Genomic DNA, 144,179 nt, shown 5'->3' with positions numbered 1-144,179 from the left:
ACATGCTTACACTCTGGAGGGAATGGGGTGGAGGGAAGGTAGGTGGAAAGGGGTGAGATAACGCCGTATTGTATTAGGGGCAGATAAGTTCTGGCTGCACAGATTGTTCACTCCTCTGAAGAAGTGGGTTTGAGGGTTTTTCTTGAATATTGAGAAGGTGAAAGCTGGAAGTTCGGTGGAAGTGAGTTCCAGAGGTAAGTGGGAAGAGGTGATAAGCAAGGAGGAAAGCCTTAGCCCACAGGAAAACGTAAAGTAAGGAAGTATTTTGTTATGAAGGCAGAAATGTTAAGAAGAGCAGTTACACTCACAATAAGTGAGTGAGAGTTCAAATAATAAATGGTCTGGATACCCTTTATCACAACGCTCACATTCACCCTTATTTTCACAGACACAGTTTAGCGGACATGTGCTTCTAGAGACCATTAGTCTGTCCATGGTTTCAACGCTCAAGCGCAATATCACCCTCCTTCCATTGCTCCCCCTGAGAGAGGCCACCTGGACCCAAGGCCTGCAAGGGCCCAGACATGGGTATAGGGCCATGACGGCCAGTTAAAGGGCCTGGGACAGATCAGGAAGCTAGGTCTCTGTGCTTTCCTGGGCACCGTACACAGGCACAGATTGAACCGACATGATGGTGGTCCTGTATATGTACACATACATGTTCCATACTATATGATTTAGCATTAAGAAATATCACTGGCCAAATTGTATGTGAAAGCATCTTAACACATTCTGGCAGATGGTCTAATTTGAGAATTCTCATAGCAATTACCTGTTGGGAGACAACATGTAATAATGTGAACTGATCCTGTGTAAACTTGCTAAGTTTATCAGGTCTGTTGAAATGTGGCAACTAAAACAGCAAGTAAACCAAAAACCCAAAGTAAAAACAAATATCAGGCAAAGCATTTCTTCAATAGCTTAGGTTTAGCTATTTAACCATTCTATAGAATGCATTGGCACATTCAAAATCTAACAGGATTTAGAATATTTTCACCAGAAATCAAGAATACATTTCTGCACAAAACAGCATGAGCACAATCTTACTTCCAGGCTTCACCCGACAGCCAATCACAGCCTCGCACAAGAAAACTGCCCCTTACTATTATTCATTCACACTCAGGAAAAGCCACGCTGATCACAAACACCCTGTGCGGACACAGCACACGAGTAATTCTCAGGACTCCATACAATTTACACCAAAAAGGATCACACTCATTCACCAATTTTCACCATTTCCACGCACAGAACCCGAGCCACGTGGGTTCATTATATGCTTTTCTTGATCACCCAAAATATATCACATAACCTTCCCTCATAGAACATTCACACTTTCACTTATTCCATTTAGAAGCAGGTCCCAGGCCAGATGCTCACCTCTCAGTTTCCTTACCGCCCCACAGATCCTTAATGTAGGAAGGGTGAGGAAGCCAGCTCCTTGCTAAGCTGGGAGAAGGAGGGCTCTGTCTCAAAGACAGATTGTTCCCCTGTGATGTTCTGGCATTCAGAGAAACTTTTGGTAACCCTTTCAGTAACACAGAAATGTGACTCCCAGTCCTGGCACACGTGTAATGCGAGCTATCTTGTCGTGGAAGGAGTTAAGTGGGACTGGCCGCTATTCCACGTATTTCAAAGACTAGGCTTTGCAAATTGAAACCTCAAAGCATGTCTCCTCTTAACCCATTGTTTGCTAGAGAGGATTTATATGCCTGAGGGTTCTGCCAGAGCCTTTACTATTCCTTCACTATGTAAACCTGCAGCTCAGGATACTGTAAATCAGTGTTAACACTAGTAAAGTTACTCTGAGGTTAGTGTAAACATTAAGGATAAATGTCCCTCCTCGATTCTGCTTAAAGCGGCCACTAGTGTGTCCAAATAAAATGGATTTATGTAACAACCATATACAGGATTATAATTTAGGATACTTTTATTATTGTTATACTGAATGGAGGAACCAATGCTGGTCATTTTGCATTGTTTGATAAGTGATATGACTTAGTGGTGGCCTAGTGGTGATTACTTGTTCTGTGTTTACCTTGTTATAAATGATGTGGCATTATGTGTAATCCAAGACTAAGCCAACAGGTATCTGGATATTTTTACATATATACTATACCTATCCTTCAGTGTGCCCTCTAAGAACAGCTGTACTCCATGTTCCAGGCCTTCAGGATTAACCTAATAAGATCCTAGCCAGTGATCCCTTATATCAATGTAGACCAATATCCAGCATCTTCCCCATAATCCATATAGAGTATTTTCAGTAGCCACTGATAGACAATGAGCTCCTCAAACAAGTAATGGTACATAAAGAACTTTTATTTGCACAAATCCATAAAATTTATTCATTCAACAACTCCCTTTTTATCTACTAGTTGTGGTGTTTCAGTAGTCGGTTAGTTATTTGCAACATAGATAACCCTGTGTCTTTCTAGTAGGTCGATGTCTTGTTCTAACAGCTTCATTTCCGCTTCCAATCTTTCTTTGTATGCCTTTTTAGTAGGGGTATCAATCACAACCGACAGAGCTTGATAGTCATGGTGCAGGCTATCCCAATTTCTCTTCAGACCCTAGAAAACAAATCAACTGCAATTCACAACCTGATAATAGGTTAAATATAACATAATGGGGATCCTGAGAGCAGGAATTTAAGACGGCTGCCCCCATGTTACGGATGTAAATATTTTGCTTATTTTAACCCGTAAAAACACTAGTGTGATGACTGATAAACACAGGATTTGGGGAAAATTACAGAAATGCAGTAATTAGCAGCAGTGTGCATAACACCAAAAGTCATGGGACCCATGATGTCTCTTGTAAATTTCCTGTCGTGTTCCATAACCCACATGACCTAAACTGAAATTGGAAACATACTATTTCTGTTAATACTATTATACTAACAAAATATTTATAGCATCCCCCTTGTTATTTATCTTCATGAAATAGTACAGTGAAGCTTGATTTTTAGTTTGAAAAGTGAAGTATTTTTACTGCTATACTGAGGGTTTTATCCCAGTATGTGGACTTTTTATTGAATTAGATTTCTAAGCTGCTTCACGTCTGCTCCCTTTATCTTTTAGTATGCCTTTTTCAGTTGGGGTATTAATTCCAGTTGAATAAACACATGTTCCTTTCCACCTCAGTCTTTTAATGAACCTACTAGTCTTGCTATATGTGGATAAAAAGACCAACTAGCTTTGGCTTTAAACGCACCTCAAGTGTAGACTGCTTTTCTTCCTCAGAAAGCTGTTTCATTGCGCCCATCTTAAGACGCTCTTTGATATAAGCATCATACTCTTCTTGTGCTCTTCTTACCTCCTCATTTCTCTTCACTAAGTATTCTGGAGTGGATCCAAAATCCTGCAGGGAGAATGCAACATTACAGAACCAATAGTCCTTAAAATACACAGTGTTTATCAATATCATAAAACGAAAAATACATAGAATGCTGAAAAATGTTTAAAACCACAATAATGAAAATAAAATGCAAATAAATAAATAAAAAGGCCTTCTTGTTAAGCATGTTTCTGGAACAAAAATCCCAAAGATCTAAATAAATATAATTTGTAATTTATCCCCACCAACAAAGAATGCCTATCCTATGCAATCTCATTTCCTAAAAGTTAATTGGACCAATGGCTGCTCAATACTCATACTTCTCCCAAGTTAAGAATAAGTAAATAACTTATATAAAATCCCTGGCTACACCTTGAAGAAGGAGGGTCATACACTTTCTTCCCACAAGTCAGGAATAAATTAGGGTGTTGTATTATTTATGATTATTACCCTATCATTTTTTATTAACCCTGTCCAACAACACTCTCGCTCTGATGATCTTTCCAGCTCATTAACAAGCACTGTGTTGGTTAGGAAAAGTACGTGCTTGCTCCTTTCTGTTTAATTAGGGATCTAGTTTATGCTGGGGTGAATAACAAGAACTAAAGCAAAGTTTCATCGCAAGTTTATACAAGTAGGGTTTCTATAAATACACACGTTGGTCTTTTTTCATCTTGGTGGATTTTGGAGCTGATTAAGTTTAATCATGTTTTACAATTCTGTATTTCCTCCCCCTTTTTGTGAAAGGAAAGAATTTATGCAGCTGTCAGCTCGGATTTTAATGAATCACAATATCCCTTGAATCTTGTACTACATTGTGTTGCTTTCTCATTAACATTGAGAAATTTCACCTTTTTCTTAATATATTTAGGAGTTAGTCCTGAAGTTTCAAGCAGGTGCTTATCCCCCTTCTTGGTATCCACATAGATAGGTTGTGGCTTCTTAGGCACAGCCATGACAGCTTCCACCACGTTGGTTTTGATGAAACTCTTGTTTGAATGCACTCCCATCACTGGCTGCTCCGTGTGCTGGGGAACTGGGGGGCGTTTATTTCCTTCATTCAGACACTTGGGGGCTTTTTCTGTGGAAGCAAGCAAAGCACTTTCTTGTTTTTTGTACAAGAAAGTAGAAAAAAACACTTTAGTCTTTAAAAAGATGCGGTGCTTGCTGAGGCTCTGCCCTGATGCAGAGGTGATCCAGTAGGTCAGGGTAACATAGCAGATCACCGGAGAATAAAGAAGAAAGAAAATGAAGACTGAGAGGACAGGAAGACAAAGAAGAAAAAAAAGTGGAACCGTGGAGACAGGGAGAAGGCAGGGAGACGTAGAGACAGTGAGAAAGAGTTGAGAAAGACGAATGGACCAAAAATGAACTAAAAATGAGCCTGAATCATTTTTGGTCCATGTGCACAAGTCTAATATTTACAACTTGAACCATAATCTAATTCTCTGTTAAAGTAACTCACTGTGTGACAGCTTCATTTCATGTGTATGTTTCTGTAGGTATTCCTTTGGAGAAGGAACTTCGACCTTAGCTGGTCCCATGGTTTTGTAGGCAGCTTTATTCCTTTGCTCCTCTGCTTTGACAGAACCCTGGAATGTTGAAATGTACCTGTAAAAATAATAGAGACCATCATTATAATAACTTTTTAGATTGTTCTTTTCCCTATACCAACTGTAACATAAATATTTCAGTGTATGTTATATGATGTACATAAATCATCCGACCTTTAAATGTATTATGGAAGCTCCATAAAATTATATTTTGGTGTCTTGGTTGGAGAGGTTTTCTGTTGGAGGAACAATCCAGTAACTGAGCTTACCATCCATAGGCCTAGAACACCAGCGTATCCATAGTCACACTACGTGAAACCTGGAACTTAACCACGTATTTACCATCTTTAGCATTTTTTTTGCTTTTCCTTTATGTTCCCCACATTTTTATAGCACTTAGCATAACAAAATTAGTTAAAACCACTTATAGTTTTTTTTTTTTTTGGTTGCCAATCCCTGTAGTAGGGACTTGTTTTATTTTATTGCATGTATTCGTTTCTGCCTTATTATGTCCCCTTATGAAGGCTGCCAGAACCCCCATAATAATTTAATGAGCCTAATAATAATAAAAAAATGTAATATTTGGTAAAGGTGAGAGATTTGCTTTATTGTCAGAGTATTATGTCATATATTAAAGTGTTCTAGGAGGAACCTTTTTTTTTTTGAGGACACTGATTTTGGGCCAAATTTTAAAACAAGCATATGCATATAAAAACATAGAATACGATGGCAGATAACGATTCACCCCATTAGTCGGCCCATTTCTCCTAGTATAAAGACTTAATCAGCCATTGCTCTTGTCTTAGAATCAGGATAGCCTCTACCACTTCCGCTGGAAGGCTGTTCTGTTTATCTACCACCCACCCAGTAAACAAAAAACATCCTTACATTACATCTAAAACTCTGACCCTCTTCTTTTAGACTATGACCTCTTGTTCTATGAGGTCTCCTTCTTTGAAATACTGTACTTTAAGTAGTTAAATGTTTCTATCGCTTCCCTCTCTCTTCTCCTGCCATATATAGATGTCCTTAATGAAAAGCTCAATAGGATCCGAATCTATATGGATAAAAATCAGAAAGTCTAACGTAAAATAAAATATATGATCTTAACGCGCTTCTTTGGACCACAATAAAACAATCAGCCATCACCATCAAATTAATGTATATATTTTTTAATAATGTTTGTCTTCATTACACTGCATAATATTATGGTTCATAAAATGTACTTACTAATGAAATACAGCACTGAGGGTATTTCATACACACCTGGGTGGCTTGGGTTTTTTAACCTCTTCTTTAGGGATTAGGTTATAAATAGTTTCGTCAGGATGAAAGTCCTTCATCTTGCTTAATTTCCTTGAGTTCAAAAAATAAATGTTTTTGAATGAAACCTGAAAATAAAATCCTCTTCTTGACTCCTTTCTCGGCTTCTGAAAAGCTCTGTCTCTGAGGAGGATGGAAAGAAAGCCCTTGGTTACTTTCTGTTGCACAAACTGTTGTCATGGAGACCGTTTCTCCTCAGCGTCACGTTGTTTACCTGCCCTTGCTTTTTTTTTTTTTAAACAAACTTTACTTAAATAACAATTTACAAAGTTTCACTCTCCCATTTGCTTGGCATGTCAAGCACAATTATACATCTTTAAAATGCAACAATGTTTTCCCATTAAGAGTTTTAGATACTAAATATCCCTCCAATTTAGGATGCTGAGGGTTGGTATTAAAATTACTGGATAAATGTCTTTTTCTTTTTGGATGATGCACAGGAAACATTTGATAATGCTTGAATCATTACGCCATCTTCTGCTCAAAGCGATAGTTGCCATACTGGCTATTTGCTAGGACTGCCAACTGTCCAATTTTCTGTGGGGATCATGGGCCGTTTGGGAAGATCTCTCCTGTCTGTAACGTTGATGGAGGACTGTGCTGTTGCAACAAAGACCTCCATCGCAGCTCTGCATGGCCACCTCACGACAAGCACCGCGGTCCTGCCACACACCCCAGCAATGTTTGTATTCTTAAAATGTTGGGGGCTATGCCTACAAACCCCTCTAAATTACAAATAGCCAGGGAAGGTCACATGAGAGGCTTTACCAAGAATGGGACTATTTGACAATCGTCAAACTGAATAAGGCGAGTGTGTTTTATTTAGACATCATTTAGAAACACATTTTGTTTGTAGAACATGTGTGATACACTCATTCTAAGCTTCTATGAAAGGGGGACTTTACGGAAGGAAACAGGGAACAATAGAATTGTCCCTATTAAAATAAAAGGAGGTATGAATACCTTGTTAACACAGATACCTTGGGTCCCAAAGTAGTAGGGATTAGGGAGACTCTGGGAACTTATTGGCTCCGCCTACGAGGAACCCCTCATAGCGAGATGCGGGTAGGAGGTCCCACTAACATCAGTGGACGGTCCCGCTGACGTTGGGGGCATGCTGTTTTTGATGGAGAAGTGTGCTGGGAATGAGACGCGCCGCTTCCGCAACCAAGAGTTTCCCCTTAATGACCCGGAGAAGCGACACTTCACCAGGAGTCTCCGGGCCAATCCTGGAAAGTTCCCAGGTACGCTGCTATACCAAAGAGAGGAGTTTAGCAGCTCTGCAAGTTTCTCATCTACAGGGGACAGGGAGCCCCGGGGGACCGAAAAATTTAACGTTAAGACAAATAATGGCAAGACTGCTACTTTCAATCATGCGCAACCCACGCAATCCCAAGCGTCAGACAAACTAGCTGTCCGTGACGGCAGCTGTTCCTAGAGGAGCTTAATTGAGAGCTATATTTGACAGATATGAAACCCTGCGCGGCTGAATAGTCTCCCCAGAGCCCATAACACTTCTCTATGCCTTTCTGTGAAATTAAGGGATATGATCATAACTCCGCAGCATCTCTACACCCAACACAATCATGTGACGGTACCCTTTCTCAAAATGTTTTATTGCACTTGCCAGGAGCACATCGTGAAATAAATAAGGGGCCGCAGCTGAGATTCTCAAACAATCTAACACATTTCTGGAGTTATGTAGAAAAATCGATCTGGAGTAAAAGGGGTAAGTCTCCATATCTGCCAAACTTCCCGGATTTCCTGGAGTAACCTATTTATTGCTGTTTCCATAAACATTGTGACTTTTAGGTCTGTAGAACACTGTGATAAACTTATACCAAGGAAGCAGTCAGGGGAGGAAAGAGCGACTTTGGGGTTTGGATCCCAAAGAGGGACTCTACTTCCTAAGCAGAGACACTTGGTAGGTATGCACTTTGTAAATAATACACTCGGTTGGCCAGTTGGCACGCTGAGACCGGGGATCCTCCTTACAGACACATGAAAGTCTGCTTGTAGCTCTCATAGAAAAGGGAGCAAAACCACTATGGGTCATCCGATTCTCCCATCAACCTCCAAATGAAAACAGGGAGCTGCCTAGGAAAATGTGGGGCTCTTTACACGTATGATTTACGACAGCCGAGCCAGTTTTGCTTTAGGCTCGCACCATGGAAATCAGGCTAATGCGTGTTTTTCTTCCTCCGCTCCCACAATCATAAGAATACACACGCTGAAGACAGAAGAGGTGCCCTTTTAAATCCACCAGACGTGTTTCCCCTTTAAGAAGCAGCAGCAGCAGAGTGAAGCATGATGGGAGTGGCAGATGGGCGGGTCCTGCAGCACGCATAGTGACGTATATTATGCTTTGATAGCCGTGGCCATGTGCATACGCCCTTAGGTGTGCAGATTGGGTGAGATATACCGTATGTGGCATGTCTGGAATTGTAATTGTACGCCGCTTTTACTGTATTCGGAGCTTCCCGTAGATTTCAGTTAGCATGTGAATTGCCCCGCGTTACTTACTAATGTATGTAAACATGCGTCACTTTTAATGATTCGTGTTTTTTTTTCTCCTATTAATAAAATAATGTTTAAATACAAAAACATTCTGCGTGCTGAGTAAGCTGCTGACCACAATCATTGGTGTACTTCATGAACCCTTTCAGTGCCAGGAGAGCATAGAACCCCGGGGAAGTGGCTCAGTTTATTTGTATTAACCCTCTGATCTGCTAACCAGAAGCAGACGTGAGATGAATAAAAATGCCAGGTGATAGCTAGAAAGGATGCCATCTGAAACGCACAGATTAGCTCGTTACCCTGTAAACATTCAAACATTTCTGAAAAGAATATGCTATAATAAAGCACGCAGGGTGCTGGGTTGTATAGCGGGAGGCATTCGTAGCAAGAAGAGAGAGGTGGCCATCTCATTTTACAGATCCCTGGTCAGATCTCACCTGTATTGTGTACGGTCCTGGGGACCCCGTCTTCAGAAGGATTGAGCGTTCAGAGGAGGACTACTGAAATGGAAATGGTTTGCAGGATACAAAATATCAGGAAGGATTAAGGGGACTCTATGTATAGAACGGAAGAGAGAAGGGGATGTGATAGAAACATTTAAATACATACAAGGTTTAACAAAGCACAGGAGGGATTTTTATTTCAAAGGAGGAGAAATGTTAGAACAAGAGGCCATAATCTAGAGGCTAATACAGTGGGGGAATTTAAACATGAATGGGACATACATAAAACTATAATGATTAAGGTCTGAGTTTTACATCAGGATAAATTGGACAGACCAGATGGGCCGAAATGTTTTCGTTTGCCATCAATGTCCATGATGGTTGTTTATTCATGGTTTTTGTTATTTGTCCTGCTACGGATCATTCTTATTCTGTGATTGACTTGAATGCATTTATTAAGGTAGCATTTTTTGTGTCCGTAAAGCGCCTTTAGAGAAGTTTGCCAACTTTAGATTAATGGTTTCATGACTTGATGAACTGTCATTTTGAGCAAAATAATAGGTGAGATTGGCTTATATAGAAACCCATGTATTTATGTCTACTAATTGGTGATATCCATCCTTCCATCATTCCAGTGCATGCAGCTTTGGTAAAATTTCTACATTTCCACTTTATAATTGCCCAAGATCCATTGTAATATTTTTTCCCTTTTTTTTCAGCTGCCTTTTCTTGGATTTTGTTTACCGGTTTCCATACTTGAAACTAACAACAAACATGCCTTTATTTAATGTACAGTCAGCATCTAGTTTGCTAAAGCTATTCTTTTCGAAGCCCTTGAAACATTCGGAACTCCGGAAATTATGGTTATCAACTCACAGCTCTCTCTTAGGAGACAAAAATCTGATACTTATGGGACCTCCAGGCTCTGGGAAGACATCAGTAGGTCGAGTACTTGGCCAGAAGCTGGGCTGCCCAGTCATAGATGTTGACGATGATGTCCTTGAAAAAAACTGGAACATGAGTGTTTCAGACAAATTGCAGGATGTTGGCGATGAACAATTTTTAGAAGAGGAAGGAAAAGCCCTTTTAAAGTTTTCGGCATCTGGAAGTGTAATTTCCCTTACCGGGTCCAACCCTCTTAACGCTCGTAGCATGGAGCACACAAGGAAAAATGGAATAGTTGTTTATCTCGATGTCCAAGCAGAGGATATTGTTGAGAGGCTCGAAGTTATGAAAGTCGATCGCATTGTTGGCCAAAAGTCCGGAGCTTCAATTGGTGACATACTTCGGAAAAGAAAACATTTCTATAAAAAATGGCATGATGTGCGTGTGCTTTGCCAGACCGGGGACAGTATAGAAGTTCTGGCTGACAAAGTAATTGGTGCTGTTAAAAGATATCAGAACCTTGAGTCGGAAACATTTGTTTCCACTAGGTGTACACGTTCAGATCTAAACCCACAAAAGGACAACATCAAATACTTCTGTGATGCTGTTCTGGAAGGTTTGAGTCCTGACGGTGGACTGTATGTCCCAGAAAAAGGTCTGCCAGAGCTCACACCAGGGGAATGGCAGCGATTAGTTAAGTCAACATACACTGAGAGAGCACACATAATATTAGAAAGATGCATACATCCTGCAGATGTCCCTCCAGTTGTCCTTGGAGAAATTATCGAGAAAGCTTATGGAGAAAATTTTGCTTGTAATAAAGTTGCTCCGGTAAGACACTTGGTGGGAAACCAGTATGTTCTTGAACTTTTTCATGGACCAACAGCATCCTTTAAGGATTTAGCCTTGCAGTTCATGCCTCATTTATTTGCTTACTGTATTCCGAAAATGGGTAACTATCTTGTCCTTGTAGCCACTTCTGGAGACACCGGTAGCGCTGTTTTGGACGGCTTTAGTCGCATCGATGAGATTGACAAACAAAGAATTGCTGTCTTTTGCCTGTATCCCGAAAATGGAATAAGCCCTATACAAAAATCACAAATACTTGCTTGCCAAGGACAGAATGGACGGGCATTGGGAGTGCAATCTGATTTTGATTTCTGCCAGACTGCCATAAAAGAAATGTTTAATGACGCCGATTACACCGGCTTTCTGACTGCTGAATATGGAACAGTTTTAAGTACTGCGAATTCAATAAACTGGGCAAGACTGCTCCCCCAGGTTATCTACCACGCATCTGCATACCTTGACCTTGTTAGCCAAGGTGTAGTCCCGTTCGGAAGCCCAGTTGACGTATGCATTCCCACAGGAAACTTTGGTAACATATTAGCTGCCTTCTATGCCAGGCAAATGGGAATACCTATCCGAAAGTTTATCTGTGCCTCTAACCAAAATCATATTTTAACTGACTTTATAAAAACAGGGCACTATGATCTCAGGGGTAGACAACTACAGCTGTCATCTTCTCCTGCAATTGACATTCTCAAGTCCTCCAACTTAGAAAGATATTTGCATTTCATTTCAAACAACGATGGGCATCTTGTTAGAGAGCTCTATGGACAGTTGCAAAATCAGGGCCACTTCCGCTTGCCGAATAACTTGGCTCAGCTTCTACGTCAGGATCTGGTTGGTGACTGGTGTTCCGAGAAAGACTGTTTAGCTGCGATCCATTCAGTCTACAATGCAACGGGATACATTTTAGACACCCATACAGCTGTTGCCAAAGTGGTGGCGGACAGAGTGCAGGACAGGACTTGTCCAGTTCTCATCTCGTGTACTGCTCATTACTCCAAGTTTGCACCTGTTATTTTACAAGCCTTGGGTATTGACGATGTTAAACAAAGCCCTTTAACCCAGCTTCAGATACTGGATTCCTTCAAGCCTTTGCCGCCGGCTCACACGACCCTGCTAACCACGCTGAAACAGAAAGACAGGCAGACAAGAGAGATTTGCACAGCCGATTCAAACATTGTGATGGGCCATGTGGAAAGCTTCATTCAAAATCAATTTTTCAAAGCCCTCTAACGTTTTACATCACAGATGCTTGATAAGGAACAAAGCAATAGCTGCGTAGTTTCCACCAAAACATATTAGTGGCACGAGTATTAACTCTTAGAAATATATATATACACATTGTAAACTTCTGCCAAAATATATAGCGTTCATATTGGCTGTAAGAGTGCAGCATGCGCCCCTGTTTACTCAGCAAGTGGCCTTAAAGGCAAAATGAATCCCCAGTCCATTGTTGGTGTGAATCAAATAAGATCAGTTAAACTCTTGTATAAATATGCATTATCAATAATTGTTAGGTACTGACAAATAATAAAAGTTGTGACCTGTTAATATTAACCTTTTTACTTTATTTACAAGTTAAATGCAGCTTTAACCCATGAAAGGAATAAAGACCACCAAAAAAATCTATTGCTTATCTTGCAGAAAGCATGTATTTTGTACTCTCTTGTACCCTGCAAGTATTGTTTAGTTGTGACAGTACAATAAACAGTTTGCCATTCAGTTAGTTAGTTTTTATTAAAAAGGACCATAAATGAAGGATTAAAATAAGGGGGATCCTGTCTTGTTATCTTGGGAAGTTATTCAAAATACTGTTTTGGACTGGTGCAGGCTCTGTCATCAGAAATCTTGTGGCCCAGTACATACGTAACACTGTACACTTACACTCACATTCTTTCTTTTGCCCTCCTTCCAGGTTCCACTAAGCCTAAGCTCACCCCTGCCACTCGAACACCATACCCTGACACACTCATGCTAACACCATAGGCTAACGTACACTTACACACTCTGTCATAGACACACAACATACTAACATCTTCCGCTCACAAACATTAACACCTGCACAGGCATGCTAACCCCATACACAGGACCGGCCCTACCATGGAGCAGAGTGGGGCCGGCTTGTAATGTATTACCATTCGGCATATCTGTGCAAAGAGGCACACAATATACACCTGTTAGAGAATGCATGTGACACTAATAGGTTTCCACTGGTTAACCTATTCTACTCCGTTACTCAAGGTAATCTTTGTGTGGCTGCTGTGTAGATATCATTGCTTTTGTGCCTAGCACAATAAATGAGATTATCAAGTGCTCTCTCTCCAGATGAGGTTTAACCTTCCCCGCAGTTACATATAATTCTTAGTGTAGCTGTTAACAATACAGTGGACATATGTTCTTTTTTATGTAGTTCTAGGTTAAATGTGCAGCTACATATTACAGTATATATATATATATATATATATATATATTATCACTAATATGACAAGCAATTGACTAAAGGAATTGTAACATGGGTAAGAAACATGGGTAAGAATGTGGAAGCTTGTTTAAATGAATCTCTATTATTGCCTATTAGATTTTCTTAATGGATTTCTAATTATTCAGAGAGAGATTGTTTTAGATTGGCAATTATGCTAACAAAACCAACTTAAGTGTGCTGTAAAAACGCCTGACTTAATTAGTGTGAAATATTTGTGCTTGAAATGGAAGTTACATAGAACACCACGTGAAGCACAATTTTTTTAGGGTGCATATACCACCCCTTTAATACTTTCCCTTTAACTATAAAGCCTAATAATAGCTGGTTATATACAATATAGCACTTGACACATGGCAACCATTTTCTTTTTATCTCACATATCTGTTAGAAAGCAGCTTTCGATCTGATCATGTAACATTGGATTGAACTTTTTTGTGTGTGCACTGCAGTGTACTTCCCCAGGTGAAAGGAATAAACACATACATGTAATGGAACATGCGCACAACACATTTGTTTTGATTTCAGGTGACATCTAGTGGTTTTATGGTGTAACTACATCAAATAGTTTTTTCGATGTACTCGGGCGGGAAAAAATACAGATATTTTAAGTAATTTTGTAAGCATCAACCCTCTCTCATTAACATCTGATTTTAAGTGTTATAGCATGCTTCAAATCTGTTTGACATGAACAGCGTTACTCTGTGTAATGGAAGCATTTAGCTTTAAAACTGTTTTAATTTGCAGAATCTATTTTCTCTCATTGCCAGGAGAAGCTCACAGGGGTTGGCCATTTTTAATATCTAGGTCAGTGAGTTGACATCACACCTGTCATCAGCTGGGTTAGGGAGTATACGTCTAAGCTGATTTTAATGACGTGTAAGGAGAAATACGTTTTCCTTGCCTGTTCATAAGATGATCTGTCCGCCCTGTTTTTTTTTTTAATCCACGAATGCAAGTTTTGAGATTGAGACCATTGACTTGTCTGCCATCATCAAGAGTGTTATTATTTGAAGATACCCCAGAAATCTTGTGTCCACAAAGTAAGGCCCCGACTCAATGGCTTTATATGTCCTAGAAAAACAGAGGCACCAGGCTTAATTAAAGGCTGTACAAATCTATGCACACAAATAAACCTGTGCTTTAGATACACTATACAGTATGGTCAAAGGTATGTATACATCCATCCTAATTATTGGGTTTAGTTACTTTGGTATATGAAGAGTTAATGTTTGTCCATAACTGCAAGGTTCTCGGGTCCTGTGGCTGCAAAACAAGCCCAAATCATCACCCCTCCACCACTGTGCTTGACAGTTGGTATGAGGTGTTTGTGATGATATGCTGTGTTTAGTTTTCTCCAAATGTGGCACTGTTTGCCACATTATGGCCAAACATCTCCACTTTGGTCTAGTCTTTCCAAAGGACATTGTTCTACAAGTAGTAGTAGAAGAGTATTTCTACTGGCAACCATACTTGCTGAATCTTTTTTTTTTTTTGCAATTTCTTTAAGCATTACACAGTATGACCTTGGGGTGAATTTGCTGGGACTTTCACTCCTGGGAAGATTGGCAACTGTTTTCCACTATTTAATACTCTTTCTAACTGTAGAATGATGGACTTTAATTGTTTTAAATTTCACTTGTTCTTTATTTTTTTCATTTTTGTGAGTCCTTAAAGACCTCAGGGATCTATCTTGGAACTGGATATGTCATGACCTTATAATGTCATGGTCACATCGCTGAAGTCTTTTATTTTTTCCCATACATTTTATTTCTTTTTTTGATTATGCTTTTTTTTTTTTTTTACTTTGATCACCACTGCTGCTTTCTGCAGAGGGATCAGCAAGCAGGGCTCCATTGTCCTGCATTGCTGATCACAGTACATGTAATCAGCCTGCAGGGGGAGCTAATCTGAACTATAAGGAGGGTCTGGACAGACCTTCTGGGAACCTTTTTACTTTGAATGTTGTCAGGAAGTTTGGGCATTCTCCACTAATCTGATATAATAGGTGCTTGCACAGAGCTCTATCACATCAAGTCAGTGAGCAGAAAGCTGGTGATGGTAGCTTCTGTTGCCGGACAGAATCCAGGCTGTCTGATGATACCCTGATCTTTCATATACAAATGAGAAAATGTACTCACAGGTAGAAAAAGGACATACTTTTACGTCCCCAGTCACCTAGGGCTTCTTTCTGTGGATGTAATAATACTTCCTATGTTTTGAAGTGGTTAAATGTGGCACTGTCATATGATGCCAGTTTGTAAAAACTCTGCTCTGTTAGATCTGCCCCAGTCCACTGGAAGTGCTGTTATTATGAAGTGAAAGTGTCTAGAAATACCAACAACTCAGCCACAAAGCTGTAGATCACGTACACTCACAGAGCAGGGCTGTCAAGTGCAGAAGCACGTAGTGTGTAAAAATCCCCTGTCCTCTGTAGCATCACACACTACAGATATCCAAACAGAAATGGGTTTCCATGGCTCAGCAGCTGCACACAAGTCGAAGATCACTAGCCAACTAGTGCAATGCCAAGTGTCGGCTAGGGTGGGGTAAAGCACTGGCCTTACCTCAACTGAACATCTTTGGTTGGAACTTGAACGCAGATTGCGAGCCAGATCTTCTTGTTCAACATCATACATTAGGTCCCTGACCTCACAAGTGCTCTGTTGGCTGAAAGTGTATGCGTATGCGTGTGTGTGTGGGGGGGGGGGGGGTTTGGGCAACAAGCTTATATAAGTGTGATAGCTAGGTGTCCGCTTTTAGTCATAGTAGTGTGTATGTACTAAGTGTAGTATGGACTGTATGTGGTAAAAGCCTACAATATGCACATACGCTTTTTATTTTATGATCTCTGTGATTCTTTCACTCCATTGAGTTATTTCTCCCTTATTGTTAATTTTCAGATTGTTATTGATTAATTTAGGTAGCCTATGCAGTGGTGTGAATAAGGAGAAGAGAGAGAACACATCAAATGGAATACACATTCAAACACAGTTTGCGGATTTGTTGGGTCTGAGCTCCAATACCTTCACGTAGGAATTATTTGAAATCTCTGGTGTTTCAAGATGAAAAAAATGCATATTATTTCACCTTTTCCTGCTAACTGATGAGTCCTCATTTCCACCTTCACCGCCTAAGCATATTCACTTATAACCCTGAAAATAACTGATTGCCTTAAAATTCTGGTTTCTAGAATATAATCTTCTTTTCTTATATAACTATAATTGAGTAATATCAGACAGTTTCATGCTCCAAATTTACTGGTAGCACGAAAAAAAAATCAACCGGGAAATGAACTAAACCCTCACTGACTTGTTCTTTAATCAAAAGTGTGATTAAATTTGTTTGAAGTGGATTAATAGTCATAAATGATTCAGACTATTATTATAGAACTTAGAGCCATTCAGCTGTGACCCGCAATAGAGTTTGCATACACTGCATTATAATTAACATTTTGCAATGGAAAGAAAAAGTAGAACCCAAAAGGTGCACTATTTTATGTTTTAGCGTCTCATTAAAATATCTACAAATAGAATACATTAATATTGATAAGCGTGGTTTCAACATAAACCTTTAGACAACGTATATATTTTCTTAACTACTATTTATATTAAATACTTAATGTTTATTATACGAAGGGGAATGCCATCATGAGTCTGATGTAAGATGACTTAATCAGGTCACCTACTGTCCAGGCATCTTAGCTGTGACTTCTGTTTGCCTGCTCCATAAATGACCTAGACATACTTATTCCAGCAGAAGATACAGTAATACGGCTGCCTAGCCAGTGGATGCAGTGCTGTGTGTAGAATCCATGACCCTTCTATTCCTCAGTAAGAGTAGTTGCCCCTCATTTGATATCATTTTGGAGGAACAGGAGGTATGGCTCTATTTTTTCTTAAGTAGTTTTGAAGGCAATATGTACAAGCAGGTATGGGCTGTCAACATTCAGCTTGTGAGATATAGTTGTGCAAAACATATGTGGCACATGCTTAATCTCTAGTATTAGGTTCTAACACACCAAAAGGAGACTACGTAGAAAGTCCAAGGAGCCTAAAGACCCCAAGGCTCTAGTTCCCCCAGTGCCGAATTGAAAAATTAAACTTTTTGCAGGGGCCCCAAATCTTAGAGTAGCCAGGAGCTCCCCTACACCATTTGCATTTTGAAATGAAGCCCTAGCAAATGTTTTTTGTTCAGCCCAGTACATACCATGTAGTACATTAAACATACAGTAATATTGATCTAATATTAGCATCCTCTGCTTAATACTTAATATTTATTGCCTACAAATATGTCCCTTGGTCGGACCACTCGTCTTCTCATCTATTGGTCAGTGGATACTTCCCAACTTTAAAGCATCCCACACAGGGACGCTGTACCAGGGGTGGCATACTTGGTTGCGCTTATCTTACGTGAGAGTCCAATGTCTGGACTGTTGGCAGCTATGCAGTTGGATTGGTTTGCGTGTTTAACGCCATATTCTCTTGAGTTGCCGCTGGAATGATCTAGAAAAAAAGACTTTTCTGAATCACTCAGTCATATAAAATGGATAAGTGGATGAGTTTGAGGTCATCTTGTTCTGGTTTCTCTGGAGTTTCTACTGGAGTGAACTAAAAAAAACTTATATAAAACAACTGTTACGGAAAAGATTGGGAGGAATACATTATCTAAGACAGCTGCTAACTATAATCAGTCCATGCAAGTTACTCATTCCCTTTTCCGCTAAATTATTTACCGCCTCCTCTGTTCCCATGGGAGGGTTATATATACATAGAGACGCAGGAAGGAATTTCACTGTGAGCACAATATTAACATTATTGGAATAATGGAGATACAATTTGAATATTGCGTGTGCGTATTTGCATACATAATAAGGCACATTTCACATCGCTAAAGAGGAGACGTTTCAGAAGATAAATCCATTTACAAAGTTAAACAAGTTAGGGTTTTACTTGCTAGGAGACAGAGAGCTCAATCTCTAAAAAAGACATTAAACATAAATAATAATTGGATGAGTATTTTGGAATAGAATATTTCCATAAAAAAAGGTTGAATTTCCATATACCTTGGTGAGAAAATTGTTACCATGATTGTGGATAAAATACCATCTGTGATACAGATCTGGAACACAAAACACCTGACTATAAAAGATTACTTTATGCGCCGCTTCTAATAGCTCAGAGAGAGCAGTGTTTGTTCTCTTTGAGTCCAAGAAAATGAATTTACTTTTATATGCAAATTAAATGCTTCCTTCAGCCAAATTTATATCCATTTTGTATAAGATACTTCATATTCCGGGAAATTGACTGCTGGAAGTTTCTTTTATGCTCCAGATGACTTAGGCATCAAATAAAATATCACAAGTATTAAATAATAAATAAAATATATAAAACCAAAATGTTTGGGTATATCGGTAAGTTGCCTTATTTGTTTACGCATAAACATGACTGTGAATGGGAAACTTCTTAAACTCTGCAAAGTCAAAAGGTTGAAAAAAAAGTATTGCATTCCAAGGTTCTGTTCTACATAGACAAAAACATTTTCTTATTGCTGTATCGTGTTAAGCAAGTAACCTAAAGCATACAATTATATGTATTTCTTTTTTTCATTTTCTTCCCAATAGCTGTAAGCATGGACATAGAGATTTAGATACAACGTACCACCCAACAGAGTAGGTTTTTTAAGAGATGATCCTGGTTTTTGGGCATTGTCCTGCTGTCCTGGGTAGCTGCCCCACTGTCCTGCTTTTGCAGGCTGTAGGGATCAAGGGCTAGTTAAAGTGAGATCCTCTAATCTCCCATGGCTGGGCTAGAGGGCCACAAAATCAATGGGTTCTAGCTTACACGTGGGCCATCTTCTGACCCTCCACAGCTAAGCACTGCAAGGACCCTTGAATTTGTGAGTAGTATGGATACAGGGTACCCTAGACAGGACATCTAACTATGACACTCTTTCTCTAAAATCAAATCTTTACAATAGACTTCTGCAGCAGTGGTGTGTCCTGGCCTAGGTCTGGGGGCAGAAGCCCTTCTGCTATATTATCGGGGACAGATCAGGCTCTGGGTACACCATTTCTCAATGGGCCAGACCCTGCTTCATCTGTAGTACTACTACTCTGTGCCACTCATTCTGCTGAGGTAGAGTGCAGGGACATGACATTATTTTCTGGCATTAAGAACAGAAAAGGTGCAGTGTGAGTGCTTGCTAGAGGTAGGTTCTTGAGGGTAGTTGGTGGGCTAGGGCAGCGACCCCCATCAATAGTAGTCATGATCCAACAGCCAATAAGTGATGCAAAAAACAGGACAATGGTGGGTTGTTGCACTGAAGCTGTGGCATTGCAGCTTCTCTTAAAGGTAAAATATTTTTATTTTACAGTACTTCTGTACAGTTTCATATAGTGTGATGAGAAAGGTGAATATGGAGTGGAAGGGACATCACAATGTTAAGGTGGGGATGGAATGGAAAGGAGATGTGATGAGCAAGACAGAAAGGGGGACATAGACAAGAGGGAAAGAAAGTGAAGGGAAGGGAAAGAGAGAAAATAAGAGAAGGGGTGGGAGAGAGAGAGAGAGAGAGAGAGAGAGAGAGAGAGAAAGAGAGAGAGAAGGGATTCTTAGACAGATTATTTCTATGACAAGCACACATGCTAGTCTGGATACAACGCAAAGAACTGATAAGCAAAGGCCTTATTGACCTATGGCTCAGTGAAGTTGAATAGGAAAGGTAACAACCAAGGAGTTACTGTGTTGACTTTTTAACTTTAGATAACATTACTTTGTTGTTGCATAATATTTTTAGATTCATTTATTTTTTATTGTACACCTCTCCAGATTTGCAGTCAACAATTTTATGTGCTGCTATTGAGCATGAAGTTTTTCTGGTGTCTGATATAAAATGTTCTGTTTAATTCTTTCAGTGCCGACCATGTATATTGGCAAAATCGGCTAGAATGCCAACCATATATGTTAAACTCAGTGTTAAAACCTTTCTGCAGTGCACTGGGGGCTGCCAATTGGTTCTTGAGTCAACCGGAGCTATTTTTGTCTTGTGTGCTTTAACTGTACATGCAAGAGTTTTGTTAAAGTGAAAAGCCCTATGTTTCAAGTTAAAAAGGCTTCCTATAAGAGATTTTCCTGCAAGAAGGTTTGAGTGGGCATGTCATAAAGCCTAGCTAACTCACTGATTAAATTCTTCATCTGACCACAACGTCCAACTCACTATTAAGAAATTATCCCCCTGAAGTATATCAATCTCTGAAATTCTAACCTAAATTATATTACAGATAGGAGTCCTGTTTTGAGTAAAGAACATAAATAGTTAATACATACATCAGATCCCCAACCAACATCAGCAACCAACCACAGAACCTCCCAGTCTTTAAATAAGGTTTTGTCCAAGCACCCGCATTGCACCCATAGGACCTGCCCCAGAACCCAGATTAGATGGAGATCAGAACACATTTTATGAACAATTAATGCAGAAAATCAGGTAATTCCAAAGAGTTTATTTACTTTTTTCTTGTCACTGTTAGTTTAAATAATAAAAGGGAGCAGCAAGAATGTGGATGTGTGTGTATTATGTGAGTGGGTTTGCGTAGCAGTGTTGCATAATCATGTTAGGTAATATACCATACATTTTTAAAAAATATACTTTTCCTAAGTAGTCCGTGAAATTCTTATTGCGTGGAACAGCCAGCAGTTGTTGTTAATGTATCATTACTATTCAAAACCATCAGCGAGGAAGCAAAAATGGATTGTTGCTATCTGGGTCACAACCATCAATTGAAAATACAGTATATGACAAAGACTCGAGGGCTGATTTGATTTGTGCATTTTAGCTAACTTTTGTGAGGTTTGGGTTTAAAAATATATAATTACATAATAGATCTAGCCAAGCTGAAGTAGAAGGTTGGAAATAATGCTGCGTTAGCCTCATCCATGTATTGGAAGCCAGACTGTGACAATTCCAGAGCTGCAAATTGTGCTTATTAAATATTAAACATATTAAACATTCATCCTCTCCAACTCCAGAACTATACCTTATTATTACTTACTATACCTTATATTCTTATTCTGGTCTGTCATTTGTAAGCCATTTTTAGTTCCTAATTATATTATTATTATTTATTGTTTTATATAGCGCCATCAAATTCCGTAAAGCTGTACAATGGATAGACAGGACATAACAAGTAGTATGTAACATAACAATTTGACTTACAGAAACAACAGGTGAGGAGGGCCCTGCTCAAACGAGCTTACCTAATTTATAGGTAAAATTTGTACTAAGTATTTGTAAGTAGAAGGGGAAAAAATATTCTTTGTTTTTTTTTCCCTACGTAAAGCAGACCAGTCCCTTTTCTGAAACCCAATATTTTTTTTACACTGACATATTATTATTATTACCGTATTTGCTCGATTATAAGACGACCCTGATTATAAGACGACCCCCCAAAATCTGAATATTAACTTAGGAAAAAAAGAAAAAGCCTGAATATAAGACGACCCTAAAGGAAAAAAGTTTTACCAGTAAATGTTAATTCATGTAAACTATTTTTTTAAATAAAAGCTATGATTGAGAAAAATATTTTTTTTTTGTTTTTATTTCTTGTATTTTCCAACCTGTCCCCCAGTTACGCACATCTGCCCCCAGGCTTGCCACACCAATATGGCACTGTGGCCCATGATATGCCTTTTAACCCTCTATATGCCACTGTGCCCCATGGTATGCCTTTTGACCCCCTATGTGCCACTCTGCCTTCAGAAATGCCTTATACCCCTATATCCCATTCTGGCATTTAGGGGGTTAAAATGCATATTATGGGGCAGAGTGGCATATAGGGAGGTATAAGGCATTCCAGGAGGCAGAGTGGCATTAAGGGAGTTAAAAGGCATTATATAGAGCACTCTGCCTCCAGAAATGCCTTATACCCCTATATGCCACTCTTTCATTTAGGGGGTTAAAAGGCATATTATGGGGCAGAGTGGCATATAGGGAGGTATAAGGCATTTCAGGAGGCAGAGTGCACTATTAAATGCCCCCTTAACGCCACTCTGCCTCCTGAAATGCCTTATACCTCCCTATATGCCACTCTGCCCCATAATATGCCTTTTAACCCCCTAAGTGCCAGAGTGGCATATAGGGGTGTAAGGCATTCCAGAAATGCCCTACACACACACACACACACTTACTTACTTACTTACTTACTTACTTACCGGTGCTTCCAATTTCCTGCTGCATTGCCGGGGCAGCGGGTTGACGTCTCATTCCGCGGCAGCCGGAAGGAGGTGGAGTTGGCAGCGGGGGTTTGTATGCGTCCGTCGCAAATACCTTCCCCGGCTGTCAGAGATCAGGAACTCTGGAACTCTGATCTCTGACAGTCGGGGAAGGTATTTGCGACGGACGCATACAAACCCCCGCTGCCAACTTCACCTCCGGAAGCACCGGTAAGTGTGTGTGGGGTGGGGCGACGACAGGAGGATCCAGGTCCCCTGCAGCGGTGCGGGGGATCTGGATCTTAGTCTCCTAATCAGACCTCTATTTGAGGTCTGATTAGAAGACGACCCCGATTATAAGACGAGGGGTATTTTTCAGAGCATTTGCTCTGAAAAAAACCTCGTCTTATAATCGAGCAAATACGGTATTATACTAATCTATACACTACTCACAAGCTTTTAATGTGAACTCAGCCTGCGTACTGCACATCTACGTGCTGCGTACTCGAGTGCACTGCCTATTTCAGTGTAAACAGGCAAAAGAGGCAAAATGAGAAATGTGTTCATATTCTAACTACAGTTATAAAAAAGTATGAACATATTTGCATATGGTACAATGTACTAGAGCCTATGTAAAATAAACCCAAATGTGCATTAAAATACATGTATATACACAATGTTGAGAAGGGCCATGTTTGTCCAGTTAAATAGATGCAAAAAAATGACTTGTGTGGTTATTAGACTTGGACCAAAAGCGAGGCCTTTCAGAGGCCCTTTGACATTCACTCTCTCACACTCTTACTTTCACTCTCTCACTCGCACTTTCTCACTCTCTCCACTAAATGATTCCATACTTTATCTGCCATACACTTCGATGTCCCCATCTCCTTTCCAAAAGCTCCACTTCTCGGCTTCTTTCTTGGTCCGCTTCTCCCCACCGTCTGCTGCATTATCCATACCTACAATGCTTTTGCGGAACTGCATCAAAAGGCTAGAATAATGCAGGCGGATCCACGGAGAAAGAGAAGCGTTTCTGCACCTCTCTTTCTCCACGAATCTGTCTGCTTTATTCTGGCATCTGGGAGTAATTCTGCAAATGGGTGAAGCCACGACACGCGCCACGGGGATAGCCTTTCCTCCATTCCTCCACACAATGTGGTCACCCTATATGTTCTTGGGCTTTAAATGAACATAAGCAGTTAAACATGAAAGAGCGACAGCTGATTTGTATCAAATGATTAAGGACACCGCAAACCTGAAACCATGCATGGATAAATCTGAGAAACAATGTTCCACCACATTAAAAACATATTAGTTGCATTACACATTAATGCTTAAATGACAGTTTTTCCACAATCTTTACTCTCACTTATACTGGTTTAGGAATATGGATAATCAGCTGAACTACCACAGTGCTCTGTGACAGCTTAGGGCAGTTGTAGGTCATGCGTAGCAAGTGAACGGAAGCACAGGCCCTAGAAGACAAGAGCATTAAGATGCTATGGTAACTGGTTGCTTAGCAATATGATTCATGCTTGATGACAATACAGCCTTATTTGGGTGGCCTTTTTGGAAGATTGCAAGGGAAAATATTGGCCATAGGGTCGGAAAATCGATAGATTTATTTACATATAAGGCCTGGTGATATCTAAAATATTCTGTTGGCATTTGGAAGAGTTCGACAATGTCTTGTACTGCCCATTACCGCTACAAGTGTTAAGTGTGCTTCTCTCTTTATTATTATTATTATTTGTTTTATATAGCGCCATCAAACTCCGTAGCGCTGTACAATGGGTAGACAGGACATAACAAGTAGTATGTAAAATAACAAATTGACTTACAGAGACAACAGGTGAGGAGGGCCCTGCTCAAAGGAGCTTACAATCTAGAGAAAATCTTTAGACCTTAGGAAAGATACAAATAGTAATACATGGGTTTGTGAGTTTATACTTGTTTGGTACCCAGTACTCATAGTTGTCGGCATGACATATAATGTTTGAATATAATGTTACAAATATTAGTATAGTGGATCTTTAAACTAGGCCGATGCGGTTCTAAAAGGAGCTCTGTAAAGGTGGACATGATCCGGTGTACCTGAAACTTAAAAAAATATAAAATATCACAGTGAACAAAGCAGAATTCTTTAGCTGATGCAGTCGGTAAATCGCTGTACAACTGAAATCTTTACAGCTTGGAAATGTACAGAGGAATTTAACATCTTCACCCCCAGAGATCGTGGCCCCTTTCAAATTATATGTAGAACATCAAAATGCAGCCAGAACGAGCTGCGAAGGCAAGTAGAAAGCGTTTAGGAAACCTTTCAATGCAGAGACATACCAGTAGTATTTTACAAACCTTTTGTCATGCAGAATTTTATTTTTAATTTTTTCCAGTGATACATATTTTCATTCTTACCTCAGTAAAGAAAAAAAATCACATCTCTCAATTATTGTCGCTGTTTGGTTTAAATAACAATAGTCCACTTGAGGGTCAAGAAGTGGTCATTCAAGTTAAGGGTTAACAGCCAACCACATTTCCCTGACTCACATGCCCACACTACGAAACAACTTGCAGATTCAGTAAGATACAAGTACCGTATATACCGGCGTATAAGACGACTTTTTAACCCCAGAAAATCTTCTTAAAAGTGGGGGGTCGTCTTATACGCCGGGTACTAACTTAGAAACCCCTAAGAAATGCATCCACTGAGTACTTACCAAGCCGGAGGTTCCCACGAAGCCACAAATCTCTAGGGGAGGGGCGAGTGGAGAAGCCGCCTCCCCTGGGCCGGTCTTCAGGGCCGCGCCGAGGTAGTTGCAAGATCGTGATCTCCCCCAACTAGCCCTGATCAGCAGGGCTGGTTGGGGAGATCACAACCTCCCTCTAACTAGCCCGACATTAGGGAACTCGAGGTCTGGCACTTCAGACCTCGGCTTCCCTGCTCTCTAATCACTACGCGCCGGCTATTGATGCCGAGCGCAGGGATGACGTCATGTCCCAGCGCTCGGCATCAATTGCCGGCGCGTAATGATGAGGGAGCAGGGAAGCTGAGGTCTGAAGTGCCAGACCTCGCGCTCCCACAACTGGATGGAAGAAAGAAGACAGAAGATAAGGTAAGAGATGGGGAGAAAGGGGTGTGAGTGCAGTGTATGTATGTTGGTGTGATATGGTCAGTGTATTTGTAAGCTGGTGTGTGTGTGTGTGTGTATATATATATATATACATACGTGTGTGTGTGTATATATAAATATATATATATATATATATATATATATATATATATACATATGTGTAAAGGCAGGGGTGTGTGGTGAGGGCAGTGTATAAATGTGTATGTATAGACAGGCATATGTGTAGATATATACATATATATATATATATATATACACACATATACACACACACATATATATATATACACACACATATATATATATATATATACACATATATATATTATATATATGTGTGTGTGTGTGTGTGTAAGGGCAGTGCATGTATGTATATGTCAGCAAATCAACCAGCAAATCACCGGTAAGGTACATTGCTTGCCGTGATTGGCTGGTTGTTGTATGCTGGGTAGAGGGGTAGTCTTATACGGCGAGTATAGTCCAAACTCTATATTTGAACTGTAAAAGTTGGGGGTCGTCTTATACGCCCAGTCGTCTTATACGCTGGAATATACGGTAGTTTGCCAGGAAATTCAAGTTTTTTTGCACATTTCAGATGAGGGCATTCAAGTTCAACAAGGGATCATATTCCCTTACTTGACACAAATTGTCCTTCCTCACATAAACCTTAAATAAATGTATTAAAAATGAAATGGTGTAATGATTTTTGAGGTGGGGTATTACCATTCCTGTAGATGACCATAGGCTTGCATGGAGTCCATTCAAGTCTGTGCAGATACAGTCCATCTTCCAATCCCCTTTTTTGGCATTAGTTTTTTATTGTTTCATCAGGCTTTTTTAATCTTTTATTTTTAGGTGGCCCCTTTTCTTGGGCAGAAAATAAGGACCAGTGGCTTTGTTGATCATCCCTGGATAAACCTATTTCTTTATTTTCCTATGTTTGAGTGCCAAGGTGCTGCACAGTAATTCACAAAGGAGTGAATAGGGGGGGTGTTTAAATGAAGCATACCCCCGGTTGACGGTTACTCATTTCTACTATGTATCATTTCTTTAGTGTGTTTCTTTGGTTCCTTTTTTCCTCCTTTATGCTTTATTTGCACCGTTAAACTTCTTGTCATCTAAGCTTTTTCACTCCTACTGATGTATTAGTCACATATTATTTAAAAAAAAATGTTCTGTCAAACAAAATCACTGTATTATTAAAAGCGTAGATGTATGTGGTTTTGTAGAGAAAGTACGTATTTTTATTTGACAGGCTAGCTATCAAATCCACTGCTTTTCTAGATTATAGTTCTCAACTTTTTGAGAGCCTATACTCTGGTTAATTAAGAAGGTGATGGATCTTCCTAAATTCAGGAGCAGAAAGAAGCCTAAGCAATGACTAACCAACAATTGTTACAGATGTACGTTGCCTTGGACATTCACAAACGCCCATCATTACCTCTTGCAATGTAAGTTTTTTTCTGCCATGAAAGCTGTACGCAGGTTATAACAACAAAGTGAATGTCCGCACGTAACCAAGTATCCGTCATTCAAGAGAGTAAAAAAGAAATGTACTTGTCATGGAAGTAGACATAACTGATTCTTTCCATTGTTACACTGATATACATAGGCAAACAATTGCATTATGCCTATAAGTTTCTCCCCATGGAGCAACTGAGTGCCAGGCGGAGGACTGTGCAACCACTGGCACAGATGTCTTCTCTATAACTGCCACCTATTGCCAGTCAGAGGGATATGACATCATACGACAGAGCTAACGCAAAAAAAGAAGCTAGAGTGATTGATGTAAATCAATGGTAAAAAGGGAGCACATTATAATAATAATAATAATAATTATTATTATTATTATTATTATTTTAATGTAAGTTCAATTAATACATTTTAGAAATCGTATAGATGGATTTGATAGACAACAAATGTACCTAATCTTCCTAATTTTTGTTTCAAGGGCAATATCAGCTTAAACGAAAACATTGGCACCTGGAGAAGTAAAAAGTGTGAAATGAGAAGCAATTGCGTATTTAACTTCCTAAAATGGATTTTTCCATTGGAGAAAATGAAGGTTCTCTAAAACTGTATGAGAAACAATCACATGACTTATGCCAAGACCATTTCCAGAATTTCTGAGCTGGCCGTTATGATGGTGAAATAAGTCTTCACTTATGGGAATATATTCATTGCACAGCACCGCAGGCATGCGGTAAATAGAAATGAAAATGCATTTTTATATTTTGCTTTGCTGTGTGCTTATTCTAGTGTTCTCTCCAAAAGCTAAAAGCAAAGACAAACTGTACGGCAAAAAAAAGGCACACCATTTAGAAACTTTTTAATCCAATAAATCCAAAACATCCAATAAATCAAAAAAAGTTACAAAGTTATTGAGGGAGATTTATAATGGTGTTGCAAACCTAAATTTATGTCAAAGTGAAAAAAGTCTTTGCTTGCTTGCAGCAAGTTATAACAATAAAATCTGTAAGAAGTAGCAGGTTAGCCACAAACGAGCCAGCCTGCTATATCTGTTGGATTTCAACGCTTGTAAGTGTGGCACAGCCTAGTTATATATATTAAAAAAACAAACATTTCAGAGTTTTTTGGAAACGTGAATTGGAATTTGTTTAAATGTTATACAGATACACACACCTCTCTAAAGATTTGTATGGGTTGGCACGGATATGTACGTACAATGTACGAACCGTTAGATGAGGGACAAGAGTGCGGCTCTAACCAGGTCTCAAAGGCCTCTGTAATTACCCCAGATCTATCAGTGATCTCCCATGGATCCCATTTCTGTGTCTCCCTTCTAAAAGCAGTTAAAATATTTGTGGCAGACGGAGTAGCTATCTCACCTGCCACAGCCCGATTGTGGCAGATATGGCGCAGGATGTTGGGCCCAGGGCAAATGAAGAATTTGTAGACACCTGCGTCACCATTAGAAAAGTGCTAAATACTGAAGCTCCAGCTCTTTGTTCAAGATTAAGTTTAAAGACTGTCCATCAGTTATGCAGGCGTCTGGTATATTCTTCCCAGAAACTGCATGATCGTCAGCAGATTCATTCACAGCAAAGCATCTTTGCTGATCCAGGTCAGTGCCCCTGCTGCTCCCCAACAACTTACCTCTGTGGCCACGGTCTTCTATGCTGAGCGCTGGGATATGGCATCATACACCAGCACTGAGTAATTTGCTATGTAGGCTGTGTCGGCTAAGCACAGTGTTCCATAGTCTATATAGGCTGGTTACAATGGAGTTATCTGACCTCTTTAATGAGTCCATGGGAGCATTGGTGCGCATAGTCAGCCTAGGCAAGAATACGACTTTGGCTCTCATTCTGCAGTATAGGACCCTCTTATGTGCTCCAGGTCCCCCAAATGATAAGATGATGGATATAACCCTTTAAACATTATTCTTACTAATTGCTTTGGAAAAGCAACCTAACTTGGGCTATATCTGAGGTATATTCTTCATTATTAAATGAGGCAATTTTAAGGACATGACTCTTAGCAGCAGCAACTCGATGACCTGCCGGGCTTCTTTTTAAAAAAACTATATTAAACATTTTAATTATAATCAAGATGATTGTATTTGCACGGCACTAACTATAGTCATCTATGAAATCTGCCTTTCTAGGAAACCGTATTGAGCATCACTTCCCCGGGAAAAAAACGATTTAGGACTTTCCAGAACGTACAATACACGATGACTCCTAGAACGTCTAATCTTTCTCAGAAATTTTGTTGGCACTAGGTGTTGATGAGTTTCCTGCTATGCTATACCTTTATTGTGTTTCTTAAACCTTATCCCAGTTTCTTTTTTCTGTGAAATGACTAGTGCATAATTTCTGTCTCATCATTATAAACTCAACTGGTGAAATAGTGAGATTTGATTTCATTGTAATAGAAAGTCCTTAGCGAATTACTCATCCAAAACCTTTCTATGATAAACCGTACTCTTTGAAAAATAATCTCTAAAGCAGAATTCTGACATGAATGATTATCCCCAGGCTTGTTAATCATTTAAATCATGGTTTTCCCAAGGTACATAGTTTTTAACAACCTCTAGTGTTTCCCTTCTTGTATATTATTTACCGAAACAACCCAAGCCCTCTGCAAACCACCATCTGAAGTGAGGCTGTTGCAAGAGTCAAAAAGGTACGCAACCCCATTTGGACTTTGCCAGATCTGCAAGCAAGTTTACTAATTCAGATTTTGTATTGTTATGCATGTTTTCCTGTAAATGTACCAAATACATATTTTGGGGACATTGTTACTTTTTTTGGCCAAATGTTGTTTACTTTGGGAAAGTACATTCCTTAATACTTAACATACAGTAATCTATTTGTAACCGAATGTGTATATAAAAGTTAACAGTTAGTTTTATTATTATATGTTTTAATATTTATTATTATTATTATATTATTATATTATAATTTATAATATTTATTATTATAAGTTTTATAATTATATGTGGAATTTCTGTATAATATATATAGTGCTTATATTTAAAGAACATTTACATAATATTAAAATCATATCAGTCCAATTCTCTCTCGGCTTTCATTATGTAGACATGATTTAGGGTAGCAGAAGCAAAGTTAATTGTCTTTAGTGTTTTCGTAAAGAAATATTGGACGTTTTCATTTCTTTAGGAAAAAAGCCTAAGGATCAATTTGTCATCAGCATCCTGGCATTTTATTTTTGAACAATCCGGGGACAGAAGTTGCGTTTGATTAATCTGCTCTCTTCAGTTCTGGGAACTGTAGATAAAAGACAAATGAAAGAGCAGGAAATTGATTGGGTATGATATCTATGTCATTAATTGAGTCTCTTGACTGGCACATTAGACTATTTATATTTCATTGTGCATATATATATATATATTTAAAGTTACACTTTACATTGTAAAAATAGCGCAAGTTATATATATAGGACTAGGACCATTGTTTACTATTAGCCTAAAATTATAACTAAACTTGAAGCTCTCCTCCTTATCTTGAATATCTGAAATGTATAAACTATTCAATAATTTTTTTTTTTTACATTTTGGTGCTATATCTCTTTTGGAGAATTTTGGTTAACCCATTGAAATGTACACATTAAGAATTGTTATCATTGTTATTTTTGTTTAACTTGACCCGCAGTTTAATTTGTTTTCATCAGCGTGTCCAGCGGTGTTTGAGCAGAGGAAACCAATGCCATCAAAGAGTCCTAAAAATGCGGGTGCATATTATGCAAAAGAAGGCAAGAATTTAGCGCATGCCCAGTAAAAACCATTCAATAAACACCTGTCTAAGGCATAAATATTGGGGATTCCGTCACTCTATATGGCCTGATATTGCTTATTAAGTTTGGTGAGTCCTATCTAATTTTTCATGGCCATAATTTATTTCTCATCATTTATTTGTTACAACTAATGGTGTTGTGAATATGTTATAGTGCTTAGCTGGCTCTTATAAAGACTCTTTTTTTTTTAAATGTCGTCTTCGCAACTACCTTTACTGTTTAGAAATCATTCTATTAGAGACTAATGGTTGCTAGGCGCTGCTGTTTCTTTCCGAGTCAATACTTGGTTTGACATAAATAAGTAGCTAGGCAACAATCATGTCCCTCCTTCCAGGTCAGTTGTCCACATGCATGACAAAGTATTAATTTAATGATATTTAGCATATTATGTCTAAATAGATCTTTGCAAGGTTGTTTTCAAAAAGTCATGAAAAAGGGCATGGGAATATTAACAGTTTGTGACTATACTATAAGTATTTATTAACTAATATTGAGGTACTTGGTCAAGGTAAGTCAAATACAGGGTTAGTGTTGATTTCTGTGTATATTCAATTATTACTACTTAGGTGAATTTTCTGTGTGGAAATGGAATATTAACATAATATGTATGAACTTGGACCAAAAATGATTCATTTTTCATTTAATTTTTGGTCCATTTGTTTTAAGACAACTTACCCACAGGTATACTGGCTGACTACAATATAACAGGCCGTCCCTTCTCAAATGGAGAGCCCAGAACGGGTTGTTTTATTTTTCCCTCCGCAGGCCGAGCTGCTCGTAGCGGGTTGTTGTTACCCCTAAACCCCTCTTCCCCCAAGCCCGAATTGTACCTAGGTTCCATTCCCCTTACCCTTCACCAGTAGGACTAAAATCCCTGTTCCTCCCAGGCCAAGTTTGCACAGAGCTGCTTATTTGGGTTTTTTTTTTCTCACCTCTCAAAGCCAAGTTGCTCAGAGCCGGGTTTTTTCCTTGTGTTTTTCCCCCTCTTCAACCAATGAAGAGCAGCTGCCCTTTCCCATTCATTCTTTAGTGTGAATGGAAAAGGGCAGCTGCTCTTCATTGGTTGATGCCAGACGAGCCCCCTGCTGGCGACCAATAGACTCGCTCTTATGGACCTTTAAATCCTGGCGCCAAAGCAATAAGGTAATTTAGGCCCGAACTAGATAACTGTAGGGGTTTCTACGGAAACCCAATACACATACAGTAGGTAGTTGTGTCTGATTTGACTTTTATTTAATATATTCAACAATAAAGTTTAGCAGATCCGGATATTTCTAACTTTTTAGTTATCAGGTGTATAAATAGAATACCTTTGATCATGGTGCGTAGAGGAAAAAAATATCTGCTGGTTTGTGATTAAAGCAAACAGCAGGACAGAAACCAAATCTTTCTGTATATAAAACATACCGCGCTTAAGCAAATTATTCAGCTCATTTATTCTACTGATTGGGGATGGTAATCATCTGCTGTACATAGATACTGGCAGTGATATATTTATTCTGTAAGATCATTATTGCTAATATAGTGATAGTGAATAACAAACTAGGAGTCCTCATATCATACACATAAACTACTTCACTGACGTCTCAATAGATTTACCTGATAGTAAGGATAGTAGTTTTGGACTATTTTACCTCAGCAGGACTATGCGGTTTGTATCGTTTGGCAAACAATGCATTACTAAATCACCGACCAGTCCACAAATTACTATTCCTCTCATTTACCTGTGGAGCTTCCAGGGCTTATTAGACTAATTTCCACCTAAAGTTAAAATTAGTCCCCTAGCGATATAAAAATCGTCCCCTAGTGATATAAGAAATTTTGTAGTTGTAGTAGCTTAAATAAAAAAAAAAATTAAACTCAAAACCTTTATTAGAATGAATACAATGTTATCCTGCTTTGAATAGTGAAGAATTATAAAGGAAGGTTCTGATATCATATAACCATGGGAAACAAAGTATAAAGAATAATAAAAAAAACCAACAAAGTAGCCATAAGTAGCATCATTTGGTAAGGTGAGCAGAAGGTCTGGAAGAGCTCTAGAAAAAAATACTTGTAATTGTATTTCATTGTAAACAGTGCCAACATATTACACATTATCAGGCAACATCATAAATAATGCCCACTACAAATAATATACATGTAAAAACCAAAAAACAAAATGTATTGTTTAACTACTTTTAGGATGTTTTGATAGGTGTTCTTTTTTCATTGCGATATATAATGATTTATATGCATGAAAAAACACCTTCATCTGCGGCCCTGTAATCAGGATATAGACCAGAAGGAAATAGCATAGCGATTAATAAAAATTGTGAAATCCAAACTAATAGAACAAAGGTTCTTAAAACACACCTGTTGCTGCCTATGCTTTTAGCACAACTAAATTCATTTAAGTAAAATATTGATATTGGGTTCTGCTTTGGACTGCCATTTTGTGTATGACCTTGGCCTAGACTACATTGATACCTCCTTACCTGCTTGTGCCGTTGATCCTGTTTCATGCCCTGGACCGGTTCCTGAGTCCTCCTATTCCATGTCCTGCTAGGGTAGGGTTATATTCCTAGACATAACCCTGGTGAGCAGGTGTAGGGCGGTGGGTTTTTTTAGCACAAGGTTCCATCTTATTGCTAGCATTGATCCCCATGGATTTTTATTATGTATATATATATATATATATATTTTTACTTTCATCTTATTTTTTTTATTTCATCTTCTTTTAATCAGCTAACGGCTCTCATTACAGATTCATAATCTTTAGCAAGAACCCCCGTGGCCACATTCATGCATAAGCCAAGCAAATGACCAAAGCGATGCTTATGAAGTGTTTAACATCTGGTATGCTGTTGACAAGACTGTAATGAAAGTTGAAAACCGGGTTCATTTGATATATTACATACATCCTACAAATGTGTGTTTGTAGTAAGATAATGGATTAAATAAATGTCTGATATATATAAATGTGTCATGGTGTGTCAAAGACAAAAAGCACAACCACAAGAAATACAATTTCATAAAGTTAAATCAAGGCACAAACCCAGTGCCTTGAAATACCTTCTAAATCATACAATTGTTGTTTGCCTGTTTACTTCATGAAAAGCAACATACTAATAATAGAGATTTAACACAGAGGAGAAGGAGAAATATTAGAACAAGAGACCATAATCCAAAACTAGATGGTTAGAGGTATAGATGTGGTGCATTTAAGTTTCACTTTACTGAGAGGGTAATAGATACATGGAACCATCTCCCATTAGAAGTAGTATCGGCTAATGAGGGAATTTTAACATGCATGGGATAGGCATATGGCTCCTGAATCTAAGACGAGACCAACGACCGATTAAAGTCTTAGTCTTTACGTCTAAAAAAAGTGGCAGACTAGGTGGGCTGCTATAAAATTCTATGTTTTAATGCCAAGTACTGCCCACACTACTTGAACCAGGTAACTGAACGTGGGTATCGTTAACCTTGCCTTCTAGGATCTCCATTTTTGTTAAACCTGTAAAAAAGTTTACAAAAATTAGTAAATAAAATTACTAAAAGCAGACGTACCCGAGAGGGCAGGAAAAAGATCATTGATGTCAAGTGGTGCATGATCTCAGATCACCTTAAGATGAGAAGGGCAGGATCACTAAATTTATAGTAAACAGAGACATAAAGAAAACAAGCAAAATGAAGGAGCGCAGTGCATACATTGTCATTTGTTTGGTATACATTGTTTTGATAAAACATTATACTAAATATATTTCTCTGTCATTTCCATACTTTGATGTGAGCCTGATAGAGCAATGTCAGCAGCCTAAAAGCACAGATGAATAAACCCGTTTCTGTATCTCAAAGTAATAACAATGAAAGAACCACCAGTGCACATATGAACAGAAACATAGAAAAAATGGAGATATTTGACAAACTATGCCTTAGGCAACTGTAACTTCTACAGTGTTGTATGGTTTGCAAATATTAAACATTTTCATTGGTCAACAGGGAAACATCTCCCTGTCAAACCACATGAACTGGAAGGTTCATACCTTCAATCATTTTTTTCTGGCAAAAATAATATTATTATTATATATGATATATGATATATTATATTATATATTGTGAAGTGCTGTACACTGGATAAATGGGACACAACAAGCAGAGCATCACACAACAGTTTGGACTTACTGATAACGAAGGCCCTGTTCAACTGAGCTTAAAATTTAGAACATAAAGGCAAACCATCCATGAAATACAAAACGCTGTAATGCATTGCTTATGAAAGACATTAAGCCACCACATTATTTGGATCAAAACATTTTCGATCTGAAAAATATTTCTAGCTAATTCCCATTTTAATGAGTTCAGTAATATGAGATGTGTTTGGGAATTTGATATTTTATTAACATTTAAAATGAATAATTTCAAACCATGCTATTCAATTTTAATAATGCTGTGGTTAATAACTGTTAAATTTGTAAAAATTGGCTTCAAACTTCCATGAGTTGAAAATTATGTTTATTTATATTTTTAGAGCACAGCACCTTTAAGATTAATTATACACTGACTTATTTTTAATTAGCCCTCAAATACCTATTTACTAATTTTAAATATGCATCCATTCTTTGTTATAGTGAAATTCATCTTGTAGCAGTAAAAGGATTAGGTCATTTTGGAATGTTAGTACCAAGGGGGGAAAGAACAACAGTGTGTAGTTTGAACGTTTATTCTAGATATCCTGATTTTAAGGTCAAATTGGAGGCATGTTTAAGGGAATTTATAAAGGTTTTACAAGAACACCTGGCAGTCTGGAATGGGCCCTTCTGTACAATCATATTCCATGGCACTATAAATCAGCCTGATAAATACGTCAAAGTTTTTTTTATTTCTGAGATCTATGTACGCCAACAAGAATAAAAATTAAAAAGTTGTAGTTCTCACAAAACATGGAATTTAATTTTGTAAAACTGATACATAAATGTTGATGCACAATATGTCATCTTAATGTTGGTCCCTGTTATGTTTCAATACAACTTTTGTTACAATTAAATCTTCTTTACGTCTCACGGGAAATGGAATTTTCATTTTAGTTGAAGCTTCTGTATTATGTTGTCTTCTGACAATGGAATCGCCGCTCAATGTTCCGTGCAATTACCTAAGGACATTTTTTTTCTGTCCTAAAAGGCTGAGTGTATGTCATTTTAGTGCTCTTCTAGATAAGATGCAATTTGCTTACAATAGTGTCCTACCCAAGAGCTAACATGACCGCATTTTAATTACAGTTAATATAAAGAACCTTTGTCTGAGGGCAAAGTTAATGATTTAAAAAAAAGAAATCAATCTTCGCTGCGGGCGATTTATGAACTTAGAAGGTAACAACTTGAGGCAGTGGAATGTCTGGGTTAATCTAAATGCATTTAATTTTTCTAAACTTCTAGAACCAAGGGCTCTTCATTTAATGCAAGACTATTCTCTGGATCGTGACTTAGAAATTAGACCTTCACAGATCGCTACAATTTTTTATAAAATATTTTTGTTATATTCTCAACTGGTGACATATTTAAATTTTCTTTAAAATATTCCTTCAGACTGGCATTATTTTTTATTTTTTTATTTTTCGTCTGTTATTATTATTATTATTATTCATCAGTCAGACTGTAGTTGTTCAAACCAGGGTCAACACCACAGGTCCAACGATCAGTTAAGCTTTGCATTGATGAATAAATATGTATTCTTAGCTACCTTTTCTAGTAACAGGTTCATTAAAAAAAATATATATGTTGTGGTATAGAAAAAAATAAACACTTTCTTTGTGACTGCTATCACTAAAAGCCTTTCTCCTCTGGGAGAGCATCCGGTCTCTGTCCGTGCGGGTAGCAGGTGATGATGTAGCTGGAAAATATGAATCGATATGAAAACAGGCCATAAATATTATTTTACCATGTGTAAAAGAAAAGCAAAGGTCTGCCGAGGAAAACAAGTGGAAATAAAATGATTGGCTATTTTCAAGGGAGACATAGAGATTAATGTTCAACCCATATAATGCTTGAGTTCAAGGAACTGGAGTTGCAGTAATATGGTGACTTCGCAATAGAAAGGATTAGTAATTCTTAAAAAAAAAAATTATACGGAAATGACTTGATTGAAAACAAATTAGGGAGAATTCAATGAAAGGTTAAATGAACCACAATATATGTGATACAAAAGGTATTTATTTGGATGCCTTTGTTCATTGTCTGGGCACTTTAGGCTTTGGCACTTGAAAGGACTTCAGATGAAATAAAAAAATAACTTTTTGTCTGATGTTCTATAATTTCCTGCATTACCTCACAGCATAACATATGTTATGGCTTTTACCTACTGACAGTCAATGTAATTATGCAACTCCACAAAAGATAAACACAACACATATCAATAAAACATGTTTTTTTTTGGGGTTGAATTTAAAATGTAGAAATACCTCTCTCATAGGGAGTTTATCGTAACTTCTACAAGCAGCCAATCAATGCCGAGAATAGTCCGACAGCTTCTACCTCGAGGTAAGTGCTTCTATTTTTTTCGTTTGTTTGTTTTTGAAGAATGCGTGCTTCTTGGGGACAGCAAACTGTCACAGTTGCTTTATCACAATATAGCTAATGATATATTTAAAAATTGCAGGTTTCTCTGTTATCTAAATGAACTGTTTTCTTGAATGTCTTTATGTCTCTATGATGGTTATTAGAAAAGGATGCATTGTAGATAATTACCTCTGAGTTAATGCTTTGGCAGCTGGAGACAGAAGCAATACATTAAACCTCCCAAAGGGTTAACTGCTTGGGAAGTAAATTAATTCTACACACACTTCATTATGTTAGGACTGAGAAATGGTATAAAGGGAGTAATCATGTCTTTCAGAAACATGAAGGCTATTGTAAAGAACAGACTTAGAGGACGAGGTACCCAGTGGTTTATGCTCACCTTGGCCAACTAGGCCTATGCCAGTTCAGGGGCACATAATCAGGTACCTGCTTGGCGATTGGCTAATCAGGCTCCCCGGTTTGCCACTTATCCTTGGGCTGATCACAGCCTCCATATTGATATATAGATCACAGCCTTCTTCTGCACAGCACTTGCATCATGCAGGGATATGATGTCATATCCTGATGCTCAGCATGGTAGACAGTGGCTGCATAGGTAAGTGGTAGAGGGTGGCTTAGGAGCTGTCCTTGGTCAGGCCTAGGGCAGTGCCAAGCCAAGGTACATCTCTGAACATACCACTATGTTTATGAAATGTACAATCCATCTTCTACAAAAATACAACCATTTGCCCCATTTCTTTTAATTTCAAATTCACCCTTTTAGGAAATTAACCTACAGGTGAAATAGGCTAGCAGATAACTAATCAATAATTAGCATAGGGTCAAGCCACTAAAAAGTAAAAGCAGCTGGAACAGATTCATTGATATTAAGCTTGCGATATCTCCCAATATAATATTTTTAGATTTTAAAGAAAATGTCTGATTGTTTTTGGAATGTTGTATAGCACTAGCTTTTATTATTCACAAATAATAAAGGTGGAATCTTTTTTTTTTTTAACAAAACACATTCAGTAATGAGCTATTTTAATGAGCTTTCCAACATAGGTAAATATATTCCACTATCTGCAGTTGTCTGTGTAGGTGTTATTTTCAAAAGTCTCCCAGACCGAGGAATTTCAAATATAAAGAATTTAAATCAGCCACCTTCTGTTACAATAAAACTTAATATCATAATATTGAAATATCCAATGTACTCTATCTATCCATCTCTATCTATCTATCTATCTATCTATCTATCTATCTAGTCCGTCATCATTCTGTGCATATGCTTGGTTATCTGAAAATTATTCATTAGAAAATTAAATACTTAATGTTGAGTAGAGTTTTGACACATCTGCTCAGTGCTTTAGAGATCCAGCCTAGAGTAAGAATGCTGGTCCATCTTCTCATGTGATTTAGAGATACAGCCAAAAGAGATGTCCTGGTCCACCTGGTCACATTTTATAGATTCATCTCAAGGTCTGGTGCATCTGCTCACATGCCTTAGAGATACCAACCAAGGTAGGATTCCTAGTACACCTGCTCTAGTTATGACAGGGTTCCTGCATCCAAGAATAATCAAGAACACAGACTCTTCGATAAGGTTTCAAATATGTCAAGTAAAATATGTCACGCTTTTCCTGTAATGTGCATTTAACATCCACATGCAAGTGAGAAAGAGATGCTTAATAATTAAAGGGATAACTCAAATTCTCTCTTCTCCAACAGCTTGCAGTTGTTTTCTCCAATCTATATTAGAAGGGGAACACTTATTGATCAATTTTATTAATGATAGTAAAAGCTCTTAGGTTGCACAGTAGATTGTATGCACATACAGTGGCTATTAGTAATAGTAGTAGGATTTGACTGTTTAATAAGTAATGCAGTTTTTGTACCTTCAAACAGAACATCATGATTTTTGTATTTTTTTTTATTTTTTTTAGTGTTCCTTCATAAATGTGATTTTTTTTTAAATGCAAATAAGCTGAACTGAAAATTACACATTCTGTTTTGAAAAAAACTAAGATACTGTATCTGCAAAGTCCTAAGCATCATATCAGTCTTTTATCTTTCCCACAGGGTTGGAGATCCAAGCTCTTGAAAACCTGGAGCCTCATGATCGAACTTAAAACACAGCATGTTTTTTTTAATTAAAGAACATTGGGAATTAAGAGAGAATATGATGTGTTTTTCATGGTGTTACTTGAGATCAGGTTTAAAATAGATGCATGATATGTGTCCATCACATGTTTTTTGAATGTTTTGATTACATTTCACTATCCAGCCTTCTCCTATTTAGTGTCAGGAGCACATCCGGAGTAACAGCCTTATTCAGTAGATGCCCAGAAAAGGAACCTGGTGTAAATAAACCATATTTCCAGAGGCCGAACCGTTGGCATTGTCCAGTCCTCCATCAGACCACCTTGTGATGGTACCAGCCTTGGAGGGCCAAAGCGCATGGTCCTTTTCCATATCGACAAAAATGGAGGAATCCTGGAACCACATGGGGCTTGTATCTGGAACACAGCAGGGTTCGGGGTCAATTCAGCTGGGCTACTCATCGAAGCTCACACAGTGAACCAAACCCAATCCCAAAGTCATCTTGAAGACTGTACATTGCGTTAAAGCATATTTTGGACATCATTACATTTAGAAGATATATGGATATTCTAAATAGGCACTTGTAATGTACTCATGGGAGTAACTAATTACACATAAATTCGATTTGTCTTGAAATATTAATATAAATTCACATTGAATGCTACAAGGAAAATTCATAAAATGCTAATTTTAAAACTTGCAATTTGTTCTCCTTTGTCAATAGGATGCATGATAATTTTGTGAAAATGTTATATTATGCACATAGCACATTAACGCATGAAATATGTTAGAAGGCATCTATGAGCATCGACTTTGATACGTTTAAAATAATCTTCTATTAAGCTTTTCAGTATTAGTTTGTTAATACATTACATTCTAGAACTCGGCAGTCTCTTGAGCTTTTTTTAAAAGTCTGATATCTAAGAGAAACATTAGCTCAGTTTAAAACGTATGCAAGCATAAATAAATGATTTCTTGACGAACAAGATACAAGCTTTTTAATGAAAAACAACGTATTTTTAATTGTGCTACAAAAGTCCCCATGCATGGTAATAAATATGGAAATCACCATTATTTACATTAAATCTGATCAACTAAGCCATTTAAATATTATTTAATAACCATGTTGTGTTGAAGGAGTAAAGTTGCAGGGCTGCAGCTTCCACCTCAGGCAAGTGCTTTATTTATTTATGTATTTATGCATTTCGTTTGTTTAGTGGGGCTCTCAGAGTCCTTAAAGACGGTGTCCTCTGGCCTTAATATTCTTGGCATTACGCACATATCCATAACATTTTTTTTTAAATTAGAGCAGAAACTTCCTTTTTTAGTTTCCTAAATTTTTTTTTTATTTTTTTTAGTTTCCTAGTATTTTTGGTAATACTGACACTGGGTACTTTACACCCCGCCGTGTAGTTGACAACATACAGTTATTTTCAGGTTGGGTTGTGTAAATACTAAAGGTCTTGTGTCAGATTTGTGGTTTGATTATAGCATATACTTTAGATAATTACAGGGTCCCAATTTCCATTTGCTGATCTGGATTTTTGTTTTCGGAGCCCAGACCCATTTATATTGACTTTTGAGCTGTTCTTCTAAATCTTAAGTTGAAATACTACTTGTGTAGTTTATAGTATCTGGTGTATTGGGTATCTAAGTCCTTCTTGGATTCCACATCAAATGTGGCAAGTTTATTCAGTACAAACCCCAGCAAACAGCATGGAAGATTCAACTAGACTGTGTAACCTAGCAGGGTAAATGGTGGTGTGTTTATGTAGGACACTGTCCTACGTCTAACTAAGGACAGCTGTAGACCAAATGACAGCAGGGTCTTCGCTTTCTGGAGACACATGTCATCCATACTGAGTGCTTGGATAGGATGTTGTATCCCGGTGTTCCTCTCAAAAACACACATAGTGAGGGTAGGAGACTCTACAAAGGCTGTACCGTCTAGGTGCAGATCTTTATCTGGAAATGGGGCACTTGCAAGGAAGGTCTGAGATCTCTCAAGCCAGCCTACTGATCAGTGGTGCACCGGCAAGTCTGATCACCCAATAGGCCAAGGCCATAATACCCTGCTGCACATACAGGGCAAACTGATTGAATGTTAGTGCTGAATACACAACATGTTCCACCAAAATTTGTGCATGAGACACCACCAAATGGATTATCATCTCATCTCTCTGGACTCTGTCACATGGTTTCCGTTGTTACATAGTAACATAGTAACATAGTAACATAGTAACATAGTTCATAAGGTTGAAAAAAGACCAAAGTCCATCAAGTTCAACCTATATACATATTGTGTCCCTACCGTGTTGATCCAGAGGAAGGCAAAAAACCCTTATGAAGCAGATGCCAATTGCCCCATACCAGGGGGAAAATTCCTTCCCGACTCCAAATATGGCAATCAGAATAAATCCCTGGATCAACGTTCTGTCCCTATTAATCTACTATCCATAACTTGTAATATTATTGCTTTCAAGAAACACGTCCAGGCTCCTTTTAAACTCTTTTATTGAGTTTACCATTACCACTTCCTCTGGCAGAGAGTTCCATAGTCTCACCGCTCTTACTGTAAAGAACCCCCGTCTGTGCTGGTGTAGAAACCTTCTTTCCTCCAGCCGTAGAGGATGTCCCCTTGTTATAGATACCGTCCTGGGTATAAATAGGTCCTGGGAGTGATCTCTGTACTGCCCCCTTATATATTTATACATAGTTATTAAGTCCCCCCTAAGCCGTCTTTTTTCCAAACTAAATAACCCTAATTCTGATAATCTTTCTGGGTACTGCAGTCCTTCCATTCCCCTTATTACTCTGGTTGCCCGTCTTTGAACCCTCTCCAGCTCCACTATATCTTTCTTGTACACTGGTGCCCAGTACTGTACACAGTATTCCATGTGTGGTCTGACTAGTGACTTGTACAATGGTAGAATTATTTCCTTGTCGTGGGCATCCATGCCCCTTTTGATGCACCCCATGATTTTATTTGCCTTAGCAGCAGCTGCCCGACACTGGTCGCTACAGGTAAATTTACTGTTAACCAAGACTCCTAAGTCCTTTTCCATCTCAGTCGTCCCCAGTGTTTTCCCATTTAATACATATTCCCAGCCTGGATTTTTCTTCCCCATGTGCATAACCTTACATTTATCTGTGTTGAACCTCATCTGCCACATCCCAGCCCAAGCCTCCAACCTATGCAGATCCATTTGTAATCGTGCACTGTCCTCTATTGTGTTAACCACGCTACAGAGCTTAGTATCGTCTGCAAAGATTGATACTTTACTATACAATCCCTCTACAAGGTCATTAATAAATATATTAAAAAGAATAGGACCCAAAACTGACCCCTGTGGTACCCCACTAGTAACAGTCACCCACTCAGAGTATGTACCATTAATAACCACCCTCTGTTTCCTATCACTGAGCCAGTTACTTACCCACATACACACATTCTCCCCCAGCCCAAGCATTCTCATTTTATGTACCAGCCTTTTATGTGGCACCGTATCAAATGCTTTGGAAAAATCAAGATATACGACATCCAGCGATTCTCCCCGATCCAGTCTAGAACTCACCTCCTCATAAAAGCTGATCAGGTTAGTTTGACAGGACCGATCCCTTGTAAACCCATGCTGATATGGAGTCATACATTTATTTTCATTGAGATACTCCAAAATAGCATCTCTTAGGAAACCCTCAAACAGTTTACATACAACAGAAGTTAAACTAACAGGCCTATAATTCCCCGGGTCACTTTTTGTCCCCTTTTTGAATATTGGCACAACATTTGCAATGCGCCAGTCCTGGGGAACAGACCCGGTCACTATAGAGTCCTTGAATATTAGAAATAGGGGTCTGTCTATTACATTACTTAACTCCCTTAGAACTCGGGGGTGAATGCCATCTGGACCTGGTGATTTGTCTATTTTGATTTTTTTTAGACGGCACTGTACTTCTTCCTGGGTTAGACAGGCGACATGTACTGGGGCATTTATCTCATCCTGCTGTATATTACCTGGTATTTCATTTTCCTCTGTGAATACAGCAGAGAAGAATATATTTAATAGATTCGCTTTTTCCTGATCCCCGTCTATAACGTCTCCCTCATTACTTTTTAAGGGGCCGACGCTTTCATTTTTAACCTTTTTACTATTTATATAGTTAAAGAACATTTTGGGGTTTGTTTTACTCTCTTTGGCAATGAGTCTTTCTGTCGCCACTTTTGCTGCTTTTATCTGATTTTTACATATTTTATTTTTTTCCCGATAGCTTCTTAGTGCTTCCTCACTGCCTTCCTGTTTTAGTAGCTTAAATGCCTTTTTTTTGCCATTTATTGCCACCTTTACATTTTTATTTATCCACATTGGTTTTCTCTTGCTCCTGACACTTTTATTCCCATACGGTATGTACTTTTCACAGTGAGAATTTAAGATATTTTGAAAAATCTCCCATTTAGTATCTGTGCTTTTGTTTTTGAGGACATTTTCCCAATTTACAGTGTTAAGGGCTTCTCTTAGTTGATCAAACTTTGCCTTCCTAAAGTTCATAGTTCTTGTGGCTCCTCTAAGAGTTCCCTTATTGAACGACAAGTTATAATGTATTATATTGTGATCACTATTTCCTAGGTGCCCTCTGACCTGCACATTAGTTACTCTGTCAGGTCTGTTGGTTAATATTAAGTCCAGTAGAGCGCCCCCTCTGGTTGGGTCCTGTACCATTTGGGACAGATAATTATCTTTACTTATAGTCAGAAAGCGGTTTCCTTTATGAGATTCACAGGTCTCGGTTTCCCAGTTTATGTCGGGATAGTTAAAGTCCCCCATAATAACCACCTCATTGTGATTTGCTGCCTTGTTTATTTGCTTTAATAATTGATCTTCTGCTGCTTCAATTATATTTGGTGGCTTATAGCAAACCCCGATCAGTATTTTATTATTTTTCTTACCGTATATTTCTACCCATAATGACTCCACATCATCATTTCCCTCACATATATTCTCCCGCAGTGTGGCCTTTAGGCTGGACTTTACATAAAGGCAAACTCCTCCCCCTTTTCGTTTTTTTCGATCCTTCCTGAATAGACTATAACCCTGTATGTTAACCGCCCAGTCATAGCTATCATCCAACCATGTCTCTGTTATACCCACTATGTCATAATTTTCTGCAGACATTATTAACTCCAGTTCGCCAGTTTTATTGGTCAGGCTTCTGGCATTAGTAAGCATACAATTTAGAGGTGTATGGTTTTTTCTCCTATCAAGCCTATCCCTATTAACTATTCTAACCCCTCTAACCCCCCTGTTATTGTAGAGGATATGAAATAATCTGTACATCTCTTTAGCAGAAATTCAAAGAAATGTGAAGCAATTTATAAATCAGTTGATGACATCCCCACAGCACATGGCAGCATATTGGAGTAGTTAAAATATTTATGGTGCTTTGTGGTGATGTCATAAGAAAGGGTTGTTCAAAAACATTCAAGGCTCAACTTCTCTTGATATATATATATACATTTCTATAGTTTAAACATAATATGTTTTCAGTTGCACACCAATAATGTGTATATGCTCTAGCTATCTAGTGTTAGCCTTATCTACTGGACAAGTGCCAACACGGCCGGTTCTCAAAGAAAAAGAAAAAATACCATGAAGCCTGTATGTTGCCCCTCACATAGATGCACAATAACCTATTTTTGTTACATTCAGAATACCAACATGTGCATAGCCCTCTTGTATTCATCACCCTCCAGTTGTAGAAGCTTCCTTTGTGCCTTTGGCAGGTGGAAGAACTAATTCCACACAATCAGGACTGTTTCTGGAGTAATAGATGGCATCCCTCAGTCCAGGTGCCCCAGTCAACTGCCTGCATGGCCTATCAGTAAGACTGGCCCTATTTATGATATAGCTTTGGGGTAAATAATAGAATGTCTTAGCCTTAATCACCAATCTGACTAATGATAGTCTTTGGAGGAAAGGAATTCATTGGATTAATAGGATGTTTATTGAAATAAAACCTATGAGACTTTTCCTTTAAGTCACATGGTAAGGGGCAGCATGCACTGATGGTGTATTATTACAGCTGCTCAGCTACGGGGTCTCACCCTAAGAAGAAAAATCTGGAATTGGAGAGCTTTGTTTTTTATGTGGTACAAAACACTGAAATAAATGTTATTTGCGTATAATACTGATAGCAACACACATAGCAAACATTTTCATTTTCCAAGTAATCCAAGTACACGTATTATTTATCCACATACATACATACATACATACATACATACATATGTAGAGATAGAATCAGAAAGACGGGAAAACCAGAGGTGGTACACGTGGGTTTTATTTTTCTAAAGAAGCTGTATTGGCAGTAAACTAATAAGCTAATTATGTGAGTGTGGTAGCAAGTTCACTGTACTTCCATTCATATTTCTCTTCAAGGCATTGACACTTTGAACGGTTGCCCAGTAATCTTGGAATGTTTGCCCAAACTTCACTGCTTGCTCGATTCTGACACAGTTATTGTGTACTGAATGTTGTCAAAGGCATTCAGTGTCAGTGAGACTCATTGTCTAACGGTTCTGTGCTTGTTTATTAAAGAGACATTATTGTTGATGTTTTTTTGTATAATGGAGAATACTAAAATGTATTCCCTCTTTATGTTTTTGTTGTATCTTAAAGCGACATGCTTACCATCAGTGGATCTAAATGCGTGTTGTAACGGGAAGTCTATCAGCACATACCTGTTTGTCATTGCTGCCTTCCTCGTGGCTACAAGATGGGTAGCTGCTCCAGTTCACGGAGAAGAGACTCCCAAACAAAAGTACCACCAGCCCTGACACAACACACCAAAAAGATCCAAGAGAACAGATTTTTATGGCACTGGGCATGGTTTATGCAGCCACTTTACCAGGGGAAGGAGAGTTGACATACAACAGGAAACAGGAAGAGATTAACATAATTATGGCAAGGTATTACACAGACAACAACTGCAAATACACAACAGAGGAACATGAATTAGGGGAGTAACACTAAGATGTAGACTAGACAATGAGACATTCTTCATGCATTGAGAAATGGAAAGAAGAGGGTGAAAACGCAAAATGTTATAATGTAACCCATGTTAGTCAATTTAAAATTACAGTCACAATAATCTTCCCAGAATGGGGGCCCAGCGTCCGTTACATGTGTGACTCAGGCCACATCATAAATGTGTGACATCAGTACTAACCAGTACAAACCGGTGATATAATAACGAACATGCGCAACCAGCTTTACAGGATGTATATGCAACATGTTCATTTATTTCAGTGAACAATGGGTTCATGACTTTCACCCATGACTCTAATGTCACCTGGGGTGCTGTATGGGGCAATTTAATTTCATGAAGACAAACATTTCAGTCTGACTAATCTCGCCGGGAGTTTTTGCCATGGCATGTCTGTAGGCACCAGTAACAGTCCACATTCCAACACCATATACATATTTGCAGTATCAGTATATTGTTTATGTACATGTTTTAAATATGATAGACTACTTTTGTAGTTGTAAGTAATATGTGAGTTCACATTCTGCGTCCATTAAGCTGTAACATGTGATTTACATGTGACAGAGACAGGCATTTACTACCAGTTGTAAGATCTGCACCTTCCTTTCCCTGTAAAATACAAAAATAAAATGAAAATAATAAAAATATCCTAAATTGCAATTTAATATGTATAATTTACTAGATAGATAGATAGATAGATAGATAGATAGATAGATAGACACATGTTTCTGTGCACTTATCTTAAAAATGCTACATTTATATAGATGTTATGCAATATGAATATATTCTGAATTTTTTATTGAAAATTGAAATTTCCTTATTGCGTGTAGTTTTAGGCAAATAAAAAAAAACAACTGTAGAAATCCTAAAAAATTCCTTTTCATGTCAATAGGTCTAATTGTGCCTCCTGAAGGCTGAGCCAAAGCCATTGAATCCTTGTTTTGTGGATGCCTACAAAATTCTGTTGTGTGCTATGCATTAACCCCTTATATGCCAGTGGCTTGATTGAGGGGATAATGTACTGCTTGCCCACCCTATTTCCCACTGCATCCGATTAAACACGCTTAGCATGCTTTCCTCGAGCAATATCTTCACCATTCCCATAGACTGAAGCTGTGTGTGCAACGATGTAATATCACTTACATTACAAATGAAATCCATGTCTAAGCTCATTGTGGATTCACATTTTTTTAACAAAAGAAATGGAGAGTAAAATAAAAAAAATCTGAGCAGACTGCACGGTTCGATCTGTCTTCGTGGCTTTCCTTAGCCCTAGTGTCTCCAGGCGAGCTTCTGGATTTCAGCACTGGACAGCTCCTGCTACCTTTTCCTCCCCATCTTACAAATGGCTGTTCGTTGATTGACATTCGATCTGCCCATACAGCTCCCAAGAAAACCTTAAGAATACCTATAGGAGTAAGGTGGGAGGGGGTTCCCATCAGTACGTGTTTGGCTGTGGCAAAGTGTAGTTAAATCCTTTCACAAGCAGAAGAAGGCGGAGAGTATTTCCTAAGCTTATCCAAGTAGTCAATTAGCAGGCGTTATCTGTTTCTTCTCCACCACTTCGTGCAAACAAACAAACAAACAAGCAAAGCCAGAGATGCTTTGTTCTTCCATCTGAATAGCCTACTAGAGCTTCCTCCAGAAACATTGCTGCTGGAGGGGGGAGAGGAAAAGAATAATGAGATTAAAAGAAGAACTCACCGGGAATATGTGTTTGCATTGCCATAGCTGTAAAGCTTCCATGAACACGGTGGATGAAGATAAAGACGTAAGCAAGCTAACTATAGATTCTTTGCAAGATGGGATGTAACCTGCTCAAATCTAGGAGGCTGTCTGCGTAAATCCTGGTTGTAAACCCACTGGGGGAAGACAGGATATTGTTGTTTTTCTTCTATCTGACCACAGGTGATAGCATTTAGCTCGGATGTTGCATGAATAAATGCTGGAGGCGAGGCTTCCCGACTTGATGTTCTAAAATAGAACGTTGGTTGAGTTATTGGATTGTGAACGCTCGGAGGGCTCCAGGAACACCATGGCTCTCCTCTTATTCCTGTCTCCTCTCCTTGCCAGTATTTGTTTGCTTTCGGCGTCCACTCGAGACCTGGAAGGGCGTGCATCTCGCCAAGGAGAGCATCACACCATCGTGAAAGAGAGACAACCGATATATCACGACCCGAGAAGCCTGGATCATTCCTCCTTGTGGATCAAGACAACAGAGAGTCCTGTCTTGGCACAGAATCTTGGCGATGATTTGCCAAAACATGTGGCATCTTTTTTATACACAGGAGATTCTAACGAACTCAGGAGAGCCAACTGCTCCAGGAGATATGAGTTGACCAGCTTGTCAGGGATATCTGCTGTCCCATCCCATGCCTCCTTGCATAGATCGGTAGATCTACTTATTCACTCCACCAACTTTTTAAACATGATCTTACAAAGCAATAAATCAAGGGAACATCACTTGCAAAGGGACTTGGAGTGGTATCATGCTCTCATAAGAAGTATTTTGGAAGGAGAATCCAGCATTATAAGATCTACTATCACATTCAACGTAGATCTGTCGTCTAATATCCCTCAGGTGTTTCTTCAAGCCACAAGGGAGGGAAATAAGATACTTCTGCAAGACCTGTCATCTTTAGCTCATGGTCTGGCCAACGCCACCCAAGAAACAGACTGGTTTCATGCTTTTAAGCACAAGTGGAGGCCTCATCAAAACAAGCGATTATTAAATGGTGCTAAAACTTTGGATGACAGCTGGAAGAAGGGGAATAGTTATGTAACTGAGAAAAGTCATGTCAAGTGGTCTTCACCCTACCTAGAATGTGAAAATGGGAAATACAAACCCAGTTGGCTTCTTACACTCTCAGCAGCATTTTATGGACTTAAACCAAATCATGTTCGAGAATTCAGGTAGGAAGACGATATTTTTTTTAAAAGCTACCTACCCTTTGACTTGGTCAACCACATTCTTAGACAGAAACGATTGGGGTTTATTCACTAAAGGGAGGTGTTAACTGGGGAGTTTAGAGTTGAGTTGTGGTTTGGGCTTCTTGGCTTCACTTCCAACCCCCTGTGATCTTCTGCTGCAGTTAGAGCTTGATTGATCCTGTAAAATGTATAGTTAAATCAATGAGATTTCTTACTGATCCTCACTCCTCATCCATTGAATTATACATTATACATTGCCAGCTCATCTCTTCCTGCTGGAGAAACCAGTGTTGACCCTTCATAATGAATAGTGAAGTGAGAGAGAGTTAAAACCACAACTCTCTTGATAAATCTCCCTTTAGTAAATAAATCCCTCTGTAACTTGCTCATTAATGAATGATTCTTCTAGATCCACATTTGCCTTCACATGATGCATGCCTTCATGGAGCCCTCATGGTTGCTTTTCCTTTAGGGTAACTAAAGCAATTGTTTACAAATATTCATTGAATGCTGTATTTGCATAATTAGAAATGCACACTAATTAAGTATCTTAATTACATGGGGTGTTGCACAAATCAAAATTGGATCTGTTGTTGAGACAGATAACCCCTTGTAGAACTTCTGGCGAAATAAACTTAATAATGGTAGCTGGCATGTCATTACCAACTAGACTATGTAATTAGAATAAGCAGGCTTACATTTATATTTTAACACACAAGCACATTACATTTGGCTTTGAAGCAGACAGATCCCAGGATGATGGAGACACTAAATATAGCACTCAATTCAAAGACACTCTGTTAACCATTTGTGTGCTGGTGAGAAATAAGTTATTCTGCTATAACTGCAAAAATGCTAATAATCATAATACATCCTAATGGTTGCCTATGTTTACTATAGTATACAGAATCCTGGCTATAGGATACTTATACATTCTATACATTTTAAATGCAAAGCTAGAAATTGCCCATATGTTATTATGAGCTGTAGCTACTTTAGTCTGAATTTGCTTCAAAACATGAAATAATCAATAGGAAAATTAATTCAAGAGCTACTTGTTTTATTTTAGATTAGAGTGATTTGTATTCAAAAGTGGGTTGACCTCAAATAAACCTTCTATGCATATTAGCACTAATGTAAGCCAATAATGCCAGGATTATTGTAACAGCAGCAAGATGGTAACTTCATAATGGGAGTTATGATAGGCATGCAGTTCTCTGATATTGCTTTTCTATAGTTTCTTAAGGTCACCCCTATGTCAAATATAACAGCACTTATACAATGGCTTCTCAAATGTATTCTTATTGAGCTGCAATTAAACAACCCATTTAATTATGTTTGATTTTACCAATTTATCAGGATTTTTTTTAAAAAAGGATGGCTGATATACATCATATATGTATAGTGTATATGGAAAATATATCTGCATCTATGTTGCATTGAAGGGTTAAATATTTGCACATTTATTTTTGTACTTTTTTTTATAATATTGCCTAATACAATGCATTTATTTTAAATTGTGTAGGTTTAGTACTTGTTTCATGTACTTTTGTACTCAGTGGCATTGGATACAATTTTATCAGATGAAATGTTATATTTATTGAATACTTGAATTTAATACTTTGTATCTTATGGAAGGTTTTCACTTTGTGGAGAAATGTACCCAGCACTTATGATTATTATTCTTTGTTGTTTAATATAGTGCCATCATATTCTGTACGGCTAAAAACATTTGGGAACTGAAGTCCAGTTCTATAATTTATTCAGGAATTGTTTAGCTTGCAAGTCCCAAGAAATCCAATACCAACAGAGATATGATATGGATTTTTGTCAATATAAGCTAGGGTGCTGGGATATTCGCGTTTATAGCGGAAACCATTTAGATTACTAGGAAGAGCTTCTTATTTCGCTGTGCTGTTCTATGGGGCCCATGGGAGATTACAATAGGGCGATACACTGGCAAATAGGTTTTTACTATTACCTAGTGTCTTGTTTTTAGATTTAGATATTTTTAAAGCAGGCCTGGACCAAGCTAGGAGCTAGAGGACATGATTGTAAAGTATCAGGCTCCTTCCAGACTGAACACAGGAGCAAAATGTATGTAATGCCATAGTTTCATGTAATGCGAGTTGGCCTATGGTTCAGTGCCAGCTGATTTGTTGCCTAGCCAGACCTCAGAACATGTGCCAGACTCATTCTCCGAATAAAGAAAGCTAGTAAGTTCCAGAAGAAAAACCTGGAAAGGGAGGATTTTAGATGGGTCCTAGCTCTCTTCAGATCATCTGAGGTGAGCCAAATGTAAGGCTCGAGTCCATAGCCGCTCACCCAGTTTTCTATAGTATCAATACATTGAATGGTCATTGGATTTACATCTATTAAAAATACAGAAATACTGTTTACTTTTAATGGTTAGTCTGCACGTTACTCTACATTATACGTTAATGAAAAACATGGGATGATTTTGTTCTGCAGAGTTTAAGAATACATTATGTAAATGGCAGGACTGAAATGGGCCATGTGGCCATGAAGACAAACTATTTCTATACTTAGAAGTATTATAGTATTCAGTAGACTAGGCCGTGTCCACTTGGAAGTTTTGTTTTAACTGAAGGACTAGGTATACAACTATTGTTTTGTCTTCTACTTTCATGGCAGCGTCTAATATTTTAGTTGAATTTTAACCAAATGAAATCTAGTTTTAAAAGCTCAGCACCTAAAAATGGGTTTTCACCCTGCATAATCCTTGAGTATTAAATTACTGTTAGGCTCAGTGCTAGGATGCGACTTAAAGATGACCCTCCTGACCTGATTACGTTTAAATGTACTTTGGTAAATATTGATCATTTTGGTTGCTTTGTTCCATCTTAAGACTTTTTTGTTTCTTAGGAATAAAAACATTTTGTACCTACAAACTTAGGCCAGAAAAAAAGCCACAATAACTTCTAAATTCCATATTAAATTGATTAGTATTCTGCGCTCTTTGGCGATCACCTATCCGGCACAAGCTGGGCAAGGATTGAGGGACTTGTAGTTCAGCTGCAGATACTGTAATACATGTAGCGATCCCTGTAATTTTAAAGGTGATGTTCCCCTTAGACAGAACATTAATTGTGTTTTCTAGAATGTTACGCAAGCGACAGATACTATCATCAAGTAGCATTTTCAGCTTCTATGACAACAACATATAATTGTCTGCTTTTGTGTCAAGTATTAAGCATTCCTTGAAAAGTAAATATGAATAAAGCAAAATCTTTCATGATTGATGAAATATTCCTTGTTTGTGTCCCATGAGCAATCATTAATTATGTTTCTATACAAGTTGCATATTCAGCACAGTAGAGGCAACATCACCTTTAAAATATATGTGTGCATAAGAAGAGAAGACCAAGGGCTGGTTAAGATCTGAACCTTACATCAGAAAAAGAGGGCAGACTGGATGGGCCAAATGGTTCTAATCTGCCATAAAATGATACAGTTTTAAAGTGTATTTTCTTTAGTACCCCTTTAACCCCTTTTTTATCATTATTATTTTTACTTACCACTTACTGACCTGGTTTTGCTGCTGTTAGACTAAACAACCCCCTCTGTGCTTTAAGTGAACAGTTGATGCAGAAGCTTTTTGTGACTTTCAATGCGTTCCCTTTTAAAGAATTGCCCAGCAGTCTTAATCTACCCTCCCTCATACTCTGGTGCGCACGTATCCATTTGCACAAATAAAAAAGAAAAGCACTTAGTGGAAGCAAATAAGACAAATATACCATCTTCAATGCAAGCAGGGTATTTTTTTCCAGAAAAGTAAATATATGGACATGTGTCGTTCAGAAGACTGTCTTTTGTGGGGTTTTATTAACTAGGAAGTGAATTTTATTAATCTGACCTTACTCCATGAGTGCTGCTGAAGTACAATCAAGCGCAACCAAATTTGCAGTAAGATTCTCATAAATTCAGTTACTCAGGCAACGTTTGGTGGATGGAGGGACAAGTTCAGCTAAAAGATTGGATCAGGTTAAGATTTTACTGAATACCTGATAATGTCTTATTTCTTGAGTCTGTTTGAACCAGGAGATGCAATAGTCTTATGCCATCAGCAATTTTGGGGAACCATTTAACACATTTCATTAAACTCCATTTTATTTGGCATGACTTGGCTCAAGAAAGGACCTCCTGCATTTTGGCTACCTGCCATACGGTCTAGAATCATCATAATCAAATAAAACCTTTTTTTTATTTTTAATTGTCTTCTTAAATCTAGAAAAACTAAGAAATGTTATATTAGGCATCATTCTAGACTGTAGCTGCATTGCCGTTATTTTTAATGTTTGCAATGTGCCATAATACTATTGCTTTAATCTTCATTAAAAAAAAAAAAAGAATTGACCCATTACATACCATGTTTTTAAATGTCAGAATACAACAGAAAATTTGGGTCAGCTGGAAAGAAGTAGATATTATTAAACTCTTGATTTGTTGGCGCTTTGGGAAATTTTCCTACCTGCTACACAAAACTGGATCTCCTACAAAGATAGGCAGGCAGTGATGGCAGAAAAGGACCAGTTGTCCCATCTAGTCTGTCATTTTTGAATCATTATTCATTCTTAAGGATAACTTTTTGTACATTCCTAGATTTCTTGAATTCCTTTGTTGGACCTTATTATAGGTGACAATGTTCTAGAAACACAAGACTGTAGATCCAATATATATATATATATATATATATATATATATATATATATATATATATATATAACGCAACAAAATATAAGGTTCAATGAGCCTGTGGAATATTCATCTTTTTTTATTTATTTTGAAAGTGGGTGAATAGATTAGGCATCTGGTAAAAGTGGTGAAAATACTGTGTGCTTTAGAAAAGCATAAGGCTTCTATAAGTGGGGTCAACAATTCGATGAGATTTTTATTTATACAGGGAATAGCAGAGCTATTGTTAGGTATTTCCAGACAAATCATATAATTCTATATGAAAATGTGTAGTGAATAACACTCTCATTTTCAATTTCTCAACTGCGCTAACCTTTGTAACGTCTCCTTAGAATAACGCTACCAACAGATCTCTCACCAGAGTCAAATTTCTACACCCAGATAACAGAATCATATTATTACACTTCTCCCCAAAAATAATTTAATTTGGAAATGCATTTAAGATTAGCAGGGAAACTATTTTCCCATTATTTTTGCACTTCTATTTTGTTCTCCAGGTTGTGCGTCAAATGATGCTTTGTATCAATGAAATCTCTTTTCATAAGTGATTTGTTTTCATTATGACCTTAGAATGTCCTTGAATGTCATTAAGACCCCGCCACACACACTGCATTGTTCCTGATGCTTGGTTCACCATAGCAGTAGGTCTTATACTCCTTAACAGCCGATTAATTCCCTTACGTTTAATATTTTGCACTTGTTTTGAGCTTTGAGAGACTAAATTCGTAGGTGCGAGATTTTCTGCACATGTTTGCTTGTGAGTTTCCATGGTGCTGTCCATTTTTACTCCTTTCCGAGAAAGAAATGCAGTCTGCACAAGGAATCTGTGATTTCATTAGAAAAATCATAGCTTATTTAAGCTGTCACTGTGCTGCCTTTTTGCTGAATACAATCTCCGACAGAAAATCCTTATCTGGTTACATGGAATCTACTGTAACAAAATGATTAAACCAATACCAAGAGTAACTAGACCGTAGGAAAAATGCCTGCCTTTTCCAAGCAGAGACCAAAAATGGCAACACATCTGGATTTCTTGTTGGGACAGCTCTGTTTTAATAAAGACTATAAAAAGCACAAAAGTGATTTATTTTCTTTTTTCCTTTTGTGTAGATACTTTGTACAATTAAGCCACGATATTTTATTTTTTGGGGGTAATATTATCTCTGAAAAAAAGGCATGTGATCTTAATTTCATTTCGGTCTCTATGGTTTGAATTCTTTGCACCACTGCAAATAAATGTAAAGGAAGAAGAAAAATGTAATTAGTAAATTTTACTTTATTTTTGGATGCCACAATAGTATGTTCCCTGTCAACTCACTAATGAACGGATGATTTGATGTTAGCCAAAAACAACTTGTGGATAGACTGAATTGTTCTTCAACTGCAACCCTTGCCTACGTCTAAGCTGGGAGCTTGGGGTGACTTCTGAAAATCATTACTGCTCCCAAACTGTTGAAATCTTAATTATTTGGCTGCTTTGAAAGTCCATCACGGGATACTCTTCTGTGTTGACTGTTGTGCTGTGGCCTTTGAATGGGTAGGAAGACTTGGTTACCAAGGTTGCATACCCTCGAGGCAGATGCTGGAGACGAGATGATAAAGTTGACCTATAAATATCTAGAAGACCAAGTAAGTCTCAGGACTATCAGTTTATAGATGGTCTGGTCTTTCACTTAAAGAAACATACAATACAAACTTCATTTTCAAAATTATTACTTGCAAAGACACAATAGTAAAAAAGAAATATGATGGCTTTGAGAGAGCAACCGTTAGAATGGGGTTAACTGATTTAGATATCAAGTGGCAGCTCCGTTATGGGTTTTTATTGGATTTATTATTGTAATTATGCTGGAACAAAATGTTTTTCACTCCTTTTACTGGAGCATGTAATGAGCTAAGGTGAACCTGATACGGGCGGGTGGGAAAGAGGGAGACTAAAGAAAAAATGTCCCTTAGCAGGGACAAAGAGGAAAATTCCCACAAAAAAAGGTTTTGCCATGTAAAACCTGACCAAAACATCATTGACTTCTGCACTTCTACAAGTTTCTATTAAGAGGATTCCAAATCCAAAGTTCTATCCCTAAGCTTAAGTTGAAATAATGATGTCACTCATTCATGGTCATACCTGGGAACTTTCTAAACAAGCTGAAATATTAATTATTCTATAACCCATCATGAAGATTATCTTATGTAGTGACTCGTTGAATGCATTAACCAGATGGCTGTAATGCAGATGCTCATGTAAACCTGTTTTTACACATAAAATACACTTAAAGTCACCTTCATTCAAGTAGAGATATCAGCCATGTACTGGTAGAAAAAAGCATTAATTATGAGTCTTATATGTGATCGCATTAGTGTAGAATAGGAAGGAGTTCCACGCCGTATGGCCCGTATTCTCATAGTAATCCACTTTGATTACAAAGGTAGGAGTCTGGAGCTGATGCTATGAACCATATTATCAAGGTACATCTGGAACAATTCCAAAACATATGTCTTTATACACTTTTCCATATATATATATATATATATATATGTCATCATAACTATATGGTACTATTTATCTAAACGGTATTGCTTACCAATAACTATATATATATATATATATATATATATATATATATATAAATATGCAGAATATACTGTATATATAGTATCGTGTTGAAGATGCATTTTGATTTGTCCACTTATAAATAAGAAATGCAGGAAACGGCTTTGAAATGCTCATCGATTTATTGATAATGCATACCCGTTCAAACCATTTCTACCTCATGGCAACTATTTAATATGAGGAAACATAATGGACAGTTCTTTTTTTAAAACATTGTGTGCCAGCAGTTTGTATAGAAAAACAGGATGGGTATGGAGAAAATATTATATGTGAGTTTTGTTGCTAGGAAACACATTAACCCTTTTATACATTGTCTTTAGACTTTGGGAAACTGAACTTTGAAAACGTCCCTGCTTATTCCAAATATAAGTGTACTCATGATGGTCCACTGACATCCTCTATTAATAGGTAGTTAGAGTTACTTTCACATTTCAGATTATGCACAATATTAATTGACTTATACGCCAAATATTATTTTTAATGAACTTTTATTTTCTTGCTTGAATGTGTGTAATAGCGGCCATCTTGCTGATCATAGACATGGGGCGACTAAGAGGCCCAGGCACTTTAAGGCAAGAGGCCTCAAAAACATGTACATGCAGACGTTGGCTCGATACGTGTAGTCACATGTTATGTTTTTACAGTCACGCACGGGACTCTGCCAGCCACTGGCCCAACAGGCCTTTGCTCACTGGGTCAGAGGGCCAGTTCAGGCCCGTTTCTGCCATGTCATGCTTTAAATTGCTGTCTCACCTTTAAATATTTATAAAGCCTTCACAGAGGAAACTGCACAGCCGTGAACTAGGACAACTGTGTGCAGTTTTCGTTGTAAATGTGTTCAGTTGTTTTTTTTTGTACAACCAGTTAAAACCAGTTAGTTCAGCTTATAATAGGAACGCCATCTTCATCAAGAGACCCTCACAAAGGGACGTTTGCAAGGAATTGGTTATGGCTAATGGCATCGCTGTACTTTTAACGATGGGGCAGATGGGATATCTGAGCTGAAAAATAGAAAACTGGCTATTTAAAACCATATATCCGATATTTATACCCTTAATTCTGTCCTAAAATGTCATCACTGGGATGAGAGAAATACAATTCCTACCTTGATAGTGAGTAACGAATTGATGGATACAGGGAAAGCAGGTAGGGTATTTAGAATTGGTAATTGGGCAGCTACTTCGAACTTGCCTTTGAACATCACGACCCTCTATGGCAGTCCAAATACACGCTTTATTTTGACGTACAGAATACTAATACCAACGGAATTTAAAAAAATTGTTATGTATGCTACGAGGTAAAGAAAGCCACCAAGTATCAACAAGAACAATAGATATTTAACATTATCCCTACTAATTCAAATTATTTATAATTTGTGCAGATAATCGCTCAATACCTAATTCAATTTCTGCTCATTAAACTGAATTTGACATTTTATAAATAAAAATTGATAAAGGAACCATGTCTAATTCTTTAATGAAGAAGAACCATAGATTTATTTCTCTAATGTGGATCACGTTTAAGGTCTAAACAATGCTCCACTTTCCTGGCACAGCCATTAGGATACAGTATAGACATTCACCTTTCTTCGGTGATTGAGTCTTTCCATAAAGATCAATTGGGGACTTCAGTTGTTTAATTAAATTTTGTAACATAAGGGGCATGATTATAAATGAACTTGGACTCTAAAAATCATTCATGTCATCTCGATAGTTCATCTCATATGTGTTTGTACACTGGAACAGCAGTAGGGGAGGGAGAACAGTAAGTTGTTTAGAGTCGGTTAACTAGACATAGAGAGCAGAAAAAAAGCTTTTATTTATTTCTGTACACCCCCTGCTGTCAGAGTGGTTTGGTCTGTCTTCCTTCTCTGTCTCCAGCTGATCTCCACCTCTTCATTCTGGCAGCTGCTCCTTCACAGGCACAGAGTTACCACCTGGCCAGAAACACATTTAGCATGCTGCAGACTCAAGGTAGTCTATTTTAAACATATATTGCAGCTAGGGTTAGTTAATACTCCAGCTGTTGAGACTACATTTCCCATGACTCTCACCCAGTGTGGTATGTTAAGCATCATGGGAAAGATACTACTAAACAACTGAAGTGCAAACGGATAGCTTTTATATCACCATGGATTATCGTTATTCACATCTCATGATTCTCAGCCATCCATTTGGTTGGCTGAGCTCTAAGTCTTCAGTACAAATGCTAACATTTTGCTGACTACATCTACAATAATATTCAGCCAGCCATATTACATACTTCATGGGAATTGTAGTTATAGGCTGGGGTTGTGGTGGCCTGCACTATACACTAACATTTTTGTTGTTGACTGCAGCTCCCATGATATACATTCAGCCATTACTGGCAGAACACCATAGGAATTGTAGACTGGGGTAGTTGTGGCTAATCTTAACTACCCCACCTATTGCAAACTGAAGTTCTCATGTTGTTCTAGCTTGTCTCTTAACTGCTACTACCACGGTCATATAATTCCTATTAATGGGTAACTAACAGAAAACCCATCTCCAAACAAGGTAGGCTATGAGGAAGAGGGAGGGAGGTATTGAATGTGGGATAGGGGAAATTTGGGGAGAATAGTTTGCACCCACTGGAAAAAAATCTCGCAGACGGTTAAGCGATATATGCCCATATAGTGTTATTGAATCTCAATATTTGCATTTGGGATAGGTGTTTTTAAATCTAACTTCTAGGATTTGTAGTATGTATTTAGTGGGGGTGTGCTGATTCTGTGCTTTACTATTCGTATATCCTCTTGTATAGTTTTGAATTATTTAGACAATGCAGATGAGGACCTTGGCCAGAGGAAACAATGAATGATGATACTGGAGGACTTACTCTTAGCTACGCGCGTTTTGTCCCCACTGTGGCAGCCTGAGTTGGCTATTCGCTGATCCTGTCTTTGGTTTATTAGCTTGAAACACAGCAATCCATTTTCATTTACTCATCAAGTCATAGCAGTTAGGGAAACTATTTTGCATTATGTAATTATTATGGAACACGCTCGCTAAATTAAAGCTTCTACAAATGATAAATCTCCTGACAAGATACAGCAACTTTCTATCATCAGATGTGTAATGATGCAGTTTATTGTACGTCCCTATGGCAACTTCAGAATCTAGTTTTTGAACACTTAACATAATTTAAAGTCATTTACACCCCCTACACAATGTGGGAGTCATTTAATGTAGAAACTGGTTGTCCAGATTTTTAGTTAAACAACTTCCAAGGTGATTTATGCATTGCCTGGATATATTTTACTGCATTGGTGTCTTAAAGATCCTAGGATTTTGTCACCTTCTGTGGCATATTTATGGAGATCGCTGCTATAGTCCAGACCAAGGGCAGCTCCGCCAGTACCTACAATATTGAAGAGACCCTTCTCAGCCTCTGCCAGTCTACTTAGTGCAGAATCCTGATGCTCTGCCAGGCAGCATGGCATGGATGCATTAGTTAATAAATTAATATAATTAATATATTAGTTATGATTTAATTTATTACAATATATCATAAAGGTCATCGGTGACCCTAGACTTAGGGCACCTAACATATACAAGGAGAGCCACTTAGAGGTGTGTGCACAGAGATCTATAGAATAACTGGTGGCTTCTTCCTTGGATTTGCCACCCTAGGCCAATTAGGATACTCCACTAGTGACCTTTATGATATGTTAATGCACTGTGTCCATGAAACAGTAGAATGCCCTTTTGTCCTTTCCATAGAAGCTTAGTCTTCCCTATAATGTGAGTACTAGAGGCAAAGCTCTGGGACCGGTCTCATAATATATGTAAATCAATTTCAGGATCATGTATTTAGTTTTATGTATTGCACTCTTAAATATTTGTTTTCCACTTACATCTTCTTCTCTCGCCAATATTCAGTGGGAATTGTTACTGTATCTTTAGCACTGACACAACCTACAAGGAAACATTATCCATATGACAAATACTGACATTTGAGAAATATTGAAATTGTTTAAATAATGAAATAGTTGTGAATCAGCCTTCCTTTGACGTTGAAGTTTGCGTTAGAGATTATAGATTTTTCCCTCATGGAGAAGTTATCCAACACCTTCAGTTTTCTTGGATTTATTCTAACTATAAATATTCAAACTATAAATATTAAAAAAAAACGTGATTAGAGTTTGATTTTGTTTTTTATTTTTTTTGGATCAGTATCATGTCCAGCTTCCATTTTATAAACATGTTGCCCCAGAAAGAACCCTTGTGCGCCATTGAGTCCTTTCAACATTAAAATGAATATAAATCATACAAAATAAATAGTATCTATAGAAATATATAGGCAGACTACCTCGTTGGCAGGTATGTCTTCAGCTCAGTTAAGAAGATCAAGTAGGAAAGCATGTAAGGAAACTGACGGACATAAACTGTATACAGGAACTCTTTATTTTATATTGTTTATTATTATAGGAGTGAATGTTATCATCCTTCCTAAACATAAATAAGTTGCAACTAAATATTCAACACGTCTTTTTATTTCTGAGTATGTTATTTTGCTATATTGTAAGCGGTGTCATACATGTATATCTTGCACAGATACTGTATTGCTGTATGTTATGCTTTAACATGTAATCCTAAGAGTTATCATTTACATGTTTATGAAATAATTAATAGACTGTAAAATTGCATACAGTTCAAAAATAATTATTGTTTATTATTTCAGGGGCGTACTTAAAGTTGATGTAAACCTTCAGAAAATCGACATTGACCAATGCTCAGATGATGGATGGTTTTCTGGAACTCACAGATGTCAGCATAACAGCTCAAAGGTAAGACAATCTTATTAAGCAGGACCAGTGACGGGTATGTGGGAAGAGGCTATTTGTTGCCACACTGTCACTTGAGTAGCGGTAAATGTAAGTATGCGGTGCTATCGGCAGTCAGAGGCCAGGTATGGGCCAACAAATTCTGATTACAGTATATAACAAATGTTTTATGGCATAATGTAAGAATAATAACTCTTCACTGTGTATTGGCTCATCTTTTACCTCGAGCTATAAAAACACAGACTCACTGGGTGGATTTTTAATTGGCCATAACATTTTTATTAAATACTGTGGCATGGAATACAGAAAATAAAGCATCATAACATTACCATTATCCCTTTAATAAGACCTATGAAAACATCTGTCAGTATTGCAGAAGTTTGTGTTGTCAGAGTCCCCAATATTCATAATACCTCCGATGACCACCTTTCATAACCGGCCTCAGAAGAGCCGGTACTTCTGACAGCTCCCCAAACACAGGCGCCTTTCCCATCACACGTAATGTAATCCCTTAAAGAACACATGAGACTGCCTCACCCTCCCTACATATACATTCTCCTCCCTTTCCTTTACCATAAAAATGCCCTCTCTTTGCCCACCCTCCCCTTCCTAAAGGTGCATCTGCCAACCTATATAAGGCAGGAGTATACAGCAAACTGCAGGAATACTTGGCAGAATCTTTGGCAAGAATTGGGTGTCTGCGGCTAGAACTGGCTGACTGAGGCCAGCTGACTGTGGTAAGACCTTGGCAGACAGACAGAATATAACAGGGCAAAACTGGATCAAAGTCAGAGTCCAAGCTGGTTCTATAATCAGATAATCTGTCAAGCCAAACCAATGTACCAGAGGGGCGAACAAGAACAGAAAAACCAAGGTCCAGAGCTAAGGGTCCGGGGCCAGGTTGTTATCACAGTAATGCAACCAGGAACTAGGAATCAGAGCCAGGAACAATGTTCAGAAAAGGAAGCTGAAAGCAACCCCAGAATGCAATGAACACTGATTAGTGGACAAGCAACATGTATATCATGACCCAGGCAAGAATGACAGGGATATGGTGAAGCAAAGATTCTACAGAGACTGGAGGCACCATTTTTCTCAGAGTTTGCTGGCTGCAGACAAATATACAATCCTCTTCTAAAACATAGTTGTGACAAAACCTAGGGGATGAGTTACCGGACCCTATCAGAGCCATAGTTTACCTGGCTGCCATTGGTCTTTCCCTTTCCAGGTGAACACTACGGCTTCTCAGTGCACTGGAGGGTCCTGAACCTCCAGACAGCTGAGGCGAGTATAGCTTTTTGCAAAGGAATCCCCCCTCCCCAATAACCAGACAAGACTTAGTAAAAGAGGAAAAAGCACACAGGGCTCTATACACACAAGCCATCAATAAAAGCACATTAACATAGACAAGACAAATGAGGATTCCAGGTAAGCAATGAATCAAAGGGATGAAGGGAATAGGAAACCAATCACAACACAGTGTTAGGTCGGGGGGGTGACCATGGGTAGGGAGACAAAGTTGGCCACTGGTGATATGTTGGCCAGAATGTCCAATTAGAGGTAGCATCCTGTAGCACATGTTCTAGCCAAGCATTGTTCTACACAGAGAAGGAAGTTTCTCAGCAACAATGAGCATTCTCCTGATCCTTGAGTGTTGTTCCACTTCTTGGTGTGTGGGGCAAGTATAACTCATTATCACAGTGAAGGAGAATGTGAAGGGGGGAGTGTTACCCGTATGCTACACCATCACACTCACACAGAGACCTGCTACACATGGTTAAGGGCTGGGGAAATTGCAATATTGTTCCAGTCATAAACAGTTCCAGACACTTATATAGCAAAGTATAATTGTCCCTTCAACATTAAACGTAGGTTCTGTCAAAATAGTCTTATAAATTTAGTCCGCAGGGCCCGCTAGCAGGGAAGCTCACAGACTTCTACGCATGTAGAAATATTGGAAGACTAGAACTGGAGCTGTCAAAATGTTGTCTCGTTTGGGGAGGACCTTTAAAGCTGCTAATTGGTAACCCCGCTGACTTCCTGATTCTGTTTCCAATTTTCCCAAAGATAAGAATGTAGTATCAATGTCCGGAGTATAATATGCCTTTACAGAATAAAAAATATACTCGTTCTATAATTGGAACCTGCGAGAATGAAGAATGATCTCCTTTTCCTCCACACGGTCAGCACACAATTACAACAAATAGTTTTGAAATGATTTGGCTGCAAAGACGGCTGTGGCAGATTGCGCCACAGTATCTTTACACGTTGAGTTCATCCATCAAACCCTGAAACAGCTGAGATCTCCCACTGACTTCACTGGAAGTTTTTTGCTGAAATTGGCCTGATCGCCTATTGTGAAGGACTCCCCCTTTTTACAATTTCAGTGTTTCAAATAACATTTTTCCCCAATTAGTATCTAATTAGAATATTATGCACAATTAAAATGTGTTGCACGGGGTTTATTTGACAATTGTGATTTATAACATAGTCCTATTTCATATTTCATGTCTCCTAAATTAATATGATATTTACTTGGCCTGTTGTTTCATTTTCATGATTGGAAGTCAGCTAATTATATTTCGGATTTAATATAAAATGTACTTTTGCTGCATAACTTGTTTTGAGACTAATTAAACCCAGCATGTCACAGGCTTCCTGTGGTGCCTTGAAAAAATTCTGTAATCCATGAAATGAGTGGACAAGTACACTTTTCTCATTAATTGTAGTCTTTCAATCCATAAACAGCATTGAATTGAAAAATCAGATTAAATAGTGGTGATCCAATCTTATGAGAAGTTACAATTAGCATTCCTTTGTATCAATAACAATGTGCTCTAAGACGCTGAATTAGAACATTTGGTTGTTCTTGCAGTCTTGTGTACACCCCATAATATACAATATTGTTTGATTATAACATTGGTCATGCATACATCTTCATCAAATTCAAAGTATCGAGCAGATACATTATATATTTGTCCCTTCCCATCCCCCATCTGTTGGCTGAACTCTTCCCATGACATGTGATATACTTACTGCCAAGTAAGCACTGGCTCCAGCACTGGGGACAGTACAGAGATCACTCCCAGGACCTATTTATACCCAGGACTGTATCAATAACAAGGGGACATCCTCTACGGCTGGAGGAAAGAAGGTTTCTACACCGGCACAGACGGGGGTTCTTTACAGTAAGAGCGGTGAGACTATGGAACTCTCTGCCAGAGGAAGTTGTAATGGTAAACTCAATAAAAGTTTAAAAGGAGCCTGGACGTGTTTCTTGAAAGCAATAATATTACAAGTTATGGATATTAGATTAATAGGGACAGAACGTTGATCCAGGGATTTATTCTGATTGTATGGGGCAATTGGCATCTGCTTCATAAGGGTTTTTTGCCTTCCTCTGGATCAACACAGTAGGGACACAATATGTATATAGGTTGAACTTGATGGACTTTGGTCTTTTTTCAACCTTATGAACTATGTTACTATGTAACTGGCTCCAGCAAAGGCTCCAAGGGAGCAGCACTCCCCTGCCACTGATTGGCTGCTTCAAGCAGCCAATGAGTGGTGTAAAACATCAGACTACTGAGAGACTAGGAGCTGCAGTTGTGAAGCTGTGTTCTTGATTGTCAAGTGTCGCTGACCTGTTTTACCTGCATATCACTGAATCCGACCCTCAGTCTGCAAAGCAGTGGCCTGTACCCCTGTGGAGTCGTAAATTGGCTTAGTAATAAGATGACCAGCTTTCACTTTGATTGTGTCTTTGGATTTCAGATAAACTTTATACAAAGCTGTAGTGATTAGTGATCGTTCACTCCCACAATTGACACTATTTGTAACTCCAATCTAGAAATGGTTAATAGACATGTGCTGCTCACATATCCATGGATACTGGTCGGTCTGTTGTCCAGGACTTGGATATCTACATGCTGTTTCAACAGTTGGAGGATTTTACTATCAAGGAGGCAAAGGTATGGTGGGATATTGCTTCCCTAGAAAATTAGGTGCAAGCGTTATGTATCCCCAGATGCTAAAGGATCCAGAAATCACCTTCATTTATACACGAGAGCAAAGAATTTGAAGACTGTGGAACCAAGTCTTGGACAAAAATGTTGATTTGGCTTGATGGACTTAATAATCACTTACAAATGTAAAGAGCTTGATAAAGCAAAGAAACAATTGATTTCAGTTAATGAAAGCAAGATTTTTTCTTGCAAGATCAAGTGTGTTTTCGGAATTTAACCAGCAACTGACCATGTTTAAAGAAAAACTTGAAAGGTCAACTTCATTGCATAAAAAGAGTAGTTCATTACAGACAAAATGAAATATGAAAGAAGCAAAGTATCTGTTTGGAGAAGGAGAAGTTTTCCTTTAGTACAGCAAAATCCTGGGAAGTCGGTTAAAAAAACAGAAGCATAGCTTTGTCTTAAATCTCTTGGTATAGTGAAGGGGACATACCAAGAAATTTTTGACAATGCTATGCTTCCAACTTTGTGGGAACGGTTTCGGGAAGGCCCTTTTTCTATTCCAGCATGACTGTGCCCCGGTGCACAAAGAAAAGTCCATAAAGACATGGTTGGATGGTGTGGAAGAACTTGACCTGCCGCACAGAGCCCTGACCTTAACCCCATTGAACACCTTTGGAACGGAGATTGCGAGCCAGGCTTTCTCATCTAACATCAGTGCCTGACCTCACAAATGCTCTACTGGTTAAATGGGCAGCAATTCCCACAGAAACTCTCCAAAATCTTGTGGAAAGCCTTCCCAGAAGAGTGGAATCTGTAATAGCTGCAAAGGGGAGACCAATTACATACATGGGATGTCCCTGTTGATGTAATGATTAGGTGTCCCAATACTTTTGTACATATACTGTATATGCTGCTCACCCCATTTTAGGGCCTATCTTCACCAAGACATTTCACAAGGACATTTTCCATCCTGCTCATTTCATTCTGGGTATGACCACAGGACAATTTACTAGACTCAAGAGAAATTGCTCTAAACAATCAGACTTTGTAGAAGAGGGTTTAGACCTTTGTCAGCACCTTCGAAATAGAGGGTATTAAATGTGGTTTGAACAAAGTAAAGCAAGGAGATTACCTTTTATCCCCTGAAACAATTGTGTAGGAGGTAATACCTCCTTCTTTTGTTTTACAAGGCATTGATATTATTAAACCATTACTTAGAGGAGGAGACATGTTTATGAAACTGTGCCACAAGGAAGTTTTTTGGATATTTAAAATGTGCACACAATTGCCCCGGGGTATTAATTTTTTTTCTGAATCCCCAGTTGAATAGGTTATTGCAAGCTTTGTACAAACTGAGAGTTTTGCGGCCACAGGCATCTTTCCTATTAACCACTTCAGTTTTTTCTATATCAGATGCTTGTATGTATAGTAACTTTAGTAGTAGAGAGTCATCCTAATAGGGAGTAGTGTGATATCCAAAGCTACTTTCCACAGGGCCACAAATATATTTTGTTATCACCATTAGATATATACATAAAATGTATCTGGCTTGCTATGTAGCTTGCTATGTTCATTAATTAAACTAACTGACTATTTAGGATATTAATAGTAGCTAGTTATTCTGTAACAGTTCCTTGCCAGCGAGTGATCCTGCCATAAAGGTATATGTTATTTTGAGTATGCATTTATTTATATATTTACTTGTTTTTATGTGTATTTTAATTATCATTATTTTGTATTAGTTTCTTAACTAATTTTTATTTTATTTGTATATTTAAATGTTTGTTTGGGGAGCTTTCAACACAGCTGTGGAGCCTTCTTAAAGGCTTTCATGTTTTTCAATTTGGCCTGCTGCATCTTCATTTTTATTCATTACACGCTTTTTCATTTGTGATTTATTTCACATTCACTTGTGATTGTTAATGGCTGTATATATATATTTGTATTTTTAGTATCATTTCAGCCTTTTTCTTATATCTTAATCACTTTTTTTTATTGTTTGTGTATATAAAACACAGAATTTGTGTTTTAGTACTATTTACATAAATAACATATATCACATTTCACCGTAATGTAAGTCTACATGTTTGAGCTTTGGTCCATGCATATACACCTTTTTAACTTTTTCACCTTTTTGGAATATATTTTATATTAGTCCATCAGTAGTAAAATTTTTGCAAAGTCTGATTTGACTCTTCCTAGATTACACATACACTTGTTGATTAACTAATTTATTTAATTGTAAATGTATTTAATGCTTTCTCAGGACCAGACAATTAAGCTAATGAGTAAGTACTTTGTGTGAAACGCATGAAGTATGTCCGGCTCTGACTTGTTTTACTATTCACAAATAATAAATAAGACACCAATACTTTGTTCACCGATACCTGTTTGTGGATCGTATTTGATGGGGTGATTGTTGAGTGCGGCTGGCCTAATTTACCTGCATATCGCTGTGTGGGGGGTCTGAATCCGGCCTGCAGTCTGCCGAGCACCGGCTTGTACCCAGGTACACAATCAGTGGCGTGACTACTGGGTTCGCAGGGGCCGCGACTCCTGCAACCACTTTTTCCTGTCTCCTTATACCAGTTCAGAATAGTTTAGAAGCCAGGTATAAATGGGAACGGTGCTGCAACCACTGTTTGATGAAGTTAGTGTAATACTACCCTCACGGAGCCCTTAAGTATGGCTTCAAGTATGTTGTTTATGAGGTCTTCTGCCTCCTCCTATCTGTCGCTTAATGTGGATCTAAATGCATGCGCCGATGTCATTTCCCATTCCATATTACATCATAACGGAGCTAATAAACCCTAGGTGGCCATTTGTGTTTTGAACCAGACCGGTTAACATGAATGACCAGAATCAATCTTATGAGCAAGCGCTAGTGTAAGTGCGAAATGCGTGAAGTCTTAATGGACCTATACCCACCTGTTCCTGTGAGCACGGATTTACTTAATTAAATATCAAAGAAGAGTGCAGATCTGTTTAATTTTTCGCCATTTGGTTTTGCCTGATAATAAATAATTATAATATTCATGATCTGCAGATGTCATAAATGCCAGGATCAGAGGATTCACTTGTGCGTCACAAAGCCGTTAAGGGACTACTAAGACCCAACTGCACTCCTGGGACTGAATGGGATGATATAACATCTGTGATAGGAGCGAGTTGGCATTGGCTGCCACACTTTTGGTTCATCAGAAGTGGAGCAGCCATGGACAAGATTGTTTACCAGTAAGGGGAGAGTAGAAACGCCATAAATGGAGCAAATTTGTACTAGGCCCTTGTACTAGGGCTATTTGGGTTATTTAAACCATTGATTTCTGTTTTTATGGCTCTGGATATTGCTGTTTTCCACATTCCCTGCTTTGCTTTAGCTCCCATTAATTTTATTACTGGCACAGATTCAGTTAATAGGATCTACTCATTTTAGAAATGTATTAGTCATAGCCAGCTCTTCACCTTTAATATCACAGACAAATAGCGATCGCCTGCCTATGAAATCACATTAAACTGAGGTTGTGAGAACGTTTTACCTGGGACGTGTTACCATGGAAACACCTTTTTCATCATATAGGAAAACATCATAGAACACTGAATTGTTTGTTCATTTGCCACATTTAAGGTCAGAGTCTATTTAAGAATTAGGCTTACGTAAATCACCAAACATAGCGGAAATATAAACGAGACTGACGATTAAAAAGGCTAATTACAACCCACAATTTATTTTCCGTTTTTTTTCCCTTTGTCAAGCAAATTTAGGATGCACTTAATAAGAATAAGAATTTTCCATGGTATTGGGCACCCTATGAAGACTCGTTTGTTTACTAAAGGTTGAGCGAATTTGAGCTGGCAGTTGGGGAGAATTTAATAAACTCGCTCAATTTAGACAATTTTCTTATTCACTACTGCCGACTTTCAAATATAGTCAACTTATTCCTGCTGGGATGGGACGGAGTTATAAATAAAGTGCCCTTTTATGAAATGAGGAGGCCTGGATGGGCCTCCCACAGGTTGCATCCTGAAGGGTATTTGAATGGACCCCACCAAACAAGAGCGACCTAGGGACTTAGCATTAAGTCCCTAGGCCGAGGGGATATGGACAGGATTTGCTCTGTGCCTCTCCAAAGGTTTTAAAAACATTTAACCCTCTCATTAGGTTTTCATTTTACTTTTAATGCTTTATCCCACAGCTGTGATAAAGGTAAGGGGGGGAGGAACGTGATAGGATCTGTGGCCATTGAAGGGTACATTTCTGTACATTATTGACCTAAGCATTGTATAGGAGTAAGGAGGTATATTTTGGGGACTATTTTATGATTATTATCCTCCACAGCACATGGATAGGGTACAGGGATCAACCATTGGCACTCTCTTGGTTAATTGATGGTCCTGGGGGCTTGATGTTTCATTTTTTAAGAACTAGTTTTTTTTTTAAAAAAAAATGTATTGTTGGGGTGATGATGTTTACTTGATTTTGTGTGTTTTCAAGAGAGGACTTTGCACTTTTCATTCAACGTTCATGGACTTGCATGCCCTCGCCTATATATAATATGAAAATACCAAAATGTAAATTCTATGATATATTTCCTGGGCCTTTTTTGGGTAGATTATCCCCTAGTTTTATAGCATTTCATCAATGCTAAATACATTTTATTTAATTGCATTAGGGAGGATGATGCCCTAAATGAAGGCCCCTCTGCTTGATTGTAAGATAGTCATGAAGATATTAAAGACAGAGAAAAAATATAGTGAGGATTTAAAGACATTTTAGTCTTATCTATACTGTAGAAATGAAGAGAATGTAATCTCACACGTCATTAAATTTACAGTTAAACATAGATAATAGATTATGCATGAGATTAATACCCAAGGGTGTCACTGTGTTGTGGAAGGTGTAAATTTGAATTAGAGACTGTTCTGGAAGGTCATAGAAATGATTTTGGTTAACGTTTCAGGAACTGGTATTTTATTTAATATGATTATACTGTCATACCTATTCTATGGGACTGTGGACTTTGCCTGTGGGGTCAAGGGGCAACACCCCTCAGAGCAGGTCCAAAATTACTCAAACAGGGCCAGTGCAAGTCTGCCATTACATTTACCCTTATTACACTCCCCCAAACGGGCCATCCAGACTAGATCTTTACCCCTATAACCCAGCTCTCCCTTTAAATGTATTTGAGAAAAACTTTTGTAGAGATTTTAAAAAACACAGAGACTAGTTGTCAGTTTAAAGTGATCAGATATATTTATTGTAACCGTAAAGACACAGACTGTGATGGCAGAAGAACCATTTGGTCCATCTAGTCTGCCCATTTTTCCTGATGTAGAGACTCAGATCTTACTCAGTCCTTTGTCTTGTGATAGATTCAGGATATCCGTATGCCTATCCCATGTATGTTTTAAATCCCTCACTGTATTTGCCTCAACCAATTCTGCTGGGATATTCTTCCATTTGTCTATTACCCTCTCTGTGAAGTGAAACCCCTTTGCATTACATTTAAACCACTGACCCTCTGGTTATAGATTATGATCTCTTATTCTAACATTTCTCCTCCTTTGAAATAGACTTCCCTTCTGTACTTTGTTAAATCCTTTTATGTAGTTAAATGTCTCAGATCTCCCCTCTCTCTTCTTTCCTCCAAGCTCTACATATTGAGATCTCTTAATTTGTATTGATCCCAAATCAAATAATTCTTGCAGTTATTAGTTGCATCTGACATTAATCATCTCATTATCTAGCTACAATTCTAAACAGATCAGTTTATAAACCAGGGTAATATGCATACCTGGGAACTCTCCGAGTTTCGCCTGGACTTCTTCAATTCTACGGGTCGGCACCTGAATCCTCCAGGTCACGGGATTGGGGTGCTGAAATGCCCCACTCCCAGCTCATTTCCCCCTTAAATGTGGGACCACCTGCTACGTCAGTGGGAACCCCCTCCGGCATCAGTTGGATCACCCACCAATGTCAGTAAGACCACCTGCAACGGCAGCGGGACCACCCACTAATGTTAGCAGGTAGTCCTGGCCGCATCTTGCAAGGAGGGGGCTCTGGGTAGCCAGGGACTAAAAGCTCCAAAGTATGGTAAAATATAGGTCCAGACTAACAATGACTAAGCAGACCACTTAGTGATTTTAGGCCCAGCTGATGGCATACATTCGGCCGGGTATATCCAACCGGCGGCTGCACAATGCAGCACACCATCTGAAGCCGATTGGACGAGTATGGGGCACTGTCGGACAGCATTAGCATTTCCAGGCCTGTAAATATATAACTGATATATGGGAACTCCATTCAACATAGTATCATGGCCATATTCTGTTTGTCAAGAGGAATAGTCTACTTCCTATTTCTTTCAAGTGGTTTTGTAAAAGGAAAATATATTCATCTTTTTTAAATGACAAATAGATGGGTGTAAAGCTATTTACAAGTTAAAAAAATATATGTATAATCATCCCTAGGTGTCTATTGTTCAGCTTAATCCTAATGTGGAAATTATCTCAGCAAGAAGGCAGATAGCTGCAGAAAGTGCAGAAGAAGAATTGGAGCACTAAACTAACTTAATGCACTCAAGCAGTTTTTGTGGCTCCCCAGTTAGTCAGATAATGGGTTCTGACTGTGATTTCCTTTGGAGAACTAAATACGTACACAAGTTTTCCATGTATAACCTCCCACACGGCACCGCGTTATTTTGTGCCTTTAGCTATAATGGTCTTATAAATATATGGTAAACTTAAAGGAAGCCAACGCTAAAATTACACATTTAGTTTCACAAAAGACAGAAAACAGCTAGGAAAACATTCTCAGCAGGTTTTGTTTTCTTTGGAAGGCATTTAAACAAGATGCTAATAAAGTCAATAAAGTAATGAGATTTGTGAGGGTGGAATTGCAAAACGTTTAATGTTGTATTCCGGTGAGTTACCCTTGATGCGCCAAACAAGCATTGTGGGGTTGAGCACGTGGCATCTTATGGACCCTACTGTGGGGGGCGCAGGGTGAGTTGTATAGGGCTAGGCATACTCAGAGCATGCATTACCTGTGCCTATATTTCAAATGAAAGGAGCTGTTCCACTCTATCAATGGCGATGACCTATCGGCCTTTGGTTATGTGTCACATGATAATTACGTGATCCAGCAAAATTATAAACAAGACAAAATGTTAACTATTTCTGCAAAGGCTTGGTTATTTAAAAGCACCAGGAATAGTGGAACAGAATCATTTTAAGTTTAAAAGTGAAAACTTTAGGGCTACTTTTGTACCGAGCCCTAAGCTTCAGAATAACTTATGCTACCTTCTGAGTTTTAGATATTTTAGTGGACGATTAATATTAACTTTACATTATAAAGTTATGTTCAACCCAACAACTTGGTCGTTGGCAGTGATGGCTAAGCTGAAAACCCTGTGTAAAAATAGGCTAAGGGATTTAAAAGCAAAATCCCATGACATCATCCAGTTGATATAAGTAACTTAGTTGTGTGTAATTTGGACTAAAAAGGAGATACAATAACTTTAAAATGTGTATTTGGATTACCCTTGTGTGCTGAGAGACTGCCAAGTGATACAGTTTAGAGTTGTTTCTCTTTTGAGATAGTTGGGTGGGATAGACAGTGATGTCCTTCAACTTCAACTCTTGCCATGTTGTATTCTAGTTCCCAAACTTCTTTGCCCAGGACCCTTCTCACCCTTTGTTTCCGTCCAAACTGTTATGCACTGATTATTATGTCCTCTTTATAAATCAGTAAATGATAACAAAAATTTATATTTTTTTCTAGAAACAGTTTGTTAGCCTGGTGTGACCCACTGAAAATCAGTAAATAACAAAATGAATAACATAGGTTCGTATGTTCCAGGCTTTCCCTTTTCTGGTTAGCTTATTTAGCGCAACAAAGGTTTATATACGCTACAAACAAATGTTTTTAGAATGTTACTGAAGAACAGCGATTTTTCAGTAATTTCTCTCAGAAGGTCTAGAAGGTCTATATTTACAGGTCAACCTTCAACAGCAACGGTTAGAAAGCCAGTCCACAGTAATTCACTCTGCTGTCACACGTTAACAGGATCTTCGTTTTGATAGGATGATAATGATAACTTTACACTCCGTTGCTGTCATCGCATTTCAAGGTCAAGCAGAAAATTCCTTTTTATATATAGGCCTCTTTCCATAATGGATCTTGGGCAAAAAACATTGTTTCTTAACAAAATGTATGTTTTCATGGAATGCGCAGTCAGTATGTCATTTGATCCAATATTGCAGTAAGGCTAAGTACATAGAGCATTCATTTGAGGTTTTTAAATGTAAAATGTTTTTATTATAAGGAATAATGATTTATTTTACATTTTAATATAAAATATTTTTAAGAGCCACCTTTTTAACACCCTAAAGAGAAATATAATAAGAACAAGCATAGTAGGTTGGTGGCAACTGATCTCTTAAATGTTTTTATTATAAAGCAAAATGTTTTATTTTATATTTTAATTTACAAGAGCCACCTTTTTAACACCCTAAAGAGAAATATAGTAAGGACAACAAGGATAGTAGGTTGGTGGCAACTGATCTGGCAACAATTTGCTTACATTTTTATTTTACTCTTTAACCTTTTTCACCTCTTAGTAATTCATCCTTGTACAGATCCAGGGAAGATACAAGTTCTGATTCTGCTGCTCTGGCATATATTATGCAGTAATCAGTGGCTTATTCTGTCTTAAACTGGCATGTTTAGGCCCTCTGTGGCTGCTCACTAGGCTGACTACAAGGGAGATCTCTGGACACTATGGAGGACGTCCAGACCACCATTGCAGCTCCCATGTGGTTACCTCATGAGGCTCTGCTGCTTTCAATGAGGTGGTTCTTTGGGTAAGATGGGTGGCCATGCCTCCGATCCTGCCCACTCCTAACTCCAATCTTTTTTGCCCTTAGCTAAACCCCCCAAACACAGGTATCCTGATTTGGACATGTAATGTTGGAGTGTATGGGATATTCTGGGTTCCTATGCACATGATTGCTGGAGAGTCCCTTTAAGAGGGTTTACAGCTTGAAGATGGTCTTCTAGTGAAGTGAGAGATGACATCAGCCAAAACTGTGTTTTGTGGTAATGATTAGCTATATGACTTAGCGTAACTATGAATTTACCCAAATTTGTTTTATTTTCCTACACCAATAACAATATTTTTTTTTCTATTTTTAAATACTCAAAGCCGACTCAGAATTAATTGTCATAAATAATCCTTTGATAAAAAAAAAAAAAAAAGGTTTCAATTGTAAGTCTTATCTCTGGTGTGCAGTAAGGTAAGTTTTTTATTCTCTGCCGAATAATTATTTACTCATATGGAAAGGGATTAGTAATTTGCATAAGAAGAAAAGTTGGCAGGACTGTATGTTGCTAAAATAGCTCGTTTTCTGTTCCACTAAGAATACTGTTTATATTATGACCACAAAAAAAAGATTGAAAACTGGTGCCAGAAAACAGCATATTTAAACATACAAAATAGATAACTACAGCAGAAGAAAATATTGGATCTCTCTGCACAGTAATGGCAGTTGTCTTGCTAATGATAACATGTAAATAGAACCATATTGAATTGTTCCTGCTGTGTGTTAAATTGCACATCAAATTATAACCATCTGGAGATTGTCCAGCAACACTTATACAATACGCTGATACGTATATATAATATATGTATAGCATACCTCCCAACAGTACAGGTTTTTCCAGGACAGTCCCCACTCTTGCAGACAGTGGAGATCGCAAGCCAGTGGGGAGATCCTCTGATCTTCTTGACCAGCTCAAAGAGATGTAAAATCAATGGAGGTCTCTGCAGCAACATTGTAGTTCTTGTGTGGCTTCCTTGCAAAGCTCTAAAGCTACTCCCCGCGGGGGGCCATACTTTTGGCACTGTCCAGTTCCGTTCTTCCTTCCCATCATGATATGGTTATCTGTCAGTGTTAACAGCTAAGGGTACACCAAGTGGGCAGTTGAACTATCTTTTGTTTAAGTGGGTTTGATTAGACATGTGATTTACTTTTAAGTGTTTATGAGTTGTGAGATGTGATGACTGTTTGTCTAATCGAATAAGGGGTCTATTAGAATACTAATGTATATTATTTACACTATTTAATATATAAACATATTTCTGCTGTTCATATGATACATTCAAAGCAAAAAAACCTATTTTGATCATATAGACAGGAATTGGGATATCATTGTAGGAGAAAGGGACATAGAGATTTGAGTCCCAAAGAGGACTGTACCGCTTAAAGAGAACAAATGGGAGCTGTCAATGTTATAGGAATACTTTCTATGTGAATCAACGTGACTTTGCTAAAAAAAACAAAACAAACAACAAAAAAAAACAACCAGTGTTAATGATGTACACTTCTGGATCATTTTTTAGGTATTAGCAAATTATAAATATCACATATTTGCTAATGTACTTTAATTATTACATTGATTACACTACAGCTTAAGTAAACAGAGAGCATACAGAACTTAATTTTATTATATGTCCCATATTTAAGGGAATATAAAGTATAGAACAAAGTACGCCTTTGAGTATTTAAAGTAATTTTATTCAATGAATGCCCCCCCCCAAGCCCACCCCTATCTGGATAAATGATTCTATGCCAGGTCATCCCCAGAAGGTCTGGCATGCCAACGACGTGGAGAGGAATTGCTGGGTATAATTCTGAGCTGGCAGTGTATGGATACTTTATGGATACATGCATTCTGTTACTTTGTGGTCGTGCTGACATGAAAGCTGCTAGAAAATCAGCTGGCGAATAACCATGCTACATTTCACAGTGAAACGCTACTTAGAATGCAAGGGGAATGTATGACACGTTATAACATTTTTTGATGTTTCCACTAAAGAGGTATCATTTGTACTGTCAACGGTGGCTAATGCCTTATTTCTCCCAACAGCCTGTTTATGTAAATCTTTCTCATGGACCATTACATAGAAATAGAAAACTGGCCATTAGGGAAATGAACAAGTCACCGAGAATGTTCTATAAAATTAGCATTAGGAAAACAAAAACACTCTTCTTAAAATGATTTACTGTATTGATTTTTACTATTTTAAATGGGAAAGAATACAAAATGGGGAAACGGGGAGACAAAGCACAGGCTTCCAAACGCCAAATGAAGGTAATCAAGATCAATTGAACCAATAATACTGTTGGCAAAGCCACGTTTGACAATTTGGGCCATATAGTAAGTAACAGTCCCAAAAGTAGAGGAGCCACCAAGAAAATCATGTTCCTTTCAATTAACTATAAGGGCATCTTTAAAAAAACAAAACATTAATTTAATAGATATAAATACACTGTGTATATCTCCCTATGAAGAATTAAGACACTCTAATTTGGTGGAAAAAAACAGACATAAACACAGATATAAAAACAGACACAAACAAAGATAAATTTGTTCATACAGTCTCAAAACATTTTAACTGAATCCGAGAAATAAATAATTTGATCTTAGAAAACTTAAAAACAACTAACTGCATTGTGAATATGAAAAAGTCTCAATTTTTTTTTCTTTATTTAGGTTTAATAGTCAACCTAAACCTAGAGCAGCACGATAAGTGAAGCTGCAGCCCTTCTGCCACATAACAAAGGGCCAGTTGCCTTATTGGGTCATCCAGCTCCCTGTAGGGCCACTGCTCAACGGGCTGGTTAAAGGGAGATCGTTGTGGCCCATTAACACTTTTCTTCCACTCAGTTCCACGCGTCCTTGAAGTGTTGTGTTGGGATATGATGTCATATCTCAATGCCCAACAGCAAGAAGGCTTGTGCATAGGGGTGGCTGGTGACACTGCCCTGGCTTATGCTTCGGGAAGCATTGGAGATAAATACACCACTAGCTGTAAGGATGGTTCCAGTTTGTGGGTTTGTCATGCAGATACACAAAGCATAGTACCATGTTCAATGGGCATACTGTATCGCAGACTGCTGCAAAGTTTTGCCTTTGACAGGAGCAAGTCATTCCGATCCCTACTTGACCGCCATGGACTGCCTACCAAGAGAAAAGCTATTGCCCCTCTTTGTCAGCTTGTTCTTATATAAACTGTAGAAATATTTTATTGGATTTTTATGTTACAAAAATTGGGAATATAAATTAAGATGAACTCTTTATGTTAAGAGGGAACTGCCACAGCTTTTAAGTCATCTATTAAAGCATAGACGTATTTATTTTGTTTTATGATTGATCTCTGTGAAAAGGTTGCCGAAGTAGCATATCTAGCAAGTGTCCTGTCCTGAAGCTATTGCCTTTTCCTCACTGCGCCTTTACGAAGACTGCCTGAACCAATCAACATCAACCAGTAACTTAACAACGGAGCAGAGATAACAAGAGGAGGAATAATTATACGGAAAGATGGCTGCTCCCAATGTGTGTGTTCGCATATATAAAGTATATTAGAGTACTAATCTGTAAAATGCAGATTTTGGGGAAAAGTGATATATCTGCTTTTAGAATGCATTCTGATGTAAACAATACTTTAGTGCCAAGGAAGTATTTACTTTCTTTACTTATTGATTCATATTAGAGATGTTTGTTGAATCTTCGTCGACCCCGGGACCGACTCCATGGGGGTCATGAATTAAAAGTCATTTATTCTACAGAGACTATATAAACTAATTTTATATAGACCATCTAGTTTTTTTTATGTAAAGACCTTTCGATTCAGTACTAGTGACTCATAAAGGATTAACATCTAAAAAGGGTTATAACACTGTGCTTAGCAAGTAGGCTTTAATTTTTGCGCACACCAGGAGTCAGCAGTATCATATCCCACAGCTATGTCTATAATAGAATCCGATGAGTGTGATTCCTCTTGAAGACGAAAATCCATGGTGACATTTTTTTCAGAGTTGTAATTCACATAAATCTCAAGGCCATTTTCAAGTGTCACATTTCCATGGTCAGTCGTGTGAAAAGAGCAGACGTGCTTCTTTTAAAGATAAGAAAACTAGCATTTCAAGTGTGCAAAACTCAGCATTATCGTGAATTGTAAGGAAGCAATTGTATTAAATAATATCTGGTTACGTTAACGTTTAAAAGCTATTTCTGCGTTAGATTAACTCATTTAGGCAAATTAAAGCTGGTCTTCAAATATTCTGCAAATAAGCATCTAATTAACATATACTTATGGAGCGTTAGAGTGCACACAAGGTTGGACCAGGCTTTATGCTACATTACTGTCTTCTATCATTAGAATTACTGGAATTAAATAACTAATTAGAGGTTCTATACCACTTAAACATGGCATTAATTGAACGTTATGGTATGTTGAGACAAGACCAGCCGAAAGAGGTTTGTATGATGTGTTAGAAGTATTCTCGATATTTTGACCACTATGTGAAAGATACATTTAAGATTGGAAATAAAGATGTCAAGATGTCATAATCTAAAACTAGAGAGTGAGAGGTTTAGATATAATGTAAGGAAGTTTTCATTTGCTGAGAAGGTGGTAGATGAATGGAATAGCCTCGCATCAGAAGTGGTAGAGGCTTATGTTGGCATATGTTAGAGTGGTCCACAACAATACTAGACTGGAAAGGTAAAATCAGTCCTGGCACTTTAAGGACCTTCATAAACGTAGTGTTCAGTGACAATTAGGTCTGAGGCACATTCTAATGTTGTATGTGATGGCTAGTCCAGGCTTGGTTCACACGGCCCACACAGCTGATCTTAGGAGTGTACCCTGTATTCTATACACTGATTTTTATCAGATAGGCATAAGTGACTGCTCTTTCAGTGCAATCAGTTTATATTATGAGATATTATATCTGTTAAATTTCAGTTACAACACTAATAATTTCATTGTGACATAACTCAGCTTGATATCATGTTCTCTTTGGTACAGTCGGTCAGTCTTCTTCTCTAAAGTAAGGATCATCATGTCTTTGTATCTCCATGGTGCTGCTCTCTCCATCTGCCAATGTGCATTAGCAATTATGTCCGAGCAAATTAAATGCAGCGGGATTCCATTTGGAACTGGTTAAACCTTCTGTTGCTGAAATACAGAACCTCAAATAATCAGTTTCACTTCATTAAGTAAGAAGAAATCTGGGAAAGGTATACAGCTCAACAGAATCAGCCATCACATGTTGTTTTGTACGAAAATTCTTTTGTTGGATGAACCGTTTACAAACGAAAGTGTAGTAAGAGCGGCGTGGGTCAACAATCTTCGGAAAGGCCAAGTCTCTGAAATAGTGAGAGTTCTATTACCTTTCTCCATAATATCAGGTGCCAGAAAAATGGTGAGGGATAGAGGTAGAGGTTGGGCCGGTGGTTGGGCCACCAGTGTGCCTTACTGGTCACCAAGTGGCACTCAACTTTACAATGTTGATAGGTGGCCACATGGGAGCTGAAATCGAGGCACAACACAGACATCTTATCGATTTCACAACATGGTGATACGGTAAAGATGGCCCATGACCCCAACTGCCTACTAAAGTGAAACAGTCAAGCAGCTCTGTAGAATAGTGTCTGAAAATCAGGACTGTTTTGTAAAAAAACATGATGAGTGGGAGTAGCATCCTTTCCATTTGTAGAATCAGTTAAAGGAGCGCAGGGGGATTGCGTATGACTTTAATTCCAAGCTTTTTGTTTCATTTACAAGACTTGCTACTGGAATGGACATGGTTCTTATGGCACATGTTAACTGAATAATAGAAATAGTATGTGTCTAGTGACACCCAGAGTGGTACAAACCCTGCAACTTGTATATGTTGTTTTTCTTATTTTGTAGGTTCAGCCCATTGGGTCTAATACTGAAAACCCTTTAGCCTTAAAGGACTTCTTGATTATTCATTATTCTTGATATGTTCAGTCCATATAGGTAAATGCAGCAGCTCCATGGGCACTGGGCTGGTAGGGGGCACCACCATGACGTGGTAAACATTACTACATCCAGCTCGGGCTGTGATATTACAGGCCCATTTGGCTGGGCTTGATGTATCTATTACAGCTATACATATTCATTTTAAACCTATTTATTGTATAGCACTGTTTTTGGGAGGGAAGGACATGTGCGGAACTACAAAGAAACATTAATGGTCTTGGTTCATGTCCAGTAAACTTCTTACACTGTCTTGTCCATATAAATCAATATGCACTTTTGAAAGAGAGGATTATGGGTAAATTGTACATTTGGCTAACCTCTTCATTGTACAGCATGCACTGAGTGTCTGGTTTGATAAAATCATGTTAAAATACGCTCGGGTAGTTATATCATTTCAACCTTGCATAAATTATGCTCTGATTTCAGACAGAATAATGCGTGGTTTCTGTGTACGAACCCAACATATATTTAATGCGATGAACGCTAAAGCGGTTCTTGAGTTTGCATACATTAAATTGCTTGTTTTCTCTATTTCAGTGTATACCAATTAAAGGTCTTGGATTTGTTCTCGGAGCCTACAAATGCATTTGCAAGGCTGGATTCTATCATCCTGACATGTTTTCGGTGAATGGCTTTCAAAGTAAGTGGCTTTCGGTTCAGCAGAAAGAGAGAGAAAAAAAAAAGGCAATAGCAAAGGAAAAGTAAGGGTGGGCATTAATAATGTAGGATGCCTTTTTATCCTTGTCAAAGTAATACAATAAATTCCCAGTGGTCTGCAACTATATAATTATATAATCACTTAAGCACGTTCATTTCCAATTTCCTTATCTGTGCCATATTAGTATTTCATAGACAAATATATATATATATATATATATATATATATATATATATATATATATATATATATATAAAATATATAAGTAAGTTGGGGGTCATAGCTCTGGGGGAGGTTTGGACTCAAGTATATATAAAATATACTTGAGTCCAAACCTCCCCCAGAGCTATGACCCCCAACTTACCACATATGGGGTAAATAGGCAGATTTTTTAGTTTTCCATATTTTTTTTATTATTATTTTATTTATTTAGGGGCACACTCATGGAACTTCGTTCCGATTTTGTATTTTCAACTCACAAGAATACTTGCTGGTTAACGTGTTGCATGCCTCGATTCTTCTACAGTCGAGTTTATGCCAGTCGAGAATTATTTGAGTTGACGGATTTGATTTCAGACTTTCCAGGCAGTCACAGCTGAGTGAATAGAACCCTTTGCGATTTGTATATTCTACATAGGCCACCATAAACGGAAAGCTAGAGCAGTTCAATATTACGCAATAAGAGACAGACATTTGTCATGGCTGCTTCTTTAAAATCTAATAGTCGTTGTGTGCTCCGCTTTAATCCAGGGCTGCCGTTAAGTAACCGTGAACTTCTTGTCTACTAAAAGTAGATTGTTGGCAGATTATCAAATGTGGATGTTCCTTAAGTGCTGACAAAGGTTTGCACTACATCATAGGCCATGATAAGAAAGGCAAGTGTACAAAATTATTGGCAGATCTGTGCTGCCGGCCCCGTGCAAGTCTCTCCAGAATAACATATACAATAGCTGAAATTAAAGAAATAAATCCATTCTGTCTTAAAGAACCTTTCTTTTCGTTAATGTATCTACAAACTACATTAATGGAAGTATATGCTATTTGATCATTGGTGTCCACTTCGTCTCCAGTTACCAAATGCTTGAATGAATTAATATATCCTTGTCTGTTTGTTTTTTTAATTAAAGATGAATTATTACTTATTATTCATTAATTGCCATTACACATTATGTCAGACGGACTTTTATTTATTATACTTCTGCTACGATTTATCAGATAACCCATACATTTTGTGCTGCCTCCTACATCAAGGAGAGTTTGAGGTCTTGCTGTGCCTGCCAGGATGAGCGCCTTCCTTGCAGAAAAGATCATAGAAAGGTTTCATAGGACTGCGTACTACTTCATTGAGGCTAGCAGTGCATCTTTATAATGTGTTTGTCGGATACAACAGGACAGCAAGGTCTCCTGCAAGATGTGCGGTTCTCCATGATGCAGTAAAGGGCACAGCAGAAAGAACATTAGCGCTGTTATGTTAATATGATGGCTAGCCATTAAACATTGAATTGGTTTAAGTCAGCAAACTACGACTACTTTTTTGGGGTAGATTACTTGGGCATTTGAACTTGGACACGGACATTGAACTTCATGGAATGGGTGTTTTTTTCATCAACTTAATTTAATATTAAGCACATCTACATTGATTTTATTGTTGTCAATTACAGTCAAACCCAAACTATTTCTTCTCTCTTTTATTTTCCAACAATAATAGAATAGACGTTCTACTACTGTTCCTATAAATATTCTCCACGAGAAACACTCAATAGCGTGTCTGTTTCTGGCTTGCACCCAGCCTTTCTAGCATGGATCACAGCTAGGTTAATTCCTGAAGAGAACCACTACGAGCATACAAATACACATATAACGCTGCTGAAGTGTTCAGTATATCTTTTATTCCAATACAAAATTAGCAATATTTGTACTTTTGTGGATCATTCTGAAGCCTATGTGACGGTTCTGCATTTCCTATGTGTTTCTGATATGATTAAAATCAAAAGACAAAAATGATGATTATCTTAAAGTGTGCTAGATTTATAAACGACACCTTTTAAAATAGTTTTACATATTACCCACCTTGGCACTAAAGGAGTCATATCATCAACTCGATTAGTGGTTTCATTGTATTCTTGCTCAGCCTAGGATGTTGAAAGGAAACGGATACAAAGGGAAAAAAAACATATTTCACAAACAGTGAAACACACATTTTTATGATAAAATATGATAAAATGTTTTGATTCCATAATGTTACATAGAGACATAGAATTTGACGGCAGATAAGAACCATGCGGACAATCTGGTCTGTCCGTTTTTCTTGATGTTTGTTAGTATTTCTTTAAAGATTCTGCCCATGCGTAGCAGTAAGGCAGCGGCAATAAAAATTGCCGTATCTTCAATATATATATATATTTTTAAAAGCTCCCAGTCGTTACCTGCATGATAAAGGCGTGTTGTAGAATAAAGCATCCCATGAAGCTCTGAAGTGATGGATAGTTCTACTTCCCAGAGGGATATTGATGCCCTGATATTTGCTCAGTGAAAATCAAATGCCTTCCAGTCAAAAAGCTGACAGCTAGAGCTATTTTTTCTTCACTTTGCTATCTCAGAACTGAATTAAAATGACACAAAATTCTGCCTGTATGCTTGCATCAAAGTGTTCTAAATCTGCAGCAAGCAATAAACATTTTATAGCGAAGCAGATTCTAATGGTTCAGTTTTCCGTGAAAAAAAATATTTATATTTGGTGTATCATTTTATAACAAACAGCCATTATTGTAACAAATCATCTCGATTGTATTTTGCAAAATGTTACATAGAGAAACTGCCACTTGGAATTCTGATACGGTTATAAGTTGCCGAGATGCGGGGAAGGCAAACACACTTAATTGATTATGCATAAGTGTTAAAACAAGTATTCAAACAATAAATGTACGCAAAGGTACAGTAGCTCAGATCATTTATTAATTACTCCAGTGAGTCAGAATTCCAGTGCTTGGCGGTAGCTTTGCTCTGTGTTTTGGAAGAAGAAACATCAGTCACATAACTTATAAAGCTATCATTTTTTCAAATTTGCATTTTTGTTTAAAACATTTTTGTTCCATTCTATATTCTGCCAAACCATGCTCCATGGATTCACTTATTTAGCTCATTAAAACCAATATTAGTTAATTCACCAAAATAATGCAATATATTTTGTTACAGTGGCCTATAAAAGTTTCACTTAAATAAATATAATATATATAGATATATATATATATATATATATATATATATATATATGTTTATAAACTGTAAAATAGAGTTTTTATATGTTTTCCCTTGTCTCGCTTTAGGACAGAATACAGATAATCATTTTTCAAGAGGAGAGATATCCGAGGAAGAATATAAGTGTTTGCCCTGCAGGGAAGGTTGTCCGTACTGTATGGATGATACTCCCTGCTATGCACAGGAGGACAAGTATTTACGGATAGCGATCATCTCGTTCCAAGCCTTCTGTATGCTTCTGGACTTTATAAGCATGATAGTGGTTTACCATTTCCGCAGAGCAAAGGTAACGGCGATGCTTATCTGTTCTACAGTAAAGTACATATATATTTTTTATTTCTTCATAATGATAGGTTACTTTAGTCTGTTTTATATATATATATGTGTATATATATATATATATATATATATATATATATATATATATATATATATATATACAGTATGAATACAGTACTATGCAAATGTTTTATGCTGGTGTGAAAAATGTAAGAAGGTTTTCAAAAATAGACATGTTAAAAGTAAATTTTTTATCATTTAACAAAATGCAAAATAAATAAACAAAAGAACAATGTAAATCAAATCAATATTTGGTGTGACCACCACAGAAAAGCTATTCTATTCCTCCAAGAATAGTCAAAGCATGAGTTGGGAATAAATCTTACTAAAAGGATATTTATTTTTCGTTTTAACATCATTATACTGTCTACATTATATATATATATTACCCCTAATGCTGAAAATACATGGTATATGGTGGCAACAGAGAAATAAGATAAAACAAGGCTTTGAAGAGGAAAACACTTTGCCCCACATTGGCAGCCCACTCAGCCACTCTTGCTAGATAAACTTGCTGCACCGCTTGGTCTACACGCTAAAGAGACCGGTCCAAGCTGCTCCATAAACACAGAAACACTTAGCAGAGCATGGTTAGGTCAAAAATATAACATACAACCTCCCTGAGTTCTACAGCTTTGGATGTGAAGCAGTGGATCCAAAAAAAATTAGAAACAAATATTGTGGAGGATAAAAAAAAAACAGAGGGAGAATAAAAAAGGAGAAAAAAGCAGAGAGGAAGATTTTGGGGTAGGGAGTTGCAAGATTCTGTTATGCGTGTTGAAGAAAGAGGGTGGGGGGCTGCCAGGCACTGTTGTGTGTTGTGGGAAAGAATAAAAAAAGAAAGAGATTATCAGAGAAAAGACAGAAGGGCAGAGAGATGGAGGTAGAAGAATGAAGGAATGAGAGCAATTTTGGGGTAAAGGAATGCCAGGTACCATTGTGCGCAGGATTTTGCACTGCTTTTACCAATTTGTATGAACAGTACAACTTTTAAAGAGACAGGTGTGAAGAAGGCACTGACCATAATGAAGATACTGAAGGGAAGAATAAGTGATAATGAATATAAAACCTTTACTTTACTTTGTTGCTTTTTTTTAATAAAACAATATTCCTTCATTCAAATTCATTCAAGCCTGGTTTAATGTTTAATGTACTCCTAGTACAACTCTGCGGCATCTGCTGAATTCCTCTGTGAGTGCTTGAGCCACATTTTATGATAGTTTTTTGCCATTATGTAAATTTTATAGACTCTTAATGACTTTCTTAAACAGACAAAATCATTAAGAGGTGCATGCTAGTTGTATCTGAAACTGGGCAAAACCAGATTGCTTTCATTCAACTGAAACAGTCATTCTTTGACTTTCAAGTTCATTGAAATTATGTGATTGCATGAATTATCAGAATGAAAAGAATGATGAGTCAGCATGATGAGGAATACTTGTTTTTATTTGTACGGCCCTATTTGTGGGAGTTGGATTTCATTGGCAATGAGACATTTGGTGTTAATGAAATAAGTAGAAATGCAAAGGAAATTTCAGGGTCATTACTCCACGGGCTACACCAGGTAACGATACTTCTATGCATTCGTTTTTAGAAGTCAAAGGAATAAAATATGAATATACTGGGGGTGGTCTAAAAAGTGTATTTATTTAATTTTTATAACGGAAAAAATGTAAGATTTGGAAAAAGTAGCGGATCCGCTATAAATTACACGTGAAATGACATACAGCCTATTTATGGAATGAGACTTTGATAAAAACATTTTTTAATACTTTCATATTTATTTAGCATAATAGGCGTCATACAACAAATCATGCTGTCAACGTTTAAAAGTAGGCTTATTACCCTAGCAACTTATCGAATATACCAGCCACTATGAATATTCCATTGGTTGCTATGGTGATAAGACCACTTTTGTCGCACACGGATCGCCTTTTATCTATAACTCACACTAGTGCTATGTCTCAGACCAAAAGTATGCTGAATATTGAAAAAAAATAGCCTTTAATGAGATTCAATTAATATGCAGAATTTATTGTTCGTCTAATACAAATAGATAATCATTCGCTGTACTAGTGTACTAAAATACTTGAATGTAAAAAATATCCTAATCATCTCTAATTATAAAATAAAGTATCTTGAGATAGATATATCCTACCATCTTTTTTTATATCATAAAATATTTTTAAGAGAAATATATACACTAGACAGCTGTATTGGCTCTTAAATATTAAATATAAATAATAATACCTTTTTTTGTGCATTCTGTGTGTCTCTATGTTAACTCAAAACCAAGAATAGTTATTAGTGAAATGACCTCTCTAGAAAATAATTAGCAATTCTTCACATACGCAGAACAAGGCTTTGCTGTTGTCACCATAGCAACATCCCTAATCTTCGGATAGATCAATAGATTTCTGATTTCTGTTTTGATGAGATGACAAACACAGCTCGTCTCCTCTCCTAAAAAAAAAACACAACCACTTTGTGTATTATTTTCTAGATTTATTAGGGAATTGTGAAAATAATGCATTAATGAGGTATGATACATTTTCAAAATAGTTGTCAGAATTTGGCACATTTCTGACAACTATGTAAAATATTTAGTATTGTTAACATTGATCATTTACCAAGGGTTGTGAAATATTAATCTTTAAGGAATTTAAAGATATTCAGCTTTCAGATTGCTTAAAAAATATTGTTTGCTGCTATTTTTTTGACCGTGTGACTGGATATTAAGTAGTATTAATTAATGTCAGGTCATTATGTTGATTTGAGACATTTAATTTGTGAAAGCTTTCTGTTTCAGGGTTTGTGCATGTATAAATGATTGTAGTGGCACTGATAGGGCTAATGGGCCACCAAAATGACACCCATATATGAAGATGTTTGAAAAACAGCTTTAAAACCATATTTTGGGGTTTTCCATAAAATATTTTCCCTTAACACTCTCTTATTTTAAATTCAGTCTAGATGTGCAATGTAAACAAGTGCTTGCACAGTCTTATTTTATTAACATTAGTGAAAGTCTTCTAACATAAATTAAATAAATAACATAACATAAATAAAGAACATAATTTTGTAGGTTCTTAAGGGGTCTACTAAATTTATTATGAATGGCATAGTTTACTTTTTTGTTTGTCAATAAGTATAATTATTTAGGAAGTATTTTGTAGAAGTGTTTGGAAGCTGAAATCAGAGGCAGCCTGTGGCAGAACCAGCATCATCTAACCAATTCCTTTCCTGAAGTTATTAATCTCACCTCCCCTCCCCAAAGGCTACCTAAAGCAATTAACAATCGGTAACTTAACAATAGCAAATATATAACTTAAAAGAGGGGGATAGTCATTCAAATTCGGAAAAAGATAACTTAATATAGCTTTCGTCATAGTATACACATGAATATATGTAAATAGTTCCATAGTTTGTTTCTGAGACTGTGGATATTTGCATTTTAGGATTACGGATTTCCCCTTTTATCATTATTTCAAAACACTCCCTCTCAAAAAAAAAATTGTGGAAATTTCCCCAAAAAGGAAATTGGTTTCTAGAGGCTCAAAATCAAGTCACTCAGCTGGTCCAATACTAATACCAACTATCAGGCCAACATGGTTTTCCTACGTTCTGAAATCCCTTTACTTAGGGCACCATTCCCTCTACGCTATTTGATTTCAGGGACAACCTACACATGGATTCATAGAAATCCACATGCAGGTGCATCCATTATTTGGTAGATGAACAACATGTTTTTGCCAAAATGTATAAAGGGTAAATTGGTATGTACCAGGGACAGATTAGCATATTGGTTAGGGTTGGTGGCAGTATAAAGACACTTTTGTAAGATCTAACACTTTTTGTCTATGTAGTGTTGTTTGGTAAGAAGTAGGAAGCCTTGTACAGGCGAGTACAAGGGAGTCTTCAACAATACACATCGCAATAGTGTTATCAATAACAATAAGGGACCACTTATCTACTGTTGTGCTCAGACAATGTTACTAAGCCTACATTTGGTATTCTGAGAACATAAAATAGTATTCTCCAAAGTATCACTGATTGGATATTTTATTTGATGTTTATTTTATATGAGTCACAAATAAAATTCCAGGTTGAATAAATGAACAATTATTTTATTTTGCAGAGCATAAGAGCATCAGGACTCATCTTACTGGAAACCATATTGTTTGGATCTCTTCTTCTGTACTTCCCAGTAAGTAAATCTATGATGGTAATTCGTTTATTTCTATTGTTACTCAGTGGGCCTGGTGCCCTTTGTGTCTACCAATTACCCTAAGCTCAGTTCGTAACTCAAATCCAACACTTTAGTATGTGCCGGAGCTGATTCTCACCCCCAGTCTGTTCATGGTCATCTTTCTTTATCCTATTCAAAGAGATTTTGTATGTGGTACAAATTTGTATGGCTTGTCCTCTACACGCTACACATTCTTTATAAACAAATGCTTGGATAGGAATGGAAACTGATGAAATGAAAGAGTATTCATGTTCTACTAGAACTCTGAAGAACACTTCATTAATGAACAAAGTTCTTACTTGTAGTTCCACATATAGCCACCAGAGTAACACACACACACACATACCGGTATATATTCATATAGCAAGTAGACCTTTAGGCATCATGTACACAATGACAAGATCATTTATGTGCACTTTTATGCGTTTTCTACTCTATCCCTTTCTGTGAATCTGTGTTGGGACAGTTTTGGATAATGCACATTGTGAATGTTTGAATGTGTTCTTAAATACGGGGTAACTAGACTGTCCTGTAGTAAAAAAAAATATATATATACTGTCCTGTAGTTAGGTCTTCCCTGAGCACTATGTATACACATGATTGGCGTCTTGAGGAACTTGCCACAAAGTGTTTTGGGTACTAGCCCCTCATATGGAAACCACAAGAGACTATTTGAGACAGGCAAGGTTAAGATTTTATTGTGCCAAATCTTTCATATGTGTTTTACTATATAAGCACCAAGGCAAATATTTATCAATCGCGTCTTGGGAAAATAGGACCACTCATCCCTAGTCAACTTGTTTTCTAGTCTTTGTGGGTCCATGTGGATTGTCCTACAATATCACAGTTAAATTATCATTATTTACGTAGTCTAAACGGGGTCATGAAATGACAAATAAGTATAAAAGGTACTTGCAAGACATCCAGGAAACAGCTCTTGCATAATCTCATAAGAGGCCCAATTTGCGCAAAAATGAAATACCGTGTCGATAAACGTTACCACTGCATCATAATATAGAAAGAGTTTATATTTGACATTGTGTGACTTTCCATTTCTAGATTGTTAGTCTGCTGTGTTAAAAGTTGTGTTGGTTACCATAGGGAATTATATACAAAAAGATTGCTGTAGCTAAACTACTGGGGCAGATTTTCCAATTACCTTAATAAGAAACTCTGAGTGCCAGTGTTTTGTGTCTACCATGCTAATTACAACCAGACCTTTATAATTACTTTATAATTACTGGAATGTAATAGTGCCAGGAACTTTTTGATGGGGACAGAGAACAGAAAGCACGTAGATTCCAGAAAGTACCTATTAGGTGGCTAATGCCAAACGCTGCTACTATTGTCATTGCTTAATATATGGCTAATCTATTTGGTTTAAATGGTTCTCTCCCCTCTACTCCTTTGATGTTAACTTTTTTGTAAAAAAATGTAATTAGAAATGTAATTCCTGGTTCTGTTGAGTTCCCAAACTCTTTCCAGAGATAATTCTCCAATTTCACATCTTTTTCTGTGAATTCTTAATTGACGTGTGCCACAAGAGTAGGCATTCATAGATTGAAAAAGCTCCTTAGAATTCTCTGTGTTTTTTTATGTGATTAAACCTTCTGAGTTAAAAAATAAAAAGGCAGATCTGCTAATGTTTATGCTTAATTTAACAGAGAGTGAAATTAATGGTTTGTCCGAGAGGAACAGCTCCTTTAAAAATGACCTTTTAATGATATTGCTTCTCCATTTAGTGAAATATTCCATGCGGTATTTGTTCGGTAATCATTCATTCAATAGATAGCTGAAAAAAAAAGTTTACTTTTATGGAGCAGAATCATCCTTCCCGTTTTATTCTGAAACAAAAAGGATCTGACATTTTAGCTCAATGTTTTTATGTTTAATGGGCGTCTGAAGATTTATATATAGACTTCCCTGTGTGAAACCAACTCAATTTATGCCGTGTTAGAACAGATGAATAAATGGACAACCTTTATAATAAAAAAATCACATCGTAGGCAGAGCTTTCAGTTTTAGAACAGAGCAGGCCACAAAAAATGCTTACTTCTTTTCCTTCTGGAGACATTTATATGTGGTAGGGTTCCTATCAGCGTTCTATCATTTTGTGGAAGACTGTAACCATGAAGCCCTCTGCCTAAGTGGGAGAGGGGAACTAAAGTCAGAAACCACCAGAGCACAGCATGGGAAGGATCTGAAACAGAATGTGTCCAATTGTAGCCCCTCTGAAGTCTGCCGTGTTAGGTAGATGAAGAATGTTTGTCCAGCTGTAGGGTGGCTTTGCTCTTTGAGTGAAGTTACTGGAGGTATGTGAAGAAGAAAGAGGCAAGGTTCATGGTCAGATTAGTTTATTAGGTCCAAGGCCAGATTATGCACTCTGAACCCTAAAGCCCCTCTTGCCCCTTCTCAAGTTACTTGCCGCATCCACCACTTGCCTTCAGAATGTTCCTCATGGCCGGCAGCTCCGTCATTGTGCTGTGCACCCAGAAATGATGTCGTTATGAGGGGGAAGGAGTTAAGGAACGATCACTGCCAGCGTCATTGCAAGACCCAATCAGTCTTTTTGTGGGACAGTTGAGAGGTATGGGCCATTGTTTGAGGATGGGTCTCTGTTCCTTTCAAACAGGAGGCATCATTTATTAAGTTCCTACCCTTTGCCATAGTTATAAACGTATCTAGTAATTTAGTCAGGGCTCTAACTATTGGTGACATAAAAACATAATGAATTATAGTCCAACCCAGCTAAATTTCTGTTATTATTATTTATTGTTTTAAATAGCGCCATGAAATTCCGTAGCGCTGTACAATGGGTAGACAGGACATAACAAGTAGTATGTAACATAACAAATTGACTTACAGAGACAACAGGTGAGGAGGGCCCTGCTCAAACGAGCTTACGATCTAGTAGTCAGGTTCACTACTTTTCTAAGGAGATAATTAGAAATCTAGCTAATTTACACACTGCCTTTGAACAAGATCAGCAGGAATAATTCACAATGTTTAAACACTTTTTTAAAATCATTAATTGGTATAAAAGTTATAATCAACTCTGGGACTGCTGAGCTGCATGTTTTAAGGTCCCTGATGAATTCAAAGCAGAAGGGAAATTTATTCTTATAAAAAGTAAAGAGGAGTGAAAGCCACATATCATCTGAGGCTAAACATTTTAAGGCATTTTACAGGGTGCACGACAATAAAAATATGTACTTAGCAATAAAACACACCTTAAAATGTAAAAAACAATAGAATAAAATGCTTTATAAAGTAGCTTTGTTGAGAGATATTTCAGGCAAAAATTATTACAAATGTGATGAAAATAACTTTGGTTTCTTAGGGAAAAAAGCCCAATTTTTTAAAGTTAAGATGGTTTCCTTAGATATTATTCTTCCTAGATATATAAATCAAACTAAAATAGAAATTCAGATTTTAGATCAATGGGTTGCCCATTTTTGCTAATTCCCATAGACAGAAGGTTCCAATGTGTTGCCAGTTTTGTATCATGTCCCGTCAGTCTTTCTCTTTTTTTTCCTCTTTAGTTATCCTTAGTCCAGCTGGTCCCCAGAATCCCCATTGTTTAGTTTTTCTTGAGCATTGATCGTCTGTGAACACCTATCAGCATCCTGTGGAACCCTCTGTGTCTCTGGTTGAAGCACTGCTTCCCTAGGCCTCAGGGCTTAGGCAATTCCTCACCCAATTCCCCCTATTTTCCCTGCGAATTTAGTGCTATCTAGGGTTAGCCCAGTGACGTGACCCGATCTCACTAACTGGCCTATTTACGTTATGGAGGTTGTGCCTCCATATTAGCTCTAATTGTCTTCTTTATAATTACAACATATGCGCTCCTTTTGAACAATTAATTTTGTTACATACATTGGAACCATTACTCATCTCAAAACATTTTACTAATCGCCTCCATAATTTGAATCACAATTACAATGAGCTGGGGGGGGGGTTTCACAGTGATGTCAATGCATGTCCAGCAGACAGCTGCAGCTTATGTAGTTTATCGGTCACTGGCCGATTTCAATCCTCAGTCCTGCCCTCATTTAAATTCTTAAATGGAATTCTTGTTTCACTAAATTCAACTTGGCGGGATATTACCTTTCATTCTTTAGTTTCCAATCTCTTTTGACATCTTTCCATGATCTCTCCCATACTTCATTTCTATTTTTCACTTTCCATCTTCATCTCCATTCCCCACTTCCCTCCTTTAGTCCCTTTAGGCTACAATTGAATGAAGGCTGGATTTCTTTCCTTTCCCTCCATCATTCAATTACACTTTCCTACTTCTATATTTAGTTCCCCTGCCTCTTTTTAAATCCGTTTCAACCCTGTGATAATATGTCATTTTGATTTGTGACACCAGTGCTGTTATCTGTTGAATTCCACTGTTCTACATTTAATGGTTAATGTGTTGGTCTACCTGGTCATGTACCCTGGAACCAAAATAAAGAAGCAGAGGCTCAGCACTTCAAATAATAAGGTGAGTTTATTTCACACAGGCAACGTTTCGACGCACAGGTCTTTCTCAAGCCTTCAAACCTGTGCGTCGAAACGTTGCCTGTGTGAAATAAACTCACCTTATTATTTGAAGTGCTGAGCCTCTGCTTCTTTATTTTGGATTTATTGAGGGACTTGGTGGTACCCTGGCTCGTGCACCATTTCACTGCTGAGTGCTGCATTCCAACCTCTCTTTTTGTATGTACCCTGGAACAGCATGTGGTTGCTGGATAGGAATAAAGACTCTTGTGGTTAATGGTTTCACACAATTTTATGTCAAGATAACACAAACCCCTCCATTCCATCGTCCCTCCTTTCCACCCATTTTCCTCCTTTTTTCTATCCACTACTTATTGAGTTTGCTGTATGATCACTTGCTCATCTTGATTGATTAAAACATTTTTGAGTCGTTTATTCTTTTTATTCTTATTCTATGCTTTCATTGTTTTGATCCGCTGTCTACACTTTTATATACATATGTCCTTTATGTTTAGTAACACTCTAAACTGCAGTCGTAAATAATAATGGTGCTCTACAATAATATACAGGCAAATGCTAAAAATTAAGAGGACTGCGTTTATATTGCACATCAGTATAGTACTTAGCACTGATAATGCAAAATAATGGACAATAAAATTAATATATACATTTTTTAATGAGCAATACATTGAATGTAAAATGGACTTTTAAGAACACAAAGTAGCATGTTAGAAAATAACATAATGTAAATAATGAAATGCTAAAAGAGCCATTTAAGTTGTCAGGGAAAGAGGAGAATTAATTTGTTAACGGAACACCTGTGAAAGCAATTGATTTGCTGCTATAATTGTGCTTTTGTTGTGAATTATATATTAGGATTAGATACGGTACACTGGGCGATATAAATTATTAAGCAAAATCTTACAAACCAGTGGTAAATGAAACTCGGATTCTGCTTTTGGACTTCCCTATTTAAAGGAAATTATAGCTTGAAACAATACCTTATACAAGCCATCATCGTAACCAGGGAAGGGCATGAGCCGCACTCCCCTAGTGACCTCACGTTTCATGCCCCGTGGCCACTCATGTCTTCAAACACCCTTAGCTACATATGTTAAAAGCCCATCAATGAGATCCCATATGTTGACCCACCTCCCCGACCTCTCTTGTGTCACACAAAGCTGTCCCTAATACCAAAACACATTTTAATCCCATCCTAATAATACTGCTGCAAATGAAACCATACTTCAATGATTGTGCTGAAATAACTTTTCCATATATTAGAGTGTTTGGCAGACTCTAAGAGAACAATTTTGTATTTATGGACAACAAACGGGATATCCTATTATGTACTTATTTGTATGACATGTTTTAGAGATTCTTATTGAGCTCAGTATTGTTCCTTTTATTGTTATGTTTCAAATATTCTTATATGATTTATGATAGTTATTTGTATCCCCAGATAAGTTCTGCATCGTGCAGAGGGAAGTAAAAGAAAGCTATCTGACATTTTGTTTTTCTCTTTAATGCTCCCAGTCTCTGTTTAAAAGCTTATTGAAATAGTACAGTTGCTTAGAAACAGAGTCCTGTCATTCCTTCAAAGCCCTCCCCGATGTATTACATCATAGCTGTCTGACCGTGTATATCCATGCCCACTTGCCATTTCATGAGCATGAATGCAAAAAGCTTTACAGATTTACATTTACACAGTGATGGTCAGTGACTGTGATTGAGTGAGTTCTGTGTAAAAGGTGTGATGAGAGTAATTAGAAGAGATTAAAGGTAAACCCTCCCAGTGATGTCAGAGTTGGGTAGGCTAAATACAAAATAGTAGTTCTCCGAGGGAAGAATGGAGTGAAGAACTTTCCACTTCTGGCCCTGGAACAGTTGTGGCCCCTCTCGCTCCTCCCCTGGTAACTAGAATATGCACTAGAACCTACACACTCATGCCAAACATAGTTAGTCTATCTCATCTCAATCTATCACACCTCAAACCCTTATCTTTCTTGGAGTTCTTCCTTATAGCTGCTTGTTTATATAACCTCACTTCACTCACCCCACAATCAGTGGGCCAGTTCAGGTCAGAGATCAGAGATCTCACTTGGAACCGGCACACTTACACCATGGAAGACTGTGCTTGCTGGCATAGCCGCCATAGCAAACCTACATGGCGCTGAGCATCCTTAAAATGTAGTGCACCAGTATATGACATCATCTCTCAGTGCTCAGGTTGGGGCTAGTGTAGCACCCAGCCAAAATATACATATAAGTCTGGATGTTCATAGTTAATAGCCACATGCTCATTGTTGATCAGTGAAATCAGAGATCAGCATTAAACAATAAAAAAATTCTCAGTTCCATCCTTGGAAAGATAATCACTCTACTTCTCATGAAAAGGCTAAGCCTGTGTATGCCCAAGAGAAAACTCCTGCGTATCTATTATACTAATGATAGAAACATTTCAAGCCATATCATATTTTATTACCTATATTTTATTGACCCTGGAAAACCAATCTTGAAACCACCATTGAAACTTATAGAATACTCAACAATATACATTTTTTAAAAATCCACAGCGATGATTCATGTCAGTGTCAGCCAGCTTAATGTTTGAAAAGACAAATGGTGTTGATTCTAATAAGCTTATAAGAGAATTTTTTTAGCCGAATTTATTGGTGAAATACATATAAAGTAACAGTTTCAGTGGTATGAGTAGGCTTTGTTGAATACCATATTTTATTTATTGTAAATATTTAGATATGGATAGTTTTTGGCAGAATGTATGTATGTATGGACTAAAAGTCTTAATCATAATTCTATTAAAATTTTATGTAGGTATTTTTTTTATAGGTACAGTATGACAAATGCAAGTCTGTAGTTTGCTCTGCAGCCATTAGTGAACTTTTCAGCAACTGTGTATTTTTTATTATGTTTTTATTACAGTTACCAACTGGCTTTAAGTAGCCATATTGGCTTTAACATTCTAATGTCTAGATTGTAAGCTTATGATGAGGTCCCTCTTACCCTATTGGTTTTTCGTAGTCTGTCAAGTCACCCCTTAAATATATGTATTGTAAGAAGTGCTACATACATAAATAGATCATATTAACCCATTAATGACAAAGCCCGTACATGTACGGGCTCAAAATGCATTGTTTTCAATGGGTTTAGGGACCGCCCATTGTCCTTAAGGGGTTAATATAATAACTATATCAAATATAAAATAATAATAATTAATGCAAGAAACACTGCGGTTTGTACCGGTATAACCTCCTTAGCATTTATTCTATTAGTGCAGCTTTAAGTATGTAAAATGCACAGCTATGCAAACATTAAAATATGAAAACATTTCAACCACAAGCTCACTCCTAGAAAACTGCAATAAACATGATGGTGTTACAAGAATTCATTACGTATACAAGTAAAGAGAGTGTGAAAAAATAATCAGGGTGGTCCTCAAAAGCAAGAGGTTTGAATCAGGTCAAGTTGAATAATTTAACAATGTGAAACATCTATTTTCTTTAGCAAATGCTATTTCAGTGGATCTAACGGTGTGATAATTGGAGCGGATCTAGGAGGGATGAGGGAAGAACGCAAGTGGGAATACTGAGGCTGTTTCTGAATCTTGGATGTAAAGTACTATATATAGCAACAAAACAGTGGTTTGCTAGTGACAGCCTTGGCGATACCGAAATGTCTTTTGTGATATGTGTTCTACTTAATGCCTCATCAAATTATCTATCTATAGCTCAGCTTTACAAACTGGCTACATACACAGTAACATCAGGTCTGGTTTTCAGAAGGGTCATGCCAAATCGAAGACATGATTTTGTTTAATAGACTCTTGGAATAACGGTTAAAGGCCATAATTTTCTTTCTGAATGGATTAAGAACATCCTAGCTGTATAGTTGCACCAAAAGACTTAATTGATATCACTGGGCTCTCGTTTTGCTTGCAGTGGCCCAGCTTTGCCAGGAGTTCTGGGCAGTAGCTTAGGTTGCCGCCTTGATAATTCCCAGTTGATGTTGCTAATCATTTGGGACCCTGTTCAGATATCAGTGTGCATGCAGCTCCCAAGTAGCCTTTAATTTCAAGAAAGTCCAACATAAAATCAGTTCAGGCAGTGTGATAGGGTCATTAACTCCACTAGAGGCCTGGCTTCATTTTCATGGTTTTGTCACTTGCAGTGCCTTAACTAATTGTAAATGAAATATGTAATGTATCCAATGCATTGTGATGCAAAGTCATGCTTTAATCGATTTATCAGCATGCAGGCCCCACTTACCCTTGAAACTCTTCCAGTATTCTTGGTTAATCCATTCATGATTTCCTTTTACTTAAAAAGTATCCACTGTGCTAAATCCTAGTCTGCACGAGACATTATTGATTAGACTTCTGCGTTCGGGTTCGCAGAACCCCCCCATGAATTGGACAAAAACGGAGCAAAAACCTCTGAATTTTCTTCTGAAATTCATGGGCCCACATTCACACTTTCTCACACACTCTCACACGCACTCTTATTCTCGTTCACTCTCTCTCATGCTCTCTAAATGTTTCCCTACTTTCTGTGCTGACCACTTCCGCTTCTGCCGACCACTTTCGCTTCTGCTGTCCACGTCCGTATCTTCTTCATCTTCTACCTTTTATCTTCTCCCTTCTCTTCTATTTTCAATCTGCTTTTGTCTATCTTTGTCTGTCTCCAGGGACATTACTGGACAGGAACTTATGCCAAAATAATGGCACTTGCGATGACATTCTCTCCCCGATCCTCCAATCAGGTGAGAGGATGTCACCGAAAGCTCCGTCATTTTACCCTAACTGGAACGTTCGGTGATGTCCTCTCTCCGATTAGAGATAAAAGATAGAAGATTAAGAAAAAGAAGATGAGGAAGTGGTTACAGAGAAGGCAGGGAAACATTTAGAGAGTGTGAGAAAGAGTGAAAGAGAACGAGAGTCTGAGTGAGAGCGAATGTGGGCATGGAGCAACAACTTTAACAAAATTAAAAGTGCCCCCAAGTTTTCAGTCGAACCAAATGGGCAGAAAACGCAATTTGTTATCCGAAAACAAAAAATGTGTCTGAATAATTTTTTGGCCCATTTGCGCATATCTATTACTGATGTCTAGTGGTCAAAATGCTGTTTAATTAGATAATTTCCTGTATAAGTGAAGCACCCTCTGTTAAAGACCGCACATGTTGGAATAACCACTTTGGGTCCAACACATTGAATGACTCTTCTTTATACCAGAGTGAAGTCTTGGGTTTCTTGGCACCAATTAGGATGACCAGATGTCCCTGTTATTACTTGTCCTTGGGAGTGTTTCCTGAAAACTGCTTAAGCCTAATGCTAAAACATATTTCAAAAATAATTTTTATATCATTAAACTACATAGTTGATCTCTTAACTGCTTAGACCAACATCTCAGTACCCAATCCCACCCCAATATAGTGTCATGTCTACCTTTGGGGTAAGGGCATAGGACAGCTTTATTTAAACAGTAAGTAAACCATAACGCTAAGCACTGATGACATTGCCGGCACAGGGTCTGTGTGTGCAGTGCATTTTCTGAAATCAAATAAACAAAGAAAGTAAAAATATACCTGGATTTTGTGTTAAAAATCTGGTCCTCCTACCAAACGTTCAGTGTTAATTACAGCATTTACTGATGCAACTGATGAGCCAACTACTGTACAGCTCAGGTCTTTGTTTTTTTTCCACTTGCTAAGCCAGTCCTCCCACTTAATCATTACCACTGGGAACAGGAATATCACCTCTATGCCATCATCATGGGAACTTTGTAAGCAGTTAATTTTTCCTTAGGTAATTAGATGCCATTTTCGTCCAGGCTCACAAAAACTATTTGCCCTTCCTCCTATTTAATTTTCCCTCGGAGATAATTTTCTTTGACTACTTTTTTCCTCTAACACTCCTTTGAGAGAATCCATCCTTGGATTAATCACAAACTGATCTCCAATGAATGAATAAATTCTTCATTTCCTTTACTGGTTAACCACAGACGCTAATTATTACAGAATGCACAGCTGATTTCAATAATATAATCTGATTAAGTTATTATGAGAACGTATTATTTCAGTAACTGCTCGGAATATGTTGATTCATAGCTTGAAATGATAATTTGTGGTTGGAGTGCCTTTCAGTTTATTTTAGCCAGTGAAGCTGTTTGCCCCGATAGAATTTTACAGTTTAATGGAGTACACGTATAATTGTTTATCACAATATTATGGTGTATACTGCCTTAAGTAGTCTTGTGTTATATACTTTAATACTCCATCACAAAGTTCTCCATTACACCAGAAGCGGTGAACCATTTTCCGATATTCATGCGAATAGTGTGTCCTTTAACTGTATCTTATAAATCCCATCCCTGAACAGCACCTGTCACAACTACTGCTCTTACACTAGATAAACCCATGGAATATACGAAAATGAGGAATGTTTATGTATTAGAAACTCACCCAGTGCGTATACCATCTTCCTGTGACTTGCATCCTTATTCTTCCCCATTATTGTTGTTGATCGCCATTGATTAGCAGCATTTGTACAGCATAAGGATAGAGAAGGGAGATGACATTGACACAATTCTCCCAGACACTAAAGAATTCTGGCATACCGTAGAATCAAATTGCAGCCCCGAACACTGCTGTCCCACCGAGCTCTACCTCTGTCCCAAAAAGCGGAACAGAGGTAGAGCTCAGCGGGATAGTGTGGATAAATTAGGACTGTACCCTGTAGAGCAGGACAGATGGGAGGCATGCTTTAGCCACATTTACTTGGTTATGTTAAATACTGTAAGGAAATAGAACTCCTTTCAATGGAAATGTTAGTTCATCAGAAAATGTATTACTGCTACTACACACTGTACTATGTTGTTTTTTTTACATTTGTATTATTATTGAATTTAGATGTAAATCTAGAAAATTTTCTGGTACGTGAGAGCTGCCATCTTTCTTTTGCACTGTATGTTTTAAACTTTTTCTTCACCTTCATCTAAGAAGATTGTTATAATAGTGTTACAGCGGAACTGTATGATTGACAGTGGCATCTCCTGCTGTCACAGCTTCGTCTTTTATTTCTATCTCTCTCCTTTCTCTTATCTCTCCATTTTCCCCTTTCTCTTTATTACTTCTCTTTTTACTTTTTACATCACTTTTTTCCCCATATCTCTCCACTTTTTGTACGTCTCCTTTTTATTTCTCTATTTTCTCTTTGTCGCTTCCCTTTCTTTTTATTTGTCTTTGTTCTCCTTATCTTCCCATCCTTTCTCCTTATCTCTCCCCTCTTCTCTGTATCTCTTCTCCTCTTTCATGTTACCTTAACATTTTCCCCTATCTCTTCATATCTTCGTGTATATCTCCCCTCCTCTTTTTTTTTTCGCTCTTTAGCTCTTCTCCGCCTTAGCTCTCCCTCTCTCTACCTCTCCATTTCTCTTTTATCTCTTCCCCTTTTCTTTATCATCTTAGCAGTGAGGACAATAGCTACAGAGGGCACTGTCACTTTGACAGTCCTTTAAATGTCTGTATCTATGGCTGTATTTCCTATATATAACGTGTTTGGTTGTGATGCCTGCTCAAGTTTCTACTTCATTATAGACCCTAAGATGCTGGGAATTGTGAATTGGAAATGCAGTATTCCTTTTCAACTGATCACCAATCCTTGCGATCCTTGAAACCACCGATCCAGCCTCAGCCAAGCATATTAAAAAATATGTTTCCGCCCTAAAAACCTTAATGAAAAAAATAACTTACTCTATAGCTTCACTGTATAAAAATAGACTTCAAACATGTTTTGAGGCTGTACGTTCTGTGTGTATTCTCTCGGCGTATTAAATTATGTTTAGATTAAATTAAACCTCAGAACAAATATAATATTTTTCTTATGTTACATATCAGCAGCAATGCGGTGGTATTAGTTTCCGTGGACAAATCCTTCTAATTAAGCTTTTCTTTGTGCATTTACCCATCTGTCCTCCTCCTAAGCCGTGTGAAATTGAATAGCAAGGTTCAAGAGGCATTTTCGGTTGCACTAAAGAGACGCTGAATTCTATTTAGGGATCATCTACTTATTGATGTAAACTGCTGATGTGCCAGAGTTGTCAATGTGATTAAAGTTTTTTTTTTCCCACATCAAGATAATATTACTGGAGATTGCAAATTCTAATGATTCCGCCACATGGGATTACCAATGATTTATCCTCTGTCAGTTATCACTCAAAGCGCCTCGGTTATTTTCAGCGAATCAGCAAGTAACGATACACTGATTGAGTATTTCGAGATTTCTGACCCGCCAATGTAAACAGGACATAGTCTATTAATCCCGCACTTGAAAATTATGCGTGGGCTTCTACTATCACCTCATTGCCAATGAAATTAGTAAAGATAACCTTTTACAATATAGTATTGTTGTTGTTGCGGCAACTATGCCTACAAAGAGTATTTTATGATGATTTCAATGTTTACTAGTGTAGATTCAATCACAGATATACAGTTAACTTGACAATGTTGTTGTAAATGTAGAACGTTCCTGGAAAGCAAGTTTACATAAATTAATAAAACTAAATAAGTGATTACCTGTCCTGGTCGTGGAACATAACTCATTGCATGCACACAATCTCGTATCAGGGACTCTATCCCATAAATGCCATTTTTGCATAGCCTCTTGCTTATTTTGGAATCATGAACCCTGACTTTAACTGAGGCCAGTGAGGCCTGCCGTTCTTTAGATGTTAGTCTTGGTTCCTGGGTGACCTCCTGGAGCAGTCGTCGATGCATTCTTGGAAAATTCTGGGAAGATTCGCAGCTGTTCCAAGTTTTCTTCATTTGTAACCCTTTCCAGACTGATAGATGTCAATGACTTTGTTTCTCATCTGTTCTTGAATTTCTTTAGATTGTGACATCATGCGCTGCTTTTTGAGACCTTTTAGCCTACATTACTTTAGGAAAACTGGGCTGGCAGTAATCAGGCCTTGATGTGTCTAGTCAAATTGCACCCAATTATCAATTACATTTGTTTAATTGGTTGATTTAGTAACTAAGGGGGGTAATTACTTTTTCACATAGGACCAGGTAAGGTTGGATAGCTTTTTTCCTTCTATACACGAAACCATCATTTAAAAACAGCATTTTGTGGTTTTCTTTGTCTAATATTAAAAGCACGGTGCTACTTTAGCGTGCAGACTACCGGTGATCCGTGATCTACCTGTGGTTTACCATTAAACTGCCGTGCATTCTGTCTACCACAAGTACCAGTAAGACGTTGATGTGGCAGTGATATGCAAGAATGAAGAAAACGTTTTAATGCATTTTTTTATGCCACAGTGAAATTGGTTTGTTTTTGCAGTTTTCTGTTCCTTTGGGTTATTGAATAAATATTTTTCATTTAATTGCATTGAATTTTCATTGTCCGGATACATTTCTATCTGTCCATGGATTTAAAAAAATAAATAAATTATAATATCAAATTAAAATAATTTATGTTTAAATGTTACTTGTATAAAAATATTAATTGGTACAGCAGTTTTTTTTTCCAATGGATAGTACAATTTACTTTTTATCAACAATGTTCTGTTCATCAACAGGTTGTCATTTTGTATTTTGAGCCAAGCACATTTCGGTGCATTCTTCTCCGATGGGTTCGTCTTTTAGGCTACGCAACGGTCTATGGAACAGTTACCCTCAAGCTATACAGGTATAAAACAACGTTTTTGATGTTATTTCTTTGTATATATTGATCTCGGCAGCCCCTTACATGCTGGTGAGGACAAAGTGCCAATACCTTTCTATTTAAAACAGAAATATTTATACACTAGTGTCTCCCTCTGAGTAAAGTTTTTTTTTTTTAATTTTAATTAAGGAAAATACATTTAATTTTTTTTATCCTGCTCCACCAGCATTACGACTTATGGGGGCTATAGTCTGGATTGGGTGACAGAAGGTCCATATCACTCTCCCCCCAAACATAATTTTCCATAAAAATATTAAAATCATTTAATATTTAATTAATAATATTTAATAAAAATGATTTAATAATAATTAATATTTAATCATTTAATATTTAATATCTTACAGTAGTCTAGTTTTTTGCTTGGTGCAATATATATACACGATTCATTAGCTCCGACTAGGTAATTCATAGCTTTTCCAGGGGTTATTATTATTTGAGGCGTGTTAAAGATATGTGTTTCTATAATATAGCATAAGCTGCCTATCAAATGTACGAGAGTTGATGGACCAGTGTGACGAGGGCTAAAGATGTTTAAGCTGTGGCAGCTTGACATTGGAACACCATTCCAGGCGTCTTAACTAAAAAAAAACTTTAGAAACTTAAGATGTTTCTGTTCCTACTTAGTTCTTTATTTTTAAATACTGTAAACTATGCAACAAAGACAACTATGCTGGCTCGTTGAAATTTAAGCTTCAGCGTGAATATGAAACTTCTTCACTAGCGTATGTACAATTCTACATTTCTGTTAATAAGTAGCAGGCAGACTTTAACCAGTGTTCTTTAATTAACATATTTGTGAGAAAAATATGCAAAATCATGTTTCTCGCAAAAAAAAAAAATGGAAAAACCAATACTTAACGGATGATACTTAGAGGACACTAATTAAACCTTTTTTTCTATTCTATAAATATTTCAGAAGGATAGATGGATTATCAATAGCAACACGATGCAAAAAAGAGAAAAATATAGACGCTTTAGTGTTATAGTTTATATCCATGGAAGGATAGCATATGCGGAGATAATTTATTTTAGCAATGGAAATAAAAAAAATAAAATAAAGGGGCTGAGATGTTTAGCATTGACCTGGATCCATAAAAGCCTTGTTCTTGCTTTTGTTGTCCACCCCACACCTTTTTTTGCTTAGGCTTATGGCTTGTAATGTGATGAACAAATTGCATGAAGTTGAATAAACAAAATGTTTTTTTAGCAAGGGACCAGAATTTAGAATGTTTGCGAAATACTAAGCGAAGGACAAGCCAGGAATTTGATTCACAAACGCCTCAAGGGTGTAGGGTATGGTCGCACCCACTAGAAAATGAAGTTGTTTGCTCCTTTTTTCATCCATCTCATATGGAAAATACAACTCTAGATGGGAAATAAAAAAGTAATATTAAAAAGCATCATAATGTTTGTCAGGGATTGTGCAGAGTTTTCGTTGAGGTTCAAATTCTTCAGCGCTAAATGACAGCTTGCACATGGATGAATTACTGCTGTCAAACCCAAGACACTTCTTGACACATTGATTCAATTACCATTCAAAAACTGGTGAACTATGCAGACCTCCAAGACCTTTCGTCTAGCCTGCTCAGAGATTTTCATAGGTTGGAGCTTAAGGTAATGCAAGAATACTGCGAGACAGAAGGGAAATCTCAAACTTTGACTATGCAGGTGGATCTATCAGTGTATCTAGGATATACTTAAGAAAGCACAAATACAGTCATTATTAAGAGCTTTACTAATTTGGAGCGTTCAATGCCTTTGATAGGACATCACCACTGCCTACCGAAATTCAGTTAACATCTCTAGCCATTTATCCATGCGAATGAAACAAAATCATAGACATTTTGCAAAACGTTATACTTAAAAAACTCAAAGCAAAAAAAAAAAAAAGATTTCTCATAATTGTTAGATAAATAGACAAGTAGACAGAAATCTTGTTGGTGGTCCACTTGAGCAAGCAAGAGTTATTTCCTTCCCCTGCTGTGCCTCCAAGCGCATTGTGGAATCTCATGATAGATGAATCCAGAATAGGGAATACATGCGAGTTGGCAAAAAAGTACTCCAAATTTACCAATTCCAGCTTCGATTTACAGTCACAAAAAATAATTAACTCACAAGTAGGTTATAATTATCAAATATGAATTCCAATTAGCAAATCTGAACTTCAATTTCTTCAATACCTCCTGTATGAAACTCGCAACATTTTAAGTTGCCTGCATCCACATATACTTAATCGTCAACTCAACTGGCTACCTCTTAGTGAATAAACCCAACAGTGCCTATATCTTTACAACAGTATCCATAGCAAAGCGTACCCTGAAATGTCCACCAATCCATGCCAAAGCTTATCTTGAACATCATTAAGAAATAAAAACTGCAGCAAGCTCTGAGACAGAAGAAATATATTAAAGTGCTACCATGTGGGTAAAAAGGACCGGGTAAGTTCATACTTGACAGGCTTCAGCACTTAATCATTAACATGAAATGTCCACCAATTCATAGTAAGGCTTACTCTGAAACGTCCGTCACAAATGATGCTGAATGTACAAAACTTTGTACTGACTTCCTGGTTCTTGCCTCGGGGCTGTACTGGCCCTGATAAATGAAGTATATTCTGATAACAAATGTGCTTGGCGTACAGTGCAGCTGGATATGTTTCCTCGGAGTATTTATAAAATACAGAGTCAAGACTTTTTGCTTGCGCTGCCAAAGAACAAAAATGACATGTTAAATATACATTTATATACAGTATAATATAATATGTGTGTGTATATATATAATATATATATATATATATAATATATATATATATATATATATATATATATATATATATATATATATATATATATACCTAGATTGAACATTTTATTGCACTGGTTATTATGTGCTTATGAGATTTAAATTTGTATTTTGATACTTAAATGACTTAAACTTACAGCAGTTTTGTTCGTTTGATATCATGCCAAGGAATTCCGGTGAAATTACATCATTGCTGTTTTATATTATGTTTCTGCCTCATCTAACATATATTCTGCTTGGCCATTCCATTACGGAATCAAATTAATAATAAATAATAATAATCAATCAATCAAATTTAAAAAAAAATACATCCCATCTTAGTCTATTGATTAAATGATTGGATATAATGTAGCAAAAGACCATTCAGTGGTTATTTATCTTATATATGTATATAATGCTGGCATTTTTGTTCCATTTGTAAAAGAAATGCAACATCATATAATTGGGACATATCAACATCTCTCCCCCATATGCCAAACATTAACTCATTAGCGTGTTAAAAGTCCATTTATTTTGTGTTAACTACTTTAACATATGGTCATTTTGATGACATTTGCATTAAAACGTTTTCATTACACATTCTGTCTATTCTGCTTAAAAGATGATATATCACATCATGCTGCTGACCCTTCGGTTTCAGGATGAAATGGAAATACATTTTTAAATTCTTTATAGGGTTCTAACAAGCTATAGATAACAAAACAGGAATAATACATTACATTTGGGTGGATAAACTTGCTTTGTCATAGATAATTGAAATTATTATTGCTATTATTTAGAAACATAGAAACCTGTAAAAGGGAAATACGGAGAAACATAAATTAGCTGGTCAGGGATTTTTATAATGTCATTAATTATTTTTCTATATCCTACATATACAGATGGGGCATGTAAATGCAAAGACCGGTTTATTTTGGAAATATAATTTACTTCTAAATGTAAGAAGGGCTAAAAGAAAGAGGGGGCAGAAGTCTTAGTAAGGGATCTAACCCCTGAAAACAACAAAAACATGGTCTCCATATCTGTAACAGGTTTTAAAATCTTTCCAACACCATTAATAAATTATACCAAAACAGGTAATAGAAAAAATTCCCAAATTCCCAAAGGGAACTTAAAGCAAATCAGAATCTTATCACAAAATTTATTGCATTCTTTTGAAAACCGTGGGTTTAAACACTGATAGTTATTGTAAAATGTTCTTTGAATTACTTCTTCTCTCATATAACGCAGAAATGTATCATTGTAGGTGTTTTTTTTGTTATGGTGTTTATATTACAAGGCTACAGACAATATAGATCATTTTTACGCAACACTTATGGTTTAATAGTGTAGAGTATCCATAAACAACTAAGGGGATCTCATATAGGTTAATTCACTCAAGGTCAAGTGCATTTGAGTTGGAAATTGAGTTGCAAAAGAAACAGCGCACCAGTTGGGCAAAAACTCCATCTAATGTACTTTCCACTGCTAGCTTGACTGCACACAATTAAAAGGAACTTCAAAATGAACAGCAGCTTGTGAATTATTTAACTCCAAAGTTCCTAGCGAGCAACTGTTGAGTTGGAACAATCCTATTCAATAAATACATTAAAAATAATTGATGTAAAATTGAATAAAGCCACAAAAGTAGTTTCTCATTAACCCACGATGAACCAGAAAGTGCTTCCTCCCATTAACTATCATATATGCAGGTGTTGGGGGTTATAAATTAACCCTGTGAGGGACAGATGCACTATCCAGCTCCACCAGCATCTATTTTCCAATCTGCTGCCATCCAGTTCCCTAGATTTCTTAAGATCCTTTTCTCGCTTTTTAAAATTCATCTGGAATTCTTATGGCTATTGGCTAATAATTTTGTCAATGGTCCCTTTCCATTGGCTGAAGTGAGGATTCAAGGACCTTTGACTTCCAACTTGCATAACAAGAGTGCAAACTTGAACTCACAGTTAGTTGAGCATAGGTGTTGCTTGGCATGCCGATATACCTCATTTGCTCAACTTTTAGTGAATGGACCTCCTAATGTGTAACAGGTACTCATGGGGTTAGTTATCAGAAGTGAAAAAGGAACATGGTTGTAGAGTCCTTATCCTCAGTTAGAGGTCTAAATAAAGCAATGATCCAAAGTGTGGGGGTGGTAAGTAGGCAGTGATGTGAGAGTTGGTGGAGATTGCTGCATAGAATCTTCATATTAAAATTTGTTGTGAACAGCTCAGAAAAGTAGTAGGTGGATTAACATAATAATAATAAAACATTCTATCATACATTTTATATTTCAGAGTTCTAAAGGTGTTTCTTTCACGTACTGCCCAACGTATTCCATACATGACCAGCTGCAGGGTCATGAGGATGCTGTCTGTTATTCTTCTGCTAGTCATTTGGTTTCTAATTGCCTGGACATCGGCAGTGTGCCAGAACATGGATCGAAACATTCCCCTTATTGTACAAGCGGAAACCTCTGATCAGCTTCAGTTTAATATGTGTCTGATAGACCGATGGGATTACATGATGGCTGTTGGTAGGTTCACTTGCTTTTTTCTTCTAGCTAAAGTTATGTTTTTCATAAAAACACACTGTAAGAAAAAGTGAATGTTCATATATATATTTTTATTTAGGAAAACATGCGTTTTGGCTTTTATATGAGTATTAGGGGGGTAGCAGAAGCATTATTGAACACTCATCTACAAACACCAGACCAGCCAGAGATCTCATGGTGCTGCCACAACCACAAGGGATTCTGGGTAGGTGCATGCAAATAAGGTCAACTATCATCACTTTTTGCCTCTACATCCACTTTATACACGGATCCTTTGAAAGTACAGGACAGCCTTTAGACAAAACTCGGGAAGAGGTGCAGTAGCCAGATCACCGCTCATGGACAGTTGTTTTGTCCTAATGGGACTCGTCAGCATGAGGTTGTGATTCTGGCTTAATACTTGAGGCTTGGGAAAGCTCGAGAACTTCCAATCACAAAAGTTATGGTGGGTAAAGGTGATGGAAAACCCTTTCCGCTTAAAATTAACGGGGTTGTAGAAGCAATTATTAAACACTCATCTACAGACACCAGACAAGCCAGAAGGCTTGTTTTTTCTAATGAGTATTAGAAATTGAACTACGAATCATAAAATCATTACAATACTAACAATGTTACAATTGCAGTATGTCCCAGTAATGTTATGAAGAAATACATTTTCATTTTTTTCTAATCATAAAGCTATGAGATAATACAGTTTTCTGCAAGTCTTTTAAATTCTTTGACATATGTTGCACTCAAATACCATTGCTTTTTTGGCTAGTTTCTAAAAATATTATTATAAAATATCAAGTAACAGTAAATACTTACTTGACTGCATTAAACATATAGTAATGTTGTGATATATATCAAATATCATGAACGGTTTTGCTACTAGCAAAAACACCGCCCTTTAAATGTATTATTAAAAATGATTTAATTTATAGATGCATTAAATATAATAATCACATTTTCAGCAATTAATGAAGTATAGGTAGTATTACCCTATATACATTATACTGTGGTCAATGGTATATTCTACCCTAGGCCGTAGTCTGTGAGCATGGCAAGCCCTGGGCCACTGCCCAGGGGCAGATTTTCCTAATAGGTGATCCAGTTTCCTAGGTAACCGTGTCTTTTTCTGGGCAATGATCTCAGTTGTGACCCCCCATGTAGCTCCTAGGGGTGTCTGGAAGAGCAGCCTTGGGTCATGGCTAGAGCTATTTCATAATTAAATACTGACTTCTACAAGCAAACAAGGAATTCAATAAAGGATTTGGATAAAGCTGTCATAAAGACTTAAGAAGTAAACAATTAATCAAAAAGGGAACCTAGATGGGCCAATTACTTTATTTGTGGCATTACTTACTTTGTTTCTATGTACTAATGCAAAACAACATTCACAGGCCTTGGAGATGTGCAAGGAACTAATGCTTTCAATCCCAAAGACAGGGTTCATGGTCAGCACCCATCAGTGCAAAACCACAGTGCATGTGTTTTTAATGACTTTTTGTGTAATACTACGGAATTTAGCAATAATACATAATCAGGCCCTGAACTGGAAACATTCATATGACAGCTGTTTCCTTTTGAGACAGTTTAAAATGTAGCAGCTGTGTGGGGATCTCCGGATGCCTGAGCTGGAAGGATTCATTCCCCTGCTACCATCTTGGAAAATGCCAAATCTGCATATTCAGTTTACCCAGCCCTGCAATCAAGCATTTGCATTTATATAATGCTCCAGAGAAGCTTTTTGGCACATTTTATTTCCTAAAACCTCTTTAGTATAGGGTGACCTGAGGACACCTTTAATTAAGGACTGTCACTGGAGCAGTGGTATCCAACTCTAAGCCATGAGAGATATGGACAGTTTTTTTTGGATGATACATATCCCTCTGCCATTCTTTCATTTTTTCCTCCCCTGATGTCACTATTTTCTTGGAGCTCAGATTTTGAGAGCATCACAGTGTTCTAAAAGTCACAAGAACAAGTATACAAAGAGAAGAATGTGTGTTTATAAACTAAATGAGCTAAATAACATAATTTCCCTAAAAGTGATTCAGTTACATAAATACTTACTTTCTGCACTTTAGCTAAGAGCAGTACTTTTTCTTATTTAACATTTTTTCCCTTGTGGCCTGCACTAGATTTTGTCTTTTTTTTTTTTACTCCACGTGCCAATGAGTTTCTATTTTGTTTTCACGTTTTTAGATTGAATATTTTTATTCAAACCAAGTAATACAGTATGCATGGGTGGATGTGGTTCTGTGAGCACTGACAATGCCAACGTGGAGCCATGTCCCCTAAGATCCAGTTTTTAGTGATAGAAGTTGACTGGCCTTTTGGCTGCCATCTTTCCTTAAAGACTTGGCGTCCTTCTTTGGTAGGGTACCAAGAAGATCCAGCCCTACCACTGGCCTTTTCAGCAGTACAATCCCAGAAGAAGAAGACAACAGGATCCACTGTGACTCTTCGTTGAAGAGTTTGGCAACTTGTGATTCCTATCTCAGAATCTTCACTATGGAAGCATAGGATTGTGTGCTTCAAAAAGAAAAAACCTATCAATAGGTCAAAAAGTCAAGCAAAATCCAGCCACTAAAACAAAACTGTCCTTCTTTGTTCTTTTTTAACGCTGAAAGGTTTGGTACACTGCTCACTGAAGCACAGAAAACCCCAAAACCTGTCAGGATTGTGACATTTGAGGACGGTAAAAAATGGTTTATGATGACCAATACAACAGCATTTTCAGCTCTTTTATTGCACCTTATTTTGTTTGAAATGTACATGTATTTATAGGTAGATTTTTTTTATACAAAAAAAGTTACTTAGGAAGTAAGAATATAAAACTGGCGAAGTAAACATGTTTTCTGAAAGTTAATTTGACTTTGATTCTAAATACACTTAAGAGAATATGTTTTTGGTTTTGACGATATTCTCTATTTCTCATAATTCCATTTTTATGAGCGGTACATACACTTTGTACTTTGTTGGCATTAAGTAAATACACATTCCTTTTTCCTCGTTCTATGCTATTATTTGCATTCCATTAAGTCTGGATGGGAGCTGATTTCAATGTTACTAAACTTAAAGCTTATGCGTATGTTAATAGCATGCAAATGAACATTTCTATTATCCCCAGTCTCTTTTTCCTTTTAGTAGGACATTTGATTCATTTTCATTATCTCTGTAAGCACATTAAAGTTTAGGACAAGCTGAATGTCACTTTTAAGGCTCATTCTGTGATAATTTTCTATAATCGTAACGAACAAACTCAACTGCGTGATAGGATTAGAGCCGGCTGTTGTGTTTTGTAGAGGCATGAGTGTGGAGTGAATATATCTGTGACCTGTACCTATTAACATGCAGCCAAATTCACAATTGTCTACTTAGGTAAAAACTTTGTTCACTTTGAGATCAAACCAAATTGTTAGACGTGTAATCAGTACTATACCATAGCGCAAAACAATGGGGTTCATAGGGCAGTTGGAGAGATCTTCTGATCACCCTTGTCTTGCCCATGGAGCTCTAAAATATATGAAGCTGTGAAGTTAAGTGCCTCAAGGAGGCTCCGGGGGTAAGGTGGTTACATCTCCAGCCCCTCACACATCTGATATCAGTTCTGCCCTACTTTTTGCAACTCCCCAACACAGGTGTCTTGGACGCCTGAAATGATGGGAGTTATGCTGTAGGTTTCTAAGAAGTTGACATCATTTTGTATCTTGCTGGTGCTTGGGGTTTGATTTCTGATAAGGTACCAGTAGAAAAAAAAATGCTGCTTTTGGTACAAAACTCTCTTTTGGTATAAAACAAATACTCTTATGGATGTGTATTGATTGCTTTTATGGCTTTACTATTTGGAATGATTTGAATTATTAAAGAAATAAAATAAATGGATAAAAAATACAACCAAAGAGCAGTTTCTCTTATATAGTTTGCTCCTGAAGTTATATTATTGTGTTTTAAAAGATATGAAACTGACATGTTTGTTCTTTCTTTTGGCAGCTGAATTTTTATTCCTTCTGTGGGGTGTTTACCTTTGTTACGCCGTACGAACAGTTCCGTCAGCATTCCATGAACCACGCTATATGGCTGTTGCTGTTCACAACGAGCTGATCATTTCCGCCATATTCCATACTATTAGGCAAGTAGCCTCGATAAAACAGTGCACTTGTATAAATGATTACCAAAGCTCTATGTACTAGACCAGGGGTTCTCAAACTGCGGCCCTCCAGCTGCTGCAGGACTACATCTCCCATAATGCTCCTTCAGCTAAGGGGCTGGCTGAGGAGTATGGGAGATGTAGTCCTGCAGCAGCTGGAGGGCTGCAGTTTGAGAACCCCTGGTCTAGACAGTACAGAATATGGTAGTGACCATACAAGCTGTCAGATGCCTCTGCTGGGCAGTGAGTCTGGCAGCATACATGGGCTTTACCAGAGCCTGTACTGTCAGCGACCAACACTGCCCGCAGGAAAAAGAGCCATGCTGCATTACAGAAGGTATGCAACGGTATATTCCAATGCCTTTTTGTAGCAGTTTTGATTAGATAACATCAGTAAAAAAATATTTTAAATTATGTTTTACAATGTATAACATTATAAGCTTCCAAGTGGATTGAATAGAATCAGTGAAAGTAGAAGTATCTGTTGACCTCTAGTCCTGATGCAACACTATGATGCAAGTGACACAAAGTACAATCAATTATAAAATCTTTCCTTATGCCACCCAAACAACAAACCAAATAAAGAAAATAATTTAAAGGTGCTTACATTAATAATAAAACATATTGATGGGAAATATCACAATAGTCAACATGAACTTATTTGAATTCTTGTATTATTTCTAGAATAAACCACCGTTTAAAGCACTCCGGTATATGCAGTGACTACTACAAGTCTAAAAGCCTGGCCATCAGGGCCGGGCTGGGGAGCCCCTGGCACTTTAAGGCCGGTGGCCACCTGATGATATAAGTGCAGCACAATGTAGGGTCTACTGTTCATAAATCAGTGCAATGCAGATTATTAAGGCACATGAAGGCATTTAGTTGCTATGGCCCTGGTGTTAATAAAATATTAGAATGAAATCCCAGTCATGAGGAAACAGTAGGCAGCAACATTAGAACAGGAATAAATAAAAAACTTAAACAGACAAAACAATGGATTATTATTTTTATTCTTTTTGCAGATTTGTCCTTGCTGCCAAACTTCAGCCAGACTGGATGTTAATGCTGTTTTTTGTTCATACGCATCTGACCGTGACAGTGACTGTTGGCCTTCTTCTAATACCTAAGGTAATTTATATTTATACCCCCTTCTACATTTAATATTTGAGACAGGGTTCTATTGATGGACCATGAGATGTGCCAAGGCTCTCCAAATCTCGTCATATAGTCCCCTTATGTCCTTGTTGACATATATTGCACTCTCCATGAGTCTCTGATTTGGGAGGTTATATATATATATATATATATATATATATATATATATATATATATATATATATATATATATATATATATATATATAATATACCCAGATGATTGCATAAATAATGCACCCTGATAACATTATTGTATTATATGCATACATATAAAGTATCCATCAGGGCCCTCCTAACTGCTTACCCCTGCCTAAGGGCAGTCCTTTCAGAGAATTTGTTGAGGGAAGGCCAAGTTCCCACCTTGCCCCCTCCTGCGGACACCCATCAGTGTCTTAATGCCATCCAGCTCCCATTCAGAGAAGAATATAGGAAAATCAAAGTAACAATACCGAAGGTATGCATCGACCCCAGTCTTTAATTAAAGTGCTCATCCGGTATGAAGAACTTCTGAGAATTATTTTTTGAAGGTGAACACTACGCAGGTGACCACTGACCCCCATTGAAGATTGGCGTTCGTGAATATTGTTTCCTTCTACCAATCTCCTCAAAGCATAAAATATTTGAACAAAAAGTATATAAAAAGCAATGTTGACGTGAACACAAAGGCATTGTATAAGAGAATGTAATAGAAATATGGACTTAACGTGTTTGCCTCTACATTCAAGTAATTATATTTGCGGTCTTCTGGAAACGTACATGCTTTAGGGTTTCTTCATCCTCTAGGTTAAGTAGCGGCAGCTGCTTCAGCATTCTTAAATGCAAATTAAAAATAATGAAGGGTTGTTATAAATTTTCTATTAAGCAGCTTTTTTTCTAATTTTGTTTATGCCTTTGTTGTTTATCTCCTGTACCGTTTTATCAAGCGCCACCTTTGCATTAATGAGATAGTAATGCTATAGCCCTCAGTGTAATGAATATGTATAAATGAAATCGAAGTATGCTCATTGATACAGATTTATAGATTTTTTTTGCTGAACCACAATAAGTCTTTATTAAGAGATCATTATATCTTATAGATTGTTAATAAAATCAGTAATCCTATTTCAGACTTCTATAAATAGGGCAGCACTCAGTATCAGCCTTTTAGACAGTACATTCTTCACCAAATTAAGCTGTATAAATGAGAACATGTAAATGGTTATTACTTTTTTTTTTATGTATATTTAATGGATTTTTTTAAAAATTCTCATATGGCAAGCCTACTTGGGACTGTCTCAAATGAAGAAACTTGACGAGCCTCCCAACTTTGATGCAGTTAGAATCAATATGAAAAAGAATGTTTGGACTTATTGTGGTTGTTTCTGAAAGCAATTCATTTTTGGTTAATTGTCCAGAGCGCAAAGTACATTTTGAAACATTGAATTGCAATATTGTTCTGGTTTAGAAGAAATATGTTGTTGCGTTAGGAAGTATTACATTGATTTCATGTGCGCGAGTTTATGCAACATGATGTTCTTCTCTACCAAATAAAATCAGCTCAAAGGAAAGGCATGTAAGAACAAGAGGTTGTAGTTAAAACCAGACAGTTACAAGTTCAGATGCAAGTATAACAAAGTATAAGAAAGTATCACTTCGCTGTGAAGTGGTAAAGATTACAAATGATGCGTTGACTGGAAATAAGGCTACATTGAAGGCAAGACACATTCAATATATGGACAAAAGTATTGGGACACCTGGCCATTACACCAACAGGGACTTTTGTGACATTGCATTCTAAATACATAGACATTAATATGAAGTTGGTCTCCCCTTTGCAGCTATATCAGCTTCCACTCTTCCGGGAAGACTTTCAACAAGATTTTGGAGAGTTTCTGTTTTTGCCCGTTCATCCAGTAGAGCATTTGTGAGGTCAGGCACTGATGTTGGACGAGAAGGTCTAGCTTGCAATCTACATTCCAGTTCATCCCAAAAGTGTTCGATGGGGTTGAAGCTTTTCAGCTATAGAATTAGGCAGAGCGTTGGCGACTTTTATTCACCATGTGCTTCAGCAAATTCTGTTGCCACATAGCATAGAAGAAAAGGAAGACTAGATGGTTTTATGTACAGTTTCTAGGCATACATTTAAAATGTCTGGATTGGACAGGGAGGCTCCCGATGTGCTTAACGCTTATGACCATTTAGCCCTGGCAAGCTCCACCCACTCCTAGTATGGCCCCACCCTTTCTCTGCTCGTATGCAATAGGCTCTACCTCCACCCACAGTAGGCTTCCATTGGTGGAGGGAGGGTTTATTTATTTTTAACTGGATCTTTTTCTTACCTTTGCTATTCCTTCTCCAGGTCAGCTATTAGAATTTTTAGGATGTCATATTGAACACAGACAGTTCAATAAAAATTACTATGCTGATTAACGACTCAAGACAGAATCTGCGAGTCAAACCAACGTTCCTCATTACAAAGTCTGCATATAAAAAAACCTGACACTTATGAATCATACTTACAGTTCAGTCTGACAAATACTACCCAGCAGTAAAACGCTTAAGATTAATTAACATCGAATGCAGTGTATGAATCCTACATACTCCTGGGCAGCATTTGGCAGACTTGCGGGATTCACAGATGTCAGGCTTTAAATGGGTTTTCAGCCCTAATTGTGTTGAAAAGTATTTTCAAAGGAGCAAAAGATAATAAAGCGTCTTTACAGACAAATAGTTCTTCAGGGCATGTTCTTAAACGTCTATTACTAATACAAACATGGCCCTTGGCCTTTCATTGATTGGATGGGATACTTCAAGCATAAACCGGTTTGTTTATAAATCTGTGGCATCTCGGGATAGTTGTTTGCGAGGCTTTAAATCACAGGATGGACAGGGACTACGACTGAAATTCCAACCATTATTTACAGGATGCACCTCATTTTTACATGCTGCTGTCCTATCCTCTTGTATGCAGAATGTATAAGAAAAGGGAAGGAACTGGAAAGTTGATACATCCAGTGGAACGTGGAACGCATATCATAGAAGGTGGCCAGCAGCTTCTGAAAAATAGTCCTTAAGAAAATTACTGACATGGCAACAATAGCCAGGACCCCTGTTTTTTCTTTATGGAAACATTAGCCTCTGTGTTACGAAATCTTAATTATCAAACTAATTCCACACGTTTTATATTGATTGAAAATTAATATTATTATATTTCCTTGACACAGCCAGTTAAAGCCTGTTCTATCATTTCTTTATCATGTGTGTGTATATATATATATATATTCTACATTGCAGATATATATGTTTTAGAACATTCATTTAATACTTTATTTTGCAGTTTTCACATTCGAGCAACAACCCAAGAGATGACATTGCAGCTGAAGCATATGAAGATGAACTAGACATGGGCCGCTCTGGATCATACCTAAATAGCAGCATCACATCTGCATGGAGTGAACATAGCTTGGACCCTGAAGACATAAGGGTGAGAGTTTCTAAAAATATATTTAGAGTGTAAATAATAATTATTTCCCAAACCTAATGGGGAAACTCTTGCTGTCTCGGCTTTGATTAATTAATTCATTACAACTACCTATAGTGCTTTTTTTGTCAGTGTAATTGTTTTGGAGTAGTTTTGTTTAACCCCTTAAGGACCAGGGTTTTTTTGTTATATAGGACCAGAGCAATTTTCATTTTTTTGCTATGTCTTTGCGCAGTCATTATTTCCGTCTTTTCTCCGTTAGCATCACCACAAAAATTTCATATTTTTTTTCTGGGACATACATTCATTTAATAAAGAAAAAGTTGGATAAAAAATGTATTCACAGTTTTACATGTATATGACTTCTCCACAGCTAATATAAATATGAAAAATATCAAAAATATATTAGTTAACCCGATTTGAAAACCACCCTATATTCCTCTATCATTTTCATTTATTTTAAGTTTTCTATTTATTTTTTTAATTTTTTTTAACCCCTACCTAATCCTTAACTGAACCCTATTTAACTAATTCTTCACTAACAAACCCCCACCACACTGACGTGCCAGATACATTATTGGTCTTCTTGGGTCATCTTTTCATGAGGTACCTGGTATTTCATTGGTCACAAAGGGGTTAAACATTAACCCCATGGAAGCTGAGGTCAGTGCTACAGTCAATTTCCTCTTCCAAAGTTCCCTCTTTTCTACATATCCTGCCTATTTTAACTCTAAACATAGTTACATGGATTTATTTAGTGTTAAGAAACTATAAAATACATAATTTGGAAAAGTGACAAATTTGAATGTGAATCTTCCCATTTTTTAAAGGCCCATTTGAATAACTCATCCCCTGCTGTTGAGTTTCTTGTGCTGCTCTGTTGCCATCCTGAAAGAAAGTCTAGAGAATTTAACCCAATGTTGGGAAGAGCTGGCTAAGTGTATGCATTTTAGATGAAATTAGACTGCTTGTTAAGTAAAGGAAAGTTTTGTTCTTACAGTCAGAAGAGCTAAAATGTGGAATGCATTGCCAAGTGAAGTGGATCTGGAGGATTGCGTTAATATATGCATTAAATAGTTGGAAACCTTTCTAGCAAACATAGGCATTCAAGTTTATAACTTTTAAACATTAGACTAAGTAATGATCTACAGAGCAAAATGATCATCTTTGGAGTCAAGAAGGAATAATTCTACTTTTATTACCTAAATATTTGATCAAAGTTTAGTAATGTTTTTATTTTTTATTTTTTTGCCTTCTTCTGGTTCAACACGTAATGTCTACTTAGAAGGGTTGAACTTGATGGACTTTTTTTCTGACCTGATTAACTATGTAAATAAAACAAATACTATTTAAAAGTAAAATAATTCACAAAAAATGTATTTTTATCTCAAATATTTCATAGTATTCATCAACATGATTTGATTAATCATAAATAAGAACATAATTTTAGATGTATAAAAAAGGGTGGTCTAGCTTAGCTAAGAACAGGTAAGTTTTTCCCTACAGTGATTCTTGAGAGAAAAAGCTAGTCTTAACCTTTTCTACACACATTTGACTTGGTTATTTCTTGGTCCCCCCTAAAAGTAAAGGTTAGTATTGACCCCCCCCCCTGCTAACTGCACCATGTGCACCTTACCAACGAAGACCACGGTGTATGTCTGGTATTGTTTGCTCATTCTTGCAGAGGGCATGTGCTCATAATTCCAATTCTAGATTAGTCTGGACTGATCTAGTCTCGCCTTTCTTTGTAATAAATAAACCAAGATCTGGAGCTGTGCCTGCTAAAAAAATGCTTTCTCACCTTCTGTGGCTTGTGCCCATAAAAAGTTATTTTATGTTATTAGAAAATAAACCAAAGAGTCCTTTCCGCTTTCAAATATTACATCTCATGCCATGTGGGAGCTAGAAAGGGACTACAGTAGAGAGGAACGGTTTGACTTCTGAATTCAAGGCTTATGCTTATTACATCAGAAAGTGGTAGAATGGGTAAGACATGAGCAGAGACAAACATCTCCCCCAATCCCCCAGCCCAGATAATAAAGCCCGGAGGCAGATAATCAGTTGTGATACCTCTAGAACACCCATCTATAGAAATCCCTTTGGACATTAAATGCCCTGGGGTTCTACAGCAACACTGCGGAGGTTTGTGTTCCATTGTAAAGTGATACATCTCCATGTGAGAGCAGTATGCAACAACTGTAACAGTACTTGCAGAGCACACTGGTCAACAAACAGGTTGTGCTGGAGATATATTGTCGGGGAGGTCCGGCTCCTTTCAGCCAACTTGCCCAGTAGTACAGAAGCCCAAAGTACATCTGACAGTGAACACTTTCATTGTGTGATACCCAACCATGTCCAGCATATATTTACAGATGGGGCGGCATAGAAATCCCATGGAGGGAGCACAGAACGGATCCAGTACAAACTTACATGCTGCCCAAAGCACTAGCGCAATCTAGATGACCCGGTATTTGTAGAAATTCCAGTAAAAGTCATGAAAAAGCTGAAAGCAGTAGGCCCAAAGACCAGAGAAGCCCTCTGTTCCCCTTGTCAACCCTCCCCAGAATATTGCTATTTATATTGTTATAATAGTATTCACCGTTGCAGGCACTGAATATTGTGTTCTGGATTTTGTGCAGTCATTGTTGCTGATATTGACAGATGAGCCATGTCAGTTTGGTTTTTCATTGCAGACACCTGACGAAAAAGAGCAGAGCAGACCTAGCCGCAGTGGCGGCGGTGTCAGTTATGGGGACAGAAACATTAATGTGAGCCATGGATATGTTATGTGTCACTGTACACGGAGTAGAATGATACATCAGTTTAATACTTATTTACCAGCCTCTGGTAGATAAGAATTTGTTAATCATTCTAGAGCACAACCTGGTATTCGTATCACTGTATCAGTTTTCCATTGTCCACAATCCTTGTATAATTGTAAAATTATCAACTTTACCTAATAATAATTAAATGTGCGTCCTTTTCAGTGACCAGACTTTTTTATGTGCAGTTGAAATCTGCATACAGTATGTAATACATAAGGCACTTGGGAGAGGCCATCATACCTTTCTGATAGACTTAAGCTGTGGTAGTTTGTACTTTATCATCACTCTCTATTGCTATTCTTGCTGTTTTGTGAGAAGGTTTTTCTGAAATGAATTATGGTTTATGGTGTAAAATGTACACTATGTAACCAAAAGTATGTGGGCACCTGACCATCACAACTATACGAGCTTGTTGGACAGCCTGTTCAAAAAACTATAGGCATTAATATGGGAGCTGCCCCTCCCCCTTTGTGTCTCCATTCTTTGAAGGGTGTGGGAATTGGACTCTCTCAGCCAAAAGAGCATTTGTGAGTACAGACACTGATGTTAGACAACAAGGTCTCACTCATAATCATCATTCCATGTTCCGCCAAAGATGTTCAGTGGGGTTGAGGTCAGGGCCCTGTGAAGGTTACTCCAGTTCCTTGCTTTGTGCACTGGGACACAGTCATGCTGGAACAGGAATGGGCTTCCCCAAACTGTTTCCACAGAGTTGGAATCATACAATTGCCTAAAATGCATTTGTATGTTGTAGTATTAACATTACCCTTCACTGGAAGTAAAGGGCCCAAACCCTTGTCGTGTTCCAAAAAAAGCCGTGATCCGAAAAACAATTAATTGGCACACATACACGTATCAGCGCAAATCGTGAATAAATGAATAAAGTTGCTCAGCTGTCCATGGCTGAAATAAAAAAAAAAGTCTTAATTTGCAAGCCTGTAAGGACATTCTGGTGCTTCTTGTGCAAACATATCCACAGTGAAGGTGCAAAACCGTGGAAAGTGACCCAGGAAACCACAAGCTGGGGGCTCCATGCTGCCTCAGCCTTAAGGCCAGAGGTACTACACTTGATCTTAACTCAAAGGCTGAGAAAACTGAAGCTTACCCCCTATTTTTTACACATCTAATTTTACACCAAGCAGGCAGAGAAGCCACAACTCTATCTAGCTAGACTAGAGAACTGCATGCAGCAGCCCCATCAGACCCAAGGTTAACAACCAGCTGGCCCAAGCATAAATACCAGTCTTGATAGACCTCACTATGGGAGCATTGCTGGTTTATCCCACTAACAAGACAAAACTTATATTGAGGTAAAACAGGAAATAACTTTATTGAGGAAACGATCACTACCAGCCTCCAAGAGCCTTTCAATAAGCTAGCGGTGAGTTACAACCAGCATGCATCACACATATGTAAAATGCAATATGCAGATCATATGCAGAGTAGTTATACCAGTAAACCACACCAACGTACACAAGCCTGCCACCAGAACCAATAATATTGGTCAGACAAGCAGGCAGAAGGGGAAAACTGTGATCTAGAGAGTGCCCATCTAGTGCCCCCCACCCCTATACCACTAATCAGGTACAGGGTGACCAGATATCGCACTGCAATTAGTGTCCACTGTCACCTGCTGGAAGTATGTAATGCAATCTGGGGGTCCACCATCTATAATGGGAAATACAGCCTTCAGGTGCCCCCCAAGTCACGGGGGCTGTTTTATTTCTGGAAATGACATGCATATAGGCTTGATTTTATACACCTGTTAGCAATAGGTGTGTCTGAAACACCTAAGCTAGATATTAAGCTCTAATCTAAGAGTGTCCACATACCTTTGGTTGTATAGTATATCTCTCAACATTTCAAATAGCAAAGAGGGTCACTTGTGTTTGATATGTGTTGTTAAAGAGCAGGTCTTTACTAGTGCTTTATGTCGCTTTATTTTAAAGAAGGCATATGGTTAAAGAATAATGCATTTATATACGCAATTTGTAAACAAATCATTAGCTGCTTCTAAACACATTCTAATGAATTTTAGGGCTATAGAACGCTGTGATACACTCACACACTAACATTTTGAAAAGCTGGAAATGAAAGGAGCAGTTTATTCTATCTGTCAATTTATAAAACCATTGTAACAGTTGAAAAATAATAATTAATATTAAAGTGACTTCTGCATTTTGATAGCTAGCTTCCAAGATGAGATCTCCATTTCTAAACAGCTAAGAATGTTTACAAGGGCAGACATTAAGCCATATATTGTATATGTTATCAAATAAAGAAGAGCTATTACCAGAACCTAACGCCACATGCACAAGCACATTAAATAACAAAGAGCCTTTAGTATCTTCTTTTGATAAAAATACGTGATTTTGTCCACAACATTAAGACAATCCAAAGGAAATAAAAAATAGAGAAACAGAGACTTTAGCTTTCCTGTGTCTTGTGTTGCTTGTCTCTGTGTGCTCTGCAGGGGAGGGCTTCTATCCCTGGGCCAATAACAAAGAAACCCAAAACATATTTGGTTGACAGAATAATCAGTCTGCACTGTTTTACTAGACCTCAGCAGGTTGATATATGGAATAGCTAGTAAAGCACACAAAAATGAAAAGAGACACCCAAAAATGTAACACCTCCACACCAGCAATCACCCATGGGACAGTCACCATCCCCTTGTATGCCTTATCATGCATGTAAGGAAACCAAATAGATGAGGAGGTTTCAATAGATATTACTTATCCAAATGCAAGGTATCCAAATGACATGCAGTTTTGAATATCATATTTTATTTTTTGTCTTTCACTGTGTAGGATGAACTGAAGAAGTTATATACACAACTGGAAATCTACAAAAGAAAAAAGATGATTGCAAATAATCCACATCTACAGAAAAAGAGGTGTTCCAAAAAAGGTTTGGGAAGATCAATCATGAGACGTATTACTGAGATCCCAGAAACTGTCAGTAGGCAGTGCTCAAAAGAAGACAAAGACAATCTTGATCATAACAATCCCAAAAATAACATTGGCAACGCCAAACAAAAACACCAAGATTCAGTTACCCAAAATGCAAAATCAAAAGAAGATTCAACAAAACACAGAACATTTTCTTTGAAAAAGTCCCATAGTACGTATGATCATTTAAGGGCATACGATGACAAGCCCAATGGAATTTCTACAGAGAAACTATATATGGGTGAGAATTCTATAAGGAGTTCTTTTAATGGTAAAAAGCCAAACAATAAGAGCGCTGAAGATCTGGAAGCAGTGTCTGCCGAATCAGTCCCCTTGGTTTGTAAATCTGCTAGTGCTCATAATTTGAGTTTGGATATGAAACCCCTTCATGCAAGTTTGTCAGTTTTACAAAAATCACTTAGTGTTATCGCCAGTACTAAGGATAAATGCTTAGGGCTAAGTGAGAAAACAAAAGGTATGGAGGACACTGACAAATATCGAGCCAATCCCGAGGACAAAGACTTCCATACAAACACTGCCACTCCTGACAAAGAGCAACATGTGGAGCAGCACCACAGGACATCAAGTCCTATTGAAGAAGCTCAAAAGCCTCATAAATGTGGAATAATGAAGCAACAAGCACTGAGCCTCTCTTTAGGGGATTCAGATAGGGCAATAGGTGTGCTGGGATTCAAAGACAAATTTGACATAGAAGAAGTATGTCCCTGGGAAATGTATGATCTCACTCCCACTACTGTGCCTTCTGAAAACAAAGTTCAGAAACATGTATCAATTGCTCCTTTGGAGTCTGAGAAGAACCATGTATCCCGCTCAAAAGGTAAATTTCATAGCCGATCCAGGGCGAGTGAACAGGGGCATCAACAGTCAAAACAGAAGAGTTCACCCAAGTCCGATTCAAATGCAAAGGAAAGACAGGAACAGATTTCAAAGGATGATGATTCAAACCAATCTCACACATCTGATAAAGGTTCAGTAGACCATGACCTTCTTCCCATACAAAGTACAACAAAAACGCAAGAGAAAGACAATAAGAAAAATTCACCAGTAGTTGAAAGTGTTCCGTCATCTCAAGATTCCCCCATCATCCATTCTAATTCTAATAATAATTTACCATCATCTTTAGCTCTGCGGGCTGAAGTGTGCCCATGGGACTTTGATTCGCAAGATGTATTAAGTGTAGAAAATACAAAAGTTATACCTACCACCTCTGCTTCGAGCCCGCCATCTCCTTCTCAAACTATGCCAGCATCTCCTACAAAAAAGAGGGCTTTCGGGGTGCCTATCAAAAGTATTACTAAGAAAGATGGAGGCACTGAGAAAGAAAAAGGAAAATGCAAAAGTAAAGAAAAAGAACTGGATCCAAAAGTATATCTGATTAAAATGGACAAGTCAAAAAGTGCAGAAGTTTGTTCTTCTGCGGGAGACAACACTCTGGGAGTACCAGTCAATAAAGGGAAGAGTACTTCTAATGAGTATGGTATAGACAAATGCAAACTTGTGGAAGTATGTCCTTGGGAAAGTATTTCTTCTTCACAATCGGAACAAGATACAGAGGCTTCCGACAATAAACATAGCAAAAAAATGCAAGGGTCAAATCTGGTGGACATTTGCCCATGGGACTTTGAAGATAGTGACGGGAAACAAGGATAACTTAACTTGCACTGGATTGCAGAAAGTATAGAGGTTTTCACATGATCTAGTTATTCTTATCAGCACTGCTACTTTAATGCGTCCAGAAACAAACAAAAAATACAGACAAAACAGCAAATATTTTATAAGATCTCATTTTCTTATTAGTCTGTATGTTTCCCGTACACAGTCGTGTCTCCTGTTAAAGCATTCCAGATTGTATAATATTTGCAAATACCTTTGATATTATGTGACACTACACATTTATGCAAATTTGCAGATACTGTATTGATATTGCAACCAAAATACCTGCTATAGATTTTTTTTTATTAATAGAATTACTGTAATTTCTCACTTGGCTTTATTAATAGTACAATGGGTTTTTTTTGGTCTTTTTTGTTTGATGTGGCCGTTATTGTGATATTTTTTTTGGTTCACTTTGCTATATTATTCAAGTGTTCTAACTTAATAAGTAAATTTTTAGTTAATTCCAAAAGGAATGTTTTGCAAATATATTTCATATTTAGCCTTAGACTTGATAGAAATCAAATGGTCCTAAATATGAATTGCTGTAACTCAGAGGGCAGCTTAAATATTGTTTGTGGTTATTCCCTCAATTGTGGTTTTTTAACGCAAAATTTGTTTGTCCGAGCGAATGCTTCAGTATTCCTTAGATTTAAATTATATATTCTATTATCAGCCAAAGGAAACACCGTTCAATTTAATTACACCATAGCTATACATTTTATTTTGTGAAAAGCGTCCATGGTAAATAGGAGATTTGGAATTCTCATCAGAACATTTTATTTCAGAATCTCAGAACAAGTGGAAAATTGGATGGTAAGACCACCTTTACTGAAATTCCCAACCACATGTAAAGGTGGCAGCGATTTCTTGTTAATACCATATATGCCTTTAAAAAGTATTATTCCTTTTCCCTTTGTGCTTTGTTAGTAGATGTTTATTTTTGTAACATCTTGATTTCAAGAGAGAAGATTCGCATATAGCAATCCAATTGCTTTATGTTTTATTGTTTTTTTTTAAGTCAATGTTTAAACTTTAAAAACATTTATTGAACTCACCAGATTTTTAGTGGGAGAATATTGTGAAACATTTAGAGTGGGGTTAAGTTCCTCCATACCAATAATCGGCACCCAAAAAGGGTTTATTATTGGAGGTCTAGACAGTAGCAGGCGGACAGCAATGTATCTGGAAAAACACGTTCGCACTCACAGGTATGCTAACACACACTCCTTGTGGGAATGGAGTGGGGGAGAGCTGGGCCATGGGAGGTAGTGTTTGCCATGGTTGGGTGGGGAAAGGCAGTGGACAGTAAGTGTGCAGAACCGAGCAAGGGATGGACTGAACTGAATGCCATTCCCCGCACTCCACAGTTCAAAAGGCTGTCCTAGAGGGTTTTCTAATTCCAAGGACACTCAAACTCACTTTATATCTGTGTTCGTAGTTCCACCTAGTAGTTAGAAAATAATCTGTTACTAGAAATATGTGTCTGGGTGCAATAGAACGTTACCTTTAATCAAAGATGATATTGTACACCTGACCAATGAATTTGAGACAAGGACAATATTGCCAATGTTTACCACTCAAGAGAAGAATTACTAGTCCAGCTAATGGTATACATTAAAAGCAACCTTTCTAAACGTTATATATCATATTATTTTATATTGTTATATACTAGTGGACTAGTGGACCCCGCGGTTGGCATCCATAGACTGCATTAAGGGTGATGTGTGCCTTTTAGACGTGTCTTAAAGAAGCACAGCACCTTTTAATGCAGTCTATGGAGGATGTGTTGAGCCGGCACAGCCTCCACATCATAGGTTAGGCCAGCCGGGGAGGTCAAAGGTCTCCCCTGCAACCGGCCCATTGTGCAGAGGGACAATCCCCCCCCCCCGCATGTTTTGTAGTAGGAGGGCTGCAATCCTCCGACACCTGCCACCCTAGATCGGTCACTGGTTAAGGTATATAGCAATTGATATAAAATTGTATTGAAATTATTTTTATTGACATAGAATACATTAATAAAACATAATTTGATCAATCACATTATATTGCAAGAGGTACTTAAAAGCACTTTATAGCAAAAATATATGATCACATCAAGGAGGGGAAAGCTTTAGATGTGTTGTCCCTTTTTTCATGCATTATTTAATTTGAATGCCTTATAATAGACTTGCCTTTTATTTCAATGACATGTTTAAGCTTTCAAAGTAAGCCCAAGAAGGAGTTGTGGTTTACGGAGACAATTTTTAAATATATATACTTATGGATATTGGGTTTTTTCTGCACCTATTTTCGGAGAATAATTTTGCGGATGATCAGGACACCATGTCGCAATAGGCACTATTTCAGAGCAGCACTGCTCAGGGGGCCCTGGTGATAGCAAGTCGTGGATCTGAAACCATCAGTGTTCCATTCCATGTAGAATACAATGAAGCTACAAGAAACTGGGGTCACAAATGTCATCCCAAGAGTCAATTCATTGTAAGCATTATAGAACTATAGATAAACCACTTATGATGTCTTGATTTGATTCAGGTATATTGGATAACACTTATCTGTCGTGTCTTTAACACATTTTTGTGTTATTTTAGAATGTTGGCACCCCCAACATCCCATCTTGGTTCTCAGACTTAATAACACAGCGCAAACCACGTCACTCTATTAATGTTAAAAATATTATGTCTGAAGAAGCATCAGGTTCTAAAGGAACATGGCAAATATTAATGGTGTAGGACTAAAATTGTACATATAACTCAATGTTTTGTGAATTTTATCCCCAAAGCCAGTTCCTGTTCACATATTATCTTGGCATCACTAAACTTAAAAGAGTTAGTCTATAATGTATGGTTTAATTGTAAATATTAATTTATGTTAAATAAATTCTGTTATAGATAATCCTCACTATACATTTCCCATAAAATCCCCAAAAAATATTTGAATGTACTATTATTATATAGAGATTAATCTCAGTAGCGTCCTTAACCTTTTATGCGTGTGAAAATAAATTGCCACTTTCTGAAGATTTATTGAAGAAGAGCTACTGAATATATTTATAAAACAATAAAAAATTAATATATATACGAATCTCAATCCAGTAGACTTTTTATGTTACTTCTAGAGTTATAAAGTTTTAGGGTTTAAGGAACATAGTCACTTTTTTTTTTAATATAAAGATTATCTGGAATTCCAGAAGCATATGCAAGATGTATTACGCAACCCCAAAAATGGGGTTAATTATATTTACCAGGACTAAGATGGTTGTCCACTTTAGTGAAGACTCACTACATAGCTTTAAATGCAGAGTCACTGACATTTGTTCTTACAAGTGATATTTTAATTTGGGGAATGTTTTGATTATATCGACAATACGGTAATCGAGATGGGTTTATCGGTCCATTCAGGTAATTTAAAAGGCTTTATCCATCCATTCAGGTAGCATTATATAGTGATTTAAGAGTAGCTATTTTTATGAGCCGTCTGTTGGGTACTCAGAAGATATGCTGCCGTGTAGAAATGTAGCTGATAAGACCACATGGAGATTGTGGCTTCATGTTCAGGCGTGGCTGACCTGACATATCTCCTGACACGTCTCAAAGACACATGTAGACCACCTCAACATTGTATAATATGTAAGTGTTCAGGGTTTAGTGAGCTTCATATGTCTGGAAAGGTAGGAGAAATCCAGTATGGAGATAGCAAAGATAACACGGCACTTACTGCTGAACTAGATGTGTCTCACGCCGCTCTTATTCTTAGGTAACGCATCGACTTCAACATGACAAACAGCTCAATGAAATTGTCGTTCCCACTGGCAGATGGTTATTTTGCTAACAGATTTTCGATAAGTTCTTTTCTGTATGCATGAATAAACTCCACTTGGCCATTTGTGTCTGTTTATTATTTATACAATATTCCCAGGGCAAGCTTGTTATATGTTCATTTTCTATCATTATATATGCAGTAAGTATATGTATATTAAGTTGTTCACAATATATTTTTTAGTTAAAATCTGCCAATTGGTTTAGATTTGATGCATAGGTTTCTGCATGCAGTGCTAGATAGGACCAGGGACAAACTGCCTTCTAACTTTTAGTATCTACATATATATCTAGTTAAATATGCATACTGAATAAAACGGTAAGACATTTCACCTTACTCTGTGTTACTTATATAATATTATATAATATGATAGTATTTACTGTACAGCATCCACCATAAAATATTTCAGAAGTTTATGTTGTGATGTGTCGCAGCATGTAAATATAATAAATGCAATAAAATACACATTTGTATGACACGAGACTTGTGGTTTTTTATTTTCTTTTAGTATTCTTAACATTTTTTTCTGTTTCTTTCTTCAAGCAAAAGCTTCTCCTGTTAACTAGTCTTTCACGTCTATTCCTGTTAGCAATATCACCCATTTGTGGCAAATCTCAATGTACTTTTTGACATAATACGTAGCCAATCTACTGATGCGTTCGAAACCAATGTTTTATGGCTCGCTTTTTACTAGTAGTGTTGATAAAGATTAAACACAGTTGTATAATTTTATCTCTTCCATAATTTTGATAAATTTGTTTTTGTTCTGTTAGTATGAGTTTATCGATGTATAGATTTTTAATAAATCACATGTCTAATACTAATTAGTGATGGAAAATGTATATGCTGTACAGCAGCACACAGAAAAAGGTTAAAGGCAGAATGTCTACACCTATCGTTCATACAGCTGTAGTAAATGCAAAAGAATGCCAAAGAAATAGGTTTACACATTTTAAAACAATTCACATTCACAGATGATATAAAGCAATTTTAATCTTATTTCCATGTCAAACAAAAAACCTGGGACTTTCACTGATATGAAATATGAAATCAAACAGCAAATATACATTTATAATAATAATTCATAATAATAAAACAAAATCTATAATAATACATTGAGGAGATTTAAACATGCATGGGACACATGACTAAGGACTGATTAAGTAGGATTAAGTAGAACTAGTGGGCATGCTAGATGTATCAAATGGTTCCGTTTTTTATAAATACTCTTACCTATCGTTCCATGTATTTCAAGGGATCCATGTATAAAGTGGATATAGAGGCAAAAGGTGATAATTGTTGACCTTATTTGCATGTGCCTACCCAGAATCCTTTGTAGCAGCACCATGAGATTTCTGAGGGAAAAACAAGTCTTCTGGCTTGTCTGGTGTCTGTAGATGAGTGTTTAATAATGCTTCTACTACCCCTTAATTTTAAGTGGAAGGGTTTTCCCATCACCTTTACTCACCATAACTTATATAATGGTATTTCTTGGATACCCCAAGCCTCAAATATTAAGCCAACATCACAGCCTTGTGCTGATACATGCTGTTATGGATGAAACAGCTGCCAATGAGTGGCTTCTTGGCTAAGATAAAGGGTAGTGCCCTTAGGGAGGGGTGGGAAAATACTTAATCCTTAGTGCTTATTTGCCCTAGTGTAATGCTTGAGTCACTTTTTCACAGTCTGCATGTCTATTGTTAATGTGTGATATGTGCTGAAGTTTTACCTACCTTGCATGCTTTATTTCCTCTGACCCTTATGGGCTTGTGGAATGAGCAGAGAACCAGAAGTAGTTTTTTCAGGCTTCTGCTGCCTTATAAGCACATAGAGGAGCACGCACCTCAGGCTCCCATTAAGGACAAAATAGCTGTCCATGAGCGGTGATCTGGCTATTGCACCTCTTCCCAAGTTTTCTCTAAAGGCTGTCCTGTACTTTCAGGGGATCATGTATAAAGTGGATGTAGAGGCAAAGAGTGATGATTGTTGACCTTATTTGCATGTGCCTACCCAGAATCCCTTGTGGCTGTGGCAGCACAATGAGGTTTCTGAGGGAAAAACAAGCTGTCTGGTGTCTGTAAATGAGTGTTTAATAATTCTTCTACTACCCCCTTAATTTTAGTGGAAGGGTTTTCCATCACCTTTACTCACCATAACTTATGTAATGCTAACATTCCATGGATTCATTTTATTGACAACCTGTAGTTATACCTTCAACTTATGCTTTTTGTAGAATCTTTACATTCTGTATGAATATGTAACCATGGTAATATACCACTCTATATAATGTATAGACTTGTGCGTTGGTATTTAGGTGAACATGAAATCGAACACGGGGGGCCTGTTTTCGTTCTTTAGCCTGAGTACCGAGCAAATGAGCATGGCAGCGGCACAACGTATACGAAGACGAAGACTCTTCGTGTTCGCCTCCGTTTACTAATTTCCCTGGTCCCTTCCCCATTTAGCCTACCTTATTTACGCAGTATGGCAGGGGTTAACGGTAGATTCGCCGTCAGGAGTTAAAGGGCCATGCGAGCGACTTTTAAAATCCTGGTGCCACAACTTGGCCAGGGGACACCACTGGTCTCCCCGCTCCAAGAGTTAAAGGTCCGTACGAACAACCAATAGAGCCGCTCGTACGGACCTTTAACTCTTGGACCAATGGTCTCCCCAGGCCAAGTTCTGTGTCGGGCGTTAAAGGGCCTGTGCAAGTGGCTCAACCAATTGGTTGATGCCAGAGGAGGCCCCTGCAGGCGACCAAAAAGAGTTTCTCCCACGGCTATTTAACTCCTGATGGCGAACCTATGGATTTCCGCTCCCGTTATCTATTGAAAATGTGTTACTTAAAAAAACAAATCACTGGTGCTGATTTAGTCTACGCCAGCCATAATCTGACTCCCTGGAACATTTAGAACCAAAAGAATGAACCTTATACTGCTGACCGAGATCATTATTAGAAAAAAATTAGTAGAGCTTCGATTCTTGGAGCTCAATAAATCCCTGTACAGTATAGCAGGATATCTGAATGTCAAAGTCATTACAAGGGCATGCTTGCAAATTCACCCACATTAATCAAAATCCAATAACTTAAACTTCTTGCTATGTTGCAGAAACTGCCCTAGAGGGGCGTTTCTAAATAAATATGATAGAATAAAAATAAAGAATAACAATTTTGAGGAAACTCTATGCAATGAACAGAGTTTTTATCTTCCCCACAGTAAATAATTCCTTATTTTTTTTAATCTCTGCAATAAAAGGTGCTTAAGATCGATCATCTGCATAATGGATGCGTGAATTCTGTTGGGAGACAGAGACAAAGGTTTCATTGGATATAATATTGATCTGGTTGGATAAAGGTGGAAATAGGAGCGTCAACATTTAAGGAATGCGAAAAATGATATACAACCATATGATATTTAAATATATTAAAGTAAAAATACACAATAATATCGCTATAGGGTAAGGGTTGTGCTCATTTATCTTCTGCTTTTTATGGTCTTTCTGTCTATTTTGACGTAGTCTCGGAAGCTACGCAAGCAAAGAGCAACGTTTATGCCTAATGATGTTACACATTTGATGTATGTGCTGCATTTTTTATGATAAGGGGATCGAGGGGAATGCTCTGTTAGCACATTTATCACCACTACAATTACCATTTTGACATATTGCATTACAGATCAGTTTTCATCTGATTTTGTTGCGAGCGTTGAGTCAGAGAAACAACAGCAGACATTAGACACCATAATATTATAGTACCATCTATAATATGATTCACTAGGGAAATTACGGTCATGGCTTTTTTTTTTATTTGATATGATTATCAAATACCTTGCATGCTTTCAAAACAGGGTCTTCTGTTTTGGTAATATTGGTATAAATAGAATGAAATGTTCATAATTTGATCTATTCCATCCTGTAATATAGCCAGCAATGATACATGAGTGCCATCTAGTGTCCATTAAGCATATTGCTCCATTTGTGCAATAAATCGAGAATTTGGGAAAATAACAATTGTAATAATTGCTTACAATGATAATCTTATACCAATAATTATGTAATCAAAAGTGCCATTGGCATCACATAATCATTGCTAGAAGATTTTATCAGTAAAGAGACTCTAAAGAAGCATTTGTGGATATAAGTCCCTTGTAGTAAATTAGCCCCAACCACTTGGAGGATGTTCCACTTACCTACCTACCTCCTTCATGAACTTTGAATGAGGAGGTAAATCAAAATTGTACTGCATTTCAAGTTGAGTTTTGTGCACAGATAAAGGTTTAATTTTTTTAAAATCTTTATTTCTGTGCTTCAAGGCAGCAGAAGCCTGAAAAACCACTTCTGGTTCTCCCCAAAGGGATATACCAGAATGGATTCCTTCCCTCCCCTGTGGGAGGGCCGGATCTTCGGGTGAAACCCCGAAAAGTAAGACCCCTTTAATGTCAGGTCAAAACCCCGAAGGGTAAGACCCCTTTATGGAAGAGGTAAGGGGACATAAGGCTCCCTATACCTCTACCAGCTAAGTCAAACTACAACTGCAGTGCAGTGTCCAAAAACAAAAGTTCCAAATTGTAATAAAAAAAGTGTAATTGCCTCGCCGTGTTCGGTAACATGAAATCAAACCAGCAATTCATAGGTACACGTGGAAATAAATAAGTGTCCAGCCATTTCTGGCCGAAATAAAAAAAAAAATCTGCTTAATCCGCAAGCCCATAAGGGTCGGGGAAAAAGCATGCAAAGTAACAAAAAAGTCTTCGGTGCGTATCGTGCGCTCACCATTCCACAGTGGATGTGCAGACTATGAAAAAAGTGACTACAGCATTACACCAGGGCAAATAAGCACCTCCTTGCTACCTCAGCCCTTAGGCCAGAGGATCAAGCATTTCCCCCTCCTCCCTAAGGGTACTACACTTGATCTTAGCCAAAAGGCAGAAAAGCAATAAAGGCTCAATACAATAGTAAGACCTTATCGGGTCAATATAATATCAATGTAGAATTACCATTACATAAGTTATGGTGGGTAAAGGTGATGGAAAACCCTTCCACTAAATTAAGGGGGTAAAAGCATTTTATTAAACAGTCATCTACAGATACCAGAAGGCTTGTTTTTCCCTCAGAAATCTCATGGTGCTTCCACAACCACAAGGGTTTTCTGGGTAGGTGCATGCAAATAAGGCCAACAATCATCACCTTTTGCCTCTATTTCCACTTTAAACATGGATCCCTGTACAGGACAGGCTTTAGACAAAACAGGTAAGAGGTGCAGTAGCCAGATGGGGAAGGGACCAGGGAAATTAGTAAACGAAGACGAACACGAACACGAAGATTCTTCGTGGTTGTGTGTCTTCGTTTTCGTATATGATTTGCCGATGCCAGGTTCGTTTGTTCAGTATTCTGGCTAAACAACGTGAACGCACCCTTCGTGTTCGTTTTCATGTTCACCCAAATACAAGTCTAATATTTAGTATATATTATATAGAGTGGTATATTACCATGGTTTCATATTCATAAATAAATACACGTAAATATTCCACAAAATGCATAAGTTTAAGGTATAACTACATGCCATTAATAAAATGTATCCATGGAATGTTAGCATTACATAAGTTATGGTGGGTAAAGGTGATGGAAAACCCTTGCATTTAAATTTAAGGGGTAGTAGAAGCATTATTAAACACTCATCTACAGACACCAGACAGCTTGTTTTTCCCTCAGAAATCTCATGGTGCTTCTGCAACCACAAGGGATTTAGGCATATGCAAATAAGGTCAACAATTATCTGCCTCTATATCCACTTTATACATGGATCCCTTGAAAGCAATTGCCTACTGCACAAGACAGCCTTTAGACAAAACTCAGGTAAAAGGTGTAGTAGCCAGATCACCACTCATAGACAGCTGTTTTGCCCTTAATCGGACTCTTCAGCATGAGGTTGTAATGCTGGTTTAATACTTGAGGCTTGGGGTAGCCAAGAAATACCATTACATAAGTTATGGTGGGTAAAGGTGATGGAAACCCTTCCACTTAAAATTAAGGGGGTAGTAGAAGCATTATTAAACACTCATCTACAGTCGTAATTACTTTCAAGGGATCCATGTATAAAATGGATATAAAGGCAAAAGGTGACCTTATTTGCATGCGCCCAGTAGCGTACCTAGCGGGGGGCGGGGGCGGGGGCGGGGGGGGGTGGTCCGCACCGGGTGCCGCTCATCAGGGGGGTGCCAACTTGCCGGCACCCGGCACCCCTCCAGAGACGGACAGTAATGTCCGCCGCTGGAGGAGCAGGCTCGCAAGGGAGCGGTATCGGAGGTCTTTAACAGACCTCCGGCTCCCTTGAGTGATTTTCTCCCTTGAACCCAGCTTAAAATCACTCAAGGGAGCCGGAGGTCTGTTAAAAACCTCCGATACCGCTCCCTTGCGATCCACGCGGCAACAGCTGCTGTGCGCCAGGGTCTGTTGTCAGATCCCGGCGCACAACACTGAAGCCGCGCCCACCGCTGTCCGTGCCCTCTGACCCGGAAGAAGACAGAAGAACTGAAGAAGAGGAGCGAAGAGGAGGCAAAGAAGCTGAAAGAAGAAAAGAGGAAAGGTAGGAAAGCATAGAGTGAGAGTGACAGTGTGAGTGGATTGGTGTATGTGTGGATTAGTATATGTGTGTGGATTGGTATATTTGTGGATTGGTATATGTGTGGATTGGTATATATGTGTGGATTGGTGTATGTGTGTGGATTGGTATATGTGTGGATTGGTATGTGTGTGGATTGGTATATGTGTGTGGATTGGTGTATGTGTGGATTGGTGTATGTGTGGATTGGTATGTGTGTGGATTGGTATGTGTGTGTATTGGTATGTGTGTGTGGATTAGGGTATATGTGTGGATTGGAATGTGTGTGTGGATTGGTATACGTGTGGATTGGTAAATGTGTGAGAGTGATGGGTGTTATGCTGTACCATTTCCAATGTATTTTTCATTATATAATTATGCTCTAAAGTACATCATAACTCCCATCACTCTATACTGTTCCATACAGTGGCAGAGCTGGGAGACAGAGGCCTTGCACCCCCACCGCAGGACTCTTGAAAGGTAAGTGAACTTCAAAGAGGGAGAGGGTAGATAGTTAGGAGGGGTAGATAGGGAGAAGGGAGTGAGACGGGGGATAGGGGGTAGATAGGGAGAAGGGAGTGAGACGGTGTAGATAGGGCACTCATACTCCTATCATGCCAAGTCTGCAAGTACATCCTGGAATCTGGGTATGCCTGGGCATGATAGGAATGTGATTGCTGTTAACAATCATATATATATATATGTATATAGTGATAAGTGTTATGCTGTACCACCATCAATGTCTGCCTCAGTATATAATGATAACAGTAATGCTGTACCCGCTTCAGTGTCTGTGCTGGTATATAACGGTAGAAGCTATGCAGTTTTAAAGTGTGTGTGGGGGGTGCCACATACAGGATCCGCCCCAGGTGCCAAATACTCTAGGTACGCCCCTGCATGCACCTACCCAGAATCCCTTGTGGTTGTGACAGTGCCTTGAGATTTCTGAAAAATAAGCCTTCTGGCTTGTCTGGTGTCTGTAGATGAGTGTTTAATAATGCTTCTACAATCCCCTTAATTTTAAGTGGAAGGGTTTTCCCATCACCTTTACCCACCATAACTTATGTAATGGTATTTCTTGGCTGCCCCCAAGCCTCACGTATTAAGCCAGTATCTTGACCTTATGCTTATGAGTCCTGTTAGGGATAACACAATTTGCTCTGCGTGGTGATTTGGATACTGCATCTCTTGTCCGAGTTTTGTCAATAGGCTCTCTTGTACAGTGGGTGATAACTTTCACCCGCTGACTGATTACCTCTGACTTTTGCGCTCTTATTTTGGGATAACCCACTTTTCCCGGTTTCCCAGTCATTAGCCGAGACTCAGTGTAGGGTATAACTGAAACGAAGGATAAATAGTAAGGTGCAATAATCCAGATAAGAAATCGCATGGGGATTGACTAGTATTGTGATTGTTTCTTGCAGGGGCGTAACTAGAGACCACAGGGCCCTGCAGCAAAAATTGCCTGGGCCTCCCAACTTCACAAATGGCCTATCTTTGCCCCTAGTCCCCTTCCAACATGCGCTCTGGCAAACATACGTAAACACACGTATATGTATTACACACACTTACATACACATACACATTCATTCTAACACACACTCCTCACCCACTTACATATTCATGCTCACACACACAACTACACATCCATGCACACAGACATACACATCCATTATCACACAAGTACACATCCATGATCACACATAAGTACACATCCATGATCACACACACAAGTCAATTACACATCCATGCTCACATCCATACATATATACAAACACATACACATATATCCCACCTCCAGCCCGTCCCTGCTTACCTCTCACCGCTCCTGCAGCTTTCTCTCTGGCTGCTCGCTCAAAGTGAGCAGCCTCAGATTCACTGCGGGGTCACAGATACGCTTCTGCCTCCCCATGTCCATTCAAAATAAATTAGAAAGGCCCTTCTGACCTGGACTGGTGCAGTATGAGGAGGCAGGAAGAAGGGGCTGCACCGGGCCCCATTGAGGCACGGTAGTTACACCAGTGGTTTCTTGTGTGAAGAAGGTACACATCTGGAAGATGTTTCTCATGTAAAGGTGGCAGAACTTGGTAAGTGACTGGATATGAGAGAAGAAGGAGAGGCCAGAGTCAGGGCGTCAAAGTAGGGAACTTGGTCTTTTGGGTGGATTATAGAATTGTGGACAGTGATTGAGATGTCAGGAATTGTGGACACAGGAGACAGAAGCTCAGTCTTGGAGATGTTGAGCTTCAGGTAATGGGACTCTTTCCAAGATACAATTCTAAGAAGACAGTTAGTGTGGCGGGGTAGAAGATAGGATGGGAGCTCAGAAGAGGAAACGTAAATTAACATGTCGTTAATGTATACATGGTAGTGTAAACCAAAGGAAGATATTAGTTGACTGAGAGAGGAGGTATAGATGTAGAAGAGTGGATGCCCCAGACCTGTGTCCTTAGGAGCATCAATGGGGAGCGGTAGGGCAGAGGAGCAAGTCCCAGGAACATTCTAAAGGAACAATCATCAGAGAGGTACTATTTGAATGAGGCCACGGCCATGTCACGGATGCCGTGAGAAGTGTAAGCAGGAAGCCTACTTCCCGCACGCGCTCAGGAGCTCACAATAAAGTGAAAGGCTCTCATTGAAATTAGTGGGCATTGTAGTAGCCAATTGCATGTGTGCTAGCAAAATATTAGTGTTCAGATGGTGTTTAGATGGTATGCCTGTTATTAGCTGCTGCGAAATTCAGAATGGGCTTTGCGCCTCTTCAAAGGATTAATGTTACTTTAACCTCCACATGCCAGTGTGGAAGTAATAATGGGTGCAGAAAGAAAATGGATTTTGCTTTTTTCCTTCATCTCAAAAAGCATTGGGTGTAGGGTATCAGCGAGCTCTACATGACCCTGAAGTTGATTATTTGCACCCTGCTGTACATGGGATGTGGGAGAGGGAGGCAATTGCTCCCACTTGGTTCATCTGAGTTCTTTTTTTACTCTTTTTGTAATTATTATATTTATGGTGGGTTTTTTGTTTTTAGTGACTGTGGCGGGAGATTGGTGACTCCATGTGTAATGAATCTACAGGTTGCTTGCTTTTTTCAACTCGATTGAATTCGAAATGGCAATTGGACTTTAGTTATGCTACGGGAAACTGACCTCCATATTTTGTTTTCCATGCACCATATTCAAATGTGACAGATTTTCTTTAGTCTGCAGTCTGGATTTACGTTCTAGAATTCTTGTATCTCCCACAATACAAACAATTCTATGCCAGTCGTATAACGATGATGCCGAATTTGTGCCCAGTCAGCATATGCTGTGCATAAACCAAGTATATTTGTAAATACAAGTATGTGGATTTACAGAACTATTTAGTTCATGCAAAATAAAACATGCACTTTTTGTAACTCGGATTCTCCAAAAACATTTATATTTGCGAAAGGGAATCCTACCGTGGCTTCATAAAAAAAAAAAAAAGAAATAAGTTTGTCAGGGCATTTCTTTTCCTACAATATTTTTGTACATTGCGTAGGCAAAAAGCAATCACTATAGTAAGTGATTCATCACTCACACTGGGAAAATTGCTCGGCGAACGCTTCCCTACTGTGCCCATGTAAGTGCTGTCTGTGCCCAATTATTCCTTTCGAATAACAATGTACGCTTCGGGGCTTTTTTTTTTTTTTACCCTCTCTGCAACTAGATTAGTCGGCAGACTTTTAAACATGCGAGGACATTACCCATCAGCCCTTTGGATTCTGTTATCAGCAGCAAACAGATGGAACATATCTGTGCAATGTCAGTCATTCTCCACCTGTTGATCACATATTAAGTTCTATGAATTTAACTGCTTAGAAAAGCAAAAGGATACACTTGGTAGCAAGGAAGAAAGCTTTCCTTACAGCGGTTATCAATTTCCATGCGCTGTATAACATTTGAATCAGTCTGCAAAAAAATATAAAGACAAGGAAACTTAAGATTTAAGCTAAACGATTGCATCACGTTTGCTATCTATGGTATGATGTAAGCTATATGGCATAGAATAAGTGAAAACATGGCAGAAAATTCATTGTTCTTAGTGAACTTTAAAGTCATCAATTCACTAAACGGTAATTAGGGCCAATGCCACCCAAATAAATATTGGTGAGGTTCTATAGTTCTATACTTAGCTTTTAGTTGACCATCTCGTCTGTGGTCTGATGATTCGCACCACTGATTGGTTGAAGCAGCTTAGGGAGGCAGGTACGCAGCTGGTCACATTGTGCTAATAGCCAGAGAAAGCTCCCAGTGAGGTAAGGGGGTATGAGAAGGAGGAGGGGGAGTTAGCAAGTAAGTGAGTGGGAGCGTATGGGAGGGAGTAATGATGAATGAATGTATGTTAGCATGAGAGTGTATGTATAAGCGTGTGTGTTAACATGAATGTGCATGTGTAAGTGTATGTGTTTTTGCATGGATGTGTATGTGTAAGTGTTTGCGTGCTAATATGGATGTGTAAGCGTAAGAGTTTGTGTGTTATCATGAATGTGTGTTTATATGTTAGCATAGATGTGTATGTGTAAGTGTGTGCTATCATGGATATGTACGTGTAAGTGTTTGTGTGTTAGCATGAATGTGTATGCATAAGTGTTTGTGTGCTAGCATGGATGTGTATGTGTGTTTGTGTGTTAGCATGAATGTGTACATGTAGGTGGTGTGAGAGGGAGTGTGTGTTAGAATGGGTGAATCAGTGTGTTAGTGAGTATGAGTAATTGTATGTTAGTGTAAGTACGTGTAAGTGTGTGTATGTGTGTTAGCGTAAGTGTGTAAGTGTGTGTACATACGTGTGCCAGTGTGTATGTGGGCAGGAGGCAAGGGGTCAATGGAGCCACTTGGCTTTAGTTGCCCCCAACCAGAAGGTGCTAGCACTCCTCTGAACATATCAGATTTCAAGTAGAAGCCGTTAGAGTACGAGTACGTTAGGCAGACATTTAATGCTTTGTAAACAGTAATGGATTGCATGTCTTTATGAATCATTGGGAATTAAGTGTTGATGGTTTGATACTTAGACTAGTGGTTCCGATAATATTAATATATTAGATAGAAGATCTAGAAGTAATACATGAGGACAAAAAGACCTATTAACTGAAAATCAGAGGAACATTTTTCAAGAGTGGAATAACAGAGGCTACTGCAGACAGAGAAATATAGAATGCGTCAGCAGATAACATGATCAAGGCACTAGATACATTTGTGGGTCATGTTAAAAGTGTAATAATATAAATAACGACAGACACCGATTGGATTTTGAAAGGCCACAGTTTTATTTATGGTAATTACTGTGACACGTAAAACTTTATTTAAACTTTAAAACATACATTTGTTGAACTTGTGTAACCTCCAATCTTAATGTATAAACCGCCAGGTTTAACCCCTTTTAAAACCAAGGAGGTTACAACCACCGACCGTGCGACAACTAAGTACATAACATCAATACCTCATCACAGGTAACTCACACTAACATGTTGCTGCGTACACCAACCACGAGCCGTAAAACCGCACTAGCCCCTGGTGTAAACATGAAGGCCCCCCCTTTCCCATGGGACCCTGCCCGTGGAAAAAAGGCCCACCAGAACTTCCAATACCCACGGATTCCATACCTCGGATGAAAACCGCGACAATTTTACCACGTACCATGGATAAACCAACCATAAACAACCTGACGGGAACCTCAGTTCCCCGCCACACCAAATACCGGCAGAAAAAACACAGGGAGGGTGGGAGGGAAAAACGTCCTTATTTAAGGACCTCTTAACCCCACCCCACCATGACCCTGACCTATAAGGAACTGGCCACAGGGTGATCATGCCCCACTAGCATGATCCAGGCCTGATCATGAAACCCCTTCTTTTATTGTTGTGTATCTGGGGCCCACTATCATTCGGTCCATTTAGTCTGCCCAATTTCTGAATACTTTCCTAAGTCCCTGGCATTTTCTTACATCTAGGATAGCCTCATGCCTAGTCCATGCATGCTTCTCCCTATATAAATATATGTGAGAATGAATGCCTATGTATAATTGTATCAAAGCATGTATGTCTATGTATAAGTGTGTGAATGAAACCATTTGAATGTACGGAAATTGATGTGTAAGTGTTTTTTAAAGCATAAATGTGTATGTGTAAGTGTTCGTGTGTGAAAATGTATATGTTACTAGCAATGTTTGAAGGCAGTGATGGCACAGAAAAAAAAGATGGCATGTGCAGAGTGTTTGAGGGTGGCACTGTGGGACGTGCTGCTTGCTGAAGTTGGTGGCCCTGGGGCAATTTACCGCATCGGGGCACTGTGGTTTTTCAGTTATGCCCTTGATGCTTTCACTTCACAATAACATCACTTGCAGTAAAGCAGGGCAGATCTTGCAGGTCACAGCTTTTATCAAGTTGACTTGTGGCAACAGTTTAAAGTCACTGAGCTCTTCAGTATGACCTATTTTCCTGCCGATGTTTGCCTATGGAGATGGGTGCCTGTGTGCTTGATTTTATACAGGTTAGCAATGATTGTGGCCGAAACACCTAAACTCCGTAATTAGGAGGGATGTCCCCAAAACAGAGCACAACTTTTATACATTGTTTTGCTGTTATTTAATTTTCAAATGCAACACATAGTACAAACAGCAGCAAAGAGAATGATACATTAGACAGGACACAAGTGTATCATTATTATAATTTTTAATATAATGTAAGAAGCTGCAGAGGTATAAAAGCCTGTGTATGCTAGGTGATCATTGTTTGGCCTTTTGGATTAAGTCATTTTGCATGCCGAATTTATTAATCCTTTAATCATGATAATGATATACGCTAAATTATTATTATTTGCTAAGGGCCTCAATAATCACAAATAGGTAACTGTTCTGAAGGGAAAATATGATCAAGAAATACCGGTATATCTGTGGGCCTAATTGATATTATATATTATTATTATTGTTATTCGCTAAGAACCCCAATGACCACAAAAAGGTAAATGTTCTATATATATCTGTGGGATTTAACAGTCCATGTGAAATGAAAACACTGAAAAACATTGACATTTTGAACAGAGGAGAAGGAAAAACACAAAAGGAAAATTGTGGAGCTACAATGTGACGAGCTATGGAAGGATGAGAAAGTTGTAGCCATGGAGACTGAGCTAATTAGAGCATGTCACTCTGCGGTGACAGAAGAATGGGCTGTTCGTACTAAGGTAGAAGGGAAAACCGCAAGACGAAATAACGTTAAAAAAAAAAAAGGAATTCTGAAAAGAAACTCTGTTTGAGCTGGAATTTTAATACATCAAAAACTACATTTGAAAATGCATTTCTTTACATTGGTTAGCATATGATCATTTAATAAACCATATTATACTATAATAACCTTCATTTGATCCTTTATTCAGAAATAAATTCCTTTTTGGGATTTCTCGGCTTATTACGACTTTCAATAAAAGGTGCTTGTAAAATACAATTTACAGCTCTGTGCACATTAGAGGCTTCTATTGTGATGATGAACAGACGGTAACACAAATCCTGGGTAGTTATTTTAGTTTATTTTTTACTGAAGTATAAACCCAGTATGGGCAATATTAAAATGTAGTAGTCATCCATAGCCTTACAAGTCCCTGGAACCCTGCATATTAATTTAATCCAGAAACTCAATATTATAATATGTAAGAAGTGTGAGTGGTATGATATCAACGTAAAAGCTGAAAGTAATGCTATATTATACACGTATCCACCAGAACCTCAGGATTAGAACAGCGGCCTTGAGCATGGCGTCTTGTTCGCCTGGCCATGTCACCACTATGGGATTTCTGTCTCCTCGGGTCTCCTCGGACACACCTGTGGATTGCTTTCTAATCAAAGGCCTTTATAAACCGGGCTTCTCCCAGCTTTCTATGCTCGGACATTGCTCCCTAGCCTTTGACTTTGTTTTCAGTGTTTGAAACATGCTGACTTGGTCTTCTGGCTTTTGATTCTTGGCTCTGGACTCCGTTTCCGCTTTGTCATCCTCCTTCTGTGTGCCGCCGAAACATCCAGCCAGAGGCTGCGCAATGCATCATGTGATCTGCAGCTTGGGTAAGTATGGAGTACTGTCGGCCATTGGGAATTTATCATAGGAAGGGGAGTTGCTAGGTCTCCAAAAAATCAGCAGACGTAATAGCAGTGGAGTCTGCTTTGAGAGTGGCTGCTGCGCACACTGCACATACTGTATATGTACATATATATATAGCCACACACAAATATTTGCAAAACATTTCTAAATGAACAGAATTCGGATTTCTTCATTTCCAGCAACCTACATGAAACATGCAACCAAGTATATATGCAACTCTACAATATGTACATAAGGACTTGCCCCAGCACCCAGACTGCACCCACAGTGGTCTCCTCTCAGAGCCTCAGGTCTCCTCTTGAATCGACCCTATTCTCGTTACATGTTTTTTCTTACATTTTTCTTTCTCCCAGCTCTCTCTTTGCTCAACCTACCTCTTCTTTTCATGTATCCCTTCATGTTTCCCTATCTATCCCATTTCTCTTTATCTCTCCCATTTCACTTTATCTCACCCCCTTCTCTTTGATACCTCTTCTCATTATCTCTCCTCCTCTTTAACTCTCCTTTCAATAACTTTCCTTTTTGTTTATCACTTCTTTTTCTTTTTGTCTCTCTTTGTTTTCTTTATCATCCCACCTTTCTCTTTAACTTGCACCCTCTTTTTTCTCCCCTTTCAATTTCTCTCTCCCCCTCTTTCTCTTTATCTCACTGTTTTTACTATCTCTCCCCTTTCTGTATATCTCCTCTCCTATTTCTCTCTCTTCCGTTCTTGCCCCTCCTCTTTCTCTTTTTATCCCTTTTCTCCCTACCTCTCCTTTTTTAATGTCACCCCTTTCTCATTATATTTCCTCTCATTTTTTAT

The 144,179-nt window shown here is 37.8% G+C and overlaps 4 protein-coding genes across 4 annotated transcripts in view; 2 read left to right on the top strand and 2 right to left on the bottom strand.

Moving 5' to 3' along the window:
* PRTFDC1 (phosphoribosyl transferase domain containing 1) overlaps positions 1-863 on the bottom strand; it is a 12,901-nt gene extending 12,038 nt beyond the window's left edge. The window contains exon 1 of the mRNA XM_053467123.1: positions 773-863. The gene's annotated coding sequence lies outside the window, so the exon portion shown is untranslated. The remainder of the gene's footprint in view (positions 1-772) is intronic.
* Positions 864-2,316: 1,453 nt separating this feature from the next.
* On the bottom strand, positions 2,317-6,345 carry ENKUR (enkurin, TRPC channel interacting protein). The gene is made up of 5 exons (XM_053467122.1): positions 6,156-6,345; positions 4,802-4,947; positions 4,188-4,441; positions 3,214-3,360; positions 2,317-2,570 (listed from the first exon to the last, which is right to left on the bottom strand). Exons 1-5 carry the CDS (start codon positions 6,230-6,232, stop codon positions 2,397-2,399), a joined length of 798 nt encoding a protein of 265 aa, XP_053323097.1. The 5' UTR covers positions 6,233-6,345; the 3' UTR covers positions 2,317-2,396.
* A 2,186-nt stretch (positions 6,346-8,531) lies between these two features.
* On the top strand, positions 8,532-12,214 carry THNSL1 (threonine synthase like 1). The gene is made up of 2 exons (XM_053467194.1): positions 8,532-8,623; positions 9,892-12,214. The coding sequence occupies exon 2, from the start codon at positions 9,947-9,949 to the stop codon at positions 12,140-12,142; it is 2,196 nt and encodes a 731-aa protein (XP_053323169.1). The 5' UTR covers positions 8,532-8,623; positions 9,892-9,946; the 3' UTR covers positions 12,143-12,214.
* Positions 12,215-48,577: 36,363 nt separating this feature from the next.
* On the top strand, positions 48,578-125,120 carry GPR158 (G protein-coupled receptor 158). Its single transcript, XM_053466792.1, has 11 exons — positions 48,578-49,601; positions 61,651-61,756; positions 81,114-81,216; positions 84,561-84,778; positions 88,970-89,038; positions 103,162-103,271; positions 108,386-108,624; positions 112,621-112,759; positions 113,800-113,905; positions 117,251-117,397; positions 123,030-125,120. The coding sequence occupies exons 1-11, from the start codon at positions 48,724-48,726 to the stop codon at positions 124,839-124,841; spliced, it is 3,927 nt and encodes a 1,308-aa protein (XP_053322767.1). The 5' UTR covers positions 48,578-48,723; the 3' UTR covers positions 124,842-125,120.
* The last annotated feature ends 19,059 nt before the right edge of the window (positions 125,121-144,179 follow it).

The sequence above is a fragment of the Spea bombifrons genome, chromosome 5, assembly GCF_027358695.1.
Source record: "Spea bombifrons isolate aSpeBom1 chromosome 5, aSpeBom1.2.pri, whole genome shotgun sequence".
Taxonomy (NCBI): Eukaryota; Metazoa; Chordata; class Amphibia; order Anura; family Pelobatidae; genus Spea; species Spea bombifrons.
The sequence above is the reverse complement of the archived record's forward strand: the minus strand, read 5'-3'. Positions and strand labels throughout refer to the sequence as shown.

Coding starts and splice junctions, on each gene's coding strand:
- ENKUR (XM_053467122.1), bottom strand. CDS start 6,232: ATGAAGGACTTTCATCCTGACGAAACTATTTATAACCTAATCCCTAAA. Junction 4,948..6,155: donor AAAAAACCCAAGCCACCCAG/GTGTGTATGAAA, acceptor TTATTTTTACAG/GTACATTTCAACATTCCAGG. Junction 3,361..4,187: donor CTAAATATATTAAGAAAAAG/GTGAAATTTCTC, acceptor TTCTCCCTGCAG/GATTTTGGATCCACTCCAGA.
- THNSL1 (XM_053467194.1), top strand. CDS start 9,947: ATGCCTTTATTTAATGTACAGTCAGCATCTAGTTTGCTAAAGCTATTC.
- GPR158 (XM_053466792.1), top strand. CDS start 48,724: ATGGCTCTCCTCTTATTCCTGTCTCCTCTCCTTGCCAGTATTTGTTTG. Junction 89,039..103,161: donor CTCTTCTTCTGTACTTCCCA/GTAAGTAAATCT, acceptor GTTCATCAACAG/GTTGTCATTTTGTATTTTGA. Junction 117,398..123,029: donor TGGACCCTGAAGACATAAGG/GTGAGAGTTTCT, acceptor TTCACTGTGTAG/GATGAACTGAAGAAGTTATA.